At 37.6% G+C, this 144,179-nt stretch overlaps 1 protein-coding gene across 7 annotated transcripts; it reads right to left on the bottom strand.

The window, feature by feature from the left end:
• Positions 1-5,511: 5,511 nt before the first annotated feature.
• Positions 5,512-111,061, bottom strand: NFAT5 (nuclear factor of activated T cells 5). 7 transcript variants are annotated; one of them, XM_080645822.1, is made up of 16 exons: positions 110,648-111,061; positions 108,864-108,917; positions 63,193-63,318; positions 50,263-50,324; positions 49,256-49,814; positions 42,584-42,776; positions 40,706-40,896; positions 36,929-37,101; positions 24,124-24,258; positions 23,945-23,997; positions 19,329-19,461; positions 18,448-18,531; positions 11,472-11,614; positions 7,458-9,972; positions 6,599-6,842; positions 5,512-5,934 (listed from the first exon to the last, which is right to left on the bottom strand). In XM_080645822.1, the coding sequence occupies exons 5-15, from the start codon at positions 49,783-49,785 to the stop codon at positions 6,607-6,609; spliced, it is 4,386 nt and encodes a 1,461-aa protein (XP_080501948.1). In that variant the 5' UTR covers positions 49,786-49,814; positions 50,263-50,324; positions 63,193-63,318; positions 108,864-108,917; positions 110,648-111,061; the 3' UTR covers positions 5,512-5,934; positions 6,599-6,606. The 7 variants fall into 7 exon arrangements, with proteins under 7 accessions (XP_080501948.1, XP_080501949.1, XP_080501951.1 ...); XM_080645823.1 differs by lacking the exon at positions 108,864-108,917; XM_080645825.1 differs by lacking the exon at positions 50,263-50,324 and having other exon boundaries at positions 110,648-110,968.
• Positions 111,062-144,179: the final 33,118 nt, after the last annotated feature.

The raw sequence follows: 144,179 nt of genomic DNA on the forward strand, positions 1-144,179 counted from the left end.
ATACTGTAATGTTCTTATGTACATGACATAAAATATATAGGAAGAGGGCTGGGTTTAATTAACTCTCAAACATATAGATTAGCAAGCTGATCATTTTAATGTTTCTAAAATGATTTTCTGAAGTGTAATCATTTCCCCTTATAGTCAATTACATTTCAAAGTCTAAGTCCTACTATAGTCATTTTAGAAAATATTCACATAACACTTATACTAAGTTACTGTCCAAAATAAAAAGGGACATAAATATTCTAAATAGTTAAGATGTATTCATTAAGAAGGAATCATCACTATACAGTATTCTTGACTTCTTTGGAATGATTGAAGTGCATAATATCAATAGGGTATTAGGAATATTGCATAAATGTTTGCAGTCTTCAGTGTCACTAACAACCATGGAATACTCACATGAGGAAAGCAGCTCATCCCAAAGCTAATTCTATCCTGACCTGCTGCTGATGGTCCTTTCTTCAGGCACCACCACCATGACAAGGAGCTGGATGGAACAGAGGCAAAATTAACAAAAACCAGAGGGTCACTCAGTTCAGATCTCAGATCTGGAGAGACGCCAATATAACTTCTTCATTTCTTTTAACACTATTTTTCATAGGTAGAATACTGAGGCTCTGATGAACAAGAAGTGCACTATAATTAATTACTTGGCCCTGTCTAGTTAGAAAAACTGACATTACCAGATTTTATTTAAACTGTGTTTGTGACTTGTTTACACTCATCTAATTAAAGGTCACAGAAGATGCTTTGAACACCTCCTGAAATTTAACTACACACATTTGTGTGCATGGAGTCTCATAGGTAGTAAAATTCTCATTAGCATTCAGGTAAGACCTATCATTAGTTGGCTGAGATGAAGACAAATTTAGTTAATTTATATAAAACCTAAATAGTATAATTCTGTAATCTTTTACTTACCCTCCCTCAGAGGGATGATTCTGGTAATGTATCTTTTCTGTTACTCTTACGCAAAAAGGAGTTAGAAACTTACAAAGTCGTTTCCTGTGTTAAGAAAAAGCTATAAAAACCTTGCATTTGGCACAACCCCTTATAGTGCCTCTGGTTGCTAGATGGGATGCTGCCCAATTCATGAATTGCTTAATAAAACCAATTAGATCTTCAAAAAGAAAAGGAAGGAAGGAAGGAAGGAAGGAAGGAAGGAAGGAAGGAAGGAAGGAAGGAAGGAGGGAAGGAAGGAAGGAAGGAAGGAAGAAAAGAGAATGACTACGTGGAAAAGTTCAAACTGGGACCTATTAAAATAATGTATGTATTTTTGGCAATAGTGAAAAAGGAAACTACAAAAAGAGGGACACTATCATGGTAAAAGACACTCTCTCATTTAATTTAGATATTTATATTAATTTTAAAATGTCTAAGAGAAAGTAGAATAAAAATATAATTTCATTAATAAGTGAGGCTAGAAGGGCATGAAAATCAGTGGGGACTAAAGAAGTAATTACAGTGCTGGGACAATTCACAAATTACATTGCAGGTATTATTTTGACATTTACTACATTAGGAACATTATCTCCACAATTTAGCTCTACTGATACAAATAAGCAGAGGAGAAAACCTTTTTATACATGTTATTAGATTTTACTAACCCACTTAGTAGGGTATATTCTCTGAGTTATTATTCTAATAAAGCTGCTGAACTATTCAGTCTCTCTTTCATTAAGTCCCTCCCTGCATATAATCAAAGGCATACAGCTATAACATGGTTGTCTTGGTTAGGGATGCAGCCTGTGGTCATGAAGCTAAGTAAAGCTCACAGGTCTTAATATAATTTTCAATTGATTAAAAAAATCAAGTAGGAAACAGATATTGGAAGAGAAAATTTCACCAGAAAGATGAAAAATTCTCAAGTTACTTCTGGTGAATATTTTTAAGTCATATTGAATTTGAGACTTTTATTAATTAAAGCATTTAATTCTGTTCTTTAATTAGTGCTGAGTCTAAACAGATTTTATTTTCCAAAACAAGCATCTAGAATGGCTTAAATAGTCAAAAGGAATTATCTTAATTCTAGAGGGACTCAGCTATAACTACTTTCTCATTTCCTTGGACACTACTTCCCCTTAGCAGATTAAATGAAGTTCTGATGGGCCAGAAATGCACATATAATGAAATTCCCAACTATAGCATATATAGTATTACAGAAAGGAAGAGAAGGAGGAGGGAGAGGAAGGGGAGGTGGAGGAGGAGGAGGAGGAGGAGGAAGCGGAGAAGGAGGAGGAGGGGGAGAGGAAAGGAAAAAAGGAAGGAAGGAGGGAAAAAAGGAAGAAAGGTCCCTCATTAATACTGCTTCTATAACAAACAAAGCCCTCTAAAAAAGCTGTTCTAGGGAGACTGGTGAAAACATATTTGCTTTGGCTAAATAACAACATGACTCTAACTACAAAGGTAACATGATAAAGCTCAGAAGCAAAATATGACTTCTAATTATCTTCTCCCATGGTGGTGTGGATATATAATGGAATGACAGTAAGGAATAAAACACACACAAACACTAACACAGACACAGAGATAAGCTCCAAGCATTAATGTGAGTTGCTAAAAGCAAGAACAATTGAATGTAACAATACAAAGGAATAAAATGTGGTTCATAACTTACTTAGGACCTTCTGCCATAAATAACTTGTAACAGTAATCTGGAAACTGTATTATTAGCACAAGTATCAACCACTGACCACTAAGCTAACTCTTCAATAAGAAGATAAATACTTTTGTAACCAAATTGTCTATTCAGAATGCTGTACCTAACATTGACCTTTAGGGGTAAGGAACATTTAACAATGTTAAAAAAAAAAATAACAACATCATTATTGAATAAGAATATGGCAGCATAGCACAGCCCTTGTATAAATAACCACAAATTTTATGAAAACTGGGTTTTCTGCTTCTGTCCAATCAAACCATTCAGGTATATGTTCTGTTCTAAACTTAGATATTATAAAACAGAAAATTGGTCCCTGGTGACTTGGCATTGGCAATCAGCATTTTACAATGATAAACCTCTTGCTAAACAACAGAAATCAGCACACAGCCAGTCTTCTTGCCACCACTTCATCCATAGAGCAATGTTAACATTCTAATTAGAATTTGGTGAACAAATAGACTTCCTGAGTCTCCTGTATAATCTCTTAGAAAAAAATTCAGGAAACTCAGAAATAAACTTACAGTATTTTATTTCTACTTATTTTTATACTTGCTGGATAAGCTTTCTGGCATTTGTTAACCCTCTGCAGTTGGAGTTTTACATTTTAAAACTGAAGCACTGGATTGTGTGGCTGGTCTTTCTCATAACCTGAACTATACTGAGTAATTTTTCTCGATAGGGGTGGGGAGAGAAGAGATATATTGAGGAAAATGTTTTCAGTTCAGAGAATTTATAAAGTAGCTCTGGATATTACAAGATGGGGAAAATGTTATTAAAATTACAAACATTTTTAGTGTCTTTATAAATAAAAAAGCATAGAACACAGAAAGCCAATTAATAATAATAACAATAATAAAATATTAAATATATAGTGAGCAAAGACTGAATGGCTCATTCTTGTGAAACACCATTTGACACAACTGCCTAGATGGGTTTCCTTACTCTAACATTTTGCTGAGTAAAATATCCAGCAAGCACACAGTAAGCTGCCTTTAGCCCACTAGGAACATCAAAGAACTGCCTGATGGAATGGCCACAGATAAACAGGTCATTTGTTTTAAAAGATACTTAAATACTCAATAAAGACATAACAAACCCCCCCCTCACTGTTATCAGACGCCACGTTGTGGTAGAACATCAGACAAACTCACAAATTTACCACAAAAATGTGTGGCAAAAAAGAATAGTTTATATATATGTATATATATAAATTTCTATATTTATGCCAATGTACTCACTCAGTACAAATAGCAAAATAGTATACCATTTCCTAAATACAAAATATAGCTTTCCAAAAAAATGAAACACACATTAGATATAAACCATCCAAAACTTGAACGATTGAAAACTGTATTCAAAATTAAATGACCCAGAGTAGGTCTCTTTCTGAAAAGTTCCCTTCATATCGGCAAGAAGCCTGTACTACTGAAAACGTAATTCAATGCCTCTCAATCAGAGAGAGAAAGGAAGGCTGGGGGTGATGGGAAGAATATATGAGTACAAAAAGGAAAAAAACACATTAGAAGAGCACATTCAAAGAACCAAGGAAGATCACACAAAAAAGGGGAAAAATCTGGCTGTATAAACAAAATCAAGACCACAATTCCACTAAGTTTAACTAAATGTATAGGATAGAAAACAACAACAACAACAAAAAACAAATAGAAAAATAGCCTTCAACAAGCAATCAACAGGCTATTTTTTGTACACTTAAAAAATAAATGAAACTGACAAGATACCAAAACATCTTATCTACATATAGAAGCCACACACGATTTGGCCTTAAACTGTATTAACAGCTTTCTACATGCCAAAAGAAAAATAAGACATAAGCACAGACAACAGGTTGTAATGAGAAGCAAGCATCCCATGGGTGGTAAGAACACCCAAAACTGTGTAACTGCTACAACTACAAGTTCTGGAGTGTGTTACTTTGCTGTCTATAGATGTAACACAAGTTAATTATTCATTTTAAGTCATGACATGACCCTGTAAAGCCTAAGGCTTGTGGGAACCATCAGATAGTGACCACTTCAAACTGTAAAGCACTGAGGTGACAAGTGAATTACACTCACTGCAGCTCACGGAGAAGTTATGCTTCAAGAAATTTTACTTTGCCTTTTAAAAATTAAAATTTATACTGTTTCCCATTAGAGGGAAAAATTTGAAGACTTCAGAACAGCACCGTTCATGGAGAAAAATGCATTGTTTTTTGTTTCTCAGGAATCAGCTCTCCTCATTCCTGAAAATCAGCTCTCTTTACACCCCCTACCTGTGCTGCAGGACTTGCTGGGTTACCCCAGGTCAAAGTGGCCTTTTCCTTTAAGATGCTACAGGGTCACAAAGCTAGGAATATTTTACCAATTGTCTAAAATAAAGTGAAAAGGAGGGGAATAATATAGATGAATATAAAAAGGGAACAACCAGCCCAAGACTGGGTTAAGAAGAAAACAGATTTAAATTGCTGTGTCAATTTAAACTACTGCAGGAGGACATCGGAACATAATTTACCATAATATTATCCCCTTCACTTTTTAAAGAGCAAGATAATTATTCTTCTATGTACTTATGGCTGAACTCCTTATCAGAAATACAGAGAACTAAACAACAATCTGAAAAATAAAATCAATAGCACTCCAGCTGTTCCCAGTTGTGTGTTGTCTGCCTTTGTGATAAAGAAGCCTCTCATCTGTGTAAAGCTCTTAATACAGCTTACTTGTCAGAATGCTACCTCTCCAGTTTTCTATAAAAACTGAAAAAGGATTCCTTCACTTTGGCCAATAAGCTGTGCTTTTTATATTTAAAAAATCACAGCCTTAGTTATTATTTGAATTTTCCTTTTTCAAAAGCTGTTATTTGACTAAAACAATGCAGGAAAGAAAATGACAAAGAACAAAAGTAAACATGACAGTATGGATTATTTTCTAATAGCAATAATAATTGAGCAGTCCAGCTTTTAAATTTAAACTGTACTTTTAAATAGCCCCTAGGAAAATAGCAACAATTAATTCTGTCAGCTGGAAACTCAAGCAGATTCTCAGTCATCAGTGCTATTAGGAATAGAAAATATGAACATATTAACGATGGTGGCTAATCACTGCAACAGGCAGCATAGGTGTGCTCTTTTGCAGCAAGAGTAAAATCTATCCATTTACTCAATCACAGTTTTTCATATTTCATTTTGTTTTTAAAGTAACAGTTCAATAATCCTCATGGAATCACAAGATCTCAGGACATCTGGAATCAGGATTTTCTTCATGGAATTTCTAAAAAAGAAAACATTTAATATAACTTACTAGAGTGAGGGAAAGCATTTATAAAGTTCCTATTACCCTGAATGATCCCGAAGTATATTACAGTATTATAGATGACACTTTATAATATTTATACTTCCACAGAGTTTTCTGACTCAATATTTATTTCCTCAAGGAAAGGAGAAATGAGACATTATTATATCTAATATATAATACATACATCAGATTTTCTGTCATCCCAAGGCAAAGAAGTTTAGAGCCAGAAGAAATGGCCAGTATTTTTTTAAAATAGATTTTTATTGCTTCCAGAGAGGAAGGGAAAGGGAGAGAGATATATAAACATCAATGATGAGAGAGAATCACCGACCGGCTGCCTCCTGCACACCCGCCACTGAGGATTGAGCCTGCAACCTGGGTATGTGCCCTGGGTATGTTCGGAATCGAACCTGGGACCCTTCAGTCTGTAGGCTGGCACTCTATCCACTGAGCCAAACTGGTTAGGGCGGAATGCCCAGTAATCAATATGACCATAAGCTATCACATATCGAGTAACTTATTCAGAGCAAAAAAAGGACCACCTGGTGAGTACACCATATTTACTTAACCAAATCTGCTGGGAATAATAAATTCATTGATGCTTTTCAGTAAAATAAAAAAGCAAAAATGCAATACTTACATATCCAGTTAAAAGGAGCCAGTCATGTTGTTCCCTTGGTTTTGCAATGAAACAAGCAAATCAATCTTTTCAATGTTCTGGTTGGTGTTCATAGAGGATGCCAGTGGAGAATTCTCTGGCATTTGCTGAGAAAGAAGTGTTGTCACAGGTGGCTGGCCCTCATTTTGTGGTTGGCCTGGCTGACTTATGGCCATCAACTGATCTGGCAATGCAGCTGGTCCAGAAGTTAAAAGCTGATTACAGTCTGCAGAGACATTTTAAATAGAGAAGCTGATTAGTTACTTTCTCTTAAGATTCATAAGAAGATGTGAATTAGTTGCTGGGGGTAAGTCATTATGGTATTCACTCAGCACAGAACTAAAAGTGAGGCACCTGACACTCCCCCAAAAAGTACTGATACTCATCTTTGGTTTCCTCTTAGCAGTATACAAACATAACTTTGTCTAGTTATCATCTCAAGTTCTATATAATTTCCTTGGTACATAAATATTAAAGATGGGTTTCTATCTCCTTGGAAACTACTTAAATTGGCTGAGATTTTCTGTCATTTTTCATTTTCCTTTCAAGTTCATAGGTTAAAGTGGCAAACACATAACACTACCACATTTAATCCTCCCAATATCCTTGTCAAGTATGTAATATCACCACCATTTTAGATGTGCAAACTGAAGTTCATGCCAGTCAAATAACTTGTCTAAGATCTCAGTCTATTCCTGGTATAACTGGGACTTGAACTCAGTTCTGACAAACTATAATCCGTGTTGTTAAAACCACTGTGCTTTGCTTCCTTCTAATAATAATAATACTTTGACCATTTAAACCAATAACATTTAAGAAATGAGAAATTAGAATTTCTTACTATTTTGAATGCCAAATAAGAACATTCCTGAAGTCTGCTGAGATGAGCCAGGAGAATTCTGTAGTTGGTTCATTGTGCCTCCTGTAGTGTTGTGAAATAAAGTAGCCTGTGGTTGAGGTGAAGATGTGGCTCCTTGGATTCCAGGCATGTTGTTCTGAGGGGAATAAAGAGGAGACTGTTGCATCTCTTGTTGGTTTATACTGGTCTGCAATGCAGACATGGATGCTGGAGAGAGGAAGAGAGTTACTTGCTGCTCTTGAGAACTGGGTGACCCCTGGACCAGCTGCATCTGAGGAGAGCTATGGAACAAGGAAGTCTGTGACGATTCAGACTGGGTAGGACCTGGGTTTTGAAGTGAGGAAACTGTGGGCTGGTTCTGAAATTGCATGGGCTGTTGTTGCTCTTGATTCATTGTGGCCATATTATTTTGTTGGTGAAAAATTGACTGGTTCTGTTGCTCCTGATTAGCCATTGGATTTTGACTTGGGTTGAATATCATGTTTGGTGGTGGTGGTTTCTGAGATGCCATTGTAGCCATGGTATTCTGATTACTGAATAAAATGCTCTGTTGTTGTTGCTGCTGTTGCTGCTGCTGTTGCTGCTGTTGCTGCTGCTGCTGCTGTTGCTGCTCCTGGGATGGGGAATTACTCTGGATGGCAACTATTGAGTGCTGTGCCTGGAATATTGTCCCTTGTTGGTTTTGAGGCATTGGATTAGGAGGAAGGGAGCCCAGGGATACCTGAGGCTGAAACAGACCTTGCTGGGAGGGTTGTGCCTGTTCTTGAGAAAGCATAGGGGTCTGAATGTGTGATATTGGAGGCTGCTGTTGGAAAGCAGTTTGCTGCTCAGTGTTTGAGGTTGACTGAAGTGGAGAAATTGAGTTCTGAGCTGCAAAAAATGAAATCTGTTCTTCCTGGGCTACTGCGTTAGCTTGAAGATTATTCATTGGACTTTGGGAAAGAAATATGTTGGCTGACTGCTGATCTTGAGGAACATTAGAGCCCTGTAGCACAGCCATGGTACTTTGAGAGTGAAACATTGGAGGCTGCATCTGTTCAGTGGAGGTTGTAGAAGTCTGACTGTGAACAATAGGACTTGGGCTGTGAAAAATAGAACCTTGAGTTTCCTGTGAAAGGTTCTGAGCATCAGCAATAGGATTTTGAGGATGAAAAAGCTGAGCCTGTGAATGAGAAGGCTGCTGCAAAAAATTCCCAGATTGGAGTGACATCATCTCATTACCTTGCTGGAATAAACCATTACCTTGTTGCTGGGCACCACTATTTTGAACACTCATCATGCTTTTCGTAGATGAAAATAGGTTAACTTGAGGTTGACTGTCCCCACTATGTTGCATTTGAACAATGGTCTGAAAGACACTGTTCTGCATCTGTTTTGCTTGTGTGCCTGTTTCCTCTCCATCTCCTGAACTTGACGTTTGAAACATGGTAGTGCCAGGGGTTGCAACCTGCTGTGTGGTGGTTGTATTAGTTTCATTTCCAGAAACTGCAGGAGGAGAAGAAAACAATTCACATTGCATTTGCATGTCCTCACTGGTAGGTAATGCACTCATCATATGAGGAGTCTGCTGGTAAACTGGAGATTGCTGAAGATTTCCATTTGCTGAAGCAGTTGAAGGAAATAATTCTGACTGAATCTGGGCCTGGCAGATACTCTGTTGCATCTCCATCACCATTGCAGCTGATGATTCCATCACCTGCTGTTGCTGTTGCTGCTGCTGTTGATTAGATAATGTGTTTTCAGTCTGTGAGTGAACACTTTCAGCTCTTCCAGCTATTAAATTATCTGGTCTGGTATGGACTGCTGGCTCTGTCGGGGAAAACATTCCAGGGCTTACACTATTTTGAATTTGACTGACTTGTTGAAAAATGTCTGCACTAAGCTGTTCTTGAACATTCTCATTACCATCTGGAGTAGAAAACAAAACTGAAGATAACTGTTGTTGTGCCTCTAAAACTTGTTGTGCCTCTAAAACCAAGTCAACATTTCCACTGCTGCCACTAGCAGTACTGCCGCTAAAATTTCCTGCTTGCAACTGCTGAATCGTGTTCTGTATCTGACTCACACTACTTGGTGATGGGAACATACTTGATGAAATCTGCTGCTGTAAAGTCTGTGCTTGTTCTTGTAGTGGTGACTGCTGCTGTTGCTGTGATGCCTCAGTCAGGTGTGACAAATTAATCACAGTTCCATCTGACTGTAATACCTCTCTAGATTGAGTTTCTCTTGTCTGAAACTGTGTGGCCTGCTGCAGTAGTGCATCACTGTTAGGCAGCTGACTAGAAGCAGAAACTGTTGGAAAGGTACCAGGCTGTGAAATGTCCTGTGTTTGGATAGTTGTCAGGGTTTCTGGATTGTATGCCTTGGGCTGAATCTGCTGCTGCTTTTCATTTTCAGAGGGTAAATGAGAAGATGATGATGATGAAAAAGAGCCATTTCCTGTTATGTTAGAGATATTTTCTAATGTTTGTTGAGTTGATCCAACTGTCTTCGTAGTCTGAAAAATAAAAATTCCCAGATAATATTAACTAATAACCATTAAATGAGCTCATGTGATACTTCAAAAATTAATATTAGTCTAAAAACATACGCATATGCAGGACCAATTTCCCACTCTATATTATTTAGAAAATAGGTATAAGACTATGATTTTTGGTGGTACATGTCTGATTGTCTAAAGAGTATTTTTAAAATTCTATATAATAAAAGCCTAATATGCTAAGTGTCTGGTCGTCCATTCAACCAATCAAAGTGTAATATGCTAATGATATGCTAAGGCCTCTCAACCGCTCATTATGACATGCACTGACCACCAGGGGGCAGTCGATTGGTCGACCAGTTGCTATGACGTGCACTGACCACCAGGGGGCAGAAAGTTGACCGGTTGACCAGTCGCTATGATGTGCACTGACCACCAGGGGGCAGACGCTCCTACAGTAGGTTAGCTTGCTGCTGGGGTGCGGCCGATCAGGACTGAGTGAGACGGGCCGGACACACCCTGGAGCCCTCTCATGGTCCCTCCTGGCTGGCCAACCTCCCGCGTCCCTCCCCAGCCCCCATCATGCACCGGTGGGGTCCCTTATCCTGGCCTGCACCCTCTCGCATTCCGGGACCCCTTGGGGGATTGTCGGAGAGCCAGTTTCGGCCCGATCCTGCAGGCCAGGCTGAGGGACCCCACTGGTGCATGAATTCATGCACCGGGCCTCTAGTATGTATTATAAACAAAGATAGTCAAACAAGGAAGTAAAAAAATCAACTGCCCAGCCAGCATGGCTCAGTGGCTGAGCATTGACCTATGAACCAGGAGGTCATGGTTTGATTCCCGGTCAGGGCACATGCTTGGGTTACAGGCTTGATCCTCAGTGTGAGGTGTGCAGGAGGCAGCCAATCAATGATTCTCTCTTATCATTCATGTTTCTTTCTCTTCCTCTCTGAAATCAATTAAAAAAAAAAAAATATATATATATATATATATATATTTACACACACATACATATATAGTAATCAGATATTGATATTCTCAGGACAGTTAAAAACATTAATTCTATGGTTCATGAATTAATAGCAAGCTAAAAAATATTCTCATTTTGTGATTTAATGGTAACATTATAGGAGGAAAACAAGTGAAAAAGGGAAAGGGAGTTACAGGAAGAATGGGAAAGAAAAGGAAATAAAAATGTCTCTAATTTTAAAAATGCTAACCAGTACTTTCATTAGCACCCTCCATCCCACAGGTCTAGCTAACACATTAATTCCTTCTTCCTTGTCAAAAATACATACTGGAAGTCACTTTAAAGGCAGGCTATTTTATTGGAGTATAAAAGCACTTACTCTAAAAAGCAAAATTCATTAAGTACAAAGAAAAACAAATGTGAAAGAAACAGAAAAGCAAAAAGCATAAACATGGGAAAAAGAAATCAAACCACTTAAAATATAAAAAGTAATTTTTATATTTGAGGTTAAGATGGGGGACACCTGTCAATGTGGCTGGCTTACCTTAAAAATCGATCTTTTTTCTGCTGTCACTTCCATTGGAGTAACATCTTCACTCTTAATCATATTGCTTGATATGAGTGGAGTGATCAGAGCATTAGGAAGAATATTTACCTTATCTAAGTTACATCCAGTAGTTTTTATAGCTGCACACACAGACACACACACACAAAAAAAAAGAAAGAAAAGCTTAAAATCATTATAGTCACCAACTATTTCATTCTATAGTGTGATAACTATTAGCCATGATTTAAAAGTCCGTTTTTTTTTTTTATGTTATGTAGCATGAGATACAAAACTGGCATATCAAATGTATCCTCCCTTTTTTGAAGTAGCTTTGGCTTGAGGAAGGGAGAGGGATAAATAGAAATACGGATGAGAAACATCAATCAGCTGCCTCCTGCATGCCCACTACTGGGAACATAGCCTGCAACCCAGGCACATGCCCTGATCAGGAATCAAACCAGTTACCTCTTAGTTCAGGGTGGATGACCAACCACTGAACCACACCGGCCAGGCTTCAAGTCAAAACTTTTTAAAGGCCACAGAATTTTCTGAAAATGGCTCTCTTCAACAAAACTCGAGCTTCTCATGAGAAGCTTGGCCACCAAGTAACCAAATAAATTTTGTGTTTCTAAATTAATGTCTTAGAAAACTTGAATTTGCCAAGTTGATACATAAACACATTTCTCTTTTAGATAGGACTTAACCTTTTTTCTTTTTAGAAATTTAAGGACTATTTTAGTTTACCAATAAAATTTCCAAAACAAAACCAGCAAGTATTTTTCACTTCTTTTTACTACCATTTTCAGTAGAGATTTACACTGAGAAGCAGTATATAGCAGATAAGGTACATTTTATCACTTCATTATATCTACTTTTCCCCCTTGATTCTCTTTCTCTTTTTTTGGCTACGTGAGTCGGCCATTAGTGGACTTAGTGAAGCCTACTGACATCACTAATGAGAGTCTTCTAAATTGAACACATACCCAAATTCTGATCTAAAAGATTACCACTACTTTGAGACACTGTTGAGAGAAATATAGATGCCCCAGAATACATAGCTGTTAAATTTCTTAATTTGATAAAGAAGAAATCTTGGCTACAAAGAAGAATTTTAAATGGTATATGAGTAAGATTGCTACCTTTGTAAATATTCTGATTTAGAAATATTTGAAACTTTCTGATCTTACTTCAACTTGTCTCATAGCCAATGGCTAGAAATAATTCCTGTGGAAACTGATTATACTGAGGAAGGGGAAAGTGCTCTTAAATTTAACTTTGGATATTCTATGCTTTATTATTCTGAGAAATGTATCATTTATTCATGAGTTCCCTGGACCTATTTTCACCTAGATTCTACCAATACTTCCACAATTAAACTCAAAATCTAATTTTTACTGAGAGAAAATATCAGGCATTTAAAAGTATTTGTGGCCCATCCCATAGAACAATTTGAAAGACTATTAGTGTTGTCTTAAATAACATTCAACTGCTACTCTTGCTTTTGAATTCTATTACAATGTGAGCTCCATGAAGGCAGAGATTTTGTTCTTGTTGCCTGATGTATAGTAAGCAATCAATAAATATTTGTTGAATGAATGAAGAAATGGATGAATTAATCTTTCTTTACCTTTAGCATAAGTCAATTTAGTTCACTGTGGATTATTTGGTTAATTTTACAATGCAGTGTGTTGTATTTTTGGTCTAAAAATTTCCAATAACTAAAGACAAGTTTATATTATAATTCAATTAGAAACTGCTTATAAATACCAATTAACAAATAAATGCATCCACCTACAGTTACTGCTTAACAGATCTATACATAATTTTCCCCAAAATTTATTTAGAGAAAAATCCTTATCATTTTAGTTTTTTATTTCCCTTCTGGGAAGTGAGAATAGGTGGAATAGGTTGAGCAAGAGTCTTTTACTTCTCCAAAGGAGACCACTGACAAGCAGGTATGTCGACTGGTGTAGATAAATAAGAAAAGGACACTTTTTTTAATGCCCACACAAAAGATTCAAGTCTTTCTATGACCACTGACAATTTCGTTTTCTGAGTCCTATTCTGGTCGGCATTCTGTTCTAGCTCTGAATGAATTCAGCTGGAATTCTGCTGGTGCTGCCTGCAAGCGTGGAAGGTGCTTCTCTGGGCTGTCTGATGTTACTAGGTGGGGATGAGGGATGCTTGACCTGCAAGAGGAAAAGCATTTCTTCTGGTATATGCTCTAGCCTCCTGGTACTAATGGGCTTCCTGTTCTATCTCTGCTGGTGCTGGGGAAGCACCTGGGTAGGTTGCCTTCTGCCACTGGGTAGAAGGTTAAGACTGCAGGGTCTGGGTAGCTCATGTCACTAGGTCAAGGTTTGGGTCTGTTCACCTTCTGCCACCGAATAGAGCCTTCTGTCACTGGGTGGAGGGTTGGAATACACTTGGCCTGGATCTTTCTCTGCTCTTGGGTGGAGGGCCAGGAGCTGATAGGTCTGAGTCTCTGTCTGCTATCAGGGGAAGAATAGGGGAGACACAGGGCCTGCTGGCACCACCAATGCGGCGGAGGGACATGTGTGCTGCTGTCTGGTGGCGGGGGCGTTTGCCCCCCTGGTTCTGCCATTGCCATTACTGCAGTTAGACTGACCTCCTGGCAGACCAGGCCCACTGTTAATTGATAGGTATGCGGCTTGGGGTGGGTTGACCCTCCCAAGTTCTGTATTGCTACTGCAGGTATGGGTGGAGGGGGTGGGTCAGTTGTTGTCACTAGATAGTCATCCCAACAAGTCTTTGCTGGGCTCTCCCTTTCCTGGCCTTCTGGCCAAAGAGAGCAGGCTTCTCATGCTATTTACTGACTTGTTTTTTGCCTATGCCTATTGCCAGTTCTGAGTTGTAGACCTCTCTAGTGCCCAATCCAGATAAATGGGAGATAAAAAGAGAACCCAGGAAACTTGGTTTCATTCTTCAAAATGTGAAGTCCCTAGCCAGTCTACTTTCTTCTCTCTATATTTTAAAGTCCTTTTATGATTGTTCAACTATTTCTAAGGCATTTAGTAGATTTAGAAGGGAGGAAAAGGTTAAAGTAAGTATATACTTTCTTGTCCCAGGAGCCACAACTGTATCTTAATGGACCTGTAAATAATATTAAATGGCTTGAGAGATGTCACACTATCTTTTCTTCCTTCTTTTTCACTAGGTATTTATCGAGCCCTTTACAAAGTTCTAGGTAATGTTCAAGGTTCTGGGGATCAGTGATGATGAATAAGATGGATAAAGCCCTACTAGTGAAAATTACATTTTAGTGAGAGAGGAAAAAAATACAAACATGTAAAATACAAACGACCTAGGGATTGGGTGAAAACTTTTAAGCCAATTCAAAAAATGCAGAAGGTAAATAAGATAGAGACATATTTATCCACCCCAATAGCAATTTGAGTTTATAAGGAATATTGGCATTGATACATTATGCCAAACAACTTTTAAAGTGCTCTCTTCTATCGATGTCAAATAATAACTTTTGAAACTTAGAACAATCCTTAGTAAAAGTTTGTTATCAGCAAGCAGCATTTAGGTCAAGTACAAATATGTATGGTTAAAATAAAGATTTAAGGGGAGTGCCCTAGCTGGTTTGGCTCAGTGGATAGTGTGTCAACCTGTGGACTGAAGGGCTTGATTCTGGTCAAGAGCATGAACCTCGGTTGCAGATTTGATCCTTAGCCCCAGTGGGGGCATGTGTGGGAGACAACCAATCGATGTGTCTCTCACACAGATGTTTCTCTGTCTCTCCCCCTCCCTTCCACTCTCTCTAAAAATCAATGGAAAAATATACTCAGGTGAGGTTTAACAATAACAACAAGATTTATAGGGTAGGGAGTAATAGAGTGAAAAAATATAGAATTTTGAGGGCAACCTAAGTGGGAATCTCTTGTCAGTTACTAGCTGTATGACCTTGAGTAAATCACAACTTCTTTAGGCCTTGGTTTATCATCTGTAAAATGCAATTGAACTAGATTATCTCTATGGCTCCTCAAAGCTCCTAAACCTTTCCCTATCCAACCAGTAGAGAAAAGTATATGCTCTCAACTATATTTCACACTAATCCAATTAACCATTCCTTACAAAGCTGAAACTGAGAGAATGCACATCAACACCTTATCCCTGGGTCCTAAACCTGCATCACAGAGTCTTTGAGCGATTTATCTAACACTTACACTCACATCTATATAGATATAGAAAACTTTGTGGAAATATTCCCCCAAAATTGTTAATAATAGTTTACACTGTATACTTTATCTTATTTAATATGCATTACTCTTGTGTTAAGGACATATACACAGTTGGGTAAAACTGAAAATGAATCATAATGCTTTGGCACTAGTTGTTATCCTTACTCCCCACTCTTCCAAACTCTCTCCAAGGAATTAGAAACTTACTTCAGAGCAAAAGCTTTCAATATATGACCATAACATCATATTTGGGCATCAAGTTTTAAATCTTACTGTAATTAATAGTTATTTATCAGATTCTTTCTTGCAGGACTAATGCCATAACAGAAATTTAAAAGTCATTTATGTTGCTCAGTCTTCATCATTAAAGTATACTTAATTAAATCTCCCAAATGGTACCTTGGCATTATACTAAAGCTGTGATTTCAAGGAATCATAAAAATAAGCCATCTGTCAAGGAAAATTCCTGGTTCTAAAAGCTACTGTCTTTTAAACTGATCAGTACTTTCTAATTAACGATACCGTATTTATAAAAACAAATGAAAATTTTAAACTAAGTTAGCTGAGTATTCAATTTAATATCTTTTTAAATATTTTAATATTTTATTGATTTTTTAGAGAGGAAGGGAGAGGGAAAGAGAGTTAGAAACATCGATAAGAGAGAAACATCGATCAGCTGCCTCCTGCACACCCCCTACTGGTGCTGTGCCCGCAACCAAGGTATATGCCCTTGACCGGAAGCGAACCCAGGACCTTTCAGTCCGCAGGCTGACGCTCTATCCACTGAGCCAAACCAGTCAGGGCTAATTTTATATCTTCATAAAATTATTTTTATCATGATTTAAGTTGATAAAATTGTCAAAATAAGGAGGTCTGAATTTTGAAAAAGAATAATACGTGCATGTATGTTTGCGTCATTTTTTAGGCTTGTAAGATTTGAATCAACTGACTAAATGTTTTTGTTACTAAAAATTAAATGGAGCCCTAACCCGTTTGGCTCAGTGGATAGAGCATCGGCCTGCGGACTGAAAGGTCCCAGGTTCAGTTCTGGTCAAGGGCATGTACCTTGGTTGTGGGCACATCTCCAGTAGGAGGTGTGCAGGAGGCAGCTGATTGATGTTTCTCTCTCATCGATGTTTCTAACTCTCTATCCCTCTCCCTTCCTCTCTGTAAAAAGGCAATAAAATATATTTTAAAAAAATTAAATGGAGCTTTCAAAATCTTTCAACCTTCAATTCATAATCTTATATGATAAATTTCACTTTGGATTAGTTAACTGTTCTATCTGCCTGATATTCTATGAAAGGAAGCATCAAGGAATTTTTGTAGAAGAGCACAAAGTTGGCAAAGGATAGACTACAAATGTTCAAGACTTTCTTTTTCTTTTTAATATATTTTTTTATTGATTTCAGAGAAGAAGAGAGAGGGAGAGAGAGATAAAAACATCAATGATGAGAGAGAATCATTGATCGGCTGCCTCCTGCACGCCCCCTACTGGGGATCTAGCCCACAATCCAGGCATGTGCCATTGACCAGAATCGAATCCAGGACCCTTTAGTTCACCGGCCAACACTCTATCCACTGAGCCAAAACAGCTAGGGCAAGACTTTCTTTAATGATTAATTATGGTATTATTTATCTAATGAACATGGTTTGAATTATTTTTGCTTAGAGGTGTTACTTTTATACTGAAGCTTAACCTATCCTTTTTAATCCTAGCTAAGCGACCTTGGGCAAATTATTTAGCCTCTCTGGAACCTTGGTTTCCTCATCTATGAAATAAGAATAATAAATTACCTACCTCATAGAGTTTGGAAGATTAAATGAGAGAATGCCGGTAAAGAGTGTGGCACATTGCCCAGCACTTAATATATGTCCAATGTGCATTAGCTATGATTATACATAGCACAGATTTATAAATTTTCTTGATTTGAATCAGATAATCTTGGCAGTTTACTCATCAGTGCAAAATTTCTCACTAATCTACTCTGGGAAAGTGTTTGCGATCAGAAATTATAATGGCAAGCTATACTAAACACATTATATACGTGAAAGCTAAATTTTACTACTGACAATAGAAAAAAAAGCTACCATATTTGATAAAATTTACTAAGCATATTATTCCCTTTTAAATATAAATATTTTTAATTTTATAATTTAATTTTATTTAACTCATGAATTTCATGGCAGAAAAATGTAAGTAAAAGCTAGGATTATAGGAATAAACCAATGGCCATTATGTAATTGACATCTTCATTTATAATGGCACAAAAGTATCACTGAGTATCATAGTTGTATTAGAAATCTGAGAAAAGAATCTATCACATAACATCCTGAAGATATATCTTCGTTATCCCTTGGGATTGGCAGAGAAGTAAATAAAAATGTCAGAAGAAAGAGCCTAAAGCAACTTTTTCAAATGTTGATAGTTCATATTTTGGTCTCTTCAATCTCAATGTCAAGTATTAATCTTATTAGTAGAAAATTTTTTACATAAATTATTGTACTTTACATATACTTTTAAGATTTTTAATATTGGGGAATGGAAAACAAACAAAAAAAACCTCCACTCTAACATGTTAAAAAAAAAGTTGTTTATATGGTGAATGAAGGGAAATGTCAAGTTGGGAAACAAATCTCTGCATTCAGTAAAAAACAAATATTTATTTTACAGTATCCAAGAGACCCTGCTAATGTTCCAAGTACATATGAGAAAATAAAATGTTGAAGTTTGCTAGGGAAATATATAAGAATCAATTTAGTACCTTTCATGGCCTCTTCAAAAGAGCAAGGTCTTGCTGGACTAGATATTTCCTTCTTCACATTTACATTCAAAGCACCAGCTGCTGCTATTAAAAAAAGAAAAAAAGATGAATGCTCTAACCCCAACTGAGCTACCCAGCCAGGGTAGAGCTTCTAAATTTTTAACATTTCAATTGCTCTTACTGCTCTGGTTTCTAAAGCATATATTTTGCCTAAATGCTTAAAATTACATTTAAAATATTTATTCACCAGCAGTTTTTGGTATTTTTGATTACACAGATTAGAAAATGTTACAGGCATTTAACTCTATTTGTGATTCTTATCACTTATGGTTCCAAGCAATCTCTTATCTCTCCCAAAAGGCAATCCTGTAAGCCAGCTAGACTAAACTATTAGCAGTTTCCCAAAGTTGTCACTTTTCACTTTTCTGCAGACTAGAGAAACTCAATGAATATTAATTCTTACTAAAGAGTAAGCTCTATGATAACTGGAGAGTCTGACTTCAGAGTATTCCTAGCTTTTCTTTTCTTTCTTTTTCAAAAGCCAGGCTCTTTTTTTTTAATTCTTTTTTTAAAAATTGATTTCAGAGAGAGAAAGGAAGAGGGAGAGAGAGATAGAAACATCAATGATGAGAGAGAATCATTGATTGGTTGTCTCCTACACGCCTCCTACTGGGGATCCAGCCCCACAACTAGAGTATGTGCCCTAACCGGGAATCGAACCGTGACCTCCTGGTTCATAGGTGGACACTTAACCACTGAGCAACACCAGCCAGGCTACCACCTTTTCTTTTTGGTTGGCTGGTCTTCATATCCTTCCAAAGTACCAGAAATTAATCATTCATTTTAGTTCAGACTTTTTTTTTTTTTTTTTTTTTACATACCTGGGTCTGGAGTGTAAGTGAATGGTTGAACATCATGAGATCTTCCAGCATTGGTCACTACATATATTCCCACTGATACTGGCAAAGTTATATGTTGGTCATGATATGGGGGAACCTTCACAATAAGATGATTCTAATTGAAAGAAAATTACAAGAGTCAGAAAAGAAGCAATATTTAAATAAAATTTTTGCAATAAAAATTATAATTAAGTATGTTTCCTTTTAGCTATAAAGGTCAAAAGTCTGACTAGAAAAATTATTTTAAAGCTTAGGTTCATAGACATCAGGATATTAATCTTTTTTAAAAAACATTTTTAAAAATTTATTTATTTTTTTTACAGAGAGGAAGGGAGAGGGATAGACAGTTAGAAACATTGATCAGCTGCCTCCTGCACACTCTCTACTGGGTATGTGCCCGCAACCAAGGTACATGCCCTTGACCAGAATCAAACCTGGGACCCTTCAGTCCCCAGTCCGAAGCTCTATCCACTGAGCAAAACCGGTTAGGGCCAGGATATTAATCTTAAAACTATTTTTAAGATAAAATCCAAATGTTTTATGACTAACAAGGTTCCTGCCCTGACAACTTTCTCTTATCCCCATCCTCCCCAGATTGTTTATACTCAAGGCATACTGACCTTCTCAGTCCATTCTTTTAACACACTAAATTCACTTTTACCTCAGAGCCTTTACAACTTGCTGTTCTCTCCCACTAGAATATTCTTTCTTCAACTCTTAAAATGGCTAGTTCCTTACCCACTTTTAGGTATTATTCAAATGTTGCCTCCTCAGAGAAGCCATCTCTGACCATCCTTTTAAAAGTGGCACCCCTATCAGTCCTAATCACATAATCTTGTTTCTTTCTAAATTAGCATTTATCACTACCTGAAATTACTGTGATGATGTGCTTTTTTTCCCCCCTCTCTCCAACCTCAAGAATGTAAGGTCCATGAGAACATAGGATGTTCTGTTCTTCATTCTATTTATCCTGTTAAGCACCTTACACAAAAAATACACAAATATATTTGCTGAATAAAAGAATGAGTACATTTTGAGAAAAAACTATGCCCACCAAGCATAGTATCAGTTACCATATGTTCTGTACAACCTTAGTTGAGGTGTACTTTACAAGGCAGTTCACTGCTTCCTAAACACTTAGCCAAATAGGCTTCAGTTTACCCAAATTAAGTCAAATTTACCCTCATTTAACCAAATAGGGTTCAGTCTACCATGATCCTGGAAATCAAAGTTATTTTTTTTGTCAGAATAGTGGCAGAAACATCCTTATAAGAAAAGGAGAGTTCATAAATGCTTCACCAACAGTTACTCAAGGTTGCCATATCTTCTTGGAAGATACTGTGAACCATTTGGACATATTCTCTTCTTCCCTGGTACAATATAGTAATGGGAAGGAACATCAAGGGATGGTGATTATACTTTTGTACAGAGGACGAGATATGCAGGAGGCAAATGATGACCGCTGAGGGTGAAGGGAATTAGATGACATTTTTTACTTTCTAAGATTTTTCTTAAACCACAGAAGAATAAAAATAAATAAATAAGACACAAAAGAATTACAAACTTTTTTGTCTTAGTATTTTTTGATAAATTGGATATAGATTCTCAATTTTTTGCCTCTTCTAGCTCTCTGCTAGCTTTCATGTACTCTTTTCTATTCCTATCAGCATTTGATGCTATATTTTAGGCTTTAAGTATTTTACACGTTAGTATTTTCCTGACTCTCTGTTCTCTATGATCTATACCTAGACATACTACCATTTTTCGAGTCTTCTATCTAATCTGCATATAAATTTGCCCTTCTCTTCTGTTGTCTCAACACCTGAGTTTGCTCCTATTTGCTCTACATACTAATTTTTTTTAAAATATATTTTATTGATATTTTACAGAGAGGAAGGGAGAGGGATAGAGAGCTAGAAACATCGATGAGAGAGAAACATCGATCAGCTGCCTCCTGCACACCTCCCACTGGGGATGTGCCCGCAACGAAGGTACATGCCCTTGACCGGAATCGAACCCGGGACCCTTCAGTCCGCAGGCCGACGCTCTATCCACTGAGCCAAACCGGTTTTGGCTCTACATACTAATTTTTAAGTTATTTGTTTCTCCTTGTTTTCAAGCTCTTTTTTTCTTATTATATAAAAACAATACATAGTGAGTGCCTACAAATACACACTCTTTAATACAAGTGTAACAAATTGTTCTTCTGAATGCAAAAAGGTAACAAACATAAAAACACTTGGAACTCAATAAATAAATTTTCTTTGATTTAACTAATAGTAGGTTAAGATAATTCAAATCCCCAGAACAAATAAATATTAAGAAAGAAATGTTTCAACGGAAAAAAAAAATCCCATTTACCATTGCACCAAAACAATTAAGATACCTAGGAATAAACTTAACTAAGGAAGTAAAAGACCTGTACTCGGAAAACTACAGGACATTGAAAAAAGAGATAGAGGAAGACATAAACAAATGGAAGAACATACCATGTTCATGGATTGGTAGAATCAACATCATTAAAATGTCCATACTACCTAAAGCAATCTATAGATTCAGTGCAATACCTATTAAAATACCAATGGCATATTTCAAAGATCTAGAACAAACTCTCCAAAAACTCATCTGGAATAAAAAAAAAGACCCCAAATAGCCAGAGCAATCCTGAGAAAGAAGAACAAAGTTGGAGAGATCACATTACCAGATATATTACCAAGCCACGGTTCTCAAAACTGCCTGGTACTGGCACAAGAACAGACATACAGACCAATGGAACAGAACAGAGAACCAGAAATCGAGCCAAGCCATTATGCTCAATTAATATTTGACAAAGGAGGCAAGACCATAAAATGGAGTCAAAACAGGCTTTTTAATAAATGGTGCTGGGAAATTTGGACAGATAAATGCAAAAAAAAATGAAACTAGATCACCAACTTACATCATACACAAAAACAAACTCAAAATGGTTTAAGGACCTGAATGTAAGACGGGAAACCATAAAAATCTAACAAGACTCCATAGGCAGCAAAATAGCAGACATATGTCGTAGCAATATCTTTACAGACACAGCTCCTAGGGCAATGGAGACTAAGAAGAAAATAAACAAACGGGACTTCATCAAAATAAAAAGCTTCTGCACAGCAAAAGAAACCATCAACAAAACAAGAAAGCCCACTGCATGGGAGAACATATTTGCCAATGATATTTCCGATAAGGGTTTAATCTCCAAAATTTACAGAGAATTCATACAACTTAACAAAAGAAAGATAAACGATCCAATCAAAAAATGGGCAAAGGATCTAAATAGACACTTTTTGAAAGAGGACATATAGAAGGCCCAGAGACATATGAAAACATGCTCAAAGTCACTAATCATCTGAGAGATGCAAATCAAAACAACGAGACACCATCTCACACCTGTCAGAATGGCTATCATCAACAAACGACAAGTGCTGGAAAGGATGCAGAGAAAAAGGAACCCTCCTGCACTGCTGGTGGAAATGCAGACTGGTGCAGCCACTGTGGAAAACAGTATGGAGTTTCCTCAAAAAGTTAAAAATGGAACTCCCATTTGACCCAGTAATCCCGCTTCTAGGACTATATCCCAAGAAACCAGAAACACCAATCAAAAAGGATATATGCACCCCTATGTTCATAGCAGCACAATTTACAATAGCTAAGATTTGGAAACAGCCTAAATGCCCATCAGCAGATGAGTGGATTAAAAAACTGTGGTACATCTATATAATGTAATACTATGCCACTATAAAAAAGAAGGAACTTTTACCATTTGCAGCAGCATGGATGAAACTGGAGAGCATTATGCTAAGCGAAATAAGTCAGTCGGAGAAAGGTAAGTATCACATGATCTCACTCATATGTGGGATATAACGATCAACATAATTTGATGAACAAGAATAGATCCAGAGACAAATGGTGGTGGTGGGGTGGGGGTTAAAGAGCAACCAAAGGACTTGTATGCACGCATATTAGCATAAACAATGGACACAGACACTAGGGTGGTGGGGGCCTGCCTGGGGTGGGAATGGCTGGGCAGGGGTTGGGGGTGTAGGGGATAGTGGGGGTGGTGTCAACTGGGGAAAAAGGAGACATATGTAAAACTTTAGACAATAAAAATATATAAATAAATAATAAAGAAATGTTTCATTTATTAGCAATGCAATTTGCTAATGCTTTTAAACTTTTTTAAAATAGAGAATTGTCACTTCTAGCATCTGTGGCATAGTTGTATTTCAGTTAAAGAAACTCAAAAAGCTTTAAATGATTTCTATCAATCCCATATAAAGAAAAAATTTAATCTTTTGATTCAGGAAATTTTGGAACAAAACCGAATTTCTCAGAGAGTAAACAATCCAACTATAAAAAGTCTTAAATTAGCCCAGGGGGCGTGGCTCAGTGGTTGAGCATCGACCTCTGAACCACGATTCCTGGCTACATGCTCAATCCCCAGCGGGGGTCATGCAGGAAGCAGCCAATGGATGATTCTCTCTCATTTGTTAATGTTTCTATCTCTCTCTCCCCTCTCCCCCTCTGAAATCAATAAAAAAATATTTTTTAAAAGTCTTAAAATTATATACCTGATGAAATAATTCCATGTCGATTTCAGCTTCTGACTTCCAAGAGTTTTCATCTGATTGAAACAAAAACAGTGATTTACTAAATTTTTTTTTTTTTTTACTTTGTAGTTATGACTATAGCTTTACAACAAAGTGAAACAAACAACAATCTCTATATCAGTGATATTATGTCTACTTACCAGAAACATTTTCTTGGAAAATCACTTTAGTTCCTTTCAGAAAGTTCTTGCCAATTAAAAATACTTCTTCCTCTCCTTTCACTGAACAGCTATGCAAGCTTTTCTTTAAGATTTCTGGCACTCCTGCTGGCTGAGCTGTGGGTACACATAAGCATTCCATAAAAAGAACCACTAACACATTTCTTATCTAAAATCAACCCCCCACATATCTAGTTCTAGAAGTTGTCTTTGTTAACCTCTAAATTGACTTCCTTTATTTTAAACTTTACTTTTACCCTAAGAGAACAACAACAACAACAAAAACCCAGAAAAGTCCATATTAATTTTTAAGGACTCTTGAAAGATTGTGTAAGAATGGGTTAATGTCTGAGACAGTGGTTCCCAACCTTTTTTGGCCATGCCCCACCTAAGCATCTCTAAAATCCTGACCCCCCACCCCCCCAACATAAAATTCTTATTACTCAAAAAGTGAACTCCTATTCACACAGAGGAAGCCTAAAAGGTCATTAAATTGGTTTAAACAAGCTTCCAAAGAACATGGCATCCATGAAAGAGAAAAGAGAGTTGAAAAGAAATCACTAAGAAATTGTTTAAAAAAATAATAATAATATGAAATGATATGAAAATAGCAAATAAAGTTTCAAAACATAATAGAGAACTGAAATGCATAAATATGTCACAATATGTATTTATATACTGTATTTTAGGCCCCTAGAACCATAACAAATGCAAAAAATTCAGTTAATACCTCATTCTCAAATTGCCCCCCTTAAAAATCAAATTGCCACCCTGTGGGGCATGTGCCCCACACTGGGAACCACTGGTCTAAGATGAGGTTTTAATTTGTCATCTTTGTTTTCTCATTACAGGAATAAAAAAGTTTTAAAACATGAATTTGGGTATGTTTTTGTCTTAATAATATTTTTTAAAACTTCAACCTAAAAATATGCTTGTCCCACAATTCTAATCTTAAAAATGTCATTTATGTTATGCCATTATAAGACTCCTGAGGTAATGAGTGTCTCTGGGTGGTACTGGGTATTAACTCCTTTAAGGATCCAGATCCAGGAGTCAGAGAATACATATCAACAGAGTACCTGAACACAGACTGCATCCAATTCAGAATAATTCTACATGGAATTTCCCTGAACTGGGTGGGATACCCTGAGGTTAAAAAAGAAAATGCACTTGCTTTCTATTACAAAAACTAACAAACCACTACTAAAATTAACAAAGAGGTTGACAAGCACTAAAGAGCTAGATCTATTGAATAAATTATAATCAGCTTACCAACTTCCTCATGCCAGTATTTCCTTAAGAAAATTTATTAGGTATTGCTTAGCAAACAGGTTCCAAAGTCAAATAAATCAGGGGAATAAATACTGGGTTAAGAAAAATTAAATGAACGAAAGAATTTCTTCAAGAATTTCATATTCTGATGTATACTAAATATCCAAGAAGTGGGATATAGTATAACTCCAGAAACATTCTTCCTTATTGACACCTAAGGACTCGTTTTCTACCAGAATACTTTCTCGGAAACTGGTGTATGTAAGTAAATACCTGTTAAATGCTCAAAAATCTGTTCCCCATATAATTAAGCACTTTGACATAGATACACTATTTTCTAAAAAATTAAATTTATTGGGTAACATTGGTTAATGAAATTACATTATTTGTTGTTTTAGTAAACCCTTACAACATTTATACTGCCAAGGTAAGCTTATACCAGGTGTACTGGTTAATAATGCGAATTTTGTTATCAAAGAAAACACGGTAATTTCAAGAGAAACATCAAAAGTACTTTATTCAAAGTATTGTCCATCGCTAGCTACACATTTCCCCATCTTTCAGGTAATTTGTGGATACCGTCCCAAAAGAACCTTTCTTGTTTTGAGGCAAACCATTCAGAGACCCAATTTTCCACTTCTTCGTATGTTTTGAAGTGCTGCTCAGAAAGTGCGTGTGACATCTATCGGAACAAGTGGTCATCTGAAGGAGCAAGGTCTGGTGAATACAGCGGATGGGTTAATACTTCCCAGGCAAGATCTTTTAACATGTCTTTAAGTGGTTTTGATGTGTGTGATGGTGCGTCATCATGAAGCAAAATTACTTTGCCGTGTCTTCAGGAACATTCTGGTCGTTTTATGATCAAAGCGTGGTTCAAATTGATTATTGTCGGTAGCGATCAGTATTAACGGTTTCACCTGGTTTTAGAAGCTCATAATACACCACATCTTCCTGATCCCACCAAACACAGAGCATTGTCTTCTTTCTGAAGCGATTTGGCCTTGCAGTTGATGTTGATGGTTGACCGAGATCAACCCATGATTTTGTGCGTTTGGGATTCTCAAAATAAATCCACTTTTCATCGCCAGTCACAATTCAAAGCAAAAAAGCCTTTCTTTCGTGCTGTTGAAGCAACATTTTACTGATGACTCTTCGATTTTCCATTTGTCTTTTGTTCAGTTGATGTGGCACCCATTTTCCTTCAAAATCTTTCTCATTACTTGTAAACGACTGGAAAACGTTTAATCTTTCTGCAAATTGTTTTTGAGCTTGACACGCATCTTCATCCAATAATGTTTGTAATTGTTGGTCTTCAAACCTTTTCAGTTGACCTGGGTGTTCTTTGTCTTTCACATAGAAATCATCACCTTTAAAGTGTTTAAACCAGCGTTCACAAGTATCTTGAGATGGAGCATGTTCACCATAAGCTTCCTGAAGTATTCAGCAGCACTTTTCTTCAAAATAAAGTAATGAATTATAACTTCCCGCAAGTGCTCTATTTTTGGCACGAAATTTGACATTTTTAAATGTAAAAATATCTATGATGTTCACACCTTCAGCAAATTTGACATATGAAGTTTTGAAGCTTGTTGTCAATACAACAAAATAGCATACATATCAAATCACATATATATCAACATATGTGTAACTCCATCTATTGAAAAAAATCCGCCTTATTAACTGATACACCTAGTATATGGCTTGTGTAAGTCATCAACTTGTAAATTAATGAGATATTCCACTATACTTTAGGAAAAGTTTAAGTTTTTTCTCCTTACTTATATTTAACTAGAGGGCCGATGCATGAAATTTGTGCATGGGTCTCGGCCCCTGCCGCGGTGGCCACCTCGGCCCTCGCAGCCCCAGCTTTGTCCGGAAGGGCATCCAATCTAATTAGCATATTATGCTTTTATTATTATAGACTAGAGGCCTGGTGCACAAAATTCGTGCACTGTGTGTGTGTGTGTGTGTGTGTGTGTGTGTGTGTGTGTGAGAGAGAGCCTGGCCTGCACCCTCTCGCCATCCAGGACTGCCGGCTCCAAACTACTTGCCTGCCTGACTGATCGCCCCTAACTGCCTCTGCCTTGGCCCCCGCCGCTGTGGCTTCGCCTGGAACAGTGGTCGGCAAACCGCAGCTCGCGAGCCACATGCAGCTCTTTGGCCCCTTGACTATGGCTCTTCCACAAAATACCAAGGCCTGGGTGAGTCTATTTTGAAGAAGTGGTGTTAAAAGAAGTTTAAGTTTAAAAAATTTGGCTCTCAAAAGAAATTTCAATTGTTGTACTGTTGATATTTGGCTCTGTTGACTAATGAGTTTGCCGACCACTGGCCTGGAAGGATGTCTGGAATGATGTCTGGAAGGTCGTTCAGCTGTCTGGTCTAATTAGCATATTACGCTTTTATTATTATAGATTATTATTACAGTTCATTTTATCTTTACAAGAATGTAATGTGGGAAACTGTTATGAAAACATTCACAGCTCCTCTTTCCCTAGTGGAAAGGCTGTAACTCTCACTCTACTCACATCAGAATTAGCCACGTAACAGTGTGAATAATGAAGTAATGTGCCAGTTCCAAGCAAAAGTTTTAAGAGCCTCACATGGTTTGACCATCTCCTTTTTCCTCCACTACAAAGATGGCAATATCCCAGATAAGGGCAGCTTCTTCAGCCTGGATCCCAGAGTGGAACTGTTTCCATAACACAGCCAATAACATAAAGTGAGGGAGGAGTAAAGCTTTGTTGTTTAAGGCACTGAGTTTTTTTGTTTGTTTTTTTGTTTTTCCAGAGAGGAAGGGAGAGGGGTAGAAAGAGATAGAAACATCAATTATGAAAGAGAATCACCTATCGGCCACCTCCTGCACACCCCCAATGGGGACCAAGCCCGCAACCTGGGCATGTGCCCTTGAATGGAATCGAACCCAGTAACCTTCAGTCCGCAGGCCGATGCTCTATCCACTGAGCCAAATCGGCTAGGGCTATATAACCTTTTTAAATAAAAAATTTATTGAACTAATTTACAATGTTTTGGAGTAACTCTGCAAGTAAATATTTGTTTTTTAAGAGACATTAAAAATATGGTAAATATTATTTTTACTAGCAAACAATAAGAGGTGCAAAATTATTTAAATATATTGTATTAACAAAATGAATGGAAAGTCTATAACCTTTCCCCCCATTTTCAAATACTTATGTGGAAATTCCACTTCACTGATGATTATCAAAAATTTTTTCCTGTCTCATTTTTTCCTTTCATGTATTAAAGGTCTAAGATAGCAAAATAGGCCCCTGTGAAGGTACAATGTATATTTATCTCCTATATATTTATGTTTACAATACATAAGAACTAGTTTGTTGCTGTTCAAGATAATTTAACTTTAAACTTTTGACCTTAAAAAGTCTTTTCAATAAAAAAGTTTAATGGTTACCTAACAGGATAGACTTCATACTAAACAGAACTAAAGTCAGGATTATTTAAGCATTAACTGTTTTAGTTTTATCTTTAATTGGTTAGTAAGCTGACTCTTGAAATTGTTTAAAAAATAATTAACACAAGAAAGTAGCCACCCTTCTGATATTACAAAAACAGTGTGTTTATAGATGCTTTCAAATTGTGGTCTCAAAAAACAAAGCTGAAAAAAGTAATGAATATTTGAATACTGAAAAACAACAAAGCAAATATTTCAACCTGTCAAAAGAATTAGTAAAGCTTTTTAATAATGATTTCTGTGAAGAGAAGAAAAGTTTACTCAATGTATTTTTAAGTTGTAAGATAGACAACTAGAAACTGACTAAATTCAGTCAGATTTACTATAATAAGCATAAAATAAAATCTAATATACATTATTGAAGAAAGCTATGATTAATTTTGCTGTATTAAACAAATTACTACAGTCTTCGGGCAAGGGAAAAAAAGTAATAAAAAAATGGGACTACATCAAACTAAAAAGTTTTTGCATTGCTGGTGTGGCTCAGTTGGTTGAGCATCATTCCATGCACCTGGTTCTATTCCAGGTCAGGGTACATGCCTGGGTTGCAGGCTCAGCCTCCAGTAGGGGGCGTGCAGGAGGCAGCCAATTGATGTTTCTCTTTCTCTCCCTCCCGTCATCTCTCTAAAATCAATAAAAAATATTTTTAATAAGTTTTGCATAGCAAAGGAAATCATCAACAAAATGAAAAGACAACCTACTGAACAGAAGAAGATATTTGCCAATGACATATCTGATAAGGGGTTAATATCCAAAGTTTATAAAGAATTCATACAACAACAACAAAAAACACACACAATCCAATAAAAAAGTAGGCAGAGGACCTGAACAGACACTTCTCCAAAGAGGACATACAGATGACCAATACACAAATGAAAAGATGTTCAATATCACTAATCATCAGAGAAATGCAAATTAAAACCACAATAAGATATCACCTCACACCTGTCAGAATGCCTATCATTAATAAGTCAACAAACAACACAAGTGTGGGCGAGGATGTGGAGAAAAGGGCATCCTTGTGTACGGTAGGTGGGGATATCAGGAGGAGCACTGTGAAGTGTATGATTGTCTGACCAGTGTGCTGTATACTTGAAAATAATGCAAAATAATACTGAATATAAACTGTAACCAAAAAATTACTACCAGAGGGTGATTACCAAAAAAGTATAAAGATTCATATTTTTAATTTGATAAAAGTATAAGTAAATAATATAAACACTGTATCAAAACAAAAGAAACATATATAACATTATTGTTTGGAGAACTCTAAATATGTTAAGAATGTAAAGGGGGATGATTCTTCCATCCCCTTAAAAACAAACAAAAACAGACAATGAATCCAATGGTCATTGTTAAACCAACAAGCAGAAGCAAGAGGTCACAAGGTACAACACAAATTCTGGCATTAGGCCTTTCTTCCATGGAGTATATCTAGATGGAGTATCAAGAATCTGTTTCCTCTCCTCCCTTCCATATCTACCACCTTTTGGCCCCTCTTCCTTTTCCACCTCCCTCTCATCTTCCTGTTTGCTTCTACCTCCCATTCCAATTGTAACCCTTCTTACTAACCTATTTCCTTTTCTTTCTTTTCTTTTCTTTATTTTTTTATTTTATTTTTTAATTTAATTTGTATTACTTATATGTTTACTTTTCCTTGCCCCTCATACACTCCACCTCAAAGCCTAAGTTCAAACCTTAGGCTCCCTGAAGTAGTCAGGAAAAAATTCAAATTCTTTAGCTCAACACACAAGTCTCTTTATGAAAGAGAATCTGCCTAGCTCTACTAGCCTCAAATCTTACCACTTCTTCATAGGTATCTTTTTGTTTCAATCACATCAAACTATTTTAATTCCTATAAAAGAAGCATACTCTTTCATTGAGTATATTTATATACTGCTCCTTCTACCCAGAATGAACTTCATCTAAAATCCCTTTCTGCTGGGTTTACCTCTATTTGTCCTTGAAGATATAGGACACATTTTACCATCACTAAGCAGTATGGATTAGATGTTCTTCTTTTCTACATTTCCACTGTACCTTATTCATGCCTTTATATCATTTTATAATATAATAGGGAGTTTGCTTATCTGTTTTCACCGTAGCCTGCTAGATCTTTAAGCTCCTTAAGCTATCATGTCTTTACTTCTAGAGTTGGGCACATTGTAACTATCCACTAAGTTAACTATGAAGCTTTCTCGAAACCATCCAGAGATCTACTTTTGGAGATTAAGTGGCATGTCTTTTTTTTTTTTTTTAATGAAGTAAGAGGGACTTTAACAGTAAGATAGTCAAGTAAGATATTAACAGTAAGATAGTCAAGTAAGATAGCCAAGATTGAGAAGCATTGCATTTATACTGAATGACTGACTGAATGACAATGAGGCACTATTTTGTTAGAACACTGTACTGTTTCTATGAACTAAACTGCAGCCTTAATAAGCACAATTAATAAAAACACACACACCTCACCCGAACAATTTTACTGCCTGCCAAAATTTGTTGACTGACCCCACAAATATGAAAAAATTTAGTAATATATCAGTTTTAAAAAATAGGTCAAATAAAATGGCTGAAGAACAGAAGACAAAATGACCAAATTTAAACTGATCAAAAGAACTTAGTTCATTTCAGTATTTTCAGAAAAATGTAAGACAGTGACAGTATAGAAAAATGAGTAAAAGAATAGAAAAATTATGATTTAAAAAAACCTGTTTTCTATGAGTCATAAGATGGATTTCAGAGAACTGTTAAACAAGAATCTGTCTACCATATGATCCAGCAATTTTACTCCAAGGTATATAGCCAAGAGAATTAAAAACACAGGTCCACACAAAAATTTGTACACATATGCTCATAGCAGCATTGCAATAGCCAAAAAGTGGGGGAAAAACAAATGTCCATCAATAACTTAAGGAATAAACAAAATGTGGTATATTCAAACAATGGAATATCATTTCACTGTAAAAAAAGAATGAAGAACTGATATATGATTCAATATTGATGGACCCTGAAAATATTATGCTCAGTGAAAGAAGCCAAATAAAAAGGCCACATATTATATGATTTCATTTAGATGAAATGTCCAGAATAGGCAAATCCATACAGACAGAAAGAAGAATAGTGGTTGTCAAGGACTGGGGTGAGAGGAGAATGGAGAGTGACTGCTAATAGGTACAGGTTTTCTTTTTGAGGTGGTGATAAAAATGTTCTAAAATTAGATTATGGTGATGGTTGCGCAACTTTGTGAATATAATAAAAACCACTGAATTTTACACTTTAAAAGGTTAAATTATATAGTCTGCAAATTATAACTCAGTAAACTATTATAAAAAAAGAAAATTCTTATGAGACAGAAAGCATGAATCTGATTGTATATAAATTTAAAATAATCCATTAAGTACCTATATGCCAATACTTTACCAATAAATTATATGTTATACAATGTAAGAAGTATATCCACTATTATGTTACAGTTGATCAAAATAAAATCCTTCCTACATTCTGTAGTACTCACTCTAAACAATGGGCAAATAAAATCAGATGTCTTTTTCATCTGCCATATCCTACCTTGAACAAACAGGATTTCTTCCTCTTCTTGTTTTATAAAAAATGAAACTAACCATTTCCATTCTACTAACAGCACAAAGTTATTGTCAGGATTAAATAGGATAATGTACTATAATTATTAGTGGGAAACTCCGTTACAGCAATGATCACTAGAGAGGAGGAAGATGTAATTTGTAATTACTAAGGAGTTAGAAGCTGGGCTTAGGCATGATTAGCCCAGTCTTCTTGCCTCCCTCTTCTGCATCTGCCTACCTGGACAAAGCATACATTTTAGGCTGTTTGCTGCCAGGTGTAAGAAGCCTGCAAATGTGGAGTGCTGCTCTGACTAGGTGGATAGATTTATGAAGAAGCCAGTCTTTTTTCTGTCACTTTTATCAGTAGTAAAGTTGGTATTTTCATCTCAATGTCTCTAACTCCTATGTGTCTAATTCCAATTATAAGGGGAACATTTATTAACTTCATAAGACCTCAACATACATGAAAGTACTTGATAAAACATAGATACAATATAAAGATAAGGTATTACTGTGAAAATATTAGTTAATACCTTTTTCTGTTCATCCAGTCTAACATTTAAGCAAAAATAATTAAAAAGTAATAAAAATTTTTAAATATTTCATTTTGTTGCTAGTTAAACAATAAAGCAAGATTGTCTGACCAACCTATATACCTTTGGTAGTATATTTAATGAAAACCTCTAATGATCAAATAAAATTACATTCTGAACACAGAATGATGACATTCATTAAATAGGATGATAGATCTTTTTAAAAAATCAAATCATTAACCCATTAGGAGGAGTGTGCAGATCAGGATTAGACTCTTGCCTAAATGATTAGATCTAAGTGATGTTCATAGAAATTACCATTAGAAATATTTTAAGCTAGTTATACAATGTTTGGAGAAAAAAAATCGGTCTGCATGAAATTCTATGAAAATAGTAACATTAGTAAGGAATATGAAAGCTCTTTATCATGTAAATTTATTTGAAAATTATTTTTCTAACCTGTCATCTTCCAAAACAGATATGGGAAGTACACTGCAAAAGGTACCCCTTTCTTTAAAAGAAAGTACTGCCTATGTTTATCTAATCCAGTTTCTCTAAGCTGATGGCAAGTGCCAAACAGTCAACTAAAGGGATAAAAATAAATATTCTATACTTCCATAATAAATGACATCTACAAAATGTAATAGAAGGGATAATATAGGTATTCAAGTAAAACCCCCCAATACAAATTTTGATCTATTTTCTAAAGTTTAAAAAAAAATCTAAATTACAAAACATTAATCTCCTAGGTAGAGGAAACAGGTCTCTAACATAATTTCATACTGTAACCATAGTCCTAACCATGCAGAGGCTATGGCTACAATGAAATGAATTGTTCAAACTTGTTTTTTCAGCACTGCAATTTAAGTGATCATGGTGGCAATGTAACATAGTAGCAAAAAGCACAAGCTTAGGATCCTGGTCTTACTATTTACTAGCCGAGGAAGTAATTTAATCTCTCTAAGTCTCAGTTTTATCAACTGTATCCATATATACTGTGCTGGTTAAATGATATAATGCCTATAAAGTGGTTAAGAAAATCCCTCGCACACAGAGTTCAAACATGATAACTTTTATTATTAGCTATATATGCCTTCCACTGTATGCTGCTGCTTCTTAGGGATTTCATTTTCACTTCAGACATAACCTCCCAGGAAGATATACTTTTTTGACAATGTGGACATATATTATCATTAACGGTGATGATTAACAAATGATAATAATAATTACAGATAAAAAACTTCAGAAAATCATGTTTTCTATTTCTTTCATATTTCCTACCACCTCTATTTCTTTCATATTTCCTACCAGAGAAACTGGATTAGATAAACATAAGCAGTACTTTCTTTTAAAGTAAGGGGTACCTTTTGCAGTGTACTTCCCATATCTGTTTTGGAAGATGACATGCTAGAATAATAATTTTCAAATAAATTTACATGATAAAGATGTAAAGGTGGTAGGAAATATAAAATGTATGTACCCGTAGTTATACTTTAACAAATGAATCAATAGAAAAATGAAGAAATAAATGAACAAAGTAATGAAAGAAGGAACAAACAAATAAAGTTGGCAACCATCTCCCAGTCCCTGCTAAAGCAGGATGGTCTGAATTATCTAGCATCTCTTGGGTGTGGCCTTCAGAGTGTAGCTATGGTCAGCATTAGATCATGTAAAAGAACTGCATATGCCCTGCTAAAATTGGAACTCCATCCCAATAATATTCAAGCTGGGACATCTTGTGAATTACAGTAAATTCAGAATTGAAGTACCCCTACTAGAAAAGCTTTAGAACTCAATAAACCATCTAGAGGTTATTTACTCTGTCCCTATTTGAATGTGATAGAATGAACATGGAACCTATGATCTTTAAAAGCAGCCTAGTTATAACTGAACATTACACAGAAATCACCCAAGGAAATACTAATATTAAAACAAAATTTTCATAATAATGAAAAATAGAGAAATCCATTTGAGCTGTCTTAAGATCAAAAAGATATTTCAGTACTTTCTTTTTAAAATTAGGGTGTTTGCTAAACTAAAGTATGGGTACAATAATTTCTGAGATGAATTAAAAGGAAATACAAGACTTATAAAGGATACATAATTTGACAAAACTAAGCTACAATTAAATAACAAAGGCTCTGTAACTGTCCTAAAGGGAAGCAAGGTCAAAATATTCATAACAACCCAACAGGAAATTTAACTGAATAGAAAGAATGGGTCTCTTCCATTCTTTTGAATTCAGTTATAAATTACAAAGAAAAAATGCCAAAGAAAATCACACTTGATGAAAATCTTCTTGAGTGTGTATAAAGGAAAAATTTTCCTATTTATTACTTGTAATAATACTCATTAGGGGGAAACCAGAATATATGATGAGGTACATTCAACAGCATTATTGAATTTAAACACACACATCATTTACTTTCTATGCCAAGGTTAGCAAAATAAGAATTTCATTTCTCATTTCCCAATGCTGTACTATAATACTCTAATTTGTAATCAGAAGTACAACCATTGCATATTTATAAAGTTCTGCTTACCTTACTGTTTCTTTTCTTTAAGTATAATTGACATAAATTATTCTCAAGTATATAACATAGTGATTTGACATTTACATACCTTATGACATGACCACCACAATAAGTCACTGAACAAAGTTATGATATTATTAGATATATCCCCTGTGCTGTATATTACATACCTGTGACTTATCAATATATATAAAAGCCTAAGAGACCGTCTCACCGTTCACCCAGTAGCTATGACACGCAATGACCATCGGGGGCAGACGCTTCAATCAGTAGAGGGAGCCCGATTCCTCGTGGAATTGGCCGTGTGTTAGGTTGCTGCTGGGGCACTGTCGGCCCCGAATCTGCTTCACCCACACCCCATACCCATTGGGGGTTGTTGGAGGCCCAGTGCCTGTGTACTGGTGGGATCCCCTGGCCTGGCCTGCACCTTCTAACAATTTGGGACCCCTCAGCCTGGGGGTCAGAGAGCTGGTTTCAGCCCGATCCCCGCAGGCCAGGTCAAGGGACCCCACCGCACTGGGCCTCTAGTTTATGTTATAATTGGAAGCTTGTACCTCTTATTCCTTTATCTTTTCACCCATACTCCCCTCCCCTTTTGGCAACCAACAGTTATTCTCTGTATCTAGGCCTCTGTTTCTGTTTTGTTTGTTCATTTGTTTCTGTTTTTGTTAGATTCCACATATAAGTAAAATCATACAATATTGGTTTATCTGTCTGTCTTATTTCACTCAGCATAATGAATGCCCTCTGGGCCCATTCATGTTGTTACAAATGTCAAGATTTCTTTTTTGTTATAACTGAGTAATATTCAATTGTGTGTATAAATACATCTTTTTTATCTATTTATCTGTTGATGGATACACAGGTTGATTCCATTTCCTGGCTATTGTAAATAATGCTGCAATGAACATAGGTAGGTGCATGTGTCTTTTACCTACTGTTTCTTATGTTCACAACACAAAACACAGGGTCATAGCAATTTATCACACAATGAAGATGCTGGGAAAATCTCTTGGCTTTCCAATTTACTTCCGGTAAACTATTTAAATTATGTCTTAAATTAGTATAGGATGATAATGGAAAACTACAAAATGCTACACATCCTTTGAATTTTATTCAAAATTATCCATCTTTAGTCTAGAAAATTTGACTATAGCTTTTAATGCTTCAAATTTTGCATGACCAAAAGCTTGAGTATGTGAAGCATCTGAAATTTAGACTGTCTGAAAGATTATAGAAATTGAAAAAAAAAAAAAACCTCCATATATTTAATACCTCCTACTTTCTTTCTCTCCCCCCTCCCCCCGCCCCCCGACGTCTGCCCGCCCTGCTGCCTGGCCTGCGTGAGCCGGCAATATCTCCTATTTTCTTACTTACTACATAAAATCGGAGAAGAGGGTGTCTGCAGTGTCAAAGTGGAGCCATCTTTCCTTGTGATATTAACTCGAAAAACCAATCTGGCACGAGTACTTTTTTTCTTGGAACCAGCAATTCCTATTCTGGCTTCAACATCAGCATTTCTCAATTTCAGTATCCCTACGCAGTCCACCCTAAAAACAGAAAAAAGTACATTAACTGATATTTTCTGTTGTACATATGATACAGTATTTTTAATATAATAAGTTTATTTTTTTAAGTTGCTTCCTTATTAATTTTTGAATGTGTAATATAATTATAAGTTTCCAATTTCAAAAGGTATAGAAGGGTAAATCATGAATATTTCTAATTCCTAATCTTGTCAGCTTATTTATAATGGAAAAGACAACAAAAAAGTAAAATTAGTATTTCAAAATCTGAACATAAGGAATGATTTACAAAAGGTACTTCTGCTGTGTTATTTTTTAAATAAATAAATTTAGCCTCTGTCTTTTGGCAGCTAATTCAGATACAGAGGAAATGGGTTTTACTTTTTATCTTTTTTTTAAATACAGTGAGTGACCAGATTATTATGATCTTTGAACGCATAATAATCTGGCCACTCAGTGTATATCCTATATAATAAAAGGCTAATATGCAAATTTTCCCCTCGACCAGGAGTTCGACCAGCAGGCAGGCCGGCCAACCACCCATGTCCCCTCCCCCTGGCCAGGCTGGCCGGACCCCACCCATGCACGAATTCATGCACCGGGCCTCTAATATATATATATATACACACACACTGAGTGGCCAGATTATTATGCGTTCAGAGATCATAATAATCTGGCCACTCAGTGTATATTTTATTGATTTTTTTCAGAGAGGAAAGGAGAGGGATAGAGAGTTAGAAACATCGATGAGAGAGAAACATCGACTCAGCTGCCTCCTGCACACTCCCTACTGGGGATGTGCCCGCAACCAAGGTACATGTCCTAGACTGGAATCGAACCTGGGACCCTTCAGTCCACAGGCTGATGCTCTGTCCACTGAGCCAAACTGGTTAGGGCGGGTTTTACTTTTTATAATATTAGTAATTATCCCAACAAGAATGGGACACTAAGTAGCCATAGAAACATATGATCCTATCTAATAAAGATGGAATATGCAAATAAACCATCACTCCGTGACAAAGATGGAAGCACCCACAGCCAATAAGGAGGGAATATGTAAAATTGACGCGACGAAGATGGTGGCAGCGGGCTGGGATGCTTGCGTCGTTGCCATGGCAATGACGCAGGCATTCTGCCCCGCCCCAGCCGCTCCAGGCCTCTGGGCATGTGTACGCGCAGGCACAGAGCGACCGGGGCAGGGTGGGACACCTGCTATAAGGAGGGGCGGCAGGGCTGGAGCGAAGGCGGAAGGCAGCGGCCAGAGCAAAGACCCGGGTCCCAGGTGCCGGAGGGAAGCCGGTGCTGGCAGCCAGGGGAAGGAAGGCCTATTCTTGCACCAATCTTCCTGCATCAGGCCTCTAGTATAGGATAATATTTAATGTTATGGGAAAATGCTAAGTAAAAAGCAGGTTACAAAACAGTGGGTACAATATTATTTCAATTTTATCAGAAAGAAAGGATGGAAAGATGAGTATCAAAATAGAGGTTAGCCCTAGCCGGTTTGGCTCAGTGGATAGAGCATTGGCTATGGTTATTTCCAGGAAGTTGGCTTTTGAGAGGTATGGTTTTAGCTTTTTATGATTATTTTTTTATTGATTATTTTCAATTATTCTGTATTTTCAACTTACAATGTTTAGATACTATTTTTTAATATATTTTTATTGATTACAGAGAGAAAGGGAGAGAGAGAAACATCAATGATGAGAGAAAATCATGGATCAGTTGCCTCCTGCATGCCCCCTACTGCGGATTGAGCCCACAACCCGGGCATGTGCACTTGAATGGAATTGAACTGGGACCCTTCAGTCTTGCAGGTTGACGCTTTTATCCACTGAGCCAAACCAGCTAGGGTAGGTACTATTTTTATAATCAACTAGAGGCCCGGTGCACGAATTCGTGCACAGGTAGGGTCCCTCCCTAGGCCTGGCCGGCGATCAAGGCCGATTGGGGCCTTCTGACTGCTGGCCAGGGCCTTCCTTCGTTCTGTGCTGTCCCCTGGTGGTCAGCGCAGGTCATAGTGAGTGATCAAAGTCCTGGTCGCCCAGTCGAACTCCCGAGGGGACAATTTACATATTAGGCTTTTATATATATATAGATTATTCCCTTCCTTTCTTCCACTATATACTTTTACTTTTATAATTTTAAAAATATTAAAAATAATTACTGAATATCTTTTTTTTAACCTTTCTTTAAAAAATGTTGTTATTGACTTTTAGAGAGAAAGGAAGTGACAGGGATAGAGAGACAGAAACATCAATGAGAGAGAAACATCATCAAACGGCTGCCTCCTGAACACCCCCCCCATTGGGGATTGAGAACCCGAAACCAGGCCATGAGCCCTGCCCGACAGGGAATCAATCTAGTGACCTCTTGGTTCATGGGTAGACACTCAACCACTGAACCACACCAGCCAGGCTTTACTGAATATTTTTCAAACATTTCTTTTCCAATTAACTTCTTACTAATCTATGCAAAATGGCTTTCAAAATGAAACAAAGCCAGCCCAGCTGGCGTAGCTTAGGGGTTGAGCATCAACCTATGAACCAGGAGGTCACAGTTCAATTCCAGGTCAGGGCACATACTGGGTTGTAGGCTCCATCCCTAGTAGTGGGTGTGCAGGAGGCAGCCGATCAATAATTCTCTCTCATCACTGATGTTTCTATCTCTCCCTCTCTCTTCCTCTCTGAAATCAATAAAAATAAAAAAATAAAAGAAACAAAGCCAACTAGAGGAAGTCTTTAGCTATCCAATACCAATAATTACAACATAGGTCTACTCCATATATTTGCTGCTGTTATGGTTCAACTTCAGGATTCAAGGTCCTTAACAAAAGGTTTAAGGGAAACATTTTTTAATTTAAATCACTAACACTTCTAATACTTTTCAGGCAATGAAAATGTTTAAAATGAAAAATAGAGAGTCCCAGAATATACTTTGTTTGTAATATAGAAAAATAAGAACAGAAGGTAAATTTAAACTAGCAATATGCTTTTACACACCAAGATCGGTCAAGGTGTGCCCTCGCCAGTGTGGCCCAGTTGGTTGGGCATAGTCCTGTGCACCAGGAGGTTGTTGGGTTGATTCCCAGTCAAGGGCACATGCAGTGTTGTGAGCTCAGTTTCCGGAAGGGGGCCTGCAGGAGGCAGCTAATTGATGTTACATTCTCACATTGATTTTCTCTCTCTCTCTCTCTCTCTCTCTCTCTCTCTTTCTCCCCCTTATCCTCTCTTTAAAAAAATCAATTAAAAATTAATTAACCAATTAATTAAAAGATGGGTCAAGAAACCATGAATGGTCTCTGTTAAATAGTTTCTAAAACAAACATTAAGAAAACAGAACTTAGGAAAGCAAACCAAATTGTAATTTTTATTTTTAATGTTAATATTGTTAATCCCAACAAATAAGTATATTATTTTCCAAAAAGCCAGCATTCCACCTGGCTTTTATTTCCCTGCCTTTCACGACAGGAATTCTCTAGCAAAGAGTAAGAGTTGTTTTTAATCCATTACCGTTCTTTAATAATCTATTTTTATAAACATTTTAATAAAATATTCAAAATCTTCAAGAAACTAAAAAATGTTGCCTACCATATATAGAGAGAATGAAAAAATTTTTACTAAGTACTTACGCTAGTGTCATGTTGTTGTTCGGATCAAGGCCAACTTCTATAACAGTAGTGCCTTCAATGTCCACTTCTTTGCAGGGAGTTGTATTTCGCCCAGTTACCCTGCAGGCCTGATAAAATCCATGTGGTTTCACTCGACCAGAGTCGTTACCCACAAACACTTGCAACACTACTGGCTCATTATGGCCTTCCAGCTGGAGTGAGATAACATGGAGCATAAACACTAATTAGCCTTTCAAATAATCTAACTGTAAAATCAAGCATTTAGTACCAAGTCTTATATTTATAACTGGGTTACAATAAAGACATAATTTAAATCCTCAAGAAAAAGAGGTAAAATATTTTCATAAAGGACAGTTGACTAAGTTTCTGCAGAAAATCGTAAGTTTAAATTTCTCACTTGCTTGTTACTGGTTTTGAGTTTAGGGGACTGAGGATTGGTTGATGTAGTGCAAGCATGTCAAACTTGCAGCCCACAACGAATATTTTTGCGGCCCAGCCAATATAACGGTATGTAAAAAACATTTTAATAAAAACTTCGTAACTTAATTTTTACAATACCCTGTTATACATAATTATTAATAACAAACTACAACGTTTGCTAATGACTGATTACTATAATTGTGATGCATTCATTTCCCTTACACACTTTATGCGCAGGCACACCATTTCTCTCCACTAATACTAGCAGCGAATATTTTAGCAGCCGATTGCCATGTCATTAGTCTTGGACTGACTTATTTGGTATGTGCAACAGGAAATATTTTGCTTTCGGAGAACAAAAAAAAAAAAGGTTTACTTGTGTTACGCTTATTAATTTGTGCAGTTATTCAGTGTCTGGTAAGTTAATGTTCAAGAAAAAATATTAATTTTTATTAAAATATTCTATTATTTTATGTTAACGATTACTCATTTATTTCAGCCCTATGTATTCAGTATGTCTCTATCGAAATAAACCTACATTTCTATGAAAATTGAAGTTTTTGTTTTCTTGCAGCCCACATAAACTTAAACCTTGTTTATTTGGCCCGTGTTAGCCTTTGAGTTTGACATGCTTGATGTAGTGAGTAGAGGTGCAGAAATGATATGGTATGACTATTAACCGACTGTAAGTTTTCTGATCCCAAGTTTCTACCATTGTTTCATTCAAATATAAAACGAAAGGCAGTCCAACTAAATATTGTTCAACTAATACATTTATACAAACTATATTTATCAAGAATCTACCATGTGATTAGGCAATATTCCAACCGGTTTGGTATTTTGCAAGAGGTTAGAACACTTGTTAAACATCCCCTACCCAATTTTTATGGTTTGTCTTCAAAGAGAAATATTCTTTGTAACAAGATAGCCTAGGTGCTAAAATTTGAGCCCCCTTTTTTCTTTAGTCTAAGTTCTGAAAAGATGAAGACCGAGTTGATATCCTAGTTCTTAAACTGAAGACTTATGTTACCTATCAACTGATCCTTTCCTGAGTTGAATAGTCCTGATTACATTAGCCATTTCAAAAACCTTATTTTTTAAGTTCAAAATAATTTCTGAAATATTTATTTGAATTCACTTTAAAATTTCTTCTTAAAGTTTTGGGAGAATCAATTATGGTTGCTACTAATATAAAAAATAAGAGGAAGAAAATTCATGATTCCCAGATATTTTTCTTATCAGAACAAATTATCATTTCCTTCCATTTAAACTAAAATTCAAATGACATCAAAGTAACAATATTTACGTTAGGGTTCAGTCAGACTTTTACTTTAATTCTATTATATATAGTTAGCAAGCCTACCCTTCTATTTCAGGCAGCTTTTGCTGGTTAAAAACAAAATAACGAATAAATGAAACTGGAGAAAATTCTTCATATATTGCTAAATAAAAAAGTACCTTTACTGTAGGAAAGCCTTGCTGTGTTCTATCCTTGACTGAGCCACGGCTACCTTCCGTCAGGTACCGAGCTCTATGCTGGGTCTCAGGTTGTATAAGTATCTTCAGCTCCTTTCCCTCACTTTTAACAGGATACTGTCCACTCAACATAGGGCTTTTCTTTACTCCAGTTCCTTTTTGGTTTTCCAATGTTCTGAGAAGTCAAAGCACAACATGGAAAAAGCATCAAAAAGTGTTTTTTATAAAAGTCAGGTAAGATAAAGGAGGAAACAGAATAGGGAGTAACATTAAAAACAACTGATTATCTTAATGACAAAATAAAATACAGCCTAGGGGAAGATACATTCCATAACAAAGTATATTTTAAAATTTCGTAATAAAATTTAATTAATGATGCAAAAATAAAAGAAAGTTTGGACAGGGCGAGACAAAGAATGCATATATGTGGTAGGAAGAAGAAAGATTGAATGCAATAAACTAGGAATAACAGGAAAGAATATAGCTAATGTCACTTATAACCTTTCACATTGTACTTCAGTCAAAATAAATTTTTTAAATTACATATATATGTGAGTATTACATAAAGCTATGAGATTAACTACCATTATTTTCTAATCAGACTTGCAAAGAAAAAAAAAAAGTGGGGGTAGCAAAAAAGAAACAAGCAAACAATGGGCCTTAAAGAAAACCTGAAGGCACATGTAAAATATTCTTTTGGATATCTTTCTCAGGACATCTAACTGAGAAAATTATAATTTAAAAAATCAGTGATTCAATTTTTATTGGAAATTAACTTTACTCTAAACAATCTTTCCCAGAAGTATAATTTTTAGAGCATATTTTTTGTGATAAATTAAAGCTCTTAGTGCATAAAAATTTTATAATCTGGGCTTTACTGATAGACAATCTAATGTATTTTTATTTATTACTATTATTATTTTTGTTAATCTTCACCTGAGGATATTTTTTCCACTGATTTTTAGAGAGAGTAGAAGGGAGGGAAGGAGGAAAGGGAGAGAGAGGGAGGGAGGAAAGGGAAAGAGGGAAGAAGGGAGGAAAGGGAAAAAGGGAGGAAGGGAGGAAAGAGAAAAAGGGAAGAAGGGAGGAAAAGGAGAGAGGGAGGGAGGGAGGAAAGGCAGGGAGGGAGGAAAGGAGGGAGAGAAACACTGATGTGAGAGAGACACATGATTGGTTGCCTCCCACATGCACCCCTAATAGGGCTAGGGATCGAACCTGCAACCCAAGTATGTGCCCTTGACCAGGAATTGAACCCCTTTTTGGTGCGAGGGCCGATGCTCTAACCACTGAGCAACCTGACAGAGCTAACTTATTTTTTTAAATTGTGTTTCTAATGTTTATTTTATCATTCATTTTCTATGTGGAATATGATTCAAAGAAAAATATTTCAAATGGTGGTTAGGACTTTAAGTGGACACATTTAATCTGAAGCACTGTAAATATGTCATAAAAATAAATAGAAAACAATATTGTTAGTTTTAAAATAGGTTGAGGTGAAGGGGGTCAATGGGGAAGAAGGGGGGACATTTGTACTATTTTCAACAATAGAGATAAATTTAAAAAAATAAAAGGTTGAAATTATCCATGCACTCTTAAAAATAGTCAGGGCCTATAATGCTTTCTATATGACCTTCTCAATCCTAAGTTTATACTCACATTGACAATACACAAGCCAAGAGATGACTATGGACAAAATTTCCTCCTAAAACAAATAGGCCCCAGGAGAAATATTATGACTTCAAACATAGAGGAGCCATGGTGGTTAAGCAGCCGTAAAACTGGCTTTAATGTTTATCCCTCCACCTCTAACCAAGTTGTTGGCTCCAATTATCAACAACAAAACCAGCCCTGGTTCCATTCACAGTACAAACTATGACTAAGAAAGGGACAGAAGAATGAAAGAAAGGAGGGATACAAAGGGATGTAATAAGACTGACTGGATAAGAAGAAGAGTTTTGTGGACAAGTACTGTGGAATCATTTTCATATTCCCTGAATCTTGTACAATTCCTTAAAGAGTAGGTGCTGGAAAAAAAAAGTTTGTTTATAACTTTTACAAACAAATAGGAAGAAGAAAGAGACAAAGAAAGAAAAGCAGAGGAAAAAAAGGAGTTTCTATCATAGTAAGTGGCTAAGGCATCCAGTAAGTTTGACATAATAAGTCAAAGATTACCTGAGTAAGTAATTTAAAAGGCCTTGGAAGAATAAATCCTATGAACAAAGTACTAAGTTGAAGCTGGAACAATGGGCAATAAATCCTATTTTTCTTTTCATTGTTCTGGGTAGAAATGCAAACATTTGCTCTGAATGAAATGTGGAATTCCTTACTTATAAAATTTTATAATGATATTCTGTTTTTTAGTCATTTTAAAATAAAAGTAAAAATATTCACTTACTTAATCTAATATAAAAAATCTCCCAAATATGCATTGAAAGGGACTAAAAGGAAATACAGCAAATTCTAACAGTTGTATTGAATAACTAGACTATAAGTTATTTATTTTCCTCTATTTCTGCAGTTTTCAAATAACACCTATTAATTTTATAACAGAAAAGGGCATACTTTAGTTTGATATAAAGAAAATGTAGCATATCAACTAATTTGGCAAGATATGATTTTATATTCACTTATGCTAGTGAAGCTAATATTTATGAGAATAGTTGATAATGAGTTTTACTATTTCAGTAAAACAAAATATTTCATACTGGAATGAAGACTGTTGAGTGAGTTGCCAAAGTATACACATTAGGGTTTAAAGAAAAATAGCACATGTAATTAAATAATTTATGAAATGATACTTTAAAAAGCCCTTAAAACTATCCCTAGGTTTAAATGTAAAAATAGAATATATATATATTTAGATTTCTAGACATAAAACTATTGAAAACATCAACTAATTATTAGTCACTCAAATTACTAATTTTTAAGGCAAGATGGCTTAAGAAAAAGTATCAGTTTAATTGAATGGATTTTACTTCTAAATGGCATCTAAAAATAAAATCCACTCTCTTGGCATATTCTATTCAAAAGTCTTAAAATGACATTGTAATTCCTTTGTATTAATTACATAGTCTTCTGGTTGTCTATGTCACAAAAATAATTTTCATTATAAAATGCCTGAAACAGGTTTCACATTAAGATAACATCATATCTTAATATCTAGTATTACCTAGAAGAAATATAGGGCTACTGAGTCTCAGGAAATTTAGTAGAAGAATTTAAGAATGATATGGCTAGGAATGGTTAAATACCGAGTAATATTTTTTTAAAATAGTTTTGTTTTCTTAATAAACTCTATTATATAAACTTTTTTTTTGTTTTTTTTTTTTTGTTAATCCTCACCTAAGGATATTTTTTCCATTGATTTTTTAGAGAGAGTGGAAGGGAGAAAGGGATGGAGAAAGAGGGGGAAAGAGAGAAACATTGATGTGAGAGACATACTGATGGGTTGCCTCCCACATGCCTCCTGACCAGGGCCAGGTTGAGATCGAACCTGCAATCCAGGTATGTGTCCTTGAACAGGAATCAAAACCAACCGAGACCCTTTAGTGGCCAGGCTGACATTTCTAACCACTGAGCAATACCGGCCAGGGCATAACTTATATAACATTTTAATCATATAAAAATGTTATTTCCATCTCGAAGATCAAAAAACTGTGGTACAGAACATTATCTGAGAGTACATTTTCTGTAATTTAGCATTACATAAATTGTAAGTTTATGGCATATTAGATTTAAGGTTTTATAACTATCTCTCAAAACATTTCTAAATATGTTTCATGTTCCTAATGTTTTTCTTGTTGAAGAATAATTGTCCTCAAAGGCCTGATTTTCTCTATATTTACATATGGTTTTTTTCTTTTCTTGATATAGTTCTTAATAATTCAAAATTTAAACTTCTTCCATCATTTCCATATGCCAGAGTTAAATATTTTTCACTACCTAAGAAGCTGGACATTCTTCTGCTTGATGAGTTTCTGTTTCATTAATTATTTCATGAGAGATTTTGTCTTGACAAATGTTATACTTTCCCTGAGTAACCTCAAATCATTTCTAAGATATATCTGTCATACAAAAGCAGAAAAGATATAGCTCAAGATATCTCTTTCATGTTTATTTTTTATTTTTTTTCAAGATCCAATTCGCTTTAATAAGCAATTTATGAATGGGGCAGTATCCCTTCTAGCAGCTAAAAGGATGTTCTAAGTCAAGCATGTCAAACTCATGGCCCTCAGGCCACATGTGGCCCACAATGAATATTTTTGCAGCCCATTCAATATAATGGTATGTAAAAAACATTTTAATAAAAATTTCGTAACTTAATTTTTACAATATCCTGTTATACATAATTATTAATAACGAACTACAACGTTCGCTAATGACTGATTACTATAATCATGTTGTATTCATTTCCCTTACATGCTTTATGTGCAGGCGCACCATGTCTCTCCACTAATACTAGCAGCGAATATTTTAGCAGCCAATGGCCATGTTATTAGTCTTGGACTGACTTGTTTGGTGTGCGCAACAGGAAATATTTCGCTTTCGGAGAACAAGAAAAATAGGTTTATTTGTGTTATGCTTATTAATTTGTGCAGTTACTCAGTGTCTGGTAAATTAATGTTCAAGAAAAAATATTAATTTTTATTAAAATATTCTATTATTTTATGTTAACGATTACTCATTTATTTCAGCCCTTTGTATTCAGCATGTCTCTATTGAAATAAATCTACATTTCTATGAAAACTGAAGCTTTTATTTTTTTGCGGCCCACATAAACTTAAACCTTGTTTATTTGGCCCAAGTTAGCCTTTGAGTTTGACATGCTTGTTCTAAGTTATCTCTTTAATAGCAACTGCAAACCATGTGTGTTGACTAACTCTTAAGTCAAAAATTTTTTTGTTTTCATTTGAAACTTTAACATTTATTTATAATAAATAAAAATAAAAATCTCTCTTCTGGAACTTAAAAAAAAACCTCTCTCCACTGAAACCCAAATAAACACATATCTGTATTTAATGATAGATGTACATGAGCCTTTTAGTTCTGTGCTACTATGTTTTCAGAACATCATTACATAGGTAATAGTTCTAAAAATATGTTCTAGAATTCTTAAATCTGCTAGTGGCAACATTTAAAGAAAGGGTATACTTGTTTTCTTTTAAATAATTTCCTAATCTGGACTTTCTAAAAATAAAAAACAGTTAAATGTGCATTTTTCACTTAACTGAATCACACCAAAGAGTTTTAAATAAAAGTAGAGAAGCAAGTAGCAGAGAGTAATTATTGCTTAAATGGTAAGTATTACTTTCAAAACATACTGAGAGGATATTTAAGGACAAGTTTAATATACATTAAAAATACTCTGGTACTACTCAATTAGATTTTTAACTTAAAAGATATCAATGATGTCATCAATTAGTACATAAATCAAAAGCTTCTCCATCACTTTTGTGACAACTTGAAATTATAGATCCTGGAGCAACTAAAGGACCATACTCTGCTTCCCCAAAAAATATCTCTCAAAATCCAATGTGTTAATTTTTATCAAACTATGTTGAACATACTATAGGAAACTCTAATTAAAAAGTTTAGCAATTAAATATTACAATAAAAGTACTAAAGGAATTTAAAAGTTAAAAATAAGTCATAGTATTCTGTACTTATGCAGTAAATATTATGTAATATAGTTACAGAAATATTTAGAGAGTGTTGTGAACTGGCAGAAATCAATGTAAAATCAAACATGTACTATGATTCCGTTCTAGCATCCTTCAAATACATAAACCAGAATCATAGAAAAAAATTTCATGATGTATTTTTTTTAAATCCCAAATCAGAGCTGTCTGCCTGCTCTCTATGTATGAGTCTGTCTCTATTTTGCTTGGTAGTTCAATTTGTTCATTAAATTCCAGATAGCTCTGGTGGGAGGGGGATGTTGCGGCAGGAGGGATTGAGCAAAAAAAAGAGAAAAAGAGAACTCATGGACATGGGCAACATTGTGGTGATTGTGGGGGTGGGGAGTGGGCAGCAGTGTGGATGTGGAAGAGGGCACAGAGGGGATAAATGGTTATGGAATAAATTAAATTAAAAATCCCAAATCAGCACAATGTATACAAAAAAGCTTAAAATAAATACATAAATCTAAATGATGAAAACCAAGCCATCAATCAGTTTTTTCTTATTTTTATGAAATAAAAGAAAAATAAAGTCTAAAACCCTCACAAAAATGGAAACAGATTGAATCATATGGAGAGACAATGTGAAAAGAACACAAGTCCTTTGTGAATGTCTTGAGTTGTTTCAGCTAGAGCCATTACATGCTAGTTATTTTTATGAGTAAAAATATTCTTATATCCTTTTAAAATATAAACTATTTGAAATTTAAGTTATTTCGAAACATTATTTTATTTTATACTACTTAATCACATCCATAAGAAGATACCTATTGCTACAATCTTTTGATATTTTATTTTTTCTCTAGTGAAACTTGGTAATTTTAAGCTAAAATTTTCAGGTATTTCAATGATAAAATTAGTATCTTTGCTTTAGATGCATACTTGAGTTAAGCAATTAAGAAAAGTGGGGAATGATTTTGTTGTTGTTGTTTTGCATAATGGTGATAGAACTTTAAAAAAAAATGTGAATACCAACCCATTTCCTGCTTTTGAGTTGCCTTTGTTGTCCGTGGTAAGCTGAGAAAGCACATAATGAGGTGCTTTGGCACTGTCGGCATCAAATATATCCATATTAGATTCTTCACAATCTCGTCGTTTGACCCCCGGCCTCTGCTTTGGATTTCGTTTTCGTGATTTACGAGGTACCTCAGTATTATCATTGTAGGAACTGGTGCTCATGTTACTGAAGTTGGAGGGGGAATCCTCCATCCACATACTGCAGCTCTGCTCAGATTCCAATCCACACCCCTCATCCTGGCAGGACATCCGACTGTTATCCAGCAAGTCCTCAGGTGGTGGTGAGATGTACAAGACTGTGTGCCTCTTCGGTGTTGATGGATGCTGCTGGACTGTGTTACTGGTTAACTGCTTTTCACTTACCCCTCTGTTACTTACCCCCAAGGCTGAGGAGCAGCTCTCCACTTGCATAGCCTTGCTGTCGGTGACTGAGGTAGAATAAATGGTAGGGCTGGAAGAGGTGGTAAAGGAGCTGCAAGCACCGCCCATGGAGGAAGAGGAGGGAGCTGAAGAAGCATCTGCAGTGTACAATTTAAGAGTAAATACACTATACATGTTTTCACCTATACTGGCTAGCAGTCCCATTGAAAATGTGATTTGTGAACTGATTGTTTTTCCCCAAAAATGAATAGTTGGAATTTGGTTAAGTTTTAGAATATCAATGCTTCAAGCAACAGAAGGCCTAAGAAATGCATTTTTTTAAATGCCCAAATAGAATTATTTTACTTGTGCTATAATTGATTTTCCAAAAAATCTAATTTAATGTTTTAAGCTGTAAAGCAAGAATAAAGCTTTTATTGCCTCAGCTGGATGTTCGGTTGAATTTTAATAATTTAAAATAATAAAGAAAACCCCAATATAAAATATATGCTTGTGGTCCACATTCAATGCCAATTAAATAATTTATTACAGAATTTGAAAAGTGGGACTGTGCTTAGCCACAAAATATTAAAATAAGTCTCTAACCTATGAAGCAGAGAACTACAGGTCATTTTTAATGCAGACACTCCCTGCTTCAGAGGCAAATCCTGGAATAAAAATATGAGAAAATAAATGAGAAAAGAGCTGCTGATTATTCCAGATATCAATTATAAAATGAAAAATAAAGAGAAAAATATTTAATCAACTGAATTGGAGGCAAAATGGAACTGGTACCGTCACTCTGTCACTGATTATTGTCACTATGATCTAGAAGAATAAACCTGAAAAAGGTTTGATTTGGAACATGCCAGGCTGTAGGAGATAAACAAGTTAACCACTGGTGAGGGCCTCAAGAAATTGGAAGTGGTAGTTCAAAACCATAATCTCTAAAATAAATAATCCGTCTTAAATGGCAGAATGAAAAGCAGAGTAAGGACAGATTATTGGATGGATTTCTTATATAAAGTACTTGATTACACTCAGCAACTGGTTACCACTGTCCATTTCCTCTCTCTTTAAGGGCCCACTTGATTTAAACTATTAAAGGAATTTCCTAATATGAGTAACAGCAAATTTTATTGGCCAGAATCTAACAACAAAGAATTAAGCAAGAAAAATCTCTGGAGATCACCAGAATTGGTTCCTATAAAAAAGGGTGTTTTGTTTTTTTTAATAAGACCATTTATCTATTATGCTTAGCAAAAAAGATTTAAGTAGATCTTTTCAAAATATGTGGCAACTGGCATAACAGCTCATTGGAAAATAATACTACTTTAAAACGTTAACAGCATAACCTCAGAGGCACACTAATAATGTTAGGGTTGGATGCTATCAGTCCTAAAATCTTACAAATACCATTTTATCTTGTATAATATGTGGGGAGGTTTATAATCGTATACACAATAAAAATAGGTAACATGGCAGACAACTAAAAGATATGTTTATATGTAAAGTTAATTTTTATCGATAGCCAAGTATGCCACTGTTTTAAAATGGAATGATGAAACTTAAAATTGTGATATGCAGTTATTGGAATTGTAACATTCATATCAATTATAATATAACAAGTGAAATGTAAGAATGCCAATGTTTAGATAATCAAAAGCCAACTGCCAAAGATCTATTTTTAAAATGAAAACATGTACGAAAACACTTAAATCATTTGAAAGAATTAAATTCAGTCATAATATTCATTATTTTAAAGGTTAAACAGCATAGTAATTAATATTAGCATTAACAATGTGATCTACATAATGCCACACGGAGATTATTCCCAACTACCGTAAGTCAAAGAACTTAGAGCAATTAGATGATACCAGTTCCATTTTCCAGTTTGTATCCTTGTCAAATTCAGTAGCTGAAATTGGAAAATTCAGTCATTTTAAACTGCATTCCAATTTAAAGAAAAATTTATCAATTTTGTATCATGCATTAATGCAATCTTTTCTTAGTAAATAAATATTTTAAAAGATATGTAATAACTACAAAATCTAGATGCTAATGTCAGTGACAGTTTAGGAGCTGATTTGTAGCCACTTTGGGTTTAAATAACAAGTTTTTTTGAAAAATACAACAGAATTCATTTTAGAAAAAATAGAAAAGGTATTATGTCTAACATTCCTCTATCTGTTCCAACTATTGGCAAAAATGAAACTAAATTTTTATGTGTGTATGAGCCCATGTTCTTCATTTTCAGAGAAATACAAGTATACAGCATGCAATATTTGCAGTGGATCACACAAAGCATGCAGCATGAATGCTGTGAATCTGTCTTTCTATAAGGAGCTTTCCCCAACCCACACTTTTTGAATCTAAGTACCATGCACATGAGAATGCAGAATATGACCATCGCAGGGATCCCTGTCCTTGACAGATAGAAAGTACAGGTAAAAAACAATTATGAACTCAAAAGCAAGTTATTATAACTTTAATCTGCAAGATATAACCCACCATTGTTCTTTGGTATGCTATATGAGTTTATCTTGCAAATCTTATCAAAACAAACATGGTTATAAAACCAAATTGATATAATCATACATAAATGTCTGTTCTGGGACAGGTATGCAAACTGATTTCATACCCTCCATAAATTAAAATATATTTTTCTTAGACACCTAACGCACAATTTTTTTTTATTTTACCTGCAGCTTCCTGGATATAGTTATTAAATAAAAAAGTTCATTAGCACAAAACTATAAAACTGAAAGCATAAATTCTGTCAGGAGACAGTAGCAAGTATTCTTTAATTTAAAAATAATATTACTTTTTAAAGCCTACCTTAGTTTGACCCTAAATTATAAAAATTCTACTCATTTTAAGACTGTAACAAATAAAACTATAAAACTCTTTATCATATTATCATTGTTGCTCTGATGATGATTATAGTGGTGTATAAAATCTTTCACATAAAGATGTTACATTCTGGTTAGCAAGACATCACCAAAGTGCATTAATAATGCCAAGTTAGATGGTAGAGGATAAGAACTATGAGCCCTTTGAGAGCATGGACAATATATTTATCTTAGATTCTCCCAACACCTAACATAGTGCCTTGCATATTATTTGTTATTAAATTATTTATGGGAAGCTAATATTTGATATGGCTGCTGAGTTTAGTAAAGTTAAATTGGCAAATAAATGTACCAATATGTTCACAATAGACACATCAGGTTTATTTTAAAAAAGATTTACTAAAACTTAGACTATATATTGCTATAATAGCATTATCTGATAGAGGGGAAAGGTTTAGAAGAAACTTAAGAGTTTAGAGGTAACTACTTACTATTTCTACAAAGAGTGCTCTAATAACTTTCTTTCTTGAAACTATACATTAGCTAGATTACCTACTTGTGTACTAACCTATAAATTTACTAAGAATAAAAATCCTTAATATTAATATTATCCTATAATTACAAATAAATGATAAAAATAGTATCAAAAACATATTAGATTTCTAAACAATAGTTTGTCATTTCTAAGCATTCCCAGAAAAGCACTAAAAAACATTCCTGGAAATATTATAAATGAAACTTAAGGTCACCATGGCATTAAGAAACAGTCATAGCATTAAAAAACAGCCCGGACCGGTGTGGCTCAGTGGCTGAGTATTGTCCCATGCACCAAAAGGTCACCAGTTGGATTCCCAGTCAGAGTACATGTCCGGGGTTGCAGGATCAATCCGCAGTGTGGGGCATGCAGGAGGCAGCTGATGGATGTTTCTCTCTCTTCTCCCTACCTCTCTCTCTAAAATAAATAAAAAATACATTAAAAAAATATATATATCTCAAGAAACAACTTAATTGACATTCTATGGAACAAAAATGCTAATGCAATCCTCATCTATATATTCTTTTTCATTTACAAGTTTTTATAAACAAAATATGCTAACTACCTTTCCTCACTTTTTTTGTTTGTTTTTGAGTATTTTTATCTATTAGGAATATAGAGACTATGTTTAATTGCTGCATTTTAAAATACAAAAACTCCAACATAAAAAATGTTTTAGTAACTGCTTTTATTTTTCACTGAGCAGAGTAGTTATAATGTATTTCTGATTTATAACTTTATACTTTTATTTGTTCTTTAAATCCCTTACCAATTCTTCATAAAGATAGAAGTTTTCCTTAAATTTTTTCTTAAGCTTATTCTTTCACTTAAGTAATGTGTAAATAAATTTTTATTGGTATTTTTCTTTTATGAAAAAGTTATCTTTGAACCCAGAAGAATTTTATTTTTCCACAGTATTTATTACCTGTGACCACAGACAGCACAGCAAACTAAAGGGAAAACAAATATACCATTTCTACAATTTACTAATGTAGTAAATTTATAATCTCAAAAGAATAGATTAACTCTAAAATTTATAAATGAAGGGAAGCACCACAGCTATCATGTTTTAATAATTATATTACTAGATAAATTACTAGATAAGATGACAGTATAATGATGGTCAACTTTAAGTTGGATATATGGCTTCTTTTAAGAAGATGGAATAACTAAGGTTTACTATGAATATTCAAAGTAATTGGGATAAAAAGAGTGGTAGATAATATCTGCATGGATAACCCAGATGATTGCAAGTACTATTAATTTGATTACAAGGATGATAATGGATTTTTAAATAGTACCCCATATAGAAACCCCACATAGATTTTATATACTCCTTAAACAATATTTTAAAATTAAGAACTATTGGTTCTAGATTTGTTGAACTAGAAATTATTTTAATTACCATATTTCAATGCTTAAAATACCATAAAGATAGATGATATTTTATACGGAACTAATTAAACTTTTTCTAGAAAGCTTTGAAATTAGAAACATTATTTAAAATCCTCAGAAGAAACAAATACCTTTTACAGATTTAAAATATATGGAAGTAATTATATTTAACTAAGTTTCCAAGATAAAAATGTGTACCCTAGCATTTAAATAAGCACATATATTTTATAGCTTTTCAACATTAGTGCAAAAATCAGTCGAGTTTCCTAAGAAAGCCATTAAACCAAAAGCCATAAAATGTACAAGTGTGTTAAGTGAACCAATAGTGGAACAGAGGAGGAGGAGCAAACTATTGACTGCTCAGAAAATAATCATAAAAAAAACCCACAGGATGTTTACAAACAATTTCTGGTCTAAAACATTTACTGTTCAATCTTAGTTATTGATTTTAAGTATTTCATTTTTCTTATGGGTAACAATACCTTCAGATTTAAAATCTATCTTGTTTGATAAAAGTCACCAGATAACAAGGATATATTTTCACATCAAAAAAGAAAGATATTGAGAGGAAAAAAATGTAAGGTCAACATTCATGTTGCCAAGGATTGAAAAATCTAGGACACACAAAGTGGCTGCAAACCTGCTTTGTCAACACCTTACATGCCAACCTTCGTTTTCTACTTTTCTTCTTTTTCTTATAGTATCAATGTAAAGTTTAAAACTTTACCAAATATTTTAGTTTCAATCAGTATCAATCCACTATTTAGAAGAAAAAAAAACAAGAAACAAAAAACAAAAACAAAAAAACAAAAAAAAGAAAGGAAGGAAGAAAGAAAGAAAGACAGACTTATGAAGAAGTCTGAAAACCGACCTATACCCTGGGTGAGATTGGATGGGTTAAGTGTCTCTGGCACTATTTGTCTTCACTATTGACAGACACTGTCACACAACCCACCACACGATGCCTGTCTCTGAATGGCGAAGCTAGAATGCAAGTTAAGTGTATTAATAGAAAAAACAACTAGCATCCCAGCATATAAAATAAGCAATCCAGATTACTTTACCAAACCACCCCCCGCAAAAAAAATAATAAAAAAAAAAAATTTAGGATCGATTATTTAATTTATATGTTTAAAACATTTCAATTTCCCATTTGTACTTTTTCCACCCAACATAAGCTTACATGCTACAATAAGCAATATTTTAAAACGAATGTTTAAAAACATTAATTTTTTCACATCCAAATAAATGCAAATGGTGAAATTTCTTACCCAGAATTTTTGTTTACTCATATTCACCAAATTGTTCTCCTGTTTACTAATGCAATCTAATCCATAAGCCAGAATGTTCTCTCACACAGGTGTTTTTACTCTGTACCTTCACCCAAATTCCCTTAAAGAGTGTTAGAGGATACACTCAAACAATAAGAAATATTTATATTTTAGTAGCAAAAGAATCTTTTCATCCCTCAGGTCAACTTCCACATACTTCCTCATTCCCCCTCAAAAAGGTTACCAATTTACACTTTTAAATTAGATATGCTTCTGTTCATCACATGTCTAAATCTGGAAATTCTATTTTAAAAGATAATTAGCACTATTGCTAAAGGTGAACAGTTTTACTGATTTATTAGAGATCATTTTTTTCTTCCCCAGTCCATCAAACTGCCAGTCAGGGTTCTAATATGACATAATACTGGTAAATACTCTGCCATTTTTAACCTGAATTCTCCTAAAATAATTATTTTTACTTTGTCAGTATCATTAATATATTCACAGAATATTTATTAAAGACATTTTCCTAAAAAATGCTTACAAAATTTTTAAGTGTCCTGACATTAAGAGCAATGTTTTAAATATATCTTTTGTCCTAGTCAACCCAATGTAGCTAAGCACGATGTAAAATATATATTAGGTACACATTATAGAATTTGGTTTTTAAATCCCCTCCTACTGTCACAGAAAGATGTTTTCCATCATCTAGTGATTTAAACACTACAGGGTAACATCACTGGTTAACACTGGATGAAAAGACTAAAGCCCAGAAAGAATCCTCTACCTCAAATTACTGAAACACAAAAGAATGATTAAGAATCTTTGAACAGTTTTAGAATGCTATTCTATAGAGGAAGGTAATATGAAATGTGCTTATTTCATCAGAAACTGAATAAGTCACAATATTTATACAATTTATATAAATAATTATACTAGCTAATAACTAAATTTATTACATTGTCAAAGATCTTAGGGGAGTACAAGTTAAAAAAAAAAGAAACAACTTTTTACCACTTGGTAGGTATTGTTACTTTAAGACAAAACCAAGATTATCACTACATTAAACAAATAAAAATTGGAAAGAAAAAGTTCTGAGGGATGCTATTTGAAGACCACTTTAATGTTTTATCATATAATGCATTTTAAAAGTTTATAAATAATAAAGGTATTCCTGCCAACTCTAGTTCAATGTGTTTACATTTCTCTTTTAAGAGGTGACCAAAAAAGGAAAAGAAAACAGTATTTATATTACTAAAATCTTCCAATTTTATTAACCAATCAGGTTTTACAACTGAGTCTACATTAGAGTGTGTTATTAGATCCAATTGTAGAAAAAATAAATTGTGTAGGCAAAAAAATAGATGTCATAAAATGCTCTACCAGAAGTTTTGATAACTGATCAAATTTATTATTTCATTAAAAAAAGTGGGAAAAGAATTCTAGGAAGAACTCAGTCAACTTTACAGAATCATCCTTTCGGGAACTATTTTCTCTATGATTAATCCTCTACCAATGTTCCTTTTACATACAAAGGTTCCCACTGAGAGAGTGTCAATGTAAAAGAATAAGTCAGAAAATAAATCCCATGTCCATGTATGTGGCTATATCTTGACTGATATGCAAAAACTTCAAAATAAGGTAAAAAACAGACTGGGTGAGAATGGAAAGACAGAAGCAAAATAAGGTTTAAAAAAACCTTCTATATATAAAAGCCTAATATGCAAATTGCCCCCATGGGAGTTCGACCGGGAGACCAATCGCTCACTATGACGTGCGCTGACCGCCAGGGGGCAGCGCAGAATGAAGGAAGGCCCCGGCCGGCAGCCAGCAACTGGGAAAGGGAGGCCCCAGCCGGCAGTCAAAAGGTCCCAATCGGCCCTGATCGCTGGCCAGGCCTAGGGACCTTACTCATGTACGAATTTCGTGAACCAGGCCTCTAGTATTATTATAAAAATAAGATTTTCCCCACACTAATTTTATTTCATACATTCAAAACATAAATAAAACTATAATATGTGGGTATGTGTTGTTGCTGTTTTTAAATCTAGATTGTGGCCATATGGATCAGGCATGTTGTGGTGCTTTCTCATTCATTTTCTGATTTAATTTCATTGACAATACCTTGTTATGAAGGAGTGATAGGGGAAGAATGAATTTTACGTCAGTGGGCTAAAAGAATACTGCCAATGAAAATATACTTGGCTTATGGGGGGAAAAGTCATCATGTATCTACTTTAGGTATGCCACACTTTTTTTCCTTTTAAAGAGCATTGGGGCATTTTGACTATGTTAATGATCTGCCACCAGGTGTTTTTTAATTATTAAATATTTAAAACTAAACACCAATGTACCCTCTGTTCATATTTAACAAATGCTAACGATTTTACTATGCATGATTTTAAGAGAAAAAAAAGTCACAAAAACAGGTGACTTTTTGTTGTTTCCTATCCTAATGTATTCCCTTGACTCCTGTTCCAGCTGGGGTGTTATTTATACAACTTTATTAGTACTATTTATACAACTAATTGTTACAAAATAATTAATTATGGCAGTGATTTTCAACTGGTGTGCCGTAAGAATTTTTAAAACATGCGATTTCTATTTAGTCAGGCACTGACCTCTTTTCCCTTAGATTGTCAAAAAAACAAACAAACAAAAAAAACAAAAACAGCCAACACAACAATATCCATTAATGCCTTGTCTTCAACCAAAAATATATAGGTCATATAATAGAGTTCCATTTTATTGGTCATGTCACATAATAAGGCATAAATTTACATGTACATAGATATTTCCATATGTATAAATGTATGTATTTAGATTTACTATGTAATTTTAGTAAAAAGACAGAATTTTTAAACCTAATTGCAACAAGTTTGTAACTAGGCTCTGACTTTCTTCTGGAAATGGTTCAGTTTTCTAGAAAAAGAAGAAATGGCCATATGGAATAACTAAGATTTTAGCTCACAACATCAATACATAGGTTACATAGGTGGATTATCTTTCTTGTCAACAGGCTTTGGATGTAATTTTAGGAATAGTATACTACATAAATGGCCAAAATTCTGAAATATGCTAACCTATTAACCCAGGAGAGAAATCACAGGCAAATTTACTCTTCAAATTTAGTTAATTCAAGAAAATCTAAATTATAATAAATTCAACAGGCTATATAATCCTGTTGCAGAGAATCACTTCTATTAAAAATTAATACTCTTCTAGAAAGCATATTCCCATTTTGTAGATCTTGAAACTCAGAGAAGGGGTATAGTTTTTTTCAACTCAATATCCTACGCACTGCCTTCCAGGATCTTGTGTTTCCTTAATTGAAGCCAGAGTACACAATGTTAAATTCTCTAAAGAACAATGGCAAAGAGAAAAGAACTTAGAGCCCAATAAGAAGAGCAGGTGCTTGGAAAGATTGAGATATGATAATATGCAAGTTGCCTGATATAATTCCTCTCACACAGTAAGAGCTAAAAAATGACAATTTATATTTTTTTCACCTCAATTTTTGTATAGCTTTGCTGTTATGGATAGTTTAGAAATTCCTAAAATTTTAATTTAGGTGATTAAGATGTCTGAAATGAATTAAAGCATAGCTGTTCTTTGATTACAGAACATTAATTTAGTTCTTTAGCATGTTCTCCTACAGTGTAAATAGCACTCAATTAAGTTCTTTCAGTATAGAAAATATCTGTTAGGTATTTGAGATTTATTAATTGCTATGTCATAGAATTCAAGGCACCATGTAATAAATCTTTTAACAGGAAAGTTTACTATATGGATCACTCCATGTAAAGTTATTAATTTAAATTAAAATGCTAAACTTCTTCAGTGATCCAACTGGTGGAAATATTCAACAGAGATTTGTATTGTACATGATTTATGAGTGTATATAGCTATACATGTTAAAAACTGCTACAGACTATTAGTGCACTGAGAATATATTACTTGTAAAAAGAGTTCCTATATATAATTATTGAAAGTAAAATAACTTTATGAAAATAGCAAAAGAATTACTAACTAAATATTCTTAAGATATATAAATTAAATTATAAAATGTATGGTTTAATTCATTGCCAATTAAAATAAAACAATTTTAAAGAAACAGTCACCTTAGCAAAATCATACTTTATGTTATATTCCAAAATGAAGACAAATAAAGTCTAGAACAAGAATATAATTTAATTTCTAGATGATCAAAGTTGATTGTCAACTTCTGTCGAAGACTTTCTATTTTACGCAAATAAAGTGAATCTAAGGAAAAAACTATAAACATATAAGTAGATTTAAAATACTTCTAATTGGTATATGTATTATATCTCAATAAAGCTGCTATTTAAGAAAAATACCTGCCATATCTCTTTTCAAAAACCCCAAATTCTGGTGTAACTGTTTTATTTCTCCTAAATACTTACATTTTAGTTCTTTATACTATAGGAATCACACACACACAAAAGAATACTTTCACAATTTACATTTCTTCTCGATTAACTAATTTTGCCAAAAAATAGCATCAATTCATTTGGATACCTTTTTTTGTACTAGGAAAATGGCCTCTCTCTTAACTACTGAGAATCTATAATAATACTGTATTCATAAAGTCTGTATTTCTAAAACTTTTACTAATTCACATATTGAACTTCAAACTCTTAACTACCTCTTCGGAGGGACAAAAACAGAGGTCTTTAAAAAAATGGTGAGGAGTACAAATTTTAGACTGGTGGTTCTCCACCACACCTCCCAGATTTTGACACTTGATCCCATGCAGAGGGGAGGACTTATGGAGGAAAAGTAAGTCCTCTTTCCCCGACTCTCAACCCCTGGGACTTACCGGATAAAAGATGTTACTGCTGGGAGTATGTAAAAGTGGAACTAGCGTAGAAGCAAAAAAAAGATTTGAGAGACACTTTTATCCAATATTCTGAATTGTGGATTAGCAGCACCATGTTTACTCATTCCTTCAGTAATATGTAAAGGAAAAATATCTAGTTTGGTGAATCTGAGAAACACATTTTAATAATTAAATAATAAAGAATGTACATGAACACCTACATGCCCAGCCTCTAAATTTCAAAATTGATTTAAAACTTGCAAAACACAAACCTTTATGGCAGAACTAGAAGTCTGTTCCCACCAGGCCCTCATTACTGATAGCAGCCAATCCGGCTCCTTCAAAACTCTGAAGAATTAACTACATCAAGAGTCATCATTTTTATGCATTTCATACTTAAACAGCAAATGCTATAGATTAAAAAAGAAAACTCACAGAAGTCTAAATTAATGTGTCTTTCCCAAGAAATTTAGTATTTTGGCCAGAAAATACTGAGTAACTGGTAATTTACTGTAAATCTCTCTCTTTGACAGTTATGTCACTGAGGATATTATTAGGTTAAATATAAAAGGCAACTTCAATTAATATATACAAATTGATCTCCCTACAATAATTATTTTGTAATTTAAACTCTCTTATCTATAATGCTATATGACAAAGACTTTATTCTACCAATAAGACATTAGAATTCTAGAATAAGACTATGTTGGTTACTAAAACTAAATTTATGTTTTAAAAATTACAAATGACTTGGTTTTAGATCACAGAAACTTTCTGTGTGTGAATATAAGAAAACTGTCAAGATTACATGCTTATTCTCTTCACCATCATTACAAAGTTAATAACTTCTCAATCTAATAAAAATGTATTACTTCAGAATACTTTCTGGGTTAATTCTCTTATTTTCAGAATTTTTCAACTAATAGCTTTCAATCTAATTTATCTGGAAAGGATTTTCTCAAATATGTGGAGAGAGGGACAGAGGGGTTAGAAAAGATCAACATTCCATTAGTGACCCAAATTCAAGAACTTTCAATATTTATATATAAAACTTCTGAAATTCAGTTTGGTACTATTTAAAAGGCAATGTTGTTCTTTTCCAAAACCAAGTTAACATTTTTTCAGCTTTTAAAAGGAACTGGATCTACTGTCAACACATGTTTAAAAGCACAGAAGAAACAGACTTTTAGTTCTATTCAGATTCAACATATCTTTAAGAAACAATCTCAAAAGATACAAAAGAAATCAGTTAGTCAATATCTACCTGTGGACTTAAAGTGAAATATTTCATTAAAAACTATTTTTTCATATTTCATTGTCTTATATAAATTTTAAACTAGTTTAAAGCTTTAAATTCAGAAAAGATATTCAGGGACATTTTAGAACCCAGTGGATATAAAGTGAAACCAGGTCATCTCACCAATTTCATTACTAAAACGTTCACAATTAAATCCACAGTATCTGTTAGAAAATGTCTGGCAACACATGAACAGTGAGCAGGGCTGATAAATTTCTTTGCCATGTTTAATGTTTTCTGGCCCTCAACTAGGGAAAGCAGCAAACTGCACTGTAAAACTAAGGAGAAAGATTGATATACAAGGCTAATGGTACATAGGTTAACACATACAAGAAAAATATCTGAAATTCTACTATAGTACCAATACCCTCATTTAAATAACAACCTTTCGCTTCACTGTTCTTTTGAAACAAAAAGAATTTACTGAAAACAATGTTCTGATGGACTTTAAGTACCACTTGAAAAGGTGAGAGGTATATTAGACAAGAAACCTCTAATGAGTAGGACAAATAAAACTTCAGTCTGTAATTTTTTTCCTTTTTTTAAACAAACCACACTTAGCAGTCTATAGCCCAACTAAAAGAAAAACAAAGTTGGGCAATCTAATTTTTTAAAGCATTCATATTAATTTATTACTAATCAAGACTTTTTTCTGTTAGCTTGTCTTTCAATTTTTTATTCTAATTCGATCAAAATTTGAACAAGCTTTATATAATCTGATTATACAATTATAAAGTGTATGATTTGAGAGCTGAGTAAAAATAAGTTTCATAAACTTTTAAACATTAATTTCCACATTATAAATTAATATAAAAATGTCATTATATAAATGTTACATTCAAATCTTCCATTACTTTCAACTGAATTTAAAATAACTATAAAGCCACATGTTTTCAAATGTAGGGAAAAGGTTACAGTAATGTGTTAGAAACAGAAAAGAGATTGAGTGCTTGAGTCTTTTTTCAGATTATACAAAGTAAAATATTTTTTTTAAAGCAAATTAAAAAAATAAATTTTAAGTATAATTTAAGAAATGTAATTTTCCATCCATGGCTTGGTATTTAACCTTCTTAGGTGCAGTCAACAAAAGAGCTTTAAACTCATTTCCATAATTGAACACAAGGTCCATTCTAGGAGATGGAACTAATAGATGTGCCAATGTGAAATTTTAAGAAATAATAATTATATCAATAAAATTATATTGAAAAATTTTAAAGTACATATTTTTAAACCTCCTAAAACAAAGCCTCAAATCACACTCTTTTTGACATAAACTTTACCAGCACTGTTCATGTTGGCCAGATTATACCCTAGTTTTCTTTAATAAAGTAAAATGAAATGCATACCAGCAGCAACTACAGCTGGAGGAGGCGAGCCTGCCTCACCACCACTTGTTTGACTCATTGATGCTACAGTTGTTTCTCTAGATGGAGGTAACTGTAACTCCTTTGGGAGAAGATCATAGACAGATTCTGTAGGGGAGGGAGAAAAAATTTTGAAAAGAGTGTAAGTCAACCTAATACCTGAGCACAAATATGTCTTTCACACATGAGAACTGTATTATTTACATAGAAACACACAAACTCCATAAAATGACTGTTGTAAAAATTACTGGCAAATATTTTTATTTTATTATATAATATTATTGAACAGAAGAATAAATTTTCCATTAGTTCTACCCCCTGTTTTCTTTTTGGCTTTATCCTTTATGCTAAAGATGGTCTTGAGAAAAGTTATGAAATTTTAAAGCTGCATAAAACTAGAGAGAATAGAAAGTCAAATAACCCAAGATGTTCCAATATCTCTTTGTATAATAATGAGTATACCTACCATCTTTCATATATTGAGATAGCTATATTAGATAGTATATTAGTTTTAAGATGCCTTCTCCAATTGACCATTAGTCTAGTGCTGCTCTTTTACATAGCACCTTTTAGCAAATATTTTAATTTGCTATCATAATACATTTTTCCTTCCTAATGAAGCTAAAAAAAATGCATGTCATGGCTCAAGGAAATACTTCTCACTCTGAGAAAATCCCCAACTCTAGAAAGGTACAAATATAGAATACTCTTAAATCAGAAAGCAGTATTGCCTATATTAGATTATGATTACTTTTATATCCAAGATTAAAGAATATTCTTTCATTTTTTTCTTTTTTATTAATCCTCACCTGAGGATATTTTCCCATTGATTTTTAGAGAGAGTGGAAGGGAGGGGGAGACACAGAAAGAGAGAAACATCAATGTGAGAGAGACATATCAATTGGTTGCCTCCCTCACACGCCCTGGGCCAGGGATGGAGCCTGCAACAGAGGTATGTGCTCTTGCCCGGAATCAAAACCAGGACCTTTCAGTCCATGGGCCAATGCTCTTCCACTGAGCCAAACATATTTTTTAAAAAAGATGTTTTTACTGATTTTATTTTTTAATCTTTACTATTGAAATTATTACATATGTCCTCCCCGTCCCCATTTACTTCTTCTAACCCACCCCCACCCCGTTTTTATTGATTTTAGAGAGAGAGGAAGGGGGAGAAAGAGAGAGGAAAATCGATGAGAGAGAACCATAAGCTGCCTCTTGCACACCCCCTACTGGGGATCGAGTCAGCAACCTGGGCATGTGCCCTAATTGGGAATCAAACCAGTAACCTCTAGGTGCATAGGATGATGCTCAACTGAGCCACACAGGCCAGGCAAGAATATTACTTCTTTACAATGTATTTTATAATACTCTAATTATTCATAAAATTAAATTTATATCTACTGTTTAATAAGTTATTTTATAATTATTATTATATCGTTTTGGGACAGAAAGATTTCTCAACGTATCTTCTAAAGCAGTGGTTCTCAACCTTTCTAATGCCGCAACCCTTTAATACAGTTCCTCATGTTGTGGTGACCCCCAACCATAAAATTTTTTTCGTTGCTACTTCATAACTGTAATTTTGCTACTGTTAATGAATCGTAATGTAAATATCTGTGTTTTCCGATGGTCTTAGGTGACCCTGCTAGCGGTTCTCAACCTGTGGGTCACGACCCACAGGTTGAGAACCACTGCTGTAGAGCCTAAGACCATCGGAAAACACAGATATTTACATTACGATTCATTAACAGTAGCAAAATTAGTTATGAAGTAGCAACGAAAATCATTTTATGGTTGGGGGTCAACACAACATGAGGAACTGTATTAAAGGGTTGCGGCATTAGAAAGGTTGAGAACCACTGCTCTAAAGAATCAATGTTAGAAGAACCTCAAAAAACCAATTAGAATCATATGCCCAGTTTCCAAAGAACCAAGGCACAGAGGTTAAGGGACTTACATAATATTCCATGAAACTCAACATTCCAACAATTCAAAAAGGTTATTTATTATTTATATGAGTGATTAAAATACCACAGGTAACCATATAAGACATTTTAGCCTTGGTAACAAACAATACTTTTCGTTAACTGATTAGTGAATTCATAAATACTTTGATCCTGCCAGTTAACCATTAAAGTATGTATGTTAACTTTTATGTGGATAGGGATAAGGAAGAATGTTGTGAAAGAAGCTAAAATTGGAAGTTATACTATTAAATGATCCTCACTACAGTAGAGAATCAATTTAGCCCTGGCCGTTGACTTGGTTGAAGCATCGTCCCATAAACCAAAAAGGTTGAGTGTTCTATTCCTGATCAGAGCACATACCTAGTTTGCAGGTTCCATCCCTTGTTGGGGTATGTATAGAATGCAACCGATTGATATCTCTTTCTCTTTCTCTCCCTCTCTTTCTCTGTCAAATTAATAAAAACATATTCTTTAAAAAGGATTTAAAAAAGAATCAATTTAAAAGTTTCTTTTGAAAAACTCTATTACCTAACTTGTAATTTACATCTTGAAAGCATTTGGCAAATGCAACATCTACCTAACTATAATATGCTCTAACTCAAAAGTTTCAGCTTGTTAAAATGTTGCTAAAAGCCTTAAGTAAATTATTTCTATCTTTCAAATAATATAGGCATCACCTCACACCTGTCAGAATGGCTGCCATCAACAAATCACCCAACGACAAGTGCTGGCGAGGATGTGGAGTATGTAATCCTATTTATCTTCTATCTTCAATAGATATAAAAGGCTAATATGCTAAGTGTCCATCTGACCAGTAGCTTTGACGCACACTGATCACCAGGGGGCAGACACTCAATGCAGGAGCTGCTGTGACGTGCACTGGCCATTTACAGAGAAACGGCACCACGGACCTGGCGCCCACAAAGCAACACTCGGCTTCCCCCAAGTGGGACACAGGCCCTACCACCAACCCAGAGCAACACCCCACCAAATCATGGCCGACGCTGCTGAGACCCCAAGGCACAAAATGCAGCCCACAGCCCAGCCCAACCCAAAACAGTGGCTCTGGGTGCCAGGCAATGACGTCACGTAGCAACACCCATCTTCCTCTCCCTAGCGACTAGCCTCCTTGGAGTTTCTTCAGCCCAGGAACACGACTTGCTTTATAGCATGATGGAAACATTTTACACTTTAACTAAATGTCTGAAGTGTTTTCCTGTGCCTCATCTCATTTGATACTCACAGAAGTCCTGGAGTAGGTACATAGGAGACTCAGTGGAATACTATTTTCTTTTCATTAGTCAGAAAATGGAGATTTAGAAAGCTTAGAAACTTGACCCAACTGAAGAGAAGTAAGAAATGGTGGACTGTGAAAATGACGTCAGGTTTTCTAACTGCGCAGAATGTAGTCAAACACTGCTGCAGTTAAATATTTTACCCTTTATTCTCCCTGCGTGATCTACAATAATAATCTGTTTCGTGCTGATATTTACTGCGGTGTTGCTGACAATTATCTGAAAGAGAAGTTAGGGTGTTTCACCGGGCTGGAAAAAGTTTAGCTAAATCAGAAAGCAGGTCTAATTAAGCAATTTTATTCTATCTATCTATCTATATATAAACAGGTAATATGCAAATTAGCTGGGCATCACCACCGGCTCAGGAGGAGGCTGCTTCACGACCGCGCAGGAGGAGCTGAGCACGCAGATGGGCGGGAGGGGACTGCGCACGCAGATGGACAGTTGGGTCAAGTTTCTAAGCTTTCTAAATCTCCATTTTCTGACTAATGAAAAGAAAATAGTATTCCACCGAGTCTCCTATGTACCTACTCCAGGACTTCTGTGAGTATCAAATGAGATGAGGCACAGGAAAACACTTCAGACATTTAGTTAAAGTGTAAAATGTTTCCACCATGCTTCCCTCCGGCACCCAGGACCTGGGCTGCTTAGCTCTGGCTGCCACCGCCACCCTCAGCCCAGCCTGCACCCTCTCCAATCTGGGACCCCTCGAGGGATGTCCAACTGCCCGGTAGAATCAGGTCTAAACGGGCAGTCGGACATCCCTCTCACAATCCAGGACTGCTGGCTCCCAACTGCTCACCTGCCTACCTTCCTGATTGCCCCTAACTGCTTCTGCCTGCCAGTCTGATCACCCCCTAGGGCCTAACCACTCCCCTGCCAGCCTGATTGATGCCTAAATGCTCCTCCCTGCCAGCTTGTTTGCCCCTAACTGCCCTCCCCTGCAGGCCTGGTCACCCTTAACTGCCCTTCCCTGCAGGCTTGATCGCCCCCAACTGCCCTCCCTTGCAGGCCTGGTCCCTCCCAACTGCCCTCCCCTGCTGGCCTGATCGCCCACAACTGCCCTCCCTTGCAGACCTGGTCCCTCCCAACTGCCCTCCCCTGCTGGCCATCTTGCGGCAGCCATCTTGTGTCCACATGGGGGCAGCCATCTTGTGTGTTGGAGTGATGGTCAATTAGCATATTACTCTTTTATTAGATAGGATACACACTGAATGGCCAGATTATTATGCGTTCAGAGATCATAATAATCTGGCCACTCAGTGTATATAAAAGGTTAAGTTGACTCGCACATGTGCAAAACATACAAAGCTCTCGCTGGCACCAATCACATGGGTGTGTTTCGATCTATCATTGTCAATCATGAATTTGGTTGACACTTCTATTATAAAGGGTGAACAGCGATATTAAAATATTTCTTCTAATTAATTTCCTTTCAATGTGCACAAATTTGTGCAACAGGCCACTAGTATTATTTGAAAGATAGAAATGCCATGTCCTCAAATATTGATTGTAATACAGTTATTTTTCTCAAACCATGTTGAAAACAAGAGTTCTTACAGATAAAAGAGAAACACACTGGAATCATTTTTTCCAAACAAACAAAAAGGAAATTTGAAAATGAAAATTAGCTTAGATGAAAAGAGAATGCATTTATGTCAAGGGGAAAAAAAGGTATTCAGTAATAACCCCATCACTAATAGTGCTTCACTGGTTGGCACTATTTCTCTAATTATTAAAATAAATCAATCAAATCAAAACAAACCTTTGTGGACTGAAACACTCTACCATTCCTAAAGAAGAGTATAAAGTTAAGTCTACATTAGAGGTATAAAAGCAATGCTAATCAGAATAACTGGGAAGCAAATGCAGAACTCAACCATTCCCATAGGCTGCCCCCCAAAACAAAGAAAGTAATATGAGCGACAAGTAGAAGGTGTAGAAAGCATGGATTCATTTATTCATCGAAGGTATTTTCTGATTAACTGACTCAAGTATTTGGAAATTTAAAGTCAGTTGTTTTATCTTATCTATCCAAAGGAAAGCAGCAGTTAATATAATCACTACCATCACAGGTTCTGACTTTAGACAGAACTGGGTTGGACCTGCTACTTTAAACAACCTCTCTACAACTTTAAATCCTCATTTAAATTCTTCTTTTACTCCATTATCTCGAAGATATTCCCTCTAAGCTGTAACTGTGTAACTGGATCACATACAACGGCCTTACTCTTAAATCTGCTTCACATTAAGACACAAGATTAAAGGATGTTAAGCTATTAATACTATTGTCATTTAGTCTTAAATTCAATGCAAAATTAAACACAGTCTCCAATAGCCAATGAAAAAAACTCCTGAACAAGTAATCATAAATAGACATGGACATAGCTTCTATTTGTGAAAAGTGATATTATGAAGAAGGTCAAGCTGCAAACAAATCTAATTAGCTTTTCAAGGATCAGAAAAATTCTACAGCCATAGTTATCCCAAATTTATTAAAATGTCTGATAAAGTTCTTATGAAGAACTGTAGACTTAATAAAACAGACTCCAAGCAATAGCACCCAAAATGTATGGCTTCAACCTGGAGGAAGGTGGTTACTATATATTGACAACTTGAACAAAAGTATAGAATTTGCAAATGACACAGGCTCTAGTATGTCGTAATTATCATGGATTATGAAAGGTTAGAATATTAGCCCAAAGAAATGAAGTGATGCCCTAGCCCAGTGGTCGGCAAACGGCGGCTCACGAGCCACATGCGGCTCTTTGGCCCCTTGAGTGTGGCTCTTCCACAAAATACCACGGCCTGGGCGAGTCTATTTTGAAGAAGTGGCGTTAGAAGAAGTTTAAGTTTAAAAAATTTGGCTCTCAAAAGAAATTTCAATCGTTGTACTGTTGATATTTGGCTCTGTTGACTAATGAGTTTGCCGACCAATGCCCTAGCCGGTTTGGCTCAGTAGATAAAACATCGGCCTGCGGACTTAAGGTTCCTGGGTTCGATTCCAGTCAAGGGCACATACCCAGGTTGTGGGCTCGATCTCCAGTGGGCAGCGTGCAGGAGGCAATCGATCAATGATTCTCTCTCATTGTTGATGTTTCCATTTCTCTCTCCCTCTCGCTTCCTCTCTGAAATCAATGAAAATATTTTTTAAAAAATGAAAAGGGAGCTCACTGTAAGAGAGAATATATTTGCCAATGATGCATCTGATAAGGGGTTAATTTCCAAAATATATAAGGAACTCATACAACTTAACAGAAGGAAGACAAACAATCCAATTTAAAAAAATGGGCAAAGGACCTAAATAGACACTTCTCCAAAGTGGACATATAGATGGCCAAGACACATACAAAAAAAATGTTCGAAGTCACTGATCAGAGAGATGCAAATTAAAACGACAATGAGGTATCACCTCCTATCTGTCAGAATGGCTACCATCAACAAATCAACAAATGACAAGTGCTGGCAAGGATGTCTGGCGAGGATGTGGAGAAAAGAGAACCCAAGTACTCTGCTAGTGGGAATGCAGACTGGTACAGCCACTATGGAAAACAGTATGGAGTTTCCTCAAAAAAAAAAAAAAAAGGAACTGTCATTTGACCTAGTGATCCCACTTCTAGGAATATATTCTAAGAATCCCAAAACACCAATCAGAAAGAATGTATGCACCCATATGTTTATAGCTGTTCAATTTACAATAGCTAAGATCTGGAAACAGCCCAAGTGTCCATTAGTACATGAGTGTGTAAAAAAGCTGTGGTACCTCTACATCATGGAATACTATGCAGCAGTAGAAAAGAAGGATCTCTTACCCTTTGAGACAGCATGGAGGGGCCTGGAGAGTATTATGCTAAGTAAATAAGCCAGTCAGAGAAAGACAAGTGTCATATGTGGAATCTAATGAACAAAATAAACTGATGAACAAAATAAATCCAGAGACACAGAAGCAAGGAAAAGACTGATGAATCTCAGAGAGAATGGGGTGGGTGGAGAGAGATCAACCAAAGAACTTATATGCATAACCCATGGAAACAGAAAATAGTGTGGTGAAGGCCTGGGGGAGGGGGAAAGGCAGGGTAGAGGGGGACAATGGGGAAAAAGGAGGATATCTGTAATACTTTCAACAATAAAATAATTTTTTAAAAATTTAGAAATTATTACACTTTTGTTTTCTAAGGAATTCTGTCATCTGTTTGCCAGGACTGGTTAACTATTGTCTTATATATTTTTTCTATTAATGTTGCTAATAATTTGTGCGATAATAATGTTCAATTAACTTAATGGTTCATTATGAATTTTAGTTGACCAAAATCCCAATACAACTGCTTAAGTATGCATATAGTAGAATTAGGGCAAGTGTGCTATAATAAACAACTCTTACTAACAAAAATTATTAACATAAGTGTATGATAAAATAAATTAGGCAAAAAGGGGGAATAGCCAGAAGGAAGATGGTGACTGGCAAGAAGGTAGGGAGGGAGAGTGTGTGAGAGAGTGAGGAAGCAATAGAGGAGTATGTGGACGTGTGTGGTGTGTGTGTGAGAGAGCTAGGGACAGTTAGATCCTGCAGGTCTTCCAAGGGGCTGCCAAACCGGGCAGACTTAAACGGCAAAACCCCGCTGCCACCACAAACACTCCGGGGAAGACACAGCCGGTGCAGAGACCATGCCATCTTGAAGAACAGAACTGCTTGAGACTAGGATCCTAGCCTTGCCACTACCCAATCTGGTCTCAGTCTTAAACTGGGACCCTACAGCCACTAGGGTAAAAGACCTGTGACCACAGCTGCAGACCCACGGACACCAAGACCCCAGGCACCCCAGCTGCAGATTTCTGTGAGTCACAGAGCCAATCCCTCTCCCCGCTGGCCCGCAGCAGTGGCATAGGAACTGCCAGACCCTCTCCGCACAAACAGGCACCCTGCCCTCACACAGCAGCAGTAGCTCTACCTGAATTTGAACCTGGGTGCGCGGACATGGGAAGTTTGTTTCCCGCAACCAGACCCCACGCCCACACAAGGAAGGCTGCGCTGAATTTGAGCCTGGGCGTGCAATGTTGGGGAGTTTGTTTCCCATGACCAGAACCCACGCCCACACAGAGAGGCTGTGCTGAATTTGAGCCTGAGTGTGCGAACTCGGGGAGTTTGTTTCCTGTGACCAGACCCCACACCCATATAGGGAGTTTGTTTCCCGCGACAAGACCCCACGCCAGCACAGGGCGGCAGTACCACTTGACTTTGATTCAGGGCAAGTGCACACGGAAGGCTATTTTCCACAGGGCAGGAGTGGACCTCCTGCCAAGACAGTGAGACTGTGCAACCTGGTCCCCCAAGCAGACCAGGGACCCTGATTCTCCGCGCAAGAGGCAGCACTGAGCACCAGTGACTTGACTCCATTTCTCATCGCGTGCGCCTGGGATCCCTGATTCCAGTACATTCACACTAAGAGCCAGTGACTCCAATTCTTGGCACATGTGCACACAGACCCTGATTCTCGGCACGAGGGCACACCAAGCACCAGAGACTCTGATACTTGATTCTCAGTGCAGGCACAGGGGGTCTCTGACTCGACACGTGCTGGGGGACTCTGATTTTCGGCACACACCAGCGGGGTCTCTTTTTCAGTGCGGCGCAGGTGGGGTCCCTGATTCTAGGTGCGCACACGAGGCCACAATAAGCGCCGGTGACTCTGATCCTGGGCGAGTGTGGCTCCCACCACTCCATGGTAGCCACATGTCTTGGTGTTGGAGCTCTTCAGCGACACTTGGGGGGTGCGAAACTCCCACTGCACACAGCCCAGGCCCCTTCAACTTGACATTTGAACCTTCTGGTGATAGTTAGAATGGGGAGACAACAAAACAACCCCAGAGGAAAGAAAAGGAGGAATCGCCATGAAAGGAAGTAAGTGAAACCGAGGCATGCAACATGACAGAAAAAGAATTCAGAGTAATGGTCGTACAGTTCATACACTGGATGGACGAGAAAAAACAACCTATGCAAAAATCAGGAAGAAATAAAAAGTGATATAGCTACAATAAAAAATACCATGAAAGGTTTCAACAGTAGACTAGAAGATGCAGAGGACCAAATTAGTGAGTTAGAAGATAAGGTACAGAAACAAGCCCAATCTGAACAGCAACTGGAGAAAAAATTAGAAAACAGGAGGAGAGCCTAAGGGAGCTTTGGGACACCGCAAAACGAAGTAACATACATATAACAGGGCTGCAAGAAGGAAAAGAAGAGAAGCAAGAATTAGAAAATCTATTTGAAGAAATAATGACAGACAACTTCCCTGATATGGGGAAGAAAAAAAGTTACACAAGTACAGAGAGTCCCAAGCAAGATGAATCTCAAAAGGCCCACACCAAGACACGTCATAATTACAATGGCAAATGTTAACGACAAAGAGAGAATCTTAAAGACTGCAAAAGAGAGACAGAGAGTTACCTACAAAGGATTCCCCATCAGAATATCAAGTGATTTCTCAACAAAAACACATCAAGCTAGAAGGGAATGGAAGGAGGTATACAAAGTGATGCAAAGCAAAGGACTGAATCCAAGAATACTCTATCCAGCAAGAATATCAATCAAAATTGAAGGGGAAATCAGGAGCTTCGCAGACCAAAAAAGGCTAAGGGAGTTTATCACTACCAAGCCAGCAATGCAAGAAATGCTAAAGGGAATGCTGTAAAAAGGAAAAATAGAAAGGGAGGAAGGAAAACAGGCATAATACAGAAATGGCTACAAATAAGTACCTATCCTATCTAATAAAAGAGTAATATGCAAATTGACCATCACTCCAACACACAAGATGTCTGCCCCCATGTGGACACAAGATGGCCGCCACAAGATGGCCAGCAGGGGAGGGCAGTTGGGAGGGACCAGGCCTGCAAGGGAGGGCAGTTGGGGGAGATCAAGCCTGCAGGGGTGGGCAGTTAGGGGTGACCAGACCGGCAGAGGAGGGAAGTTGGGGCGACCAGGCCTACAGGGGAGGGCTATTGGGAGGGACCCAGGTCTGCAGGGGAGAGCAGTTGGGGGGGACCAGGCCTGCAGGGGAGGGCAGTTAGGGGCAAACAGGATTGGCAGGGGAGCAGTTAGGCATCAATCAGGCTGGCAGGGGAGTGGTTAGGGGGTGATCAGGCTGACAGGCAGAAGCGGTTAGGGGCAATCAGAAAGGCAGGCAGGCGAGCAGTTGGAAGCCAGCAGTCCTGGATTGTGAGAGGGATGTCCGACTGCCCATTTAGGATCGGGCCTAAACGTCAGCTGGACATCCCTTGAGGGGTCCCAGATTGGAGAGGGTGCAGGTTGGGCTGAGGGACACCCCGCCCCATGCACGAATTTCGTGCACTGGGCCTCTAGTCAATAACAACATTAAACGTAAATGGATTAAATGCTCCAATCAAAAGACATAGAGTGAATGAATGGATAAGAAAACATGATTATATATATGCTGTCTATATGAGACCCACCTCAGAACAAGGGACTCACACAGACTGAAAGTGAAGGGATGGAAAAATATCTATCAGGCAAATGGAAATGAAAAAAAAAAAAAAAAAAAAAGCTAGGGTAGCAATACTTATATCTGACAAAATAGACCTCAAGGTAAAGACCATAACAAGAGACAAGAAAGGCCACTGCATAATTCTAAAGGGATTGATGCAACAAGAGGATATAATTCTGGTAAACAGTTATTCACCCAATGCAGTAGCACCCAAATATATAAAAAAAACTTCTGGAAGATATCAGGAGTGAGACTGACAGCAACACAATCATAATAGGAGACTTTAATACCCCATTAACATCACTGGATAAATCCTCTAGACCAGGGGTGGGCAAACTTTTTGACTCGAGGGCCACAATGGGTTCTTAAACTGGACCGGAGGGCCGGAACAAAAGCATGGATGGAGTGTTTGTGTGAACTAATATAAATTCAAAGTAAAGGAGCAGAGGGGAGAGCAAGAGAACCGGATAGAACAGCCAGATCCGGCCCGCGGGCCGTAGTTTGCCCAAGGCTGCTCTAGACAAAAAATTAGCAAACAAACATCAATCCTAAATGACTCAGTAGATCAGATGGACTTAATCGACATCTTTAGAACATTTCACCCCAAAACTACAGAATATACATTCTTCTCAAGTGCACATGGGACATTTTCAAAGAAAGACCACATATTGGGACACAGACAAAGTCTCTCCAAATTCAAGAGGATTGAAATCATATCAAGCATCTTCTGAGATCACAATGTCATAAAATTAAAAATCAACTACAGTATAAACAATCACAAAAATTCAAACACTTGGAGGCTGAATAGCATACTATTAAACAATCAGTGGGTTACCAAAGAGATCAAAGAAGAAATAAGACACATCCTGGAAACAAATGACAATGAAAACACAACAATCCAAAATCTTTGGGACACAATGAAAGCAGTCCTGAGAGGGAAGTTCATAGCATTAGAGGCCTACCTCAAAAAACAAGAAAAACTGTTAATAAACCATCTAACTATGCAACTTGAAGAATTAGAAAGAGAGCAACAAGAAAAGCCCAGAGTGAGCAGAAGGAAGGAAATAATAAAGATCAGAGCAGAAATAAATGATGTAGAGACCAAAAAAATACAAAAGATCAATGAAACCAAGAGTTGGTTCTTTGAAAGGATAAACAAGATTGATGAACCTCTAGCCAGGCTCACCAAAAAGCCAAGAGAAAGGACCCAAATAAACAAAATCAGAAATGAAAGAGGTGAAATAACAACAGACCCCACAGAAATACAAAGAATCGTAAAAAATATCTAGCAGCAACTCTACTCCAACAAACTGGTCAACCCAGAAGAAATGGACATATTCCTAAAAGAATACGACCTTCCAAAACTCAACCAGGAGGAATAAAATAATCTGAATAGGCCGATAACTACGGAGAAAATTAAAGCAGTAATCAAAAAACTTCCAACAAACAAAGCCCTGGACCAAACGGCTTCGCAGGGGGGAGTTTTATAAAACATTCAAAGAAGAAATAAAACCTATCTTCCTCAGACTATTCCAAAAAATTCAAGAGGAAGAAGTACTTCCAAGCTCTTTCTACGAAGCCAACATTACCCTAATCCCAAAACCAGATAAAGACAATACAAAGAAAGGGAATTATAGGCCAATATCCCTCATGAATATACCACGTTTCCCCGAAAATAAGACATCCTCCGAAAATAAGACCTACTTACAGGTTTCCTTCTGAGTGAAATATAAGGCATCCCCCGAAAATAAGGCCCCCAGGCTCTGTCTCAGAATGAAAATTAATTTACCGTAAACTGGTCACTAGGGCCGCCCCAACTGGCGTCTAGCAACCAGTGACGTTATGCAGAGTCCTGACGTCACTGCTGTGTGGAGGCGGAGCGGAGGTCTGAGTGAGCGGTGAGCGTGGGGCGGGAGAGAGGAGGAGACTTTCGCAGATGCGTGTAGAAGAACAGGAGGATTAGAGCGGACGGGACGCGGCGAAGGTGGTGAGTGCTGGTCTGTCTCTGGTGACACTACCTGATGCTCGCGGCCGCCTTCATGATGACTGAAGGTTCTCAGTCAGTGGCAGACCCTGCTCCAGCCCAGATCCAGGCCCCAGCAAGCCCAGTGACAGTCCCAAGGCAGGCCCCAGGGGGTAAATGTCTGATAAAGGGGTAGGGGGGATGTCTGGTGAAGGTGTTCAGTGGCACAGGGGTGGGGGGAGAGGGATCACTTAAAATGACACAGGAGGATCAGAGGGGGCAATCAAAATGACACAGGAGGATCAAAAGGGGTTACTAAAATGGTAATCCCCCCTCTGATTCTCCTATGCCATTTTGATTCCCTCCTCTGATCCCCCCTGTGTCATTTTGAGTGATCCCCCTCCCCCCACCTTGATACCCCAATTCCTTTTTTTTTACCCCTAGAAATGAGCGCAAAAAGAAAAAGCTACTCCGTGGAGTACAAGAAAGGAATCGTGGAAGACTCTTGGGGCCAAAATCTTACTGCTTTCTGCAAAGAGAAGATGTTGAGTATCCGATTGGTCCAAAAATGGCGAGCAGAGTACGGTAACCTCATTGAACAAGTGGACAAGGGAAATGCTAAAAAGCGCAAGTGTGGATCAGGTCGGCAACCGTTATTTTCCGAGCTGGAAGACCTGATCTGTGAATGGGTTGTTGACAGGAGAGCAAAGGCTTTGGTTGTGAATAGGGCTCAGATTCAAGAATTTGCCCTTGCAATGGCACCACAGTTTGACATAGCCCTCGAAGACTTCAAAGCATCACAACACTGGCTGGATAATTTCCTTCAGCGAAGTGAACTGTCTTTAAGAGGATCTACAACATTGTTTAGGTTGGAAGATACTCAAGTTATTAAGCGAACACTTGCATTCAAGTCCTTTATTGATGATGCTGACTTCTCTAAATACAATCTTTCCAACATGATTGCTATGGATGAAACTGCAGTGTTTATGGGCCAATCATCTCAAACAACAATTGAACAGCGGGGTGCCTCCTTGGCGTACATTCCCTCCACTGCTTACGAAAGTGCACGTGTTTCCTGTATTTTGGCAATTCGTCTGGATGGCACTAAAATCCCACCTTTAATCATTTCTAAGGGCAAGAAGGAAAAGATTGAACGTGTTTTGGGCGTTTTTATTCTTGAAACTGAAAAAGCCTGGGCCACACAAGCAGTTATAAGGAAGTGGGTCGATTTAATGCTGCCGCTTGTTATGCGAGGGAGTTAAAGAGGTCTGCTAGTCTGGGATGCAGCCAGCACTCACCGCGCTAAAGACATGAAGACATTTCTTCACGAAAGAAAAATAGATTAGATAATGATTCCCGCAGGAATGACGGCCTATCTCCAGACTCTTGATATTGCAATAAACAAGCCACTCAAAGACAATTTGCGCATGGAAATTAATAACTACATTGAAAATAGAATGGAGAGAAATCAGCGTGGTAACTTTGTGAAACCTGAACTGCAAGAAGTTGTGACTTGGGTGAAGAATTCATGGGAGAAAATCACTGACAGTTGCATTGCAAATGCACTGCGAGCAGGCTACCTTGACAAGAAGTACTCATTTAAAGACAGTGCTATTGCTAAACATGAGAGATTTGGTCCACTGATTCTGAAAGAAATGGAGTCACAAGAAATTCACCAGGAAATTCAGGAATTGGATTGTTATGATGATGTTCCAGAAGATGATGACATGATTGTCATTGAATAAATGAGTAAATTCTTGATACTGTAGGATTCACAGTTTGTCTGGTTTGTGTTGACAACTACCGTACTACCGTACCGTATACAGGTAATAAATTTCCTTTATTTTCATTTAACGATAAATGTGTACCGTATTCTTCTTCATGGAAAAATAAGACATCCCCTGAAAATAAGACCTAGCGTGTCTTTGGGGGCAAAAATTAATCTAAGACACTGTCTTATTTTCGGGGAAACACAGTAGATGCCAAAATCCTCAACAAAATTCTAGCAAATCGAATCTAGCATTACATTAGAAAGATCATACACCATGATCAAATGGGATTTATTCCGGGGATGCAAGGATGGTACAATATCTGCAAATCAATAAATGTGATACACCATATAAACAAACTGAGAGATAAAAACCACATAATCATATCCACTGATACAGAAAAAGCATTTGACAAAATCCAACACCCTTTTTTTTTTTTTTAATATATTTTATTGATTTTTTTACAGAGAGGAAGAAAGAGGGATAGATAGTCAGAAACATCGATGAGAGAGAAACATCGATCAGCTGCTTCCTGCACACCTCCTACTGGGGATGTGCCCGCAACCAAGTTACATGCCCTTGACCGGAATCGAACCCGGGACCTTTCAGTCCGCAGGCTGACGCTCTATCCACTGAGCCAAACCGGTTTTGGCGCAACACCCTTTCTTGATAAAACCCTCAGCAAGGTGGGAATAGAAGGATCATACCTCAACATAATAAAAGCCATATATGACAAACCCACAGTCAACATCATACTCAACGGGCAAAAACTAAAACCATTTCCACTAAGAACAGGAACAAGACAGGGATGACCACTCTCACCACTCCTGTTCGACATAGTACTGGAAGTACTAGCCATTGCGATCAGACAAGAAGAAGAAATAAAAGGCATCCATATTGGAAAAGAAGAAATTAAACTGTCCTTATTCACAGATGACATGATATTATACATAGAAAACCCCAAAGACTCCATCAAAAAACTACTAGACTTAATAAATGAATTTGGCAATGTAGCAGGATACAAAATTAACACCCAGAAGTCTATGGCTTTTCCATACACCAATAATGAACTCACAGAAAGAGAAATTAAAAAAGCAATCCCATTTACCATTGCAACAAAAATATTAAGATACCTAGGAATACACTTAACCAAAGAGATAAAGAACCTGTACTCAGAAAATTTCAGAACACTGAAAAAAGAGATAGAGGAAGACATGAACAAATGGAAGACTATACCATGTTCATGGATTGGTAGAATCAACATCATTAAAATGTCCATACTACCCAAAGCAATCTATAGATTCAATGCAATCCCCATTAAAATACCAACAGCATACTTCAAAGACCTAGAATAATATCTCCAAAAATTCATCTGGAATTAAAAAAAGACCCCGAATAGCTGCAGCAATCTTGAGAAAGAAGAACAATGTTGGAGGGATCACAATACCATATATCAAGCTATACTACAAAGCCATTGTTCTCAAAACTGCCTGGTACTGGCACAAGAACAGAAATATAGACCAGTGGAACAGAACAGAGAACCCAGAAATCAACACAAGCCATTATGCTCAATTAATATTTGACAAAGGAGGTAAGACCATACAATGGAATCAAGACAGTCTCTTCAATAAATGGTGTTGGGAAAACTGGACAGATATTTGCAAAAAAAAAATGAAACTAGACCACCAACTTACATCATACACAAAAACAAACTCAAAATGGTAAAGGACTTAAACATAAGATGGGAAACCATAAAAATCTTAGAAGAAGCCATAGGCAGCAAAATAGCAGACATTTGTCGTAGCAATATATTTAATGATACAGCTCCTATGGCAATGAAAACTAAGGAGAAAATAAACAAATGGGACTACATCAAAATAAAAAGCTTCTGCCCAGAAAAAGAAACCATCAGCAAAACAATAAGAAAGCCCACTGCATGGGAGAACATATTTACCAATGTTATCTCCAATAAGGGTTTAATCTCCAACATTTACAGGGAACTCATACAACAAAAGGAAGATAAACAACCCAATCAAAAAATGGGCAAAGGACCTAAATAGACACTTTTTGAAAAGAGGACATTCAGAAAGCCGAGAGACTTATGAAAACATGCTCAAAGTCACTAATCATCCGAGAGATGCAAATCAAAACAACAATGAGGTACTACCTCACACCTATCAGAATGGCTATCATCAACAAATCAACAAATGACAAGTGCTGGAGAGGATGCGAAGAAAAAGGGACCCTCCTTCACTCCTGGTGGGAATGCAGACTGGTGCAGCCACTGTGAAAAACAGTATGGCGTTTCCTCAAAAATTAAAAATGTAATTTTCATTTGACCCAGTAATACCACTTCTAGGAATATATCCCAAGAAAACAGAAACACCAATCAGAAAGGATATATGCACCCCTATGGTCATAGCAGCACAATTTACAATAGCTAGGAGTTGGAAACAGCCTAAATGCCCATCAGCAGATGGGTGGATTAGAAAACTGTGGTATATCTACACAATGGAATACTACGCTGCTATAAAAAAGAAGGAATTCTTACCATTTGCAACAGCATGGATGAAACTGGAGAGCATTATGATAAATGAAATAAGCCAGTCAGTGAAAGAAAAATTCCACATGATCTCACTCATTTATGGATAATAAAAAACATTATAAACTGATGAACAAAAATAGATACAGAGGCAGAGAAGCATTGAACAGACTGTCAAACTACAGAGGGAAGGCTGGGGAGGGCTGTGGGGCGGGGGGGAGGTAAGAGATCAACTGAAGGACTTGTATGCATGCATATAAGCATAACCAATAGATGCAAGACACTGGGAGGGGGGTGAGGGCATGTGCCAGTGGGTAAGGAAAGGCTGGGGGAAGGTCAATTGGGAAAAAAAAGGAGACATATGTACTACTATTTGAAATACTTTAAGCAATTAAAAAAAAGCAATGAAAAAATAAATTAATTAAATAAAATAAAGAAAGGGGGTGGGATACTCAGAAGAACATGAATTTGTCTAATGTTGGTGCAATAGTTCAGAGCCCAGGGCAATTAGGGGGAAGCAAGAAATGGAGGAATGAAACTATTTTCAGATATTGAAAGCAAACTTAATACTTCCCAATGTTGGGTGGGAAGGTGAACAATGTAAAAATGGGCTGACTGGTTGGCTTGTTTGGTCATAAGTAAGCTCGAATTGATTCATTTATGTCACTGATAATTTCTGGGTCAATTTGGTCCTTTTATTCGTCAACACTATTTATGAGGGGGTGAGTCTCACTATGCTGCATCAAGCTCAAAGTTAACAGAACTTAGAGGGCACAAGGCAGCGAAAGAGAAGGAAAAAATTGGTAACTTAATAGTACAGATCCCCCCCTTCTCATTTGGGAACTTTGTTCCCTAATTGCTGGTCACCCAATTCCCATTCTCTACTGCTTCAGTCTACATATTGTTCAGATCCAGGAAAAGATAAAAAGACTTCAAACCCCCATGCCATGTTCCTTCACTTTCCCCCAGAAGAGTCAGGGAGATAAAATAAAGAAAACATTGAAGAAAAAAAAAAGCATGCTTTTCATGTTCTCATAAAAGTAACAATGTTAATAAATATAATTACAGCTGCCATTTATTAAGCATTTGGGGGCAAGAGGCAGGCACTTATGCAAAGCTCATTATATTCATATTCTGACTAATTTCAAGATAATTTTGTGAGGTAGATTTTACCAATAAAGAATTTGAGGTTGGAATAATAGTAAAAAATGAAAAACACATGCGATAAAACAAGAGAAGGTAATGATAAACATAAAGTTTAGGATAGTGGTTTCCTTTGATGGGGAGACATGGAGATAGGACAGAGAAGTAGAAATAAGTTGGCCTGACAATGGTTTTAGGAATATTCTTTTCACTAAAATGTATAATCTAGCCTGGCTGGCATGGCTCAGTGATTGAGCATCGACCTATGAACCAGGAGATCATGGTTTGATTCCTGGTCAGGGCACATGCCTGGGGTTGCAGGCTGAATCCCCAGTGGGGATTGTGCAGGAGGCAGCCAATCAATGATTCTCTCTCAGTATTGATTCTGACTCTCTCTTCCTCTCCCTTCCTCTCTGAAATCAATAAAAATATTTGGAGAAAAAACACCATATAATCAAATCAATAAATACAATAAAAATTAAAGTTATATGTGGATAGTACATAACCTTACAGAGTTACTATAAGGCTTAAATAAAATGATGTTAAAAAGAACTCTATAAATCATATTCCCCCCTCCACACTCATCATTGTTGACCTGACAGTATTCAATGTTTAAAAGTAAAGACCAAAATTGTGAGAGAGCCCATTTACTTTATGACTTCTCAGAAGATTATTTTATTTATTTTCAGGTAACAAAATAAATAAAAGTTGTACACAACTAATACTACAGACTTAACTCCATGTGGAGATGAACAATAAAAAGGGGGGGAGGGGCTCTGTAAATACGATGTTTCTGTTCATTGTCAAGCAAGTAGCTAAATGGAAATATTGTGGTATAAAGATGATACTTTGTGTTGTTAATGCTTAAAATTTTAACAGAATTAATGCTCAGCATAGATGTTATTCAAATAATGAATGCTCCCTGATATAATATGCAAACACTATAATACTAAAAAATCCATTTATGAATGTTTGTATCTTATTTTTAAAATGGGATTTAGTTTTTTTGTTGTTTTTTTTTTACTACTTTAAATGCAAAGCTACTTTAGCACACAAGAGTTAAAAAAACAAAAAACAAAAAACTTTCAAAGAGTCCTTGCAAATGGTTTGGGAACTAATTGCCTTACTCTTGCATCTCTTATTAACTCAATAAGCTGGTGAATCCAAAGGCTATGGTTTCACATTAGACATTCTAAAACAAAATGTCTGGCACCTCCACTGTGCCAGCATAGTTCTGCACTGAAGAGAGGCAGCATTCACTCTGTTAAAAACACTTCAGGCTTGACAGTCATCATACTTGGCATCTCCACTGGAAAAAATGTACTGGCTGCAGGTCTACTGGATATTTGGTTTCTAAAAGGTTATGAAGTCCAAGAATAACTGGTAGGTGATACTCTGTTTTAACAAAATTTTCTAAGTTTAAGTCAATTTATTCGTTTGCTATCATATACCGTATTTACTTAATCATATCACTTCCTGAATGTATTTTTTAATGTATTCTTCCTGAATGTATTCTTTAAAAATATATTTTATTGATTTTTTACAGAGAGGAAGGGAGAGAGAGAGTTAGAAACATCGATGAGAGAGAAACATCGATCAGCTGCTTCCTGCACACCTCCTACTGGGGATGTGCCCACAACCAAGGTACATGCCCTTGACCGGAATCAAACCTGGGACCTTTCAGTCCACAGTCCGACGCTCTGTCCACTGAGCCAAACCGGGTAGGGCTGAATGTATTTTTTTATTGTTTTCCTAAAACAATCTAGTATCCTAAGGTAATTACAAATAATATACAGCAGCATAAATTGCATCAAGTTGGGAAATAAGAAAACTAACTTAGTTCCACAATCATTTTAATATATACATCACATATTTTTTCTTTTTTTAAATATATTTTTATTTATTTCAGAGAGGACAGGGAGAGGGAGAGATAGAAAAATCAATGAGAGAGAAACATCTATTGGCTGCCTCCTGCAGGCCTTGCACTGGGGAGCCAGCCCGCAACGTGTCCCACTTGGGGGAAGTTGAGTGTTGCTTTGTGGGTGCCAGGTTCATGGTGCCCTTTCTCTGTAAATGGCCAGTGTGCATCACTGTAGCTCCTGCATTGAGCGTCTGCCCCCTGGTGGTCAGTGCACATCATAGCAACTGGTTGGACGGTTGGACACTTAACATATTAGCTTTCTATATATATAGATACCCTATTTCCCCATGTCCCACCTTTCAACTTCTATGCCATCATCACCTAAACCAGTGGTCGGCAAACTCATTAGTCAACAGAGCCAAATATCAACAGTATAACGATTGAAATTTCTTTTGAGAGCCAAATTTTTTAAACTTAAACTTCTTCTAACGCCACTTCTTCAAAATAGACTCGCCCAGGCCGTGGTATTTTGTGGAAGAGCCACACTCAAGGGGTCAAAGAGCCGCATGTGGCTCGCGAGCCGCACTTTGCCGACCACTGACCTAAACCACCATTTTCTTAATGAACAAAAATTACTTTTTATGTTTTAGCATCTTCATTTTCAGTGATTTTTTAAGTTATTTTCTATAAAATTTATTCTTTTAATATTTATGTAACATGGATTTTTTTCCCTCCTTCAATATTGAGGAAATCAGCAAGTCTCACTTTGTCTTTTCTACTCTACACAAGGATTATTAACAATAAACAGAAGAAATTGCAAACCTCATAAAATAATTGTTTATAGAGATCATAAGTGGCAATAAACAAATGACTAAGTTCATTATTATGCACCTTAATTTTAAGAAAGTGGTAATCAAGAAGGACTAACATATGTAGTTTTTTTCTTGAATGAAGATGCCTGGGATTCCATCACTGACCTACTGAATAAGGGTTTACATTAAACAAAATCATAGAATACATATTTTTATAAAGCTCCACAGCTGATTCTGGCTAAAAGCTATTACTTTAAAGCATGAAATTCAGCCTCAAATGTACTGGCCTGAGTTTATTACCTCTTTTTTATTATTAGTTAACTATTTTTCCCTGAACAGTAGGAAAAAATATAGCAACAAAGAACTAAACCATCCTCTGCAGATTACATACAGTTTTAAACCTTGAAGACAGAAAAAAACAATTTTATTTATAAAGCAAAAGGAGGAAATGCGTTCTCGCTGGGTGGATCAGTTGGTTGGATCATCATCTCATACAACAAAAACAAAACAAACTGGTTGCGGGTTCGATAACCCATGGGGCGAGTATGGGATGTTTCTCTCTCTCAGGCTCTCCCCATCCCTCTCTCACTCTCTCTCTAAAATAAATAAACATATCCTTGGGTGAGGCTAAAAATAAAAAAATAATAATAAAAGAGGAAATGAATGTTGTTTATCTTCCCTGACTAAAATGACAATTGCTATTTCACATGGCAATAGATAATTCGGGATATTTGACAACTAGATTTGATATATGTAGACTTGAATAATACATAAAATAATGAAACAAATTAGCACAGTTATTATTTTGAGCCTCAGAGAAATGATCTAGGATTATCTCTTTGGGCAAAATCGATTATCAATGGGTAAAATTTATACCCACACTTGGCATATGGTAGTCCCTCCAGATCATCCACATTTCTTTTTCTTTTTTTTTTTTAATATATTTTATTGATATTTCACAGAGAGGAAGGGAGAGGGATAGAGAGCTGGAAACATCGATGAGAGAGAAACATCGAACAGGCATGTGCTCTGACCGGGAATCGAACTGTGAACTCCTGGTTCATAGGTCAACGCTCAATCACTGAGCCATGCCCGCCAGGCTTTCCTCAAGTCTTTTACCCATTTTTAAAAGTGGGTTGCCTTTTTTACAAAAAATTATTTGTAGGGATTCATTATATATTCCAAATGTAAATCCTATGTCAAATATACATATTATAAATGTCTTCTTCCATATGTGGCTCACCTTTCTACCCCTTAATGGTATCTGTAATAAACAGGAATTCTTAAGTTTAATGAAGTTTAATCTAAGAATCTTTTAATTTATGGTTAGTGATGTCTGTGTCATTAAAGAAATCTTTGCATGTACCAACACATAAAGATATTTTACCATGTTTTCTTCTAGAAGTCTTTTTGCTTTATCATCTTTCATATTTATATCTATGATCCATATGAAATTGGTTTTGTTATAATGAAGCTGAAGTCAAAATTCATTTCTTGTCATATGAATATCCAACTGATCTAGCAAGGAATGTTTGTTTTCACTCCAAAAATATGGCTCAGAGACATTCACTTTTGGAAAAATGGAGTAGGTGTACTTTTCCCTACTCCTCCCACTAAGTTCAGCTGAAAACCTTGGCCATTACATACATTTTAAAAACACATACACATAAGAAGACTGGAAGGTAGGGAAAAGAAGGTAGGCCAGCTGGGGTGTTGGGACCCTGGAACAATACAATACTGAGTTCCCTGGATTTTCTTTTTGCCTCCTATTTCCTAGACGAGGTATCAGAGAGGCAATAATCTGAAAAATGCTCATGGATGCAAACGAATAAAAAACAACCACCACCACCACAACTCATTACTAGATTTGTTGTGATTTACTGATTTTTCTCATTATGTGAGAAAATTCTCATAAATTTCTGCCTCTTTCCATGACTGATGATTTTTGATTGGATGCAGACATTGAGAATTTTACCTTGTTGTGTGCTGGTATTTTCATATGCCTATAAAAATTCTTGAGTTTTGTTTTGGCATATGGTTAAGTTACTTGGAAGTAGTTTAATCTTTGTGGTTCTTGCTTTTTAAAGCTTTGTTAGGTATGACTCAAGGCATGTTTAATCCGGGGTTAATTTTTCCTTACTACTGAGGCAAGAACTTTCTTAACACTACCCAATACCCCCGAATCACGAGGTTTTCTACTCTGGCTGGTGCAAACAGGCATCATACCCAGTCCTCTGAAACTTCCCTCCAATCCTTTCAGGTAGTTTTTTTCTCAGTCTTGCATTTTCCTGTATGCATGATCACCATTCAACTGAATTCTCAAAGGAGATCCTCAGCAGATCTCCACAGTTCTCTGTATATACTTCCATCTTTCCCTGTACTCTTAGACCCTAAGAACTTCAGCTATCTTGGCTTCCCTACATGCCTCACTCTACCTCCACAACTCAGGGAGACCACTGGGCTCTACTTGGATTCCACATTTCTGCATCACAGCCTGTAAATGTTCTCCAGGGAGTAAGACAGGACACTTGTAGGGCTCGTCGCATTTGTTTCTTTTTTCCTCAGGTATCTTTGTCCCTCACTGCCTAATGTTAAATGTAAAGATAACCATTGTTTCATATATTTTATCTGGCTTTTAAAATGTTTTAGACAGGAGGGTAAATCTATCCCGTTACTCTATCTTGGCTAAAAGCAGAAGTTATGCTATTGTAACTTTAACCCATGTCAATAGGTTCTATGCTCAGAGAGGATGAAGAACTAATATCACCATGTTCTTCTGCACAATCTTCAATAGATTTGAAGATTTTCCAGGTTACTTAATTAGTCAATAAATATTTTATGTGCCCTATGTAAAAGATACTCATTTAAGTCTTTTGAGGTTTAAAAAATGAGTCTTAATCTTGTAAATTACCAAAAATAATGTGTATACAAAGACACATACAAGTGTACCCTTTGTACTCTAGGCACAAAGGAAGATGCACTAGAAAACTAAAAACACAATAGTCCATCCACACTCTGGCTGGTGTGGCTCATGCACCAAAAGGTTGCCAGTTCAATTGCCAGTCAGGGCACATGTCCAGGTTGCGGGCTCAATCCCCAGTAGTAGACATGTAGGAGGGCAGCCGATGGATGTTTCTCTCTCACATTTATGTTTCTCTCTAAAATCAATAAAAATATATTTTTAAAGAAGACAATAGTCTATGCCCTCAAAGAAGTGAAAATCTAGTTAGAATAAGGGAATATATATTAAACCTTTTGAGAGTAAGAATAGTTTATACATTACTGATAATGATTATAATTAAAGACCAGAGACAGAAGCTAAGGTCTTGACTAATCAATAAAAGAGTCTTTGAATCTTTTGAGTCAGATCTAGTAATATAACCAGTATAAACCTATCAAACACCAGTCTATAGCTATAAGCAATTATTATAAACTCAGATATCTTATAAAACCTAGTTTGACTATCTTTTGTTGCAGCCAAGAGGGCAAACTAGGCTATTAAATTGTATATGTATGTGGCCGTAGAGCTATAAAAAAAAAACCAGAGCACTAATTAAGTATTTGTTGAATATTTGTGTGCCTATTTTATGATCCTGCAGCCTTATCCCTCTCCATTCTCTTTCCCTCCACACTCTCAAGACATGATGACTTCCTTCAGCCATGTATTTACTCTCTTACCTTTATTTCTTTGGAAATCTAATGGTTTTTACCTGAAACACTGACCTTCTTCCCACAGCCCCTTTCAATTGTTACTTCTTTCCAAGAAACACTTCCTGACCACTCCAGTCTTAGTTAGTTATCCCTCTTATGTATTTCTATTTCCTCTACCAGAATACTTGTCACACACTGTTCCATAATTGCCAGTTTATCTATCTGTATTTCCTATTAGACTACACACATCATGAAGGCAGTGGCTGTGTCAGTCTCATTCACTGTGTCTTCTCAGCCGTAGCACAGTGCCTAGCACAAACAGGCATTCGCTTGATGAATGCATGAATGAGCAAGAAAACAGAACTGTGGAAATACATAGATTGCTGAACGGTCGTATAAAGAATGAAGAGGCAGAAAGTCAAACAGAATGAGAAAAGAAGCCAGGAAAGAAGCTAGAGAAGAGTCAGAGAAGAATACAGTGTCAAAAAAAGAAGTCTTGGGAGTGGACTGCCAAAAATGAAAATGCCTCGTTTAGTTCAAATAAGGAAAAACTTGAAAGAATGGATTTGATGTGGCAAAAGGTATTTCTTGATACTTTTGCCAAAGAAGTATCAAGGGAGTGATGAAGACAGAGCCAGAGGCACAAAGTTGAAGACCAAACAGAAGTGTGAAAGTAAATGCATTGTAAGCAGAAATATAGGCTACTATTTTACAAAGTCCATCCAAAGAGAAGGAAACAGATACTTAAGGAGACAGGACCAATAAAAAAATCATTTTATTTTATTGTGTGGAAGAAGAAATTGTGTATACTTGACAGGATAAGGAAAATATCCAGTAATGAAAAAAAAAGTTGAAGATCCAAGAGAGAACATAAGAATAGATTTAATTAAGAAAACACCATCAAATTTGGCAACTGTGAAATCACAACTGAACTTCCTAGAGAATGCTTGCATGCTAAAAAAGGGTTAAAGGCCATTAAGAGGCAGGTAAGAAACTCTTCTATACATAATAATGTTTAAAAGGTCAATTATATCATACAGAAGAATTAAGGAATTAAGACTGGGATAAAAGTTATAATACTAGAAAGTACCAATATTATTATTAAACAAAAGTACATGAATTCTCATTTGGCTTGATCAGATAGTCAAAATCAGGATATACTATATATAGCAGATGATTTCAAATATTACTGTGATCTTTTTGCATGAAGGAGGGTAAGGGAGTAAGGAGAGAACCACAGGTTCCTTAGAAATGTCTACAATCACTATACAAACGGAATGATCCTTGTGTCAGGATACCAGTATTGTTTACAATAAGAGGTAGGTAGCATGTCATAATAAAAGAACAAAGGGAGTGAGAACTGGGCTTTCATTTTAGTTCTATCACTAATTTTCTGTTTGACTTTGGGCTAATTACTTACCACACTAAGCCCTCCTTGGTTGTATCATTTATAACATGGCAGTATTACCTATCTACCTTGGAGAGTTGTGTTGTGAGTGCTAGCAATAAAAATACAATACACCTAGAATGCACTGTGCAGCATACTGTAGGCATACACTATGATTATTATGCTGATGATTAATTCATTCAAAAGCCAAAGATACAAAATTAATTAAGACAAAAATGGTTGCTGTTCTTAATGAGTGTTTCTGTAGTGACAGAAACAGAAAAACAAGAAAATAATTTTTAAAAGTTCAACATAGGATGAATGCTATGAAGAAAACAGAAATTTGTAATAAAGAATAATGTGGAAACAACTTTAAGAGAAAATAGGAAAGGCCTAACAGGTTTTTAAGGATAAGAAAGAATAGCAACTCAAAGACCCTAACCACTCACCTTCAATGATCCTGAAACATAGCTTCTAAGTTTTTTTTGTTTGCTTTCAATTATAGTTTACATCCAATATTATTTGGTATTAGTTTCAGGTGTATAACAAAGTGGTTAAACAAATATATACTTTACAAAGTGTTCCACCCAAAATTTCCAGTACCTACCTGGCATCATACATAGCATCAATTCTAAGTTTTGTTGAAGAAAAACACACAGATGAGTACCACTATGAATTCATGATCTTCCTCAAAGTAACTCAGGGAACCTTTTTTTTAAGGTATTCTTCCTCGGCCTCTCTCTCCCATTCTTCACAATGATTGTCTTAAAATGACCACCATATATCTATCATTCTTGAAAATGCTTGTTTATTTCTCCAAAGAGAACACAGGCTATAGGGTATGAATTTCCCATACGTCCTTTCCCAGATACAAATTATCCTTACCTCTTTCTATTTAGACTCAAGAAAAGAAGCAACCCTGTGTACTAGATACCCTTTTCTTCCTTGCTCCTCAAAAACTTTATTTCCTATCCTTTATCTTCAACTTCCTAACTCCATAAGATTCCCATTGTATCTTTCTAGCTTGCACTTTCTGTTCCCTTCACAACCACACTTAGTACAACAGAAGTTGCCTTTGCTAGCTGTCTCCACGTCCTCTACTCACATTTATTACCCAACCAACTACTACTTGGCTCCTGTTCCACTACTCCATTAAAATTTCTCTATTACCAATAAACTCCTAATTGACACTAGTGAGTACTGCTTTCTGGAAACTCCTCTTTCCACTATCTTCTGTTTGTTTTTTTCTTCCTCCATTGACTCCTTTTTAGTCTACTCCTTTTTGCATGCCTCTTAAATATTTTGGTTTCCCCTCACCCTGGGGAAATGAATCCTCAACCTTCTTTCTCATTCTTCTCTCCTAATTGTTCATTTCAACTTCAACCATAACTCCAGTGATATCCATGAGTTGATGACAATCAATGTTTGCCTCTACTTCCAGATTTATAGAATACCTACTCAATATCTCCACTTGCTTGTATAGACATTTCATCCTTAATATGTCCAAAACCAATCTCTTGATTTACTTTCCCCTCACCTATCCACCCATCAGCATCTTTGCCATTTCATTAAATGAGAACTCCATTCTTCCAGTTAGTTGCTCAATTCAAAGATTTTGGTATCATTTTTCATGCAACTTTTTCTCTCATACTTCACATTCAAACCATGAACAAATCCTGCCTGTTCTTCCTACAAAACATATCCAGAATTCCATCACTTCTTGCTACTTTCACTACTACCATCCTGGTCTGTCTCACTTGGACTAATGCAATTACCTCTTAACTGATTTACTATTTCATTTTTACGGTTTATTATCTACGCTATAACCAGAATAATCCATTTAAAACCTAATTAATATGACATCACTCCTGAGCTCCAATCTCAGAGTAAAACCCAAAGTCCTTACATGAGTTAAGCACTCTAACACCTCTCTTACTTTATTTACTACTAGAGGCATGGTGCACGAATTCGTGCACAGGTGGGATCTGGCCGGCCCACCCCAATGGGGGCCCATCAGGCCAGGATGGTGGGGGGAGGGGCCCCGGGTTGTTGGCCAGTCGGCCCCGCCCCAGATTGGGGTGTTGGAGGCTGATGGGGAGGGCAGGCCGGCCAGGGGGAGGGGCTGCAGGCAGTTGGCAGTCGCCCCCCCCCCCCCTGCAATCAGTGTTGGGGGCCAATCGGGGCCTGGATCAGGCTGGCTGGCTGTAGCAGTGCGCATCATAGCCACTGGTCATTCTGCCATTCCGGTCGCTAGGCTTTTATATATATATAGATAACTCTCCTCCTTACCCACTCTGCTCTAGCCACACTGGCCTCCTTATTGTCTCTTGAACATGCCAAACACCTTACCAATCTCAGATTCTCTGTACCTTCCATTCCTCCATCTGGGAAATTCTTTCCCTAGATAACTCCATAGCTTACTCCCACAATTCTTTCAGGTCTCTGTACAAATGAGGCACTACTTCTTTGAGGCACTCTAACTACCCTATATGTAAAATAGCATCCCCTATCACTTTCTTACCTTTTCCTAACCCTGCTTTGTTTTTTTCACTTCCTGAAATTTTTTTACTGAGATATAATTCACATATCATAAAGTTCATCCTTTTAAACTGTACAATTCAGGGGTTTGAGTACATTCACAAAGTTTTGCAGTCATCACCACTACCTAATTCCAGAACATTTTTATAACCACCCTCCCAAAAAACCATACCCATTAGCAGTCATTCCCCCAATATCCTCATCCCTTGAGTCCCTGGCAACCACTAATTTACTTTGTCTCCGTGGATTAGCTATGGAGACAATTATTGATAATTGTCTGACTTTTGATAATTATTTATTTGTCTGTTTCCAACCATCAGAATATAAACTGGTGAGGGCAGGGACTTTGATACTTCTGAATCTCCAGGATCTAGATTAGTACTTGGTGCATAGCAGATGCTCACCATCCCACAAGCATCTTAATTTCAACATACCCAAAACTGAAATCATTATCTTCTGTTGCCTTATTTTTAGCATGAAACAATTATTTTAAAGTAGCACTTACCAAACTATGTTAAAATTGTGTGTCTGTCTGCCCTATTAACAATGCCGAGCCTTTTTATACTTTAAGCACTGGGCACAAAATATATTGAATAAATGAGTAAGTGGCCACCTTCCCAAATATCTTAATAGTCAGTGTATTCATGACTTAAATTTATGCTTAAAATTAAATTAAGAACTAAATACCATTATGGAGGGGCAAGAGATTTAGTTTAAAAATAAATAAATACATAGATCCTAGAAAATAGAACATTGTTGAATGAAGGAAGGCTATAAACAGTAAAATAATAAACACAACTCCATTTATATAAAATACATATGCAGAAAAATATAACAATGATTACTATGAGAGATGGGATTTTTGTGATTTTTACTTTAGTCTATGTTTTTATAATAAAACATACAGTTAAGTTATGCTCCATTTATTAACCTAGTGTTCAAATATACTAAGAAAAAAGCAGGTTACAAAATTCACATGATCCTATTTTAGAAAAAAAATATGAAGTGTCCACATATACAAAATTATTAACTAAAAAAAAATTCATTCTACCAATGAAATGCAACTAAGTTTTATTTTAATGATACAAAGAAATAGTGTTATTCTGTATTGTGAAACACCTCTCCCTGAAAAATCCTAAACTTTGTTAGTTTTTTTAATAAATGCTCAAACCTAAATTATTAGGAAACAGTTGTATACCATAGCCCAACTGTCTAAAACAAGACTTGTCAACTTATTGATTCATTCAGAATACTCATCTTTAGGCACCTGGTACTGAGCATTCATTAGAAACTGTACTGAGAAGTCCTACAAATGCCAAAGTAAGGAGCTCTTTAGTTAACCTGGGGTGACAGTGTCACTTACGATGGAAGACAGAAAAACACAGTGAAGCGATAATAAAAACCAAAGGAACAAAATATCATGAAAAATAATTTCCTAAAAATAAAAAATAACTTCCAGCTCCTGATTTTTTTAAAAAAAAGACTTCTCTTAATTCCTGGGTTTGGAATTCAAAAGCCTTACCCTGAAAACTCAAAGGGGTGATCTGAATCATGCTGAGGTATAGATTCTACAACCTAAAGTTTCTATTCAACCTTAATTAAATACCAAATTAGGAATATATTGCTTTTTACTTTGTCTATCCTCAGCTGTTTTAACTGATGAAACTTTTTTTTTTTAAATCCTCACCCTACAATATATTTCCATTGAGTTTTAGACAGAGTGGAAGAGAGAGGGAAAGACAGGGAGAAATATTGATGTGAGAGAAACACATAGATTGGTTGCCTCCTGCAAGCGCCCTGACCAGGGCTCGGGCAAGGGAGGAGCCTGCAACCAAACAGAGGTACATACTCTTGACTGGAATCGAACCCGGGATCCTTTGGTCCACAGGCCGATGCTCTATCCACTGAGCCAAACGGGCTAGGGCTAAAACTGTTTTTCACTCTTATTTTTATCAAATTTCATCCTTTGAGCTTTTGAGTTGAAGTCTTATCTACCTTTAAGGATTTTAACAATCCAAATGAGGAGTGCTCATCTGTCCTAGTATGGCACATCCACATTTGGATTACTAAAATGGTCCTTTTCTCACAGAACCTACCATCCAGTCTCTTTACGAAGAGCTATGTTTACTACAGTCCATGAACTCTTCAATATGCAATTAATGGAAAAGTAGATGAACAAAGTCCTACTAAAAAGGAAGTAGGAAAAGGAAAGGTCTCACACACTAAGAAGGATTCTCCAATGCTCTGGTCTATCTTTGTTCCAGAAGTAGAGTAGTGAAAAATAAAATAGTTCTTAATTGAAGAATTCCTAGACCCCTTTCTTCACCAATCTGGCATTTCCAAATGGATGGGGTTCTCTTAGCAAAATTATAGGGTCCAGCCTTAAATGATTTTCCCAAAAGAGCTTACCTCTCATAATCCACTTTCCTGTTTAATTTTCCTCATACAATAAAGGGATGATAAATTTCACTTCTAAATCTATTTGATTTGGGAGATTCCAAAGTACAGTTTTTAATTGGATTTATTGGGGTGACATTGGCTCACAAAATCATACAAGTTTCAAGTGTACAACTCAACAAAACATCATCTGCACACTGCACTGTGAGCCCATCACCCCAAGGGAAGTCTCTTTCTGTCCCCATTTTCCCCTCTTCTATGTTTGTTGACAGTTGATGTTTCTAAAAAGGCCCAGCAAATTGAAGCAATACTTCTTAGTATAGGTGTAAGAGAACAAAACACAATGGAATTTAAGGAAAAATGCACTTTTGGATTTACACACAAATAAGCAAACAAATATGGTGAGAACAATTACTTAATGGCTAACTTTCAGCTCTGGGTCACCTTTCTATTTTTTAGAATTAGCTACCATCTCTCTTCTGAAGCTTGCCACTTCAAACAGCCCATTATAATTCCACCCAATGAGTACAGGCAACCCTGATTACCTAACCTAATCTTAAGTATTCTTAGGAGTAAGTTAGTTTCTATAATTAGGAGAAACATTAAGCTTATAGGTCAGTCAGGGTATATATCAGGAAATTATTATTTGGTAAAATCACTAGTCGTTTTACAAAAATTGTAAATTATCAGTGTGCCAATTTATACCTAAAATATTATTTATTCATAAAATTTACTTGTGCACAAATTAATGTGCATTTACCAATAAACATACAAGTATCAGCCAAGATGAATTTAATTTTTACAAAATTGAATTATGTTCATCTTCTCTCATTTATTAGATAAACTTAAAACTTGAGCTGTGGCAATAATCTAGGAAAAATCCTTTTATACAGAAAACATTCTAGTAGTCGAGGACCATAATAAGTCAAATTAAAGATAAATAAATTAAGTACTTTAATGTTCAGAAAAAGCAAATACTAAACTATCCAACAGTGCCTTTTACCACCCAGGCCTTGTGATGAATACAATTATCCCTATAGTTAGTCTAGCAGTTATCCAGGGTCCTCATTAACCTCTACTAATGTCTAATTAATAATACAAATACAAAGAGAATACATTTTTGAGACTTAGTAAGGTTTATAGTTTCCATAGCTACAGAAGTGTGTCTGACTTCACTAATGCAGCTTTTCTTCTTCCTGGCTCACTGCCACAATTCTGTGACATTTATCGGAAAACTGCAATCCTCTTGCTACTATTAAATACTATAAACATTTGCTTTCCAGAAATCAACAAAATGAATCAACATACATATTAATAGTAAAAAATTTTCCAATCGAAACGAGGTTATGTGACTACCTCACGAATTTTTCACAAAAGTCATTTGTAGTCTAGTCTGGCTCATCAAAAATTTGTTTTGATTTCCAAGATGTTGCACACTCAGTGGTGTTTAAGTCGTCACACTTATATTTAAAGCTAAAGATTTGGGGTCCCATGTAGAAAGCAAGAGAAATTCACACTTTATGAAAATAGAAGAAAACCATAAAGAACTAGACATAAAACAACTAAAATATACTCTGTTAAATGGAAAAATGAAAATAGTCTCCTTTCCATGTGCCACCACACAATTATCTCCAGTTAAGAAAAAAATTAATTCTGCCTGTTTTTAACAAATGTTTTTGTGGTAAAAATATGCATTACATAAAATGCACCATTGTATCCATTTTTTAAAGTGTACAATTCAATGGCATTAGCTTTATTCACAATGTTGTGTGCAACCATCACTACTATCCATTTCCAGAACTACTTCATCATCTAAAACAAGCTCTGCACCATTAAACAATAACTCCCCATTGCCCTCTTCACATTTTTCACTGGTGACCATTATTCTACTTTCTGTCTCTATTCTAGATACCTCATGGAATCATGGAATCATACAATATTTGCCCCACTTTTTTTTTTTTTTGGTCTGTCTTATTTTATTTAGCATGTTTTCAAGGTTCATCCATGTTTTAAGATTTATCAGAATTTCATTCCTTTTTAAGGGGGAATACTTGAGTATATACCACTTTGTATTTATACACTCATCTGTTGATAAGATACTTGGCTTTAGTATATTCAGAGTTGTGAAATGATCAAAACAATAAAATCTAGAACATTTGTATCATTCCCCCCCCCCCAAAAAGAAACCCAAGCCCCTTAAATATCATCTCTCCCCAACCCTCAACCTACCTCTAGGAACCACAAATCTATAGATTTGCCTACTCTGTACATTTCATATAAATGGAATCATGCAATATGTGGTTGTTTGTGATTGGCTTCTTTCACTTAGCATGTTTTCACATTCATGTTGTAGCATGTATTAGTAATTCATTCCTTTTTATGGCCAAATATTCTTCTATTAAATGGATACATCACATAAGAAAATATCAGGCAAAGACAAATACTGTATGATCTCACTTATATATGTAATCTAAAAAGAAACAAAAAGTAAAGAACTGAAATCATAAATACAGAGAACAGATTGGTGGTTGCCAGAAGCAGGAGGCTGGGGCATAAGAGGGTGAAGGTGATCAATGGTACAAACTTCCAGTTATAAGAGAAATAAGTTCTGAGACTGTAATGTACAGCATTGTGACTATGGTTATCAATACTGTATTGTATATTTGAAAATTGCCAAGAGAGTATACGTTTAAAGTTCTTATCACAAGAAAAAATATTGTAACTATATGTGGTGATGGATGTTAATTAAAGTTATTGTGGTAATCATTCCCAATATATACATATATCAAATCATTATGTTGTATATCTAAAACTAATACAATGTTAATATATCAATTATATCTCAAAAATGTTTTTTCAATTAAAAAAAGAATATCAATCATAGGAGTAAAATGACAAAAAAAATTCCAAACAAACACCCCCAACTCTTCTGGACTTAAAAATCTCCTCATTCAAGTCCTGGCCAGGGGGCTCAGTTGGTTGGAGCATTGTCCCGTACACCAAATTGCGGGTTCAATTCAGTGCACATATATAGGTAGCGGATCCCCATCAGGTACATATGGGAGATAGATGTTTACCAATCACATTAATGTTTCCCTTTCTCCCCTGACCCGTTCCTCTCTCTAAAAATCAAGAAACATATCCTTGGGTGAGAATTAAATAAATAAATAAATAAATAAATAAATAAATAAATAAAATAATTTCACAATTCAAAGACGAATTCCTAGCAGGAAAAAAAAATGTTTAAAAAGTATTCTTAACTCTCAACACAATTATTCCAAAAGTAGTGGAATAACACAAGCTTGATAGTCCCAAATCAATATTTTAGATGCTACACTCACTACTCTTAGAACCATGCAAAAATTAAAAGCTAAAAAATTTTCATGCAGTTTCTGCATGAAATAGATATATGTATTTAAAAATCTATCTATAAATAGTACTGTTAAGTCCTACTTCCCATTGACTTATGTTTCTAAAGTGAAGTTTGTTCCTATGACAGTTAAAAATTACAAGATTAATTTAATAGTTGTTGTGGGTTGGGGTTTGACAGGAGTGATCCTCACATATACCCACACATATACCCCATTTCACTCTACTAAAAATCTCAGGAAAAGTATCCTAGTAAAAGACTTGAGATGATATTGAGCAAACAGTTCTATGTCCAATTTAACAATCACCTCAGTTTGATTATTCTGTTCTGTGGGGCATACTTTTGAGAACCCTTTTTTAAATTAAGACCCACCTCCCCTTAAAATCCTCCCAAATATAGACGGAAAAAAGTCCTGTTGGGAAAATTTATATTTTCTGATAAAGATGCCAGACATTTTCTTATGCTACAAAACTAAAGTCACATCTCTAGCTTTCTCAATTAACCTTGGTGGTCCTATTACATATTAATTTAACTAACCATTCCAGAGTCTCTTTTTTTCCAGTCTGTAATGTAAGTTCCCTTAAGAGAACTTTTGCTCTCTATATTACATAGTCCTACATTTTGTCCTAAGCTGCCACTTTCATGCTTCAAAAGAACTTTCTTATTTGAATACTAGAGGCCCAGTGCATGAAACTCGTGCATGGATAGGGTCCCTAGTGGCTGCTGGCTGCCGGCCAGGGCCTCCCTTCCCCCGGCTGCCTGCCACTGCCGGGGGGAGGGGCCACAGGCAGTTGGCCAGCCAGCCCTGTCCCCCAGTCAAACTCCCGGTCCAGGAGACAATTTGCATATTAGGCTTTTATTATATAGGATTAGTGAACAAATCCACCTCCATCTTCATCTTAATTACTTAGATTTTTATCTTTACAAACTAAGTAGCTCCAATTCTTTAAAGGCCTAGGTTCCTATCGATAGTTCTTTTAATACAATTATTATTTCAACTGAAGCTTTCTACATGGTTGTATATAACTAGAGCACAATTCTCTCAGACCTCCAATACCATTCCTTCCTTCTTTTTTGGATGTGATATTCATTCATTTATTCATTTATTTAATAAATATCAAGTCCCTTTCAGATATCGAGCACGTGTGTGCCAGATGCTATGAGAGTGCAAGGTACAGTCGCTGCCCTTAAGAAAATCACCATCCAGTATAAATTTTAAAACAAAACTAATTTCACTAAATGTTTTTTATGGTTAATTGCAGCTTTAATTCTGTGGCTGATATTTTATAGTTAATTACCTTATTATGATTTGGGTCTCTTTTCCTGAATATATGCATAATCTACGACTTCAAAATTAAAGCTCTCCTAAGTTTTGAGAGACCTATCCTCAAATTATTTCCATAACTTTACTACCACTTAAAACAATGATTAAAAAAGAATAAAATACTTTACAATAAATATTTTAAAAACAAGTGTAACATTTATAGTTTGAAAATTATAGGACTTGTTTGAAAGAAATTAAAGAAGACCCAAATAAAAGGAAGACATGTCATGCTCATAGACAGGAATAACTAGTATTATTAAGATGGCAATACTCCTCAAACTGACACATCAAGTCAATGCAATCCCTACTAAAATCACAGCTCATTTTTTGTTTGAAGAAATTGAGAAGCTGATCCTAAATTCAAATGGACATTCAAGGGACTCTGAATAGCCACAATAATCTTTTTTTTTAATATATTTTTATTGATTTCAGAGAAGAAAGGAGAGAGAGAGAGAGAGAGAGAGAGAGAGAGAGAGAGAGAGATGGAAACATCAATGATGAGAGAGAATCATTGATCAGCTGCCTCCTGCACACCCCACACTAGGGATCGAGCCCACAACCTGGGCATGTGCCCTGAGTAGGAATCGAACTGTGACCTCCTGGTTCATAGGTCGACGCTCAACCACTGAGCCACGAGGGCCGGGCAATAAACTTTTTTTTAAATTTAAATTCCTTATTGTTTAATGTATTACATAAGTCTCCTTTTCCCCCCATTGACCTCTCCCCAGCGCCCCCAACGCCACAACAATCTTTTAAGTGAAGAGCAAAGTTGGAGGACTCATCCTTCCCAATTTCAAAACTTATTTTGAAGTTATAGTAATCAAGACAGTATGATACTGCTATAAGGATGAGCATAAAAATGAATGGAAAAGAATTTAGAATCCATAAATAAACCCATATATCTATGGCAAATTGATTTTTCAACAAGGGTACCAAGACTATTAAATGGGAAACAAGTATTTTCAACAAATAGTGTTAGGGCAAATAGATGTCTACATGCAAAAGAACTAAGTTGGAGCCCCTACCTCCAAAAATTAATTCAAAATGATCAAAGAACTAAGTGTAAGAGCCAAGTCTGTAAAACTTTTAGAAGAAAACATACAGCCCTAGCCAGTTTGCTCAGTGGATAGAGTGTTGGCCTGTGAACCAAAGGGTCTCAGGTTCGATTCTGGTCAAGGGCACGTACCTTGGTTGCAGGCTCCTCCCTGGCCTGGCCCTAATCAGAGCTCCTGCAGGAGGCAACAAGTCGATGTGTTTCTCTCACATCGATGTTTCTGTCTTTCCCTCTCTCTTCCACTCTCCGTAAAAATCAGTGGAAAAATATCCTCTGGTGAGGATTAACCAAACAAAAAACACACACCATACATATAAATCTTCATGACCTCAGATTAAGCAATGGTTTCTTAAATATGACACAAAGCATGAGCAACACAACAACAAAAACAGAAAATGTGGATTTCAACAAAATTAAAAAAGTATGCATCAAAAGACAATACCAAGATGGGATGGAAGGGATCAATGGGGGAAACAAAAGGGACATCTGTAATACTTTCAACAATAAAGATAATTTTTTTAAAAAAAAGACAATACCAAGAAAGTGAAAGGACAATCCACATATTTGGAGAAAATTTCTGCAAATCATATATCTGATAAGGGACTTGTATATAGAATATATAAAGAACTCATACAACTCAACGATAAAAAGACAATCCAATTTTAAAATGGGCAAAAATCTTAAATAGACATTTGGCTACATTGTAGAATATAAAAATATATGAGAATAAAAAAGGTCTTGTTACCTTTTGTCCTTTATAAAATAACTTTTCTTTTTTGAAAGTTATAGTACTTGAACAATAAAAATTAAGAGTATCCACTGTATAAATCCATTTATATGAAATTCTTTTTTTTTTTTTTTTTTTTAAATATATTTTATTGATTTTTTTACAGAGAGGAAGGAAGAGGGATAGAGAGTTAGAAACATTGATGAGAGAGAAACATCAATCAGCTGCCTCCTGCACGCCCCCTACTGGGGATGTGCCCGCAACCAAGGTACATGCCCTTGACCGGAATCGAACCCGGGACCCTTGAGTCCGCAGGCTGACGCTCTATCCACTGAGCCAAACCGGCTTTGGCCCATTTATATGAAATTCTTAAAAAGGCAAAACTAATCTATGATAAAAAAAACAGATCAATACTTGCCTGAGGGGCTGGAGTGGGCAGAAATGACTACAAAAAAGCAAGAGGTAGCTTTATGGGGTGACTGAAACATTCTGTATCTTGTGTGTGGTAATTACACAAATGTATGTACTTGTTAAAAATTCAAGGATCACTTAAAATGGGTGTAATTCTATACCTCTATAAAGATGGTTTGTTTGTTTTAAAAAAAAGAAGATAAAGAGAAGACAGAAGTAGTAACAGCAAAACCAACAAGCAACAGAGTACCATGAGAAAATCAAGACATGCATAGAAGGAGATTTTAAAAAAAGGGCGAGGGGTTGAGGGGGTGTTGAAGGAGAAGACAATGAAAAGAAAAACCAAAGCAAATTAATAAGGCCCTATGCAAAATATTGCTATTCATATAGCATTTCATAGTTTTCAAAGTCCTTTAACATTATTTCAGTTGTTCTTCCTCAAAACTCTTAGGTTAAGCAAGACAGATACTGTCTCTGACAAAGAAAAGGAATGCTTACACAAATTTCTACAAGGTCTCAAGGTCAAACTAGAATTAAAATTCTTTTTTTAAAAATACCTAACACAGTATTTCCAGAAAGTTCAGAAGCAAAGACCAACCATATCAAGAAATAAAACCAACTCTTGAGGCTCTATTATTACTGTTTTTTCTGCTGCTCATTTCTTCTCAAACTTAGGCTCTGAAATATACCAGCAAGAAATAAGTTAAAATGATTACTATGCTTCCATAAAATTACTGCCAAAAAAAATCAGAGCTCTGCCCAGTCAGCATAGCTCAATGGTTGAGCATCGACCTATGAACCAGGAGATCATGGTTCGATTCCCAGTCAGTGCAGGGCATGCAGGAGGCATTTGATGCTTCTATCTCTCTCTTCCTTTCCCTTCCTCTCTGAAATCAATAAAAATATGTTTTAAAATATAAAAATAAATCAGAGCCCCATGGCATCCTCCATTTCTAAAGTAATTCTCCTTAGGTTATGGCTTACCCTTGCCCTACTTTTTATTTCTGAGTACCATCATCAGTCAAGACAGAGATGGTTCAACCAGTGATGTGCTTCAGTTAAATCTTAAAGACATCCATCAAGCTAGGCAATGATTTGCTAATTTTGAGTGTTAAAATATTTTCCCAAAGGGTCATCATCGTATTCTTCACTGATTTTTATTGTGGCTTATAGAATTTCTCACATTACTTTATAGAAGCTAAAGAATCCTATTTAAAGTACTCTTTTTACATCATCTGAATAGTGGGCCCAAAGTGTAAATGCCAATTATAAATTGTTTGTATGTAAGAAAGTCAGGATAAGCTAAAAATTCTGGGATAAAATTGTCAGGTTTCAAATTCCAGCCTTCTCCACTAGCTATATGACCTTGGGAAGTAAATCTCCTGTTTCCTCATTTATGAAGTAGGGATACCGATACCATCTCATAAGATTTTTCTGAAAATAAAATGTGAAAAACATCTATAAAATGCTGATACGCACACCTGCTCAAAAATGTTTTCAATTGTAACAACACTGAATTTATTATTCTTTCTTCTCTTTAACTACCAACACTGCTTCTTCTAAAATGTCCTACAAAGGTTGCTTTAAGCAGATTTTTTAAACTAAAGGTAAATCTATGAAGATAAGAATAATCAACAACTTAGCTCACTATTCGAAACTTTTCTGTTCTTGCCTTACCTTCAAAACCAAGTACCAAATGTATTAAAAGACTAACCGTAACGTTTCTGAATGAGAAAGACACAATAAACATTCATGGCTGGCCAGCAGTAATAATCATCACCGATGTATCAAGTAAATACAGTATTCCTCCCTTATCCAAGAGGGATATGTTCCAAGACCCCTAGTGGATGCCTGAGACCTCAGATAATACCAAACCCTCTCCATTACTATGTTTTTTTCCTATATATGCTTACTTATGAGAAAGTTTAATTTATAAGTTAGGGACAATAAGAGATCAACCACAATAACTAAAATAAAATAGAATGATTATAACAATATATTGTAATAAAAGTTATGTGGACATGATCTCTCTCAAAATGTATTAAGAATTTATATATTGTATATAAATTATCATATAAATTATTATATATAATTTTCCATTTAATATTTTCAGACTGTGGCTGACTCCAGGTAACTAAACCCAGAAAGCAAAACCATGGATAAGGTGGGACTACTGTATTAAAAATAGAAGCAAGAAAGTGAAATAAGTCAGTCAGAGAAAGAAAAGTATCACGCGATCTCATTCATATGTGGAATCTAAGTAACAAAATAAACTGATGAACAGAGTGAATCCAGAGATATGGAAGCAGAGAATAGAGTGCGAAATCTTGGAGGGAAGGCGGGAGAGGGTGGGTGGGTGGGAGGTAATCAACCAAGAACCTTGTATGCATATATATGCATGGCCCATGGACACAGACAATGGGGCAGTGAGGGCCTGGGGCGGGCTGGAGGGGGTCAATGGGGGGGGAAAAGGGGGCACATGTAATACTTTCAACAATAAAAAATTATTCTTTTAAAGAAATAGAAGAGAAAAAAGTCTATTTTTCAATAGTTATTATAAATAAAAGTACTTGAAAATCACATCTTCAGTTCAAATAATCAAAAATATAGATCCTTTAACACAACACCAGGTTTTTTATATTTGGAAGCAGAAATCATTATCTGTAGTTAATCCATAAAGAAAATGTCTACCTTTTCACTCAAGTATATGTTTATAATTAGTGTATTATACCCTTGTTATACCTTTTATTATACCTTTTATAACTGTGATTTTTATTAAAACAGCAAATAAAAGAGACATGAATCTCTTTTACGTAACCTGAAATAAAATCTTAGCAACAAGGCAATAAATTTAATAGGCAACATTTCTTTTGGAGAATGCCTTTTATCTCTCTAAAGCAAACAAGACTATCCTCTGTCACTACATAATCGGGCCCAACTGATCTATCAATTCCATCTTTTCTTTTTTTTCTAACTACCTGTTAATTCTTAATAGAAAACAATCTGATGAGTTAACTTTTTCTAACAAAAGTGGCATTTTATACAAGGTGGGGCAAATAAACAATTTATTATTGTATTATTATTTATTAGTCATTGTATTATTTTCCATATGAACAATTACAAACCTATTTTTGCCCCACCCTGTATATTATATTGATTATAATAAGAAATGTTTTTTTGTACTACCATTTTCAAGTTTTAGGGGACTCCTGGAATAATTATAGTATAGTTAAGAATTATTTAAGAGCAGGCCAAGAACCAACTGATTAAGCATGAATTTCTATCCTCTTAATGTAATAAAAAACAGAATTCTAGGACTGAAGAGAAATCATGAAAGCAGAATTTACTAGTAGAAAGAAACACAAAAACAAATAGTAAGAAATCAGAGAGACAGATCCTAGAAGCAAGAAGTTGGGATGGTCCTGGCTGGTGTGGCCCAGTTGGTTGAGCACCTCTGCACAGAGAGGTCACCGGTTCAATTCCCAGTCAGGGCACATGCCCAGGTTGCAGGCTCAGTACCCAGTAGGGGGCATGCAGGAGGCAACCACATCAGTGTTCCTCTCTCCCTCTCCCTTCCTTTCTTTCCAAAAATCGTATTTTAAAAAGAAAAAAAAGCCCAGTTCTGCAGCCATATATCCAAAATTCTGCATGTTGGGATGAACTAGGTATGATTTTTGTCACATGTTTGAATTTCATTTTCATAATTATTTCAATAATGATACTTTTAGTTCATTAAGTATAAATCAATAGATTAATAGATACTAAAGAAGAAAAGAATCCAACAGATGATTTTTAATGTTAAATATTTTTTTAAATCCTTTCCAATAAGATATCATCATACATTTCACACGTAAGAAAGTTATTGGCCTAACTACCTTACTAACACAGACCCTAGGAAAAGAAATAAATCAGGCCTAATGGCAATTCAGAAATATTCCATAAAGTCAGTAAGACACTGCTACTATTGCGGGCTCGGTCCAACGTGCAGGAGGCAGCCAATCAATGGTTCCCTCTCATCACTGATGTTTCTATCTCTTCCTCTCCCTTCCTCTCTGAAAATATATTTTTTAATTATTTTTTTAAAAAAGTATTTCCATTTGTGAACTGTACAGCATAATTATGCATTATACTATATCAAATAGGTAACAAGTAGTAAAAAATTTAAAAAGTAGTTTATTTTCCCCTAACTCACTGTAATATTTCATATTTTCTTTTTAAGTTTTCCAATCTTAAATGTATACTTCATACCAGGATGTATCATATTGGTGTTTAGTTCTTATTTAACCAGTTAATTTGATCTATCATATAATCTAATTCATGCTATTAAAAACATTTTTAATTTTTAACCCATTTTTATTACTTGATTTTTTACCATTATATTTTACATCTCTATATTTCTAGAATGACCTCTTACTTAATCTTATTTGTATACTTCCACTTAGTTTAATTTTTATCTGTTTTTTATATGACAAACAATACATGCCATAATAAATATTTTTCAATACAGAAAATGTAAGAAATGGTACCTTCTTCTCTGTATTTGAACTTTTTGTCTAGGCACTCCAAAGAAGAATCCTAGCCTTCAAATCTGAACACTATAACTGTAAATCATCTTCTTTTTTTAAAATATGTACAAACTATCTTCTTTAAAGGTAGGGAAAATGCAAAAATATAATAAAAAAATTAAAACATATACTTTTGTCCAATATTTTTCTAATTATTTATAAAATACTTACAAAAGTATGTTTTATTTTCTTACTTTATTAAAAGTTTCATGCGTAATAATGGGGTCATCAGAAACATTATCTTAATGGCTATGATTGCATTAAATAGCTAGACCTCTGCCCTGCCAGTGTGGCTCAGTGGTTGAGTGTTGACCCATGAACCAAGAGGTCACATTGGTTTGATTCCCAGTCAGGGCACATGCAGGTTTTGGGCTCGACCGATAGATGTTTCTATCTCTCTATCCCTCTCCCTTCCTCTCTCCCTAAAAATCAATAAAAAACATATTTTAAAAAATAGCTAGACTTTCCTTTTCCCACTGTCAGGCAATCACCAAATTAAATTTAAAAAGCAGTAGCAGAACCATGCATGGTGACCTAGTTAACTAGACATTGTGGTGATCATTTCCCAACATATACAAATATTTAATCATTACATTGTATTTCTTAAACCAATACAATGTTATATGTCAACTATACCTCAATTTAAAAAAAAAATTAATTTCCTATCTTTAAGAAAAAAAAAGGTAGTAGCAAGAAAGACCAACATTGCCCTGGCTGGTTTGGCTCCGTGGATAGAGGTGTCCCAGGTTTGATTGCAGTCGAGGGCACATGCCTGGGTTGCAGGCTTGGTCCTCCGTGAGGGGCGTGCGGGAAGCAGTCGATCAGTGATTCTCTCTCATCATTGATGTTTCTATCTCTCTCTTCCTCTCCCTTCCTCTTTGAAATCAATGAGAATACATTTTAGAAAAAAGAAAAAAGAAAAAGAAAGACCAGCATTGATATGGAGGATAAATGCAAACTTAATTAAATGGTAAAGAAATTTTAAATCTATTTTTAAAGCTTAATAACACCCAATTGCAGTTTCCAATCTTATTTTCCTAAAGAAAGAACTTAAATTTGGAAAAAGTATGCACTGTATAGATAATTGCTGTTTAAAATGTTTTAATTTAGCCAACATTTATTAAGCACTTACTATATGCTGGGTTAAATGCTTTACATGAATTTGCCTCAACAACAACCTATAATGAAAATACTATCGTTGTGCCCATTTATAGATGAGAAAATTGAAGCACAAAAAGATAAAGAAAATGACTAAGCCAAGGGCACATACAAATGTTGGAGCAAGGACTTGAACCCAAATCTGGCCACATGGCCTACAATTTTAACACAGATTAGAAATGACACTATAAACTAGAAGCAGTAGCCTCCTGCTCTACCACATCTTAAAAAGGAAGCAGGGGAGACACGAGAGACTTTGCTAAAATAAATTAGAAACACATTTCCTGGACTAAAAGAAAAAGTATTTATGTTTGAAACGATATGATGTCTGGTACAGCTTGGGGAAGGAGAGAGGATAATAGGAACAAGAGTAGACATCGATTAATAACTGTTAAAGCTTGGTGATGGGTATTTGGGGATTCATTATTTCATTATCACTACTTTTGTGTATTCTTTAAAATGTCCATAATAATAGGTTAAAAATAGAAATTGGTTGCATAGATTAAATACTTTCATTACAGAAGCGAACAATTTTCTTATTATAACCTATATCAAAGATTTAAAAGAACATGACATACTTGATATTTATACATTTTACATATCATCTGTAAAAGGGTGTCTTAAATATTTGTGTATCCTCTCAACCAAAATGAAAAAGTAATTAAAGTATTTAGGCACAAATATGTAAATATACATAATAAACGGTTGTCTGCATTTCCACCAACTTGTTAAAAATATTTGCTTAAATAATTAACTTTTTCTTTTTATCTTTCTCCTGTCTAATATCCATCACTATGACACTCTGGTTTGTTGCCCAGAGAATGGATAGGTTTGTACATACAAATATGACTCTACAACATGGTCACAAATTGAACAATATGAACAAAATCCAGAAATCTGCTTCACTAAGAAACACTAATAATTCCTCATCTAATAGTATAGTTGATTTTCATACTAATATTTATCTATGGGCTTCTTATAATTAAAAATATAATCAATAATCTGAGAACCTTTTTATATGCAATAAGCATTTTCGTACACATTAGCTCACTAAATTTAAGTGACTATATACATTTTTATGGATAGACTATTAAAGTTTATAGAGATAAAATTACTTGCCAAGGTCACAGAGCTAATAAATAGTCAAAACTGGTATTCAAATTTAAGCTCAATTACAAAACCCACATTTTTCTCCATTATACCAGACTACCATATGGAAAGCAAACACCTACACTTAGGTCAAACTTAAATATTTAGGGTCTTTTTTAAGTGGGCTACAAAATGTTTAAGAATCTGACCCCCACCCCCAAAGGGCACTGGTTACATATATATTGTATAATGGCAGCTTGGCTTTGGGTGAAGAGCACCAACTAAAATATAAAAAGCATGGTTTCTGCTACTGTATGACTTCCCCCGCATCCCCAAGTCTCTTAATTTCAGCCTTAGGTTACTCATCTTTACAATGGGGAAATGAATATCCTTGCAGTCCAATTCTAGGATTATAAGAGTCAAAGATAATATATGTGAAATCACTTCAAAAACTATAAAAACAACATAAATATAACCTTTTTTGTCTTAAATTGCTAAAAACAACACAAAATAAAGTTTTCTGAAGTAATTGGGCAGTTGTTTGAATTATTCTACATAGTCTATTAGTGTTTCCAGAATGTTCTAAAACCCTTTCTTCTAAGCATAGTTTAATCATCATCTCTATTACTTGGCTTTCCTCATCTTTAAAAATAATGCAATAGCAATGACATCAATGCCTTTGTAATAAATAATTAATATACCATTTTGAAATACTTAGCATATAAAAGTTGTGAATTTTCAAACTAAATATGTTTCTGGTGTCACTCTTTTAGTTATATTCATGATCTTGTTTGAGCTTTTTCATATTCAGTTTATTTGTAAAAAGCTATTTATTAATATCTGGAATTCTAAGGTACAACACCCAACACAATTTTTAATGATTTTGTGTGTGGGGGAAGGATAAAGAGGGGTTCAAGGCTTCTCAAAGCAGATATAATAGCTAACAATCACATCAAACACAGAAACAAAATCCACTGAAACATCCAGCTGCTCTAAAAGAAGGATCAGGCTCTTTAGGAGAAAACTACATTGTATGAGTTTGCAAAGTTTCGTACTTTCTCATTTAAACTCCATTTCAGAGAAAGCCTTTGCATACTCACACAATATGCTTTAAAATGGCATTCTGCTGACCTTCCAATAGTCCAGCTCTATGAAAATTCTGGGATGGGTGTAACTTCAGAGAATCTGAAAAACACAAAAAGCATTAAGTACTTTTTATGCTGAATGATTAAAAAAAAAAGGCCAAGGATAGCATACATCTCTTATATAACTGCCATGTACTTTTAAGAGCTAAAGCCCATATTTGTGAATTTATTGTCTATGAAAGAAGGCTGAATTGTCTCTACAATGGTCTCTATGCTAAACTTAGATTTTCATAAAACATTTGTTCCATAGAAAATTATCTGATGATTACTGCCCAAATGGTGTTAATGTCTTGACTATATTTAGTACCCAATTGTACCACATTTGCCCTCCTCTAAGAATCATCTCTTGATAACACCTTCTGACACTCAAAGCTACATTTTCAGACTACTTCAGGTAAAACTGCCCAAAAAACATCTTACAGGATGGTAACTGCCAACTAAAGTCATCACAGCAACAGACAATAGTTATAGTTACTAAGTAGGACTCTGTACAAATTCAATCGTCAGTCTATAAAGTCCAATACCTTCCGGAGTACACCATCTCACTCCGATTCACTTAAACAATGTAAATACACTATCGTGCAGCTCAAGTCCCCCTCCCTGGAAGGGGTGAAATCAGCAGATGGATACATCAAACCAAAACTTAAGTGGAAGAAACACTGAATTTCTCAGGAAGGAGGTTCATAATGGCACGCAATTTTTAAAATATGGTAAAATCGATAATTACTAACCCAGTTATGTCTTTTGCCCCCTCCCAGTGGTTTAAAAAGTGGTGAAGAGTGCAGCGGGAGCATTTTGGTTTGATGCCTCTTGTACAGGGAACCTGTTCTAACACATTCTTGTGGTGTCCAGTATAGGAATTTAACCCCAGAAGAGATCAACTAAAGTATTAATATCTGAGATCCTGTGAACCCCCTTCAGGCTTTAGCCAAAGGAGTTTTTAAATGGAAATCTCAGTCCAATGGCCCCCTCCCAGCACCGAGTCCTTGAAAGGCAACGAAATAGAAAATTCTCAAAGGACAGCGCCTATGCCTGAGCTGGCACCTCTGGGACAGGAGAGGAATAAAACTAATGGAGAGAGAGCACCCCTATTTGTGTAAAAGAAGGGGAGAAGTAAGTAATGAGAATGCCACAGAGGCAGAAAGAGAGAGAAGACAGAAAACCCGGGCCCCTTCCAGCAATATGACGAGGAAAGGCAGAACGCCTGGTCGAGGGGGGCCGTCCCAACGAGGGGAGGGAGTGGACTAGGCCGGAGAGAGAGGGGGTAAAACGGCGATGCACAAACAACCCGGAGGGGGAGAAAATGGTGACCCTGCCCAGAACCGGCTCCAGGCCCCGCCGCCTGTTTGGGGGCAACTTTGCTGGGGAGGATGGTCCTGGAAGGGGAGCCGCGGCCCCACGCATCACGGCAGCCCCAGCGCGGGGCCCAGTCCGGGGTGATCCCCGAGCGGGGGAGGCCGGCGCTGCCCGCTTGAGGAGTGGGGACGGGCCGGACGGGCTGAGGGACGAACGCTCGCAGCGACGGGTGCAGCGGAGACCTGGGGGCCGACGGCTTTTGGGCCCGGAGCGGCCGGCGGCTCCGCGGGGGAGGGGCCGCCACTCCTCCCCGCCGCTTCCAACGTCTCCAACCCCATCGGACTCTCCCCGCCCCCCCTCCCCCAGGTCAGGCCACCCCGGCCCGGGCTCGGCTGGCGGTCCCTCCGGACGAGGACCCTCAGGTCTCCCGGGGCCGCCTCCCCGCCCCCACGCCCTGCCCTCAGCCCGACTCACCTCGCGAGTACAGGGACTTGGGCGATTCCAGGTCTAGGTCCGCGCTAAGCAATGAGATGAAGTCCGAGGGCATCGCAGCTCGACCCAGCCCGGCCCGAGGGCAGCGGGAGGGGGGGAGCGGCGGTGGCGGCGGCACCTCCTCTCCGGGACCGCGGGCACCGAACCGGGGGCGGCGAGGCGAGGGCAGCTGCCGCTGCCGCTGCCTCCTCCTCGAGGGCAGTGACTTCAAGCGGGCCGAGGAGCGAGGAAACTGCGTCAGGGTGGAGGGGAAACTCCACAGGGACTCAATCCCGGAGAGCCAGGAGAGGGGTTCAGGGCGGGGAGAGGGAGGGGGAAGAGCCAACGGGTCCGTTTGGTGGTGCTCTTCAGAGAAAACTGACGGTCGCCTCCGCCGCCGCCACCGCCGCTGCCGCTGACAGGAATCTGAGCTCCATCCCCCGCGGGGCACTGCGCAGGCGCGGAGGGGGGGCGCGCCAAAGAGGGGAAGAGCCGCCGCGGCCCAGCGGAGGGTGGGAAGGCGTGCCGTGGAACAGCATCAACAAGGGCTTTGCTTCCTGCCGCTGCTGCCCGGCTGCTGTTCCCCAGCCCGGAATAGGTCCCGCCGGCTGGGAGGGAGGGAGGGAGGGAGGGAAGGAGGCTGGGAGGTGTCCGCGCCTGGTGGCGGCGAGCCTGAGGCAGCCGGTGCAACACCAAGCTGAGCGCTAGAGACAGACCTAGGGAGCCGAGGTGCCTGCGCCAAGAGCGAAAGGACTCCAGAGCTGGCGTGGCTGGGGCGGTGGCTCGGGGTCCCGCAAGGGAATGGAGTTTCGGCGCTTGGACAGTCACCAGACCTTTGGGTTCATAGCATTGTCTAAATTAATTGGTCAAAGGACTGTCAAACTCATTTCTTAATTAGGAAATGGCAGGCCATAATTCTAAAAACCTCAAGTTATTGGTTGTTTTTAATTAAAGTACCTTTACACCTTCCCTTGCCCTTCCCCTACCCCATAACGCCCAATCTCCTTAGAGGCTGAAAATTAAAACACGCACACGCACGCACACACAATAACAACAACAAAGATACTTCTGATTGTGCTGGGGTGACCTGTTTTATTCTGAGCAGGAGATAGAAGACAATTAAAAAATGGGATCATATGAATCCACCTGGCTGTTTTAGAGGGGAAAAAAGGGGTGTGGGGATACCTAAACACCACTCTTCCAAGCAGTTTTTCATTTTTTTACCGTAGGACTAGGCAAGGATGGGGGAAGAGCACATTTAATTGAGTTTTTGCTATTCTGTTCATGGGGCCAAAAGTTTCCATTGCAAAAACTGAAAATCCTCACCTACACCGCAGACCGTTTCCTGAGTCTAATAGACTTCTGAGAAATTTTTAATCAAGCTATTAAGATATCAATTGGAGTGCAGGGTATGCATGTTGGGAAATAATTTTAATCTGTTGTAGAATATTGATGCCAGCAGCCACCTGGGCAAAGTTTTTTTTATTTTAATATTTTATCTACAAAGATAGTTACAAATCATTAAAAAAACAGTCAAGATATATATCTATATCTGAGAGAGAGAGAGAGAGAGAGAGGAAGAGAGAGAGAGAGAGAGAGAGAGAGAGAGAGAGCCTTTTCCCCTGGAAGTAAGGCAATTCATCTGGACTTGGAGTGCTGGGGATAGGGGAGAAACTCTCAGCAAAGAAGACCCCAATGCAGGTATTTCTGGGGTGAGGCCCTTTGCAAAGCTTTACCTGCAGACTAGAATTTAAACTTGTGTCATCACAGTCTACCTGTCTTTCTATCTGAACATCTGATTCAGGTTGCCCAGTTATCGTCACTGCATTCTGCGTAGTAATTAATCACCCCATCAACATTTTCCTCTCAGAGGTAAGAAAGCTTTTCAGAGCCGCCCCAAGATGGCAAAACAGAACAGAAAGCTACCTTCAAATATCCATCCCACAGTAAGCTGTTATAATACGTCTCAAGGAAAGTCCCTTCATAACTGGTCAGAGACGCACTCATTTGAGAGAGGAAGGCTTAAACCTCACATTGACCAACAGGCCAAGGCCTAGCCCAAGGCTTTTGAATCCAAGTAGGAGTAAACATATCAGAAACCTACCCACTCCATTAGTCAACACATAATGCCAGAAGAGGAAATTGCAAGGCAGAACCCCAATACTAAAAAAAGTTGGATGAATCACTCTGAGCAAATTCCTTTTCCCCAGACCTATGTAATCATTCAGCAAACTTAGAGTATAGGAAATCCCCAGATACTGTCCTGACCCTAATTAAAAAGTCTTGAATTGGTAAGGCCTCTTCCTCTTTTTGTTTCCTAGTATTAATGCTTTATTGTATAAGTTAATCAGATTTCCCCTAATTAGCTAAGAGCAAAGTAAAGAGGGATCTCCCAAAGTATGACTTGACCTGGACTGTGAATTCTCTTAGACTGGGATTCTTTGGGCTCAGGCCCCACCTCATCAGGCCCTGCAATAAGCAGTGATTATAACTAAATGGGTATTTGAAAATTCAGTGATTTCCCCCCTTCCCCATGTCCTTTTACAGAGACACATTTTTTTAAAAAACGGCTTAGATGGATAGTTTTCATGGCCATGTTTTGTGATAGCATAAAGACCTAGATTTTCAATTTGTCCTTAAAATGTCAGTGATTAAAAACACAAATTAATCAGTAAACAGTGTTTGCTCAGCTCTGATTACAAAATATGATATGACTTACATGATATTGAGGGTTATCCAAAATAACTACCTGGCCAAGCCGGTGTGGCTTGGTGGTTGATCATAGACTTATAAATCAGCAGGTCGAGGTTCGATTCCAGGTCAGGGGCACATGCCCGGGTTGTGGGCTCCATCCCCACTGGGGAGTGTGTGGCAGGCAGCCCATCAGTGATTCTCTCTCATCATTGATAGTACTATCTCTCTCTCCCTCTCCCTTCCTTTCTGAAATCAATAAAAATATGTTTTTAAAAAATAACTATTTGATCATTGTATCTTCAGTAAATTCCATTCTACCCTTAGTTCCAACATTATTTCCCTCTGTAGTCATTAATATCTCACTTGCTTCCCCTTTTATTTTATATTTGAAATAGTCTCATGTTGTATTTTAAAAACCACCCCATCACCCAAACATATACCTTCATAAAACTTTCTCCGTGCACAATAAAAACTAACGCTTTAAGCCATAAAATTTGGAAATTTCCTCTCACTGGAAATTACAATAGGATTATGGAACAAAACGTAAAGCAAATTTAGTAGTTTGCAGAATTTCTTTACAATATTTCCCCATCATCATATCACATTCCTGAAGTTACGATTAAAATTTCACAAGAACCCAGATTCAACCACAAGGCTGTGTAGATTACACAATAGACTGGGAGTTTTTCTATTGGTGCTGTGTTCTTTAACCCCTCCTGGACCTGTTCAGGCCCTTAGTGAATTGTGGTGCTGGATCTACTCCAAATGAAAGGTTCAAATATCAACTACTGAAAAGGAATTAAATAAACTCAACAGAGGAATGTGTTGTCACAAGATCTACAGAATCTTTGTCATTGTAATACAGTTAAGGCTATTAAAATAATTTTAGTCACACATATATTATAAAGAACCTACTAAACAAACACAAAGTCTGAAAGGAAAATTTCCAAAAGATTTAAGTCATGGACAAAAAAAAAGTTTAGCCTGAAAATGATCTTTGCCCCACCTTGGGAGCATTCAGTAATCATGGAGAATTGATAGTGGTGGGAAATAGCAGCGACTAAATTTGTGCTGAAATTATAACCAAAGTCTTATTTGATTATGTGTCGATTTTTATCCTCAGAACATGTTCTAGCAAATATTTCTGAAGGAGAAATTAGTTTTGATAGTTTTGCCATAGGGTTTAGAACATTCTCATTCCTTATGTCTTTCAAAGTACCTGTATCTGATCATCAGTCATCTCATTGATGACTTTGATAAAGTATTCCTGTACTTTATAACTTGGTCTGAGTCAGAGTTCTCATCTGACGTCTTTTAGAGACCAGTTCCGTCTCTCAAGATCTAGAAAAATTGCAAGTCCTGAGATAGGATACAATCAGCTTGAATCTGGATGACTTCGCAGTAAGAAATGAGGTAAATGCCAGAGACACTCAAAGGGTGGATTAGGGAGGACACATTTTAATGGGAAAATAGGAACCCCTGGACCCATTAAACCGAGAAAGGAAGGAAGATGTCTCTAGGTCATCCCAACAGTAGGCAATTTATACTTGCGTAAACTGCACACCAGTCCTTATTCACATTGGCCTTGATACCGCCGCCTTAGGTTTGTAAGGTGCTCTTTCCACATCTAATCATAATATTTATTGAGTCTGGTAGCCCCACCTCAGCTGTGATATTAGTTTGACCAAGAATATGAATGAGAGCCTTGGCCATTGTTGCTCAATGTTTAGAGCATCGGCCCTTGCACCAAAGGATTGAAGGGTTCTGGGTTTGATTTCTGGTCAAGGACATGTGCCTGGGTTGCAGGTTCAATCCCCAGCCCAGTCTGGGTGCATGCAGGAGGCAACCAATTGATGTCTCTCTCTCACATCAATGTTTCTCTCTCTCTCCTTCCTTCCCTTCAACTCTCTCTAAAGATCAATGGAAAAAAATATCCTCAGGTGAGGATTAACAACACCAACAAAAAGAATATGAATGAGAAATTATTTTACAATTTCTTATTACCCTCTTAATTCAGGAAATTTTAACCTGAGTTCCATGGGTATGTTTCAAGGCATCTGTGATATCCCTAAACATGTATACCAATTTTTGCAAGCTTCCCACCTATGTGCACCTTAGAACGAAAGTCTTCAACTTTCATAAGATTTCGGGGGAGAAAGATCCATAACCCAATTCTATATAAAGCAAATTCATTCTTCACTCTTTCCATAAATGGGCTCCAAAAACTATGGTAGGTGCACAAAATATAAAGATATTACAAAGATTATTTTAAGAAGTCAACTCTCAGCCTGACAGGGGAGATGACCTATAAGCAAAACCATGCATTGTGATAGGTGCTCTGCCAGAGTTCTGTACAGGTAAATTATTCTTTTGCTTTGTTAGTGAGCCGATAGAGTGGAAGAGGAAGGAATGCCATTCAACACACATCACTCTTTTTTCTCCACCCACTGTCTCCAGAGCTGATATCCCTTCACTGCAACCCCAGTGCCCTTCAGTGATTAAAAGAGGGTGGACCAGTGGTCAGCAAACTCGTTAGTCAACAGAGCCAAATATCAACAGTACAACGATTGAAATTTCTTTTGAGAGCCAAATTTTTTAAACTTAAACTTCTTCTAACGCCACTTCTTCAAAATAGACTCACCCAGGCCGTGGTATTTTGTGGAAGAGCCACACTCAAGGGGCCAAAGAGCCGCATGTGGCTCGCGAGCCGCAGTTTGCCGACCACTGGGCTAGACAGTTGCAGGGCAAAGTCCTGACATACAAATGTTTGCATTGTGATGCATCACAGGTATTATGTGTTGATACAAATATTCCAAGAAATACCTGAGCTTCATTGGACTTTGTCAGTGGGTGGTCAAAGAAACACTGAGTGTTCATTTTCAGCTTTGCTGAGGATTATGGCTAAATACTTAGGTTAAGGATGCAATGATAAAATAGTTGAATTGGTCATCCACAACTAAGCCCCAGAATGGAAGGGCTAAGTTGAAGTTATTGGCTAAACTAGACTGACTTTAGAAATAACATATTCTACCTGAGAAGCATTTGTTTCAGCCGAATCAGGAAATGTGGACTGCTCCAAACAGGGAGGAGGCATACAAGGGATCTGCTCACAGGTGTTATAATTGAATTATAAAATATGAGGCTTAGAGAGAATGTTCACTTATTTATTACACCTGCAAAAATCCTACTTATATCCTTCAAAGTCTAGTTCAGATAATTACTTTGTCTGTGAATTCATCCTGAACCTTTGCAAGCAATAATAATTGTTCTCTCCTCTGGGTTTCCACAGCATTTTGTCCAAACTATTGGTAGAGCAATCATCACAGTGAATTATAGTCCATGGTCTCTCTCTAATATATTGTAAACACTTTGCTATGCAGTGGTCGGCAAACTGCGGCTCGCGAGCCGCTGTTTGCCGCTCTGCTGACTAATGAGCTTGCCGACCACTGGGATAGGGGCTTAATCACAAGGAACAACAACAGCCTGTAATTATTGGAATCGAGAATCTAGGTCAGTGGTCGGCAAACTTGTTAGTCAACAGAGCGGCAAACCGCGGCTCATGAGCCGCATGTGGCTCATGAGCCGCAGTTTGCCGACCACTGCTATAGGGTCTTTGAGAAGGTCAAAACAAACAAAACATATCCTTGCCTTAAATAACATAATTGATTATGAGTACATAACTTCAGCACCCAAACAAAAAGAGATAAACCTTCTAAAGCCATTTGTTGACATTTTATAGGTACATTAGGTACAGAGATTAATAGAATGAAAGAAGAAACTGGAAAGGTAAGTAAAGGGCAGAAGCAAAAGGACTCAAACATTGTGCTAAGGATTTTGTTCTTTATCCTATCAGGGGGCCATTTCACTGTCCCTCAGACTGTTGGAGGGCCGGACTATAGTTTAAAAAAAAAAACTATGAACAAATTCCTATGCGCACTGCGGGCCAGGACTAGTCAGCTGCTAAGCAGGACAGGCAGCGGCACCGGGCGGGCCGGATAAATGTCCTCGGCGGGCCGCATGTGGCCCGTGGGCCGTAGTTTGAGGACCCCTGCTAGGCACTGGAGAGCCATTGAAGGTTTTTGAGGAGGGAAATGGCCTGCCCAGAGAGGTATTTTTAAGAAAGTAACTGAAGCAATTGTGTGGAGAATAAATTGGCAGCTGAGAGCCTGGAAAGGGGCCCTAAAGAGTAGAGTATGGAAACTATGGAAAGAACGAGTTGTATATGTAAGATATTGTGGAAGGAGAACCAAAAGAATTCAGAAACTGCTTAAATGTTGAGAGTGGGGGAGAGAGGAAAATCAGAATATTCAAGAAAAAGAGATAGTGGGACAAAGGTTTGAAACATCCAATAACAGGTTCTTCATCCTTGAAGTCCCATAGCTTAACCTACAAAAATATTTAATAAACAACCACCACGAAACATGAAGCAGCCATCCAAGAGACTTATACTTGATACATTGTTACCTGGAAAAACTCTAACTAGAAATGGTATTAGCCTAGATTTACTTTTTACCAGCAGGAAATCTAAGAAAACATAACTTGCTGAAACTCAGTGAAATAGTAAATCGATAAGAAATGAATCTACACGAGCATGCATTTCCAGTTTTCACTCCAAACAAACTTGAGCATTCACCTGTAAGCCTATAAATATTCACTTTCATACTAACTATAGAAGAATTTCAAGAATGCCGAAGGCCAACAATTCTTCACAAAAAGCAAAAGGGCTGCTAGAAGAAAAAGCAGCCATAATGCCTTCACAGAGGATCAAATTTTGACCCTTCCATTCACGAAAGACTTAGGTAATAATAATGGACCTAAGGTTTACTCTCTCAGGCCTGGATCAAAGACCAAAGCATTTAAAAACCAGTTACAAAAACAGGTTGATTGAGCCCGGCCATTGTGGCTCAGTGGTTGAGGTCGACCCATGAACCAGGAGGTTGCGTTTTGATTCCCTGTCAGGGCACATGCCCAGGTTGTGGGCTCAAACCCCAGGAGGGGGTTTGCAGGAGGCAGCCCTTCGATGATTCTCATCATTGATGTTGATATTTCTCTTTCCCTCTTCCTTCCTCTCTGAAACCAATGAAAACATATTTTTTTAAAAACAAACAAAAAAAAAACACAGGCTGATGGAATGCTGAACTCAGCCCTGACCACCCAGTTCTAACTGGAGTCATATGGAGCAAGTAGATCATCTACCTTTTGTTGCTAAATAAATACCTTTTGGGGGAGTGCGAGCCTATGGAGGAGAATTGCTCTAGTACAGTGGTCGGCAAACTCATCAGTCAACAGAGTGGCTAACGGCGGCTCACGAGCTGCCATTTGCCGACCACAGCTCTAGTAGGCTTCCCTCCAAATAGAAAAAGAAAAATGTAATCTGTTTCACTGTTCATGAGCAGGTCAACCCCAAGCCCCAAATCTGACTCGGTCCTCAGTGTTGGGGGCCATCTTTAGATATGGCACCCCATGAACTCTAATTCCTTCTAGATACACCTTGTATTTTCTCTACACTATTCACATATCTCAGGGGTCAAAAGGTACCAAAGGAGCCTGTAATCGTTCACATGCTCCAAGGATGCGTCTGATAGGTAGGTATTTTTTATGACTGTCACATATACTTGTGTGAAGTCTATCAGAAGCTATTTGATGAAGTAGAACCTGAACTGATTTGGAACCAAGAGTCCTAAGTTCTAGTTCAAGGATGTCCATTTTTGGAATGCCTGGCAGGCAGTCATACTTCTGAGCAGTGTGACTTCCCTCCAGGGAGGGGTTTCCGCTCTCTCTGGGCTTAATCCTGGGTGGAGTGAGGCTGGGCTGCTGGCACCACCTTGCCACAAAGAGAGAAGAGCCTGTCTGGCGTGGAGGGAGCAGAGGAAGCATTGCCTAGAGATGGAGAGAGTGAAAAACGAGAACCTGAAAAAAATCATGTGAGCCTCTGGAGGAAGCCACGCCTGACTTCAATTATTAAAACTGATAATTTTTTTCTTTTTTTTTTTTTTTTTGCTTAAGAGGTTTGGGATTGTGTTTTCTGTCACTGCAAAATGAGAACGTCTTAATTTGATACAAGCTTCCCAGGCTTATGGAACTTTCTTGGGCCTCTGTCTTCCCTCTGTGAAATAAGTGGGTTAGATTATCAGACAGGCATTGTGCTTGGCTGCTAGTAACAGACACCAGTGGTTTAGGGGTTTTGTTTTTCTCATGCGAGAAATCTAGATTAGGCAATCCAGGACCAGTCTGCCGTGCCATGATGCCAACAGGCACACAGGCTTTCCTGGCTGCCAGCTTTCCAGTGGCCCTTGTTCTCGTGCTTCCCAGGTGGCGGTCACCTCTAGGCATCCTGGCTGCATTCTAGGCATGAGGAGGAAGGAAAGCAAAAGGGCCAAGGGGACAAGTCTGGTCCCTGGAAGACCCACACAGGTGACTTCTACTTATACCTCATTGGCCAGGACTGTATCACATGGTCACGCCAGCTGAGAGGAAGGTTGGGAAATGTGTGGTTGTTTTCAGATGAGTACAGGGATGCTCTGAACACAATTGGGGGTCAGTTGGCAAGGAAGAGGGGAAAAACAGATGTTGGGTAGACAATTCCAGTATCTGCCACAAACTACATAATAGCAAAGGTAACCTCCCTCTTTGAAGTTCTGTAATTCTAACTTTTTCTATTTTGTTTTACCTAATCCTTTCTTAATGAAAAAGAGCTAAGTATTTTGTGGAAAAGGAGAACATTTTTAACATCTCAAATTTTGGAGAAGCAGAGGTGAAATGACAATTGATAAATTTGAGATATCAGATTGTTAATCTGAAACTTTTTTTAAAGAAACAGTAGGTTAAATAGTATTTATCTTATTTTATTTTATTTCTAAAATGTATTTCTTTATTGATTTCAGAGAGGAAGGGAGAAGGAGAGAGAGATAGAAACATCAATGATGAGAGAGAATCATTGATAGGCTGCTTCCTACACTCCCCCCACTGAGGATCGAACCTGCAACCCAGGCATGTGCCCTTGGCCAGAATTGAACCTGGGACCCTTCAGTCCACAGGTTGACACTTTATCCACTGAGCCAAGCCGGCTAGGGCCAAAACTCTTTATATTTATTATCTCTTCCCTGAAACTTTCTTGAACTTGTTAATTCCAATCTTCTGGAAGCCTATTCTTACTACTCATAACTTTATGATGAATTCTTTTTTTTTTTTCTGATCAGTTCTTAATTGTACCAAGTTACATGGCTTTTCCTTCTGATTTCCAGTCCTTCTCAAACGATTTCATATCCTCATCTTTTATCTCGCCAACGAAATTGTAAACTTGTAAAAAGCAGAGCCCAACACTTAGCACAATGTTGGATTTGGAGTGAGCAATCGATAATGGTTGAGCAAAGAATGAATGAATGAATGAATGAATGATTGAAATCTGAAATTCTATTTCTTTTCTGTCCTCAGAACTCTGTCCTCAGTGCATGCTTGTTAACTGACTGCATCTCAGAATCATTACCAAGGCAATTTGTATCCTAGGAAGCCAGCTTTAGAAAGCCTTTCATTTTCTACCTGTAAATCCTCTCCACCATTGTACATTCAGCTCAGTCTCAGGAGTCAGCACCCTGACAACCTCCCTTCACCTAATTGTTTCATCTAAGCCCTTCCCATTTTAACAGATTAAAGGTTTTACCTTCAGGAAATTCTTATGTCTAAATTAAATTCTGTACATGCCATTTCCTCTTCCTTTGCTCTCTACTTTGAAAGAACACAGCAGGTAACATGTTTGCTAATGCTTTATAAAGGCCTGAGTGGGTTATCTTTTAAAATAAAAAATAAGTTATGTGGAGGTTTTATATTGCAAAAGCAACATGTGTTCATTGTAAAAATTAAAAGTAATAGCTGAAAATAAAGTAAGTTAATAAATAAGAATTATATAAAAACTCATAGCCCTAACTGGTTTGGCTCAGTGGATAGAGCGTTGGCCTGCAGACTGAAGGGTCCCGGGTTCGATTCTGGTCAAGGGCATGTACCTTGGTTGCGGGCACATCCCCAGTAGGGGGTGTGCAGGAGGCAGCTGATCGATGTTTCTAACTCTCTATCCCTCTCACTTCCTTTCTGTAAAAAAATCAATAAAATATATATTTAAAAAAACAACAACTCATAAACCACCACATAGAGACCACTTACTATATTGCCTATGTATATTTGTTTTACATATACAAAAATTGGGTACACTATGTATACTATTATCCTGCATTCTTTTCAAAAAATATTTTTTTATTGATTTCAGAGAGGAAGGGAGAGGGAGAGAGAAATAGAGACATCAATGATGAGGGAGAATTATTGATTAGTTGCCTCTTGCATGCCCCCTACTAGGGATCAAGCCTGCAACCTGGGCATGTGCCCTGACCTGGGAATCAAACCATGACCTCCTGGTTCATAGGTCGATGCTCAACCATTGAGCCACACCAGCTGGACTAGCCTGCATTCTTGATGCAACTGTGAACATCAGTACAATCAGTAAATATTTTTAATAACGTGTGATGGCAGAGGCGTATTTGGTTATATAATATAGCTGAATTTATTAACCAATCCCCTACCTTTGTTATTTAGTTTATTTCCTTTTTTGAAAACCTTGGTGAATACCACTGAAATAAACACCCTTGTAGCTAATCTCTGTTTATAGCTTTTTCTTTAATTACGTCCTTTGGATACACCCCTCCATAAGTTTTCTTTGGGGAGTGGTAAGGAGAAACAATGTTGTAATGGGAGAGAGTGAAGCAAGTCTATAGTAGCTCTTTACCATTATTTTGGGACCTAAAATGTGTTTGGCTTGCAAGTTCCAGGACTTACTCAGCATAACGTAATGCAATGATTTAAAAATATATTCCCATGGCACAACACCTGGAAATCCAAGCTCTCTGCAGAACACTATAGAAATGCTGATAAAGAAACTTAAAAATCACAAAACATATAATTTCATGTTACATCAGATACTGTCCTGTACAGACAAACATGAGTTATCTATTTAAGAAAAATGTATCAACCCTAGCTGGTTTGGCTCAGTGGATAGAGCGTTGGCCTGCGGACTGAAGGGTTCCGGATTCGATTCTGGTCAAGGGCACGTACCTCAGTTGCAGGCTCCTGGCCCTGGTCTGGGGCCTGTGGAGGCAACCAATTGAAGTGTCACTCTCATATCCATGTTACTCTCTGTCTCTCTCTCTCCCTTCCACTCTCTCTCTAAAAAAAAAAATCAATGGAAAAAAATATCCTCAGATGAGGAATAAAAAAACAAACAAAAAACAAACTAGCAATCTAAAAATGTTATATAAAAGACAAATGAAAAGGGGGAAAAAAGAAAAACGCAATCAGAGAAAAATTTGCAAAATGGGTTTATAGCAGTACTTTTGTCATTCAGAGTTATGGAAAAAAATGAGCTAAAGTATGAGAAAGTGCTTTGTAAAGTATATTATTGTAACACAAACCTTACCAGTAATTGTTGTAATTGGTGAAGTGTGTCATCACATGCTTGTTTTCATACTTTTGCATGTATCTCATTGTGTTTGTTTGCTTTTTAATTTATATTTATTGTCGAAAGTATTACAGATGTCCTCTATGTCCCCCCACTGACCCCCTCCTGTATCTCATTGTTTGAATTTGCAGTTTCCTATTACTAGCGGGTTTGAACATCTTTTCAGATATTTATTGGCCATTTAAGTTTTTCTTTTTGTTTCCTTTGCCCATTTTTTCATTTGGTTTGTCTTTTGTTAGCATCGTTAATACATTCTGGATATAAACCCGTTGTTGGTTATATGTATTACAACCTAGAGATATGTATTATTATTATTATGCCCATTATAAATATGAGAAAATGAGGTTCAAAGGGGTCAGGTACATGGCTCAAGGTCACATAAGTAGTAGTTGGATTTGAAAGCAAAGCAAGAAGCCTGTGCTGGAGGGAAATGGGAAGAAGTACATGTGTCAGGCAGAGTCCTCAGGAAGTACATGTATCATTCAATCTCATTTAATCACCATATCCACTCTCTGAGGTAGGTACTATTACTGTTCCCATTTTACAGATGAGGGAACTGAGGTTTTATTGTCTTATCCTGTTCAAGATTACCATTCCTTAAAAAGAATATTAATATGCAAAACAGCCCTAGCTGGTTTGGCTCAGTGTTTAGAGCATCAGCCTGCGGACTGAAGGGTCCCAGTTTGATTCCAGTCAAGGGCACATGCCCAGGTTTCGGACTCGATCCCCAGTAGGGGATGTGTAGGAGACAGCCAATCAATGATTCTCTTATTGATGTTTTTATCTCTCCCTTCCTCTCTGAAATCAATAAAAATATATTAAAGAAAAATAAAATATGCAAAACAATTGGTATCGTGTCACTATCGGTACATTATACATCACCATACATCAAAAAATAAAAACTATAAGAATAAGTTTTTTAAAAACCCACTCACATGTATTGTTTTATATAAAGCATATATCTATTTCTATGTACTATATATCTATATCTCTCTATATATACACATACATGTGTACATATATTTTTTTCAGAGAACCACAAGGGACAATTCCAACCGAAATGATAGGAAATGGTGGTTAAATCAGCCTTTATCTTTATCTTCAATATTGCTCTCTCTCTTTTTTTAAATAAAGAAATAAGCAAAATATTTCAAAAATGTTAATGGTTCTTTCTCAGTTAATGGTGAGAACATAGGTGTGGGTTGTGGTTTTTTTGTTATTGTTGTTTTTGTACTTTCTTGTATTTTTAAAATTTCTCAAAATGTAAAAGAATTTCTTTTAAAAATGGGAAGGAACTACACCAGTGGTCGGCAAACTCATTAGTCAACAGAGCCAAATATCAACAGTACAATGATTGAAATTTCTTTTGAGAACTTAAACTTCTTCTAATGCCACTTCTTCAAAATAGACTCGCCCAGGCCGTGGTATTTTGTGAAAGAGCCACACTCAAGGGGCCAAAGAGCCGCATGTGGCTCGCGAGCCGCAGTTTGCTGACCACCGAACTACACCAAAACAGTAATAGTGACCATCCTTTTATTCTTCCTTCTGCTTTTCTATAATTTCCAAAGCTTTTGTAATAAGCAAATCTATAATGGGAGGGAAACCACCGAATTGTTTTGTCTTGTTCTAAAGTTTTGTTTTAAGCAGACTTAATCCTAATATCTGGAGGAAGTTATTGTCGAATCAGCATGAGCTATCTTATGCATTTTATATACATTCTTATTAATATATTCCCTAGTACTGAATATCTACAACTACATAGGTGATGGGAAAGCCCCTATTGCCCTAACACTATTCCTTCACTCAGACAAGTGAGTGAAAACCCTCTCACGAGTTTGGAATCATACGGAAATGAGTCATGGACAGATGTCAAAGTCTATTGTATCTTTAATTTCTAAGGAATAGAATATACGTTTGCCTAAATGTGGGCATATTCTGATATCCTGCATTGTGTTTACTCCCCAGATATAATGGACACATTCAAAATGAGTAGAAATGAGGTATTTACTGGGATTAGCTAGGGTTCCTCTTACAGTCTGTTTTATCATTCAGTGCATGGATATTAGCAGTTGGGTAACAGCAGGTGTGAGTGGGTAAAATGACTCTAAATCACAATCACGTGGGGGGGAAGTTAGAAAAATTGTGCATAGCATGGAAACCTGTTTACTTTTGTAGCTATCTGAGCAAGCAAAGATTGAGTTTCCAAGCCTAGCGACAGATTTATTTTAATGTAATTGAATAATTGGAGTTTTCCAGTGCCAGAAACTTTTATCCACTCTATTACTTAGAGGATTAAAAGAAAATCTGATCTGGTGTTTTATGGCGCTTTCTCTTCCCAGGAACCCAAAGAGGGAACAACTGGGAACACATGACCCTGGCTATTACCTGTTTCCGCTGCATCTGACTTGAGTACAGCGTACACCAGGTCACTGCCAGAAGTTTTTTTGTTTGTTTTTTTTTTAAATATATTTTATTGATTTTTTACAGAGAGGAAGAGAGAGTTAGAAACATCGATGAGAGAAACATCGATCAGCTGCCTCCTGCACACTCCCTACTGGGGATGTGCCCGCAACCAAGGTACATGCCCTTGACCAGAATCGAACCTGGGACCGTGAGTCTGCAGGCCGACGCTCTATCCACTGAGCCAAACCAGTTATGGCACTGCCAGAAGTTTTAAGTCTGCCTCTCACCCCTACTGTCTCAGAATAACTGGGTTTTAGAGCTGGGGGAGGAAAACTTAGAAGTCACTGAATCCCTCTAATTTTCCAGGAGAAAAAAATCAGGGCATGATTTTGGCAGGAACGAATGAAATGAAACTTATGCATACACTATGACCCAGCAATTCTACTTTTGAGAGCTACCAAGGAGAAGCCTACAGAGACCCTCAAAGATGTTCATTGCAGCACTGTTTGTATCAGGAAAAAAGGAAAAAGAAGGAAGAATAAAAGGAAGGAGGGAGGGAAGGAAGGAAGGGAGGGAGGGAGGGAGGGAGGGAGAGAGGGAAGGAGGAGGGAAGGAAGGGAGGAAGAGAGGTATAACCACAATATCCATCAGTAGGAGAATGGCTAATGAAATATAAAATATTCATACTATAAAGCACGAATGAGTGAGATCTAAGTGAATAGATGTCAAAAACAGAATGAATCTAAGAACCAAGTTGCAGAAAACTGTGAAAAATATATTTAAGTAAAAACTCATACAATACTATTTTTACATGGGTGCAATATATGTGATATGTGAAATGATACTGAATATAAAAACCTCCTAAATTTTAGAATAAAATATCTAGACTTATGCTGTCCAAATAAAGGAGCTGCTAGCCACTGTGGCTATTTAAATTTAAATTCAATTTAATAGCACTAGTCACATTTCAAGTGTGCAGTAGCCACATATGGACTGCATAGATATATAACATTTCCATTATTACAGAAATCTCTATTAGACAATGTTGGTCGGTCTAAAAAAAATACATGCCAAACTCATAAGCTTACGTAGCTGGGTAATAGTAAAACCAAAACTGGTGTCAGGAGACACAACTGAAGTGTTCTTGGCATGAGGACCCCTTTGGGTTATTTGGGAATGGATGGATGGAAGGATTCATTCATTCACTTACTTACAATCACTTATTGACTACATATAGAGCCCTAGGCTCAGCGCTTGGAACACAAAGTTTAATCTGATGTCAACCCAGCCCAGAGGACAAACTAGGTAAGTGTCAGTCATCAGCAGGTACTGAATACTTCTCTGTGTGAGGCAAACCCTGTGTGAGGCCTAGAACAGTGGCAAACAAAACAAAGTCCCTATCCTCACAGAACGTGCGTTCTACAGCAGGGTTCCTCTCTCATCATAAACATTTTGATGGGTGACTCTCTGTTGTGGGAGCTGTCCTGTGGATGTTTAGTGGTATTTAGAGGACTCTACTCACTAAATACCACTAGTACCCACTCCCCAGAGTGACAAAAATGTCTTCAGACATTGCCAAATGTCCCCTGGGGCACAAAACTGCTCCCATTGAGAACGACAGGGAAAGAAAAACATTCATCATTTTCCAACATATAATTTATACAATGATAAGTGTGTGACTGCTGTGATGGCGTTGTATGGGATGCTTTAAAAGTATTTACCAGGGGCTTGACCTAATCTTTAAGAGGTAGTTGAGGAATGCTCCCCTGAGGATGTGATGATATTGTCTGCTCTTTCAGCCAAACATGGAAAGAACCTGCCTGCAGGGACACAATTCTGTATAAATAAGTCCATGACAATGGTCTGAGAAGTCAGATGTGAAAGTATATATTAGGCTTGTGTAGGAAGGGAGAGAGGGAGGGAGAGAGGGAAGGAGGAGGGAAGGAAGGGAGGAAGAGAGGCTGGATCTTGATGCATAAGTAGTATCCAGTTCAGATCAACTAGCACAACTTGGGCAGGTTGTCATGAATGTAATTCTAAACCAGCTAGTAAAAAAACGATTGGGAACATTTTATATATATTTTTTTCTCTTATTGTTCTCAAAAACGAACAATAAGACCTGTTACAGGTCTTCTCCTCCTCACCAGAGATCTGGAGATCACAAATAACAAACCAAAATGAGAATGAGGACTTACTATGTTTCTCTTTTCTCTTCTCCACTAGTCTCCACTTCAAGTCTTTACAACAAAAACAAGTACTAATAGAGAGAAAAAGAAAAGACCTTTATATCACCAAATACATCCATCCCTAGTGGCTACAGGAGTAGGAAGTCCCCAGTTGGAAGATGTGATCATATCTTTGTTCCTTTCCTTAACTAGGCCAAAAGGGACTCCTTGGACCTGAGGCATGTTTTAATATTTTAAGAATTGTGTTTTAAAGTGTGTGTCCTATTTTAACTTCCTCATTTTTCTCCCCCGAAAAGCAGTGGTTCTGGACTGTGAGAGAAGGAGCTGAACAATCTTTCGCCCTACTCGTTTATTTTCTGGATGAGGACACTAAGGCCCAGAGAGAAGCATCTAGCTCAACGTTGCACAGCTACTCATGGTAGAGTCATTCTCAGTTCTCTTAGGCTCCTCTTTCCCCTCCCATTGGGAACATTTTATGTATTTTTTTCTTTTGTTGTTCCCAAATATAGGGGAACATTATACATATAATTCATATAAGATATTACATAATATATAAAATTATATATATACTAGAGGCCCGGTGCATGAAATTTGTGCACGGGGGTGTGTCCCTCAGCCCAGCCTGCACCCTCTCCAATCTGGGACCCCTCGAGAGATGTCCGGCTGCCCGTTTAGGCCCGATCGCAGTAGGATCAGGCCTAAACAGGCAGCCGGACATCCCTCTCACAATCCAGGACTGCTGGTTCCCAACTGCTCGCCTGCCTGCCTTCCTGATTGCCCCTAACTGCTTCTGCCTGCCAGCCTGATCATCCCCTAACCACTCCCCTGCCAGCCTGATTGATGCCTAACTGCTCCCCTGCCAGCCTGATTGCCCCTAACTGCCCTCCCCTGCAGGCCTGGTCACCCCTAACTGCCCTCCCCTGCAGGCTTGATCGCCCCAACTACCCTCCCCTGCTGGCCATCTTGTGGTGGCCATCTTGTGTCCACATGGGGGCAGCCATCTTTGACCACATGGGGGCAGCCATCTTTGACCACATGGGGGCAGCCATCTTGTGTGTTGGAGTGATGGTCAATTTGCATGTTACTCTGTTATTAGATAGGATATATATATATATATATATACCAAAAGTGATACATCTAAATACAATGTGGGGGTGAGATCCTGGAACAGAAGGAAGGACATTAGTGGAAAAACAATGAAGTCCAAATCATAGTAGACATATACCAATATTGGCTTCTTAGTTTTGACAAACATTCCATGGTTATGTAAGATATTAACCATGGGGGAAAGTGGGTAAGGAGTATAAGGAATCTCTGTACTATTTTTGCATGTCTTCTGTAAAGCTTAAATAATTCCCCAATAATATTATTTTTAAAAATGCAATAAAGGTTCAAAAAAAGTAAGTTCAAGCAAAATGGAAGTGTTTAAAGAAACAACAAAAATAGGGCCTTGTAATTCTGCCCCTAAATTTTAACCACTTTTAATACCTCACTGTGTCTCTTTCCAAGCATTTTCTTTCATGTTTATGCAAACATACACCTATAGTTTTAAATATTCTATCTCACTCAACCCTTCAAACAATCATATGGAATAGGCATTACAATCAAATGAGGAAACAGGCTCAGAGAGATTAAGTAATTGGCTGGGGTCACAGCTAGTAAACATCTGGGACTATATTCACAGTTGACTCTACCTAACTCCAAACTCCATGCTGTTCCCAGGGTCCACACGGCTGCGCCCGACACAAGGATGCTCGGCTCAGGGAGTGAATGAGGATCCACTCTATGCTCCCCAAGTCATGTGCTCTGGCAAGGGCTCCAGCTGCCTGGAGGCGGGGGCCTCTGTCGCTTGGCACAAATGCTCCATGCAGACGAACACCAGCCCTCCTCTTTCCCTCTCTCCTATGCCAAGAGAATGACGACACTGGCCATGACCATGATTGTTGTAGAAAACAGGGAGTGTGATTTTGGACGTGTTTCTCATTGCCAGTGGTGAAGGATGGGAAGATTTTGTAAATATCAGGAAACACGGGGACGCGGAATTTCATATGTTATAGCAAGCCCGTATTCTGCAGATGACGGCCACATATTTTGGGTCCTCTGATGTTATTCAATACCAGAGGATGCAAAACACAAAGTATGTTCAGCTGTCATCCCCAAAGCAATGTGCTCCACTTGCCAGGAATGGAATTTTTACACATTGAAGGTCAAAGTGAAATTTCTGGGAGGGATCTCAGTGAATCACAAGGCCAGTCACCATATTCAGGGGCTCTGAATAGGAGGAAATCGGAACAACAATATGCTGAGTTTTTCAACACCAGCCTGTGGGCAGGTCAGGATCCTGAGCCCTGCGTGACCTCCCAACGGAAAAATCACCTTTGGTTACATTAGCAGAGCTGCATTCTGAAGAATTCACTGGCAAAACAAAACGTGTTGCCCCTTAGAAAGGAGGAAACCACACAGAGCCAAGTGCAGCCTTTAGCACTTTCACCTGCTCTCACGTAATCCTCACGTCTCTCTGAAAGAGAGACAGTTTCCTCGCCTATTTTACAGGCGAGGAAACCGAGGCCCAAAGAAGAGGAGGTGACCTGCTTAAATGCCACATAAGCTAAGCGTCTGAGAAAGGATTCTAACCCAGGTGCACTGACTCAAAAGCGAGTGTCTGTCTACATGTTTCAAGGAACTTTGCAAACAAACTCCATTTTCTAATTTCCTAAACTTAAAAAAAATAAATCGCTTCTGCAGCATATGCTACCCCCACACTGTGGTTTATATTCAGAGACCAGATGGTAACATAAAAACCAGCAGTCTTTTCCAGCGCTCACACGCGGTCTGGGCCCACTGTTCTGCACCAAAGGGGCAGATTTCACATGGCAAGCCTGGTTCAATGCAGGTCTACCTTGCACCTGACTTTCTCTAAGGTTTGCCCCATTCTATCGTGATCCCAACTAACATTACATTTAGGAAGTTTTTTCAACATTTTATTACGAAAACTTTGAAACACATAGACAAGTTGAAAGAATTTCCGAGGGACACTCATACACCTACCACCTAGATTCTACCATTAACTTTTTATGACACTTTTGTTTTTAATGGGTGCTAAGAACTTTGCATGCATTATCTCACTTAACCCATGGAAAAACTCTTTAAATTGCTCCCATTTAATGGATGAGGAAATTGAAGCTCAGAGTTGGACTGACAAGTTTGTCCACAAAGCCATTACTTGAGTTATATTCACAAAGATGGAGGTTAATTTGAGCTGAATTTAATGAATTTTATTAGTTCGGTTAATGTTGGGGATTTGTTTTCTGAATCAGAGAAGTCGTTTTCAGGTGTAAAATTCAGCAAAGAGTCTACGTATTTAGCAGGAAAGGATTTGTTCTTTTGGATTCCATAGATGGAGTATCAACTTTATATATATATATATATATATTTTTTTTTTTAGAAAAATAAACTATATTTTAATTCTAAAAAAAAAAAGAAAGAAGTGTACAGCAGGGATATATACACAAAGATGTTCACTGCAGTGTTATTTAAAATGAGAAAAACTGGAAACAATCTAAATCCCCCAAATTAGAAAAACAGTTGGTTGTGGCATATAATACCATATGCTGAAAAGATGGCGTACGATGCAAATGTTAAAAATTATCTTTCCTTCGCTTCATAGAAATATTTGTGAATCCCTGCTGACATGTGTGCCCAATCCAAATGTAAAGTGATAACTCCAGGATATAAATGCTAAGATTGCATAGCATTCCCTTTCTCATAGGAAAGTAACAGACTGCATATCAGAATTGGAAAGGCAAAGAATGCCAGAAAAAAAGGGGACCTGTGTAGAGCACTGTCATCTGGGACATATACTGGGTGCGTTTAGCTTAGTCTTGAAAAGCCTAATATAACATAGAACCAAAAAAGCACCAGTTTCCTTCATTGTGCACACATGCTTTTGAGAGTGCTTATTAGATGCATATCCTGGAGACTCACTAGTAGAGAGAAAAGGTTCCTATCTTTGTGAGGAACCTAGTCTATATAGGAAGTAACTGTCATACCTTGTCTTGAGTTCCATCAAATGACCCCTCCATCTGATAATACTTGGAGCAGTGGTTCTTGGCCAGGGGTGGTATTCCCCGACCCCGACCCCCATAACCAGGGACATTTGGCAATATCTGCAGACACTTTTGGTTGTCACATCTGGGGGGCTTGGAAGAGTGCTATTAGCATCTAATCAATAGAGATTAGGGATGCTGCTAAACAACCTATAATGCACAAAACAGCACCCTACCTAGCCCAAATGGCAACAGTGCTGAGGATGAGAAACTCTGACGTAGATTCACAGGACTCTTTCTTGGAAGTTAAAGTGAAGGAGAAAGCTGGGAGGGGGGTGTGTGTGTCCCACAAGAAGATGGCAGCCCTAGAGGCATGTATGTGCAAGGAAAAGAGGATGTACTAGTGCCTGGGTGATTATGGGGGTTGTTAGTCAAACCTATGGGTAGGGACAGCACCAATTTACTGAGAATCCTGCTCCAAAAGCTAATTTGTAAATTGCTTCTTTGGCATGTCTTAGCTCCCCTGCCTGCCTCCTTCCAGAAGGAGACCATATGGTGACAATGAAAGGCTCTGGAGATTAAATCAGAAGATCTGGTTTGAATCCCAACTTTGCAATAATGAAAATCACTTCACCTTCCTGAGCCCACGTTTCCACTTTTGAGAAACGGGGATGGAAATGCACTCCCTCCCACTGCTGAGACGAGAACAGGTGTTGGAACGTGCCCGGCTCTCCGTGGAGGCTCAAAGGTGACATTGGCTTTACTATTACTGTTTGTTCACAATGTATCATTAAATGAAAAGAGGGATTATAAAATAGAACATAGTGTATGTGTCCAATTTTTGTGCAATATGACTATCTGCCGAGAAAATAGTCTAGAAGTAATTATATTAAATGGCTAAGACAAACTGTGCCTGAGTAAGGAAAAACAAAACAAAACGGAAACAAATATATCGCCTTTGGAATTAGATAGTAAATACAAGTTACTTAAACTCTTAAACGTTATTTTTCAAGGGATATTTTATGATGTGAGGGAATACTTTTAAGATGCAATTTAAGCAAAAACTAAAGCAAGGCAGAAATTGTAGAGCTGTGCTGTCCAATAGAGCAGCCACCAGCCAGCCCCATTTGGCTATTGAATACTTGAAATGTGGCTAGTCTGAATCAAGGTGGATGATAGTGTAGAAAAAAAACTCAAATGGGCAACGGACCTAAATAGAATCTTTTCGAAAGAAGACAGAAAGAAGGCCAAGCTCAAAGTCACTAATTATCCGAGAGATGCAAATCAAAATGACAATGCGATACCATCTCACACCTGTCAGAATGGCTATCATCAACAAATCAACAAACGACAAGTGTTGGCGAGGATGCGGAGAAAAAGGAACCCTTGTGCACTGTTGGTGGGAATGCAGACTGGTGCAGCCACTGTGGAGAACAGTATGGAGTTTCCTCAAAAAACTGAAAATGGAACTCCCATTTGATCCAGTAATCCCACTCCTAGGAATATATCCCAAGAAACTAGAAACACCAATCAGAAAGGATATATGCACCCCTATGTTCACAGCAGCACAATTTACAATAGCTAAGATTTGGAAACAGGCTAGGTGCCCATCAGCAGATGACTGGATCAGAAAACTATGGTACATCTACACAATGGAATACTATGCTGCCATAAAAAAGAAGGAATTACTACCATTTGTAGGCACCTGGATGGAATTAGAGAACATTATGCTAAGTGAAATAAGCAAGTCAATGAAAGAAAAATACCACATGATCTCACTCATTTGGGGATAATGAAAAACATTATAAACTGATGAACAAAAAGATAGATACAGAGGCAGTAAAGCATCAAACAGACTGTCAAATTACAGCGGGAAGGTTAGGCAGAGGTGGGGGAAATAAGAGATCAACTGAAGGACTTATATGCATGCATATAAGAGTAACCAACGGATGCAAAACATTGGGGGGTGAGGGCATGTATGGGAGTGGGTTGGGGGGGCAATGGTAAGATATGTACACATATAATACCTTAATAAAAATAAATAAATAAATAAATAATTCAAAGGCTGAAAAGATAAAATATTTCACTAATAATTTTTTTACATTGCTATATGATGAAATGACAGTATTTTGGATCTATTGGGTTAAATGAAAAATATATTGAAATCAATTTCACCTGTTTTCATTTTTCTTTCATGAGACTCCCAAACATTTTCAAGTACCTATGTGGCTCACATTTGTGGTTCACATATTTCTTTTGAATGGTGCTGATACAAATATTATAAACCTGACTGTGTAATTAAAAAAAAAAACACACAGAAAGAGAAAAAAATAGAATGGAAAAACCCCAAACTCATCACCGTGAATAAATCTAAATGATAGAATTATGAGTAATTTTTTGAGCTTCTGTACATTTTTCTGTGCTTTCCAAATGTTCTGTGGTATATAACTATCCCTGTGATCATGTAAAGGGCAAGATGAGTCTAGAATCTGTCCTGTATTCCAGGGCAAACCCCCCCCCCCCGTTCTTTCTTAAAATTATTACATCATATGGGGACAGTTATTTTGTGGATTGAAAAAATGACTGTAGCTAGCTGACCTCTCTTTGGTCATGGGTATAAAGGGGAAGGTCTGACATTCTGCTCGCATCTTCCATGGGCCCTCCCCACAAGAAGGAAACAGGGTGTGAGGCGTGTGAGGAGTAGCTCCATGGATGCTCAGAACATCTCTGGGCAAGGAAATGAGTCACCCAGTGAGTCAGCCCTGCCGCCCTGCTTTCATTCTTGGTATTGTTCCACCTCCCTGCTCCTCTGTCTGTCACCCTTTCCCCATGAACCACATGTGCAGTCTTGAGATGGCCCAGATTTGGCTGAGACAGGCTACTGGGTGCTGAGCACCTAAGGTGCCTCCGTCATGGTTACCACATGATCTCCTTCCACCCTCATGGCTACCTATTCAACCCAGGGGTTATTAGTATTCCTATTTCAAAAATGAGGAAACTGAATCACAGAACATTTTGATACCTGGTCAAGCGCTCACAGATAGGAAGAGGTTGGGGTGAGATTCAAGTTCAGGTCTGACACCAAAGACTGAACTCCCCAACATGGCAGGACCCCACTACTCTGTCTTTCCGAGGGCTCTCCCCTCGCTCTATCCCCACAACAAGACCAAGAAGTAATTAATCTGGGTCTTTCCATTGCTCTGTATTTCAGGTGCCCTGACTGAAATGGTCCAGGCACCTGAAATGTAGGTGGTCTGCTTTCCTTCTTCCAATCGATGTCTGGGAAAAAGTCTAAGAGTCTGATAACAGACTTTTACACTTTATAATTCTCCTTCAGGGAGCATCTGTGGCTAAAGTCCTGCTCCAGTCGTGGGGTGAAAGACTCACAGGAATTTCTGCCATTGGGAGAGATACTGGGGGGAGAACAAGGCTGAACAGGAGCGCTTCTACTGGAGGAGCCAATTCCTGCCTTCAGGCTGTTAGCAGGGTGGGTGGGGCCAAGCCCAGTAAGCAGCCGCTCATGTGATGTGGCCGCCACAGAATGCCACCCCCTCACAGATTCCACCAGTCAAGAGTCATGTCTGGAGATTAAGCATTTCCCTTTCTTTTAAACCTTTTCTATTTTTTTATTTTTTTTGGTAATTGATGTTTTATAGGTTATACATTCACCTGGCTCAAAAATTATATACATTATATATAAATGCATATAAAATGATACACATGGTATCATTTTTAACCATGTGAACTTATGGCACACGCACGCGCGCACACACACACACACACACACGTTATACTGAAATGTCTTTCTCCTACCTGGACCCCCAACTGCCCAGTTCCTACCCCACCCCCACAGTCACTGCTCTTATTAGTTTCTTGAGTATCTTTTCAGAGTTTCTTTATACACACACAGATAAACACAGGTACACGTGCACGTATCCCACCACCCTTCTGTTTCTACACAAGCTGCAGGCTCTTTACAGAAGTAAACGTGCTGATAGTGAAAAGGAGTCGACAGCTGTTTTCTTCCTAAGGGTGCTAAGGCCCTTGCCCTTTGTTTTCACATTTTTTAAAAATAATTCTTTGTTGTTGAAAGTATTACACATGTTCCCTTTCTCCCACCCCACCCCCCTTGTGTTTTCACATTTTAAAGTCAGGTTTAATGAGGCATAACATACACATACAGGAAAATTTACCCTTTCTAGTGGACAGTTCTGCAAGTTTGGGCAAATGCATACAGTCAACATACAGAACCGTTCTATCAATCTCCCCCCCCCCGCCAAATTCTTTGCCCTTTGTAGTCATCTATTACCCCCTAGCCACCCCATCTACACTTCCATCTTCAGCCCCCAGAAACCACTTCTATGTTCTCTGTCCTTGTAGTATTGCCTTTTCCAGAATCTCATCTAAATGGAACCAACAGTATGTAATCCTGTGTCTGCCTTCTTTCCCTTAGCAGAAGGCATCGGAGATGCAGCCCTGTTACTGTGTTATGTTGTGTGTCTCTGCAGTTATTCCTCGTCGTTGGTGAGTTGTGTTCCATTGTACCACCACTTATCTGTTTATTCATTCATAGTTGAAGGACATCCGGGGTTGTTTGCAGTTTGGGCAATTATGACGAGAACTGCTTTAAACATTTGCATGTGGATTTGGGTGTGAACATGCCTTTTCACTTCTCCTGGGTGACTACATAGCAGTGGGATTGCTGGGTCATATGGAGAGTGTGTGTCATCTCAGTTTTAATCCTTACCATAGCCCCGTGCCCTGGTCTTGTCAGCCTTCTTCTCAGAGGGGAAATCTGAGGTCCAGAGAGGTTTAGTAGCCTGTCTCCCATATCACCCATCAGATAAGTGGCAGAGGTGGGCTTTGAACTCAGATCTGACAGGAAAAAAACCCGCTCTGGTAACCACAGTGTAATTCTGTCTTTCTGCCGCCTGTTAAAATGGGTCAGAGACACCTAAGTGTAAGGGCTAATGATAATAAAGCACAAGCCTCACTTTCTTTCTCATTTTGGCTCCCTGACAAGAATTCCGACTTCTGGTTGAGAGGAAATCCCATTGAGGCCCCCTCTAGGCTGGCAGTACGCTCTATTGCCTCGAGAATACCAGCTTTCCCAAAGGGAATGGTTCCTAATGTTTATGGGTGGGTATGGAATGCGCTCTTAAAGTTTATAGTTCACTTAACATGCATCATCTCATCAGAGAATGATTTCAGGAGGGGTGGACCTGCCTCACCCTGTAACCCACCCACAGAGCCACCAACACCTGCTGAGCATCGTGCAGACGGAGGCTATTTGTGACCCTTATTATTTCATTCTATTCTGAGCCGCATGCCCCTCCCTTTTCGCAATGACAACCTGCCAATTTCAAATGCTCTCCTGGCACGCCTGGATTGGCAGGGTGGTGGCCTGGAAAGGGCACGGGCCTGGGACGCCAGTCCTTCCCTCAGGAGTTTGCTGGGTATTTGGGAAGGCTATATGAGTGCCCAGCATGGGGTCTGGCATCTAGGAGGCAGTCAGAAAATGCTGGCCCCCTCTCTCTTCCCTAACAGAGGAGACAGGTACCAAGCCAGCAAACAGGACTCTGGAGGTTGGCGCCTACCACCGATGTGCTGTGCGCTTCAAGCACACAACTCCCACATTGCACCTTCCGTTTCCACATTCAGAAACGTGGACCAGGTCCAAGTTCACTATATGGAATGTAATTATAAATGTAGCCGTCCTTTCAGCCTAAAGAAGAGGGATTAAGGGGGAAACTCCTTAATCTGCTGGCTGCCCAGAGGGCCCTGTCCTCTCCAAGAAAAGATGAGCTTTTACTGCCATGGAGAATCGGTTGGAAGCAGCAAGGAGAGGCCTGGAACTCGTGGATCACCTAAAGCCAGACCCACATGTGGAGCTGAGGGAATCACTGGGTCACGGAATAAACAGATTTCTCTGCCTCACATTCATTGTAGGAGCTTGCGAGTCTCGGTAAAGTGCTAAGAACAATGGCGTGTGCCTCCTTGGGTTATGGGGGATGGGGATCTGGAGGACAAATGTACCTTGCTTAGCCACCACTGTATTGTACTGGGGTGCAACAAGACCACGTGTGTGAGCCAGAGGTCTCACAGGAGTTCCATTTGGCCTACACCTAGGGAGACCCACTTGTCCTGGTTTGCAGCAAAAGATCCACATCCCAGGAAACCTTTCATTCTAGGCAAAATGGTACTGTGGGTCACACTCCCTGCACACCCTAAATGAAACTTGTAGCCCATGTTCAAAATTTAGAAGTTCACCTTAAACGTCCCAAATGTCTAGAACAGGGGTGGGCAAACTTTTTGACTCGAGGGCCACAATGGGTTCTTAAACTGGACCGGAGGGCCGGAACAAAAGCATGGATGGAGTGTTTGTGTGAACTAATATAAATTCAAAGTAAAGGAGCGGAGGGGAGAGCAAGAGAACCGGATAGAACAGCCGGATCCGGCCCGCGGGCCGTAGTTTGCCCACGGCTGGGCTAGAACCTCATAAAAACTACAGGATCTGGCAACTCAGTGCCCACATTTGCACATGAAACAATGGGCTGGGGCTGAGTGACAGCAGCTTCTTTTCGATGGATCAACACTTTGCCACAGTCTCCACCACTCCCTCTTGCATTATACCCATCCATCCACTTCACTTATTGTTACCTGCCTGGCGCTGGTACATTGGTGTAAATTTACTCTAGTCTCTGAAGAACTTAAAAACTTAAGAGATAAAACTTTTACAAACTTACCTAAAGGTTGCTTCTTTTCAAATGGTGCAAGATAGGCATACTTTAGTGGCACAAAGCACCATCGAGTTTCTCTCTGGTGTTTTTTGTTAAGAAACAAAGGAATGTAATAATCTAATTGGTTTACCATAAAATTTAAAGTATTGTCATTTTCTAATGTAAAAGAAAATGCAAACTCAGATGTTTTCCTCCTGAATTGACCTTCTAGCACAAACTCTAGTTGCAAGTAACAGAAATACAATCTAAAGCAGTTTGAGAAGGAAGAGAGAATGAGAGCGGGAGAAGAGGAGAGGAGAGGAGGAGAGAGATACTGATTTAGTGTCTTCCATAATCAAACTGCAGAATAGTGGGAGTGGATGTCTGATCCAAGGCTAATAGGATTCAGAGACTCGGTCTCTGCCCCAGCTAGGACTCTGTTCCAGTTTATCTCTGCAAATTAGCTTCATTCTCTCAGGCCAACTTCTGCAGGTGGAGGAGGAAAGGATCAGAGGTAGCTCTGGGCTCCCATTTTTACTATGGGAGAAAAGGGGGAGAAAGGATGGGCAGTGAGCGGTGGTGGTATTCTCTTTTCCACCAGTTGGAGGATCCAGTTAGAAAGTCCTAGGGAAGGATCCTGATTGGCCTGGCTTAGTTTTACATGACCTCCAGGGCCCTCCAGGTTGGGAAGCTCTTCTCTGCAGTCGTTTTTTGGAACCAATTCTAGTAATCGCTGATTGCTTACCGAGTGCCTTGCTTACTCAGTTTTAATTGCTTTGCATATGTTCTCTCATTTAATCTTATCATCGACCCTCCAAGGGAACTTATTATTCCTGTTTTACAAACAAGGGAACTGAAACCCAAACTAGTTAAGCAGTTAAGCAACTGGCCCAAGTGGTAGACCTGGGCTGTGAACCCAGAGATCTGGCCAGAAATCATATCCCAGTCGTGTCCCGGCTGCCTCTCTGGAGAAAGCTCCATCGAGCAGTCCCCCCAACCACCATCAGCGAATTCGCTTTCTGCAGTTTCAGTTACCCGTGGTCAACCGTGATCTGAAAATATTAAATGGAAAACTCCAGAAATAAGCTATTTATAAGTTTTAAACTGTGTGCTGCTCGAAGTCATCCATGAAATCTCACGCCATCTTGGCCTGGGATGTGAATCATCCCTTTGTCCAGTGTCTCCACGCTGTAGACGGTACTCACCCGCTAGTCATTTACTAGTAGTAGCCGTCTTGGTTATCAGAGGGACTGTCATGGTATCTCGGTGCTTATGTCAAGTAACCCTCATTTCCTTTAATAATGGCCCCAAAGTGCAAGGGTAGCGATGCTGGCAATTTGGATATGCCAAAGAGAATCTGCCAAGTGTATGTATGTATAGGGAAAAACATAATATATATAGGGTTTGGTACTAATCTGTGGTTTCAGGCATTCACTGGGGGTCTTGGACTGTATCCCCTGTGGATAAGGGAGGACTACTTACTGTGCTGGACTATAAAAGATTTGTCACAGCCCGGCCAGCATGGCTCAGTGGTTGCACATCGACCTATGAACCAGGAGGTAACGGTTGGATTCCTAGTCAGGGCACATGCCCGGGTTGCAGGCTTGATCCCCAGTGGGGGACATGCAGGAGGCAGCCAGTCGATGACTCTCTCTCATCATTGATGTTTCTCTTTCTCTCTCGGTCTCTCTCTCTTTCTCCACCACCCCCCTGCTCTGAAATCAATAAATATATATATTTAAAAATTAAATAAATAAAAAGATTTGTCACAAACACCTGTGTGCTGGCAGTGTTCAACAGTGTGACCACTAATGGTGTGGCTTTCCCTCCGCCGGTGTGGATGAAGGACTGGGTGAAAGGTCCCCAGATTCCTGCCATGCTTGCTGCCTGTGCCGGCGAAGCCGACTTTGATCTGCCACTGAGACACTGGGCACAGCACTCACTATCTGTCCATCTCGCCCACAGCCAGGCAGCTTGGCCCAGACCCTCCTTCGGCTGCATTTTTGTTTCTCAGCAAGTCTGCATCCAGTGACCCGAGCCCTGCGTCAGGAGGCAGAAAAATCATATTTCGATTTTGTTGTTGTTGTTATTGTTGTTTGTGTTCTTGGCCCTGTTCCTAACAGAATACAAATAGCAAAATGTTCGTTGCTTGTCCGGGTTTTAGGGAAATTCAATGCAGTCCAACAAATGTCTGGTGAATTTCTACTCAGTCTGCCTACAAAGCCAGGATTATAGCAATGAATGAGAAGCAGACTCTGCCCTAAAAATATTTAGGCTACATATTTTCTTTATCCTTATCTCTAAACTGCTCCATTCCGGATCAGGCAAAAGCCTTCTTGAAGGTCTGGGTCGCTTCAGTTTCTTAAGATTTCCAATTCCTGCTCTGGGCCAACCTAATTGCTTTTAAATGCTTTCATCCACAGGTGAAAGTCTTTCCCACCTCCCCCCTCTCCCCCCACCCCAGGACTAAATCAGACCTTTAAATCAAACCTTGCTTATGTCACCTGCCTTCTTCCTGCACTACCCTCACCAGATGAGTGATATGTTCCCTGCATTGTCACCCTGTAGGAATTAGGCTTGTCCGTTAATGCCTCTGGGTTCATACCTCTTCTTTGGAACTCTTTGCAGTTCTTGGTAGGCTTACACAACCAGGTGTTGTTGTTATTTAACATCTTTTTATTGATTTCTGAGAGGAAGGGAGAGGGAGCATGTGCCCTGACCAGGAATCAAACCACCTGGTTCATAGGTCGATGCTCAACCACTGAGCAACACCGGCTGGGCACAGCCAGGTTTTAATACATGATTTGTCTCCCAACAGTTGCTGATTGGTTCTGGGGTAGTCATTCTAAGACTGAGCTGGTATTCTAAGACTGTGTCCTTGATATTCTGACCTGAAAGCTCAGGGGGTGAATGAGGATGGCTAGCCCTGGAGGGGGAGGGTATTGTGGTGTTAAGGTGTCAAGATTGCACCAAGTAAAATCCTAGCAAGAGAGAGAGGCAGGAGAATGGAGCAAACGCGGAGAAAGGGGCAGAGGTGAGAGATCATCCATGAGGCATTGCTGGGGAAGAGGCAGGGAGGGGTCCAGATCCATTTACCAAGTTAAGCCTCCCCATGTCTCTTTTGAACTCTGCTTGCTAGCCTTGGGTGTCTGGTATACCCTTCAACAGACTCTCAATTAATATGAGCAAGTGTGACCTGGCCTCGGTTTCTTCTTACAAGCAAACCATGACTGCAGCATCAAAACATTTCATCCCTGCCATCATTGTCACGGTTTACAGTAAGGCGCAGCTATCCTGCCTGTCCCCAGCAGATGATGATGACTTTCGTTCATTTCTATATCTCCACCACTTCCCCTCACCTCTGCGCCTCGTACATGGTCCACGCTCAGCAAAAGCCAGACGGAGGAATGAAGGAAGGTTCATCTCTCAATTTCTCTGCCTGGCTTTCCAGATTTTCCCCATCCGGCTCCATATCTAACCTCATTCCCCACTACTCTTCACTACACACCCTTCGCTGTGGTTAAACCAGTCTCACCAAGACATCCGGCTCATTCCTCTGGGCCTTTCCTCATGCTGGAATGCCCTCCTCCCCCTTCTTCACCTATTTATCCTTCTAATGTCAGCCCCCTCCTTCTTCATTCATTCCTCAAATATTTACTGAGTGCCCACTCTGTGCCCAGCATTAGGCCAAGGGCCAGGCTGCAGCTCGGAACAAAACAGAGAGGCTTTCTGTCGCCCTGTGCTTACTGTCCTAGGAACTTTCTCCAGGAAACCTCCTCCAAGACCCCCCCACCGTCTCCCCGCTCCACACACTCACTCACTCCCACTCGCCTCTCTCCTCTCTCCTCTCTCACCTCCCGTGAGATTCTTCCTTAGTACCCACTGTGCTAACCGTTTCTCTTGAGTTTGTTTTGCCCACCAGGCCTCCTCCTGCTAACAGGATTTTATGTGCCTGGAGGGCTGGAGCCTGAATTTTGTGCTTTTTCTATTAATATTTATGTGGCTCAGCTTTGGGGACACAGTGGGCACCTAAAAAATAATTCTTCGCTGCCTGCCTGCTTGATTGAAAGTGTCTCCTGCCCTCTTGGCCTGGAAAGTGGAAGGACAGAGAGGTATTTGTCTGTCTCTGCAACCCCAGGAATAAACATCAGCCTGGGTTTCGGCTGATCCCAATAACCCTGGCCATAAAGCACCATCTAAATCCAGGGGAGAGACGAACAAATAGAGGTTTTATTTGTTCTGTTTAGTGCCGGGGACTCTGGGGGAGGGCTTCGCAGACCTCCTTGCCACAAACCCACGCTAACAAACAAGAAGCCACTTCTCTGCCAGCCTCCTGTACAGCGTCCTTTTACCCACGAGCCGACTCCCTTGTCTCCGGCCCTTCTGAAAGGCACCTTTCAGCGCTGCCTCTTTACTGGGTGGGAGGGAAGAAAAATAGGGGCACCCGATTTCATTCTCTCCCCAGACATAGGCAAAGGTGGTTCATCCCAAACCCAGACCAGCAAGCCCTCACCACAGAATTTCCCTGCATAAAGAAAGTGCTTTTTGAAACACAAAGTTACTCTTTCAACTCAGAAGGGAAAAAATAACCCACCAACCAACCCCCAAAACCTGCACCTGGCCAAAATCTTGAGGTCAATGGCAGGATCGAAGTGAATCATTTCTCTTTGCTCCGATTGCATCAGCGACAGGACAGGCAGCGGGGAGCTGCTTGGTCCCCAGCAGAGGCCCCAGGCCACATTTGTGCCTGTTTCTGATTCCCTTTCTGTCTGTAAGCAGGGCCATCTTAAAGGAACGCAGCACAGGAATTAGGTCCAACTCACTGACTGAGCCCAGGGACTGATAGTTCTGAGAAAGAAGCCCTTATACCCTCTTGAGTCAAGCTCAAGACCAAGTAGCTCTGTTGGACGCACTCTACAATTCCTCTGATATGAAATCTTAGTTCATTGATAGCCAAAGATAGCATAGTAATAACAACTACCACTTTTTGAGCAAAGTCTCCCTAAGTACCCTACCCTTGCTAAACTTTCTTTATATGTTTAGTCAGCCTTCCCTACCCGCAGGTTCCACAGCCACAGATTCAACCAACCACAGATTAAAGATATTCCAGGGGGGAAAGTTCTATTGTTGCTGACATGTATAATGTAGTAAAGCCTGAGATAGTTGTGTGTGCACTGAACATGAACAAATTTTTTTCCTTGTCATTATTCCCTAAACAATACAGCATAACAACTATTTACATAGCATTTATATTTTATTAGGTATATAAGCAATCTAGAGGTGATTTAAAGTATATGGGAGGATGAGCATGGGTTACAGGCAAATACTGTATCATTTGATATAAAAGACTTGAGCATCCAGGGATTTCGGTATTGGAGAGAGAGGGTTCTGGGGGTTCTGGAACCAATCCTGCTCAGATGCTGAGGAACAACTGTACCTTGTTAGATCATAAAATAAAATAAAAATTAAAAAAACCCTATGAGGTAGATATGATGATTATCTCTTTTGCAGATATAAAAATTGAGACTCAGAGAAGTTAGGTGGCTTGTCTACAGTCAGTAAGTGGCGGAGCCAGGACTTGGAACCCCCAAGCTGACTGTCTTCAAAACCCATGCTCTTCATCAGTATGCTAATGGTTCTCTTTTTCTTCTCACCAAGGACTTCCCATGCTCCAAAGACTGACATAAATTCCACGTCCTCCCAGATATCAGCAGCCCTCTCTTGCTTTCCCTTAACTGACTTCCTCTTATCTGTTAGCAGATCAGGCTTCAGGCCATTCTGAAATAATCATTCATTCATGCAACAAATATTGAACACCTATGAATGCCAGGCACTGTTCTGGAGACTCAGGAGTGAACAAAACGTGTACAAAATCCCCATCCTCATGGGCTTTACATTCCAGTGGAGGGAGGCAGGTACTAAAGAATACAAATACATGACAATATATGGAGATTAGACGGCAATAAGTGCTAAAGAGAGAAGTAG

This window comes from Plecotus auritus, assembly GCF_963455305.1.
Source record: "Plecotus auritus genome assembly, chromosome: 10".
NCBI lineage: Eukaryota > Metazoa > Chordata > Mammalia > Chiroptera > Vespertilionidae > Plecotus > Plecotus auritus.

What these genes read in the sequence shown, in the direction of transcription:
- NFAT5 (XM_080645825.1), bottom strand. Translation starts at nt 110,720, where the DNA reads ATGCCCTCGGACTTCATCTCATTGCTTAGCGCGGACCTAGACCTGGAA. An exon ending in CACTTACACTCCAGACCCAG is followed by an intron (nt 18,532 to 19,328) that starts GTATGTAAAAAA and finishes TTTTTTTAATAG; the next exon opens with CAGCAGCTGGTGCTTTGAAT. An exon ending in CTTATTTGGCATTCAAAATA is followed by an intron (nt 6,843 to 7,457) that starts GTAAGAAATTCT and finishes ATGTCTCTGCAG; the next exon opens with ACTGTAATCAGCTTTTAACT.